Genomic DNA, 111,253 nt, shown 5'->3' with positions numbered 1-111,253 from the left:
GCCAGGGATCGAACCTGTGTCCCCATGGATCCTAGTCAGATTCGTTTCCGCTGAGCCACGATGGGAACTCCTGATTCTCCCAAACTTATGAAGCAGTGCAGTTACTGTCTTCATTTTACAATTATACAAAGTGCCACTCAGGTTAGGGGAGTTGCCCAAAGTTCAAGAGAGAAAGGAGACACAGCAGGAACGCTATTTGTCCTTCCTGCATCTTTTTGGGTGGACAAAGGAAGATGCAGATAAAATCATATACCCACTTAATCAAAGGTTTATTCAATGAAAGTATGTATAAAAACTTACAAATCTGAGAACTCAACTATACATGAAACAGGATGACGGGATATTCAGTTTTTAACATACACGTACAGCACAGTTATTAACTGCTCTTCCCTTTCCCCTTCGGTCCTTATTTTTGGCTCCTATTTTGTCTTGTGAGACCATTCTGTTATTGGCCTAAGGGAAGATTAATGGACAACGTTTATGCTTTCAGGCCAATGGAGGAAATTTCAGGTGTCGGGAAAAAATTTGGATACTGTAACATCAAAATTCAGAGTTTTCCCAAAGAGCAATTAAGGTTTTTGTCCTGATTTCTCTTGGCCATTTCTAATGCCTCCATGAATGTTGCCAGTGAACTATTAGCATTGACGTTTAAAGTCATTAAAGTTACTCTATCGGCTCATAGCTTCCCCTGTAAGATGCATTTTCCTGCATCCTTTGTCCTGCGCACACACACTGATTTAAAAGCAGCTAACTGGTGCTAAACAAATTTACCACTGGCAACTGCTAGAATGGCATGTCGTTTTCTATTCAGAAAGACAACCTACAGAACAGTACTTCCAAATCTGATTTTTTAAAACAACCAACAAATTTATCAGAAACGAAAACACAGTGTTTTGTTGTTGTTCAACTTCGAAAAAAGCCAGCAATCAGATAAGGCATGTGCATTCATTCACCTGTTTACAGCCGGTATCCACACATTTTCTCTTCCAAACACACAAACTCACAGCTTGTCATGTTGTATCCAAAAATTCAGATTGCCATCACATTATTACTTTTTCCTCTTCTGTGTTTTGTTCAAGTAGATTTCTTAACTAATGATTTTTCTTGACTGGACATAATCTGAAAGGATGCATTCTGAAATAAGATACCTGGAGGATAAATACTAAGAACATGTTCTTGGGTTTCAAGTTTCCCCACACCTGGAGATTGTGCATAGTCCCGAGCCCCGCTGTATTTCTAAGAAGCATGCTGTGTTTCCAGACACTATCTTTCTGAGAAGGAAGACTTATTACCCAGGGAAAGTCATAATTTTAGCTTGGTTACCAAATTGCATTCGCGTGGTTTTGTTTGGTTAAATACCCTTCATTAGTTCCAAGGATGCTTTTAAATAATCGAAAACCTCTCAAAATCTGAGTTTATAAGTACTACTGACCATTATCTTTCCAATATCCCCTGAATTAAAGTGAATATGTTCCAGGTTTATGATGCACAAAGCCTTTCCGGAGGAGGGGGCTGGGGACGGCGCGGGGGAGGGGGGGAGGGGCCAGGGACGCGTTCGGCTCATGCCACGTGGAGAGCTACAGTTCTGGATTGGGGGAAGGGAAGGAAGATAGTCTGTGTAAAAATGACAAGGTTTTTTAAAAAGATAAGGAACATTCAGTCTAACAACACGGTTTCCTGTTCCTTTTTGATGGAAGCTAACACCGGGTGGTCGGGTTCCGTCACTTCCGAGTCCCCACTGCCCAGGAGAATGGACCGCCCCTCGTCCAGGGCGAAGACGTCCGAGTTCTGGTTTTGGCACGAATGTTTAACCACCTCATTGGGAGTCGAGAACGTTTTGTCACACAGGTTGCATTTGTAGGGTTTGTTCGTCTGCACCAACAGGTTGTCCATCTGGCTCCCTTCCTCGAAGGTGCACAGCTCCAGAGTCTGCTTGTCCACCATGGTGTACGTGTCTATGCTCTGGTTGAGGCACACGTGCCGGGCCGCCTGGTTGGCCCTGCAGAAGCTCTTGTCACAAGTGCTGCATTTGAAAGGCTTCCCGGTGTGTATGTACATGTGCTCCCTCCAGTGGCTCTTCTGGATAAACTTGCGGCCGCAGATGGTGCACTCGTATTTGCGCCGCTTGACCTCCCGCTCCTGGTCCGCCTGCTCCAGGTTGTCAATGTCCGCGATGTCCGAGGGCGGCGGCGTCTCCGAGTGCGGCTGCCCGTCGATGATGGGCGAATCCGAGATGTGCTGCAGCTCGCTGTCGCTGATCATCCCCGCTTCAGGCACTTCCATGGCGTCTTTGCCCAGGTCCGCCGTGGTGCTGCAGAGCGACAGGGGCACGCGGCTCTCGCCGGGCTGGCTGGCTGGGAAGGGCACCCCCGTGTGAATCTGGAGGTGCTCCCGCAAGCTGCTCCGGAGCGTGAAGCGCCGCCCGCACAGGTGGCAGGCGTAGTACTTGGGGAAGCTCCCGTTCCTCTTCATGATGCTCGGCTTCACGTGGGCTATGGTCAGGGATGCGGGCTGTTCGTCAGAGGAGGAGGCTTCCAGGTTGGTCTCCTCCCCGGGGGGAGGCGGGGGGACGGGCGTGGAGACGAGGTCGGGCGACAGCGAGGTCTGCAGCGGGTCCGAGGGGGTCATGTGAGTCCGATTCACCTGGGTCAGGTTTGCAGGCAGCTGGGAGAGCTGCGAGGCCTCAGGCACCTGTTCCTGGCTCATCCTGGGGGGTTGCGGCCGGGCCTCGCGGCCAAGTTTGTCAGGTGCCGAAGCAATCTTGGTGGCTTGTCTTAACTGATGATCTGCAATCTGAATGCCATACAAGGAGGAAGCCAGCGGGAAAACTTGGTCGGGATGAGAAAAGGCTCCTTGGCTGGCCAGGCTGGCCTCCTGGATCAGCGGGTAAGCATGCAGAAACTTGATCCCCTGCTCTAATCGAACGGGATCGATCAGCTGCGGCGCCATCTTTCCCGTGTACATCAGATGCAGCAGATAGCTGAAGATGTCTGGCTGGATGTCAGTGGGTTTCAAACGGACACACTCACTGCAAGAAACAAGTACAACGCCTGTAAGCGAAGGTCAGCCCATGTCTCAAATGATAATATAAAGCCTGAAGGAAAAATGGGGAACTTACAAAGTCAAATGCAACAACACCTCCCATATCCCCTGTTAGTGTCATAAAACTGAATGGAATACTCGAGAACGGTAACGGGAACCTAGGTAATTTAACTTTGATCCTATTAAGAACCAGAAGAAATACATAAATATATGTTAAAGGTCTGAGAAAGGAAAATTCATGTTAAAAAAATGTGGCATCTTAACTCATAGACTTTTTTCAATTGAAGTATAGTTAATTTACAGTGTTGTGTTAGTTTCTAGTGTCTCATAAACTCTTGAAGCAGTTTTTCTCATAGTAATCCATGTAAAATTATATCATATACAAGACATTTTATGTTTTTCTTTTTTTGGGGGGGGGCAGTGCGCCCACAGCACATGGAAGTTCCCAGGCCAGGAACCACAACAGTGACAATGCTGGATCCCCCACCTGCTGCACCACAAAAGAACTCCAGCAGATGTTTTAAGTTAAGAGTCAAGCAATATATCTGTTTAGCCAGGTTCCTCATTTATAAAATAACAGGGAGAGTTCGACTAGTGCCTAAGAGCAAGACCACAAAAGTGAGAAAGGAAAAAAAAAAAAAACCACCACCTTGTTTTGCTAGTGCTATGCAGCCCCCTGCTCTTTCCAGCTTGGAGGTGGAAGCACTGTAGACAGGGGAAGAACTGGGAAGGCAAGCCACGGTCTAGCGTGGATGGAGTCAGATCACGATCCCAGTATTGCTGGTTTGCATTAAAAGCAGCTCTGAGACAACTCGGTTCCTTGTCAAATCTAATCATTCTCATCACTGGAACTGCAGCTGGGATTTATAGGTATTATTAGCTCAGTTAATTGCCATTAATTCTCATTTCACAGATAAGGAATTGAGGCTCAAAGGAATTTACACCTTGCTCAGTGGAATTGGGATTTAAATCTAATTTCTAAGCAGAGAAACTGAGATCCTTTGGAGCATTAAAACAAACGCATCTGCCCGTGTCAATGTGCCAGATTCAGTCATTCCCATTTGACAGATATGGGAACGGAGGTCCCAAAAGTTAGTTGATTTATCTGAGGTACCTAAAGCAGTTGTGGAAAACCGATTTTGTAACTTTTAGATGTCAGTGTTTGCAGCATTCCAGAAACATCATCCCAACTCAAGCAGCAATAAGAAAAAGGCCCCAAGAACTAGCCTTAGACCACGAAAAAGGGCAAAAGTTCTAATGCATCATTATAAATCAGTGATACCTACTTCCATATTATGAAGTATATGTGCTCTCACCCCCAAGTGAATACACTCTTCAAAAGACACACCTTCTTTGAATGCCTTTAGAAGGTATAATTTTTTTTTTTTTTCTTTTTTGCCATTTCTTGGAGGTTCCCAGGCTAGGGGTCGAATCAGAGTTGTAGCCGCCAGCCTACGCCAGAGCCACAGCAACGAGGGATCCAAGCCACATCTGCAACCTACACCACAGCTCAAAGCAACACCGGATCCTTAACCCACTGAGCAAGGGCAGGGACCAAACCCGCAACCTCATGGTTCCTAGTCGGATTCGTTAACCACTGCGCCACGACAGGAACTCCTATAATCATTTTTGATTACACCACTTATTACTGATATGACCCTTTTGGGCCCCTTTAGCTGTTTATCTTATTAACAAACATTTTCCAACATGCTAAAACAGTAACAGAATACCCCGCTCTTCTAAATGAAATATTTTATTCGGATGAAAAAGGGGGGGAGGGAGTGACTAATAGCAATTGGTGCCAGAACAGATTCAAGTAATTCCTGCACTGCGATCAGTGTGTGTCTATGTCAAGCCATATTTCAGATGAGTGCACACGAGTATGGACAATGTCTGACTGCTGGAAAGTATGGGAGCCAAAGACTAAAGATCAAACGTAAAAAACGGGCACCCCTTTGACAGGACACGAGGAGGAGTTTATGCGACTCCTGTTTTTCAAAAAGACACACAGATCATTCCTGTCTTTATTTGGAGTCTTTTTATGGTCCTTTTAATTATTTATAGTCCTTTAAATAGAAATGCAAATGCAGGTGATCTTCCCTTTAAGCCTGAGGTCAATGCCAAGGGAAATAAATGTGTGTACAGAACATATTTAGATGCCGGGAGGGAAATCCAATATTAACATAAAGCTTCAGGGATTAGGTGTGGTGAAGAATACTTTTCTCGAGGTCAACAGGCAACTGCAGATTGAAGACTTGGCCTGGCCCTGGAAAGAGATCTTTCCAGGGCCAGGCCAAGGCCTAGGACACGGGAAAATCATAGGCCTTTAGAGATGCAAATCACCCCAGGAGACCACAGGGCACCTTTTGTTCTTCGGGGATGGAATGTTCCTCCAGGCAGGGTGGGGGTGGGGGTGGGGGAGCGTGAGCCCCTCTGCCCCCAGGGAAAAGAGAGGGGAAGGCCAGAAACCCAAGGCAGCGTCCAAGAGAGTTGAATACCAAGCGGGGCCCCTTGCCAGAAAACCTCTGCTGCAAGTTTTATAATTTGCCCTTGTTTGTTATTGTATATGTTATCCTCTGTCTATTGGCTGAGGACAGAAGTGACTGGACATAAACCTCTCAAAGTTTAAAGAACTACGTGTAGTTTCTGATGGCAAAGGAGGGACAAGGCTGCCTATACTTCAGGCTTAGAAGGAGACTGACTCAGGGGCTCTCGGAGGTTTCTGGACACCAACTTCTCTTGATTTGTTCATCTTCATTTCTTCCCCCCTTAAAGCGAAAGCATATAGACACACTAAGATGCTTAAAAAAGTTAGTTTAAAAAGCTCCTTCTGGGAGTTCCCCTTGTGGCTCAGTGGTAACAAAGCCAACTCAGATCCATGAGGACGCGGGTTCAATCCCTGGCCTCATTCAGTGGGTTAAGGATCTGGCATTACTGTGGCTGTGGTGTAGGCGAGCAGCCGCAGTTCGATTCCAACCCTAGCCTGGGAAGTTCCATATGCCGCAGGACCTAAAAACCACCCCCCCCAAAAAAAAGAAAAAAACAAAACAAAACAAAAAAACCCCAACTCCTTATGTCATGTTCCAGCCATGGCTATCCTTGGTGTCCTCCCGCCCCCCAATAGCTAGTCCTTCTGTCCATTCCTTAGCTCCATCCGGGCCACTCTGGTCATTTCCAAGTCCTCTGGGAAGGACATCTCTCTCTACAATGTAAGTACACCTAAGTGGTTTGATTTGCAGGTGTCTGTTTGATGTAACACTCTCTTTTTTGGCCGTGTCTGTGGCGTGTGGATGTTCCTGGGCCTGGGATCAAAGCCGTGTCACAGCAGTGGCCAGGCCAGATCCTTAACCAGCTGAGCCACCGAGAAACTTCTGACGCAACAATTTGATGGAGGAAAAATATAGTTTTAGCGTAGCTACAGGCCCTTTGTATAAACTTTCCCGGTCATTTACATTTTCAAACTTTGCTGCACTTTTTTGCATTTTCGAACTTTTTCTTCAAGTAAAAGATAGGCTTGAGGAGATTTGAAAATAAGGGATTTAAAGATAATGTTAGACATTGTCAGAGGCTGTGTGTAGCAAAGCTATCTTTCAGTCGCTTTATTTTTGAGCACTCCAAGCCTGCAGTCCTGCAGGATTTAAAACCTTTACTTGAGTGGGGCGCACAAGACAGAGACATCTAGTGGTGCAGACATAAAACACCCTCTAAACTAAGTGCAAAAAAACTGTGTTGGTCTATTTCTACAGTAGCCAGCAGTTCATGGTGCCTTGCAAAAACAAAAACAAAAACAAAAAAACCAACCAAAAAAAACAGCGCTGGATTAAAAGCTTGGCTCTGGTGCCCGGTATTAGCTCTTCTTCCCAGGTGGGCTTGGCCTTGGCAGCCCAAATGGCACACGCCAGCTTTGTGGCAGTAACACAGCGTAGCTTCAACTTGAAGCTCCTCACTCCACAGATGCTGAGTTCCTTTGTTAGAAAGGTATTTATTTACCTACTGCTCTACACTTTAGTTTCCTGCAGCTATTTAAAACTCGCTACCTTGTATTTATTCCTCAAAAGGAAAACCTGTTCCTTTGCAAGACAATGTAATTTATTGTGTGGAGACTTCAAGTGCCCATTAGCTGCCCTGTCTCTGACAATGAAAGCAAAGGGAGCACGTTTAGGGTCACAAGATAAAGCCACCTCCGCCTGCCATGAACCCCATTAATCCCCCATTCTGCCCCCCTCGACATTTATCAAGTGGCCATTAGGTACAAATCCCCAAACTACTGGCTGTGCTGTTCAAGCACATCTGTAAAACCCAGTCTCTGCCCTTGGGCATCTTATAAGCAGGAGGGGCGGTAACGATGCAAATTACAAAAAGGGGAAAGGACATTGCTCTCACAAAGTCATATGAATAAAAGTGCTGTGACATGTGATCGGATAACTACTTTTGATCACTTCAGGTCACCTGACTGTTGGGGGGGTGATCATGGAAGAAGGGATGCGAACTAGTGGGCAGAGAGCCAGTGACTTGGGGTTCAGGTGAGGGGTGGGGGTGTCCGGAGGGGGTGCAGTCAGAGACAGGCCGGAAGGTGGTCAGGCCCCAAGCCGGCAGGGCCTTGAAAGACAGAATGAGGCATCTGTGTATCTTTTGGTGGGTTTCCTCTAGGTTTCCGATCAAAGGAATAACACAATCTGGTAGGTTTCCTATCAAAGGCACATTCCACTCAAAGCAACGCTTGGGAAATGGAAGTGAGAAGGGAAGGAAAGAGCTAACGTGAAAGGTAATTGTGAAGAAAACACGATTTGGGGAGTGATCAGATTGATTTTGGAGAGCTTTTCAGTAAGGGTTACTCGAAGATTAAAAAAAAAAAACAAACCATAGGGAAGTCAGGAGGGACTTCGGGGAAGACTCCATTCAGTTTTAGACATGCACGTGACATACAAGAGGATTTTCAATTCTAGATGTCCAGCAGGCAGCCTGGGGCCTTGGGAGACAGAGTGCTGGAGACAGAAAGATCAAGGTCAGAGCTGTCAACTGGTTCCCAGCAGAGGGAAGATCCAGGAAAAGATGAGCATCCGTCAGGAGAGGCAGAGAGAAAGTAGCGTGGGGACCAAACCCCCCAAAACTGCAGAAGGCAGAAAAACAAGGGGGTCTCAGAGTTATCAGTATGCAGATGACAACCCTTAAGAAGGAAGAAGACCGTCGCAAATGTTGCCGAGGACAAGGGCGACAGAGACTGGGAGAAGAGCAGTGGTTCCCGCAAGGATGGAGAGGTGGCCTCTGAGGAAGGATCTCAGTGGAGTGATGGGGCGGCGACCAAGTGCCGATGGATAAGAAGAGTGAGGGATGAAGGAAAGAGAGGCAAGGCCGTGGACCATTCTTGGAAGAGCTTTCGTAGTGAAATAGAGAAGCAGCTTCATAATGCAGGTAGACAGCCTGTCAAGGAAGTGCTGAGCCTTCACGGGCAAGGCGGCCGTGGAGGCAGGAGAAGAAAATGACGAGTAGAGAATCAAGAGTAAGGAGTAGGATCTGGAAGCATGAGGACAGGAGGAAAGACTGTTTCCTGAGACAACCAGGGACCTTTTCTCCAAGATCGAAAAGAGATGGGAAGAAAAAAACCTGTCAAGATACGGAGACTGAGAAGTCTTAAGAGAGAAAAGAAGGAAAGGGGGGGAATTGATGCCATCAAGCTTCTCATGAGAGGACAAGGATAAATACCACCAGGAGGGAGGAGACTGGGGACAGGGGCTGGCGGACAGAGAGGAAGGGGTTAATGAGGTGGCGCAGCTGCCTTGGTGGTGGACCTGATCCAGCGACCTTGCAGGTGACACCCAGTGTGCAGGTGACGCCCAGTGAGGACATCGGAAGGTGGAGGGGCTCCTTGGGGCAAGTGAGGTCTCGGGGAACGGGGGACCCAGGAGCCTGGGGGGAGGCGGCGAGAGGCATGGTCCTGATGAGGGCAAAGAGCAGGTACAGCAGGAAAGAGGGTCACGGAAGTTCAGAGTCTACAGGCATTAGAGTATATCAACCACATTAGTTACCTGGTCTGATGGACAAACAACATCTTAAAGTAATTGGAGAATGAAGCAAGAACTGATTTGTGTGCCTTGAAGTACACATCGCCGATGGCAACCGTGCAGTCACACAGGAAACCAAACTCTCGCTGAGCGTTTAACTGTTGCAGGAGAATAAGTCCATGGTTGGCCAAATCCATTTTTTAAAAAATCTGCAAAGCAAACAATTTTTCTTTAAGAAAGAGGATTCACAAATAAGTATGTGTCCTTTCATAGTCACCAACAGTAATGACCTTGGCTAACATGTCAGGTGCTGCTAGAAAGGTTACATGCGTTCACGCCGTCTTCACGACAGCCCTCTGGAGCGGTTCTGTCGTTCCGCCCATTTTACAGATGATGAAACTCCTGGTGACTCTGGGGTGTGCAGGATTTGCCCGAGTTTACACAGATGGGAAGTGGAAGAGCCAGGAAATGGACAGGAGCAGTCAGCCCTGGAGACAGCAAACATTCCTGGATCATTTTGAGTCAATGCAAATTCTCAGGATCCATCGGAAGTTGTCCAGCCTTCCACAGAGGTATGTAAATCAAGGTGCTGGGGTGGGGCCACAGCAGGGCAGGGTGAAGGTCTCACTAAGCGTGGGCACTACTCCAGCTCTTTCTGTGGGGCTGGGGCTGCCCCTGGCGGGGCTGTAATGACCCCCACAAGGTGTGGACACAGGATGGTAGTTTGCCTGGGTCCTCGAGCCAGAAGATAGGGAGGCAACATTTAAATCTGAATGTTCTGACTCCCAAATTCCCAGCTCTGTGTTCCTCATACTTCACTCCAACAGAACTGCTTGGCCTCTATCCACTAGCGGGTGGGGGGGGGCTGCCTCTGGGGGAGCCGATGCAGCAAGTCAATAAACTGCTCCTTCCCCACAGCGTTGATAAAAGCTCGACACACACAGACCAACATTACACTTAACAGTACACTTAGGGGGAGAAAGGGATTTTTTTTCCCCCTGAAGATTGCGAATAAGGCAAGGATGTCCATTCTCACCATTCCACAGACTACTACTGGGTGTTCTATCCATTGCAATAAAGCAAGAAAGGAAATAAAAGACATACGGACTGGAAGGGAAGAAATAAGAATCCACAAAACCTCCTGGACGTATTAAATGATTTTGGCCACAGGACACAAGATAAACATAAAAATCAACTGTAGTTCGCCATACTAACATTGAACATGCGGACGCTGTAATTAGTACTGCATCATCTACAATGCAAAAATGAAATACAAAGAGGTAAATCTAACAAAACATGTGTAAGACTTAGATGGTGAAAACTACAAAATGCTGATGAAAGAAATCAAAGAAGATCTAAACAAATGGAGAGACACAGTGTATTCATGTTTAGGAAGACAACGTAACAAAAATCGCTTTTTCTACATCGATATATGGGTTCGAGACAATTCTTATGAAGTCTCAGCAACGTTTTCTTTGTAGAGAGAGATGACAGTATTTTAGATGTTTGTGTAAAGGTAAAGATGCCAGGATATCTCAAACAGTCCTTTAAAAGAGTCATAAGGAAGAATCAGTCTACCCAATTTTGAGGTGTTCTGTAGCTACGCTATTCAAGCCTGTATGGTACCGACAGTGATAAACAAACAGATCAATGGAACAGTACAGAGAATCTACGAGTGGACCCACACAAATATGTACAATTGATTTTTGACAAAGGAACAAAAATAATTCAGTGGAGAAAGAAAAGAATACTTTTTTTTCTTTTTTTGGTTGTGCCCACAGTATGTGGAAATTGCCCTGGCCAGTGACCTGAACCCTCACCACAGCAGTGACCTGAGCTGCTGAAGTGACAACGCCTGATGTCCCTGACCTACTGCACCACAAGAGAACTCTCAGAAAGAATAACTTTCAACTAGTGGCACTCAGTCTATGAACTTCCATAGACACACACACATGAAAGGAAAAAGGAAAAGAAAAGAACCTCGATCCAGTCTCATACCTTATATAAAAATTAACTCAAAATGCATCACAGACGCCAATGTAAAACACCAAGTTATCTTTTGGGGGAAAAATGGGATAAAATCTTGGGGAATCTAGGATTAGATGTAGAGTTTTAAAACTTGACATCAAAAGTACAGTCCATAAAAGGAGAAACTGGACTTCATAAAAATGAAAAACTTTCATTCCGAGGAAGACCCGAGGGAGAGGATGAAAAGATAAGCTAAAGGCTAGGAGAAAAAAAATTGATAAAGGACTAGTATCTAGAATATATAAAGAATTCTTAAAACTTAATGGTAAAAAAAACAGTCAAATTAGAAAATGGGCAAAAGACCTGAAGTGACATTGCACCGAAGAGGATGTACAGATGGCAAATAAACACATGAAAAGACACATCATCAGTGATTAGGGAAAAGCAAATTAAAACCACAATGTGATTTCACTCCATGCCTATCAGGTGGCCAAACTAAAAAATAACAATCCAAAGCTGGCAAGGATGCTGAGAAACTGGACTGCTCAGACCATTGCTGGTAGGAATGTATGTGGATATTCACAGCACCTGTATTCCTAGGTCAAAAACTAGATGCAACCCAGATGCTTCAATGGGTGAACAGTCCTTTGAGGGTGAACAGTTAAAAGCACAGTGTGGAGTGTTCAAACCACAGGAAACTACTGAGCCTCAACATGAAATGATCTACAGATACGTGCAACAACCTGGGTGAATTATGTCCTCAAAGATTACATACTATATGATTCCATTTATATAACACGCTTGAAAATTACAGAAGTTCCCTGGTGGCTCAGTGGGTTAAGGATCTGGCACTGTCACTGCTGTGGTGCAGGTTTGATCCCTGGCCTGGGAACTAAGGTTGGAGCCAAAAAAAGGACAAAGATGAAGGAGAAATTGAAAGAAAGAAAGGAAGAAAAAAGAAAGAGAAAGGAAGGAAGGAAGGGAGAAAGAGAGAGGGAGGGAAGGAAGAAGGAGGGAGGGAGGGAGGAGCGGGCTCTGCGTGAAGGAAATGCCCTCCAGCCCAGCTGCGTGCAGGTCACTCAATACCCTGCTTGTGACGGTGCGGGTCTGTAAGGGGCTTCGTTAGAGGAAGCTGGGTAAAGGGTACAAGAGCTCTCTCTGTATTATTTCTTGGAACAGCATGTGAATCTACAGTTAACCCAAAATAAAAGAAGTTAAAAACTGGATAACTGTAATGCGACTGTGGAGAAAGCATTACCAATAAGCTTAGAAACAAACACAGACACACACCACCCATCGATCCTCACTTAGCTCGTGCTCGATTCCTCACCCTCCTCCCTGCTCTAGGGATGAGCTGGCAGATTCAGAAATGTGCCCCAAAATAAATGTACAAAGTGGAATACTACTTTAGGAGACGGAGTAGGTCACAGAGCAAGACTCCAGAACGTCCGCTTGCCTGTCTTCTACCAAGAGCTGTATCCAAGTCTGGGAGGCGCTAGAGCCGCCCGTGTCTGCAGTGATGGGAGCGTGACGACCTGGACTGCAGTCTCACTTGCAGGTGCCCATTGAGGGCCTGGATGGGAACTTGATTCCCCAGTGCTTTCCACGTAAGCCAGGGAAGGCGAGGGCACTAAGATCAGGAAGAAGAGACAGAGAAAAGGCATCGGGGCTCTTTGATGTTGTTTGTTTCTTCCTTTTTTTTTCCTTTTTTTTTTTTTTAATGGCCATACCCACGGCAAGGCATGAGGCTTTTGATGAAGCCAGGGAGGCTGCCAGGTGGCAAAGTAACCCGGATCACAAAGAAATACTGCTGTAATCTGGCCTCCACTAGGATACAACCTAAGAAACTTGTCTTCAGGTTTATCTGAAAAGTGGCAGAAATCTTCCTGTTCCATCTTTGCTAACCTGCCTTCTCTACAAGAAGTCCAACACCTTTTCGAGTACACCGGGCTGAGCTGCTTTCTCGTGATCTCTGACTGATCACGAGCACGTTCACGCAGCGTCAGGGGTCACTTGCTAAGGACAGTAACGCATTACTATTTATCTCTTGATGGTAATGACAAGTGGCTATTATTTATGGAGTGTTTACTATCAACTGCTGAACTACTTGAGGTATTGCTCCCCAAATTTTACAAAGGAGGAAACAGGCTTAGAGAGCTTGTCCAAGATGATAGGATACATAAGTATGAGAAGTGAGATTTAAACTGGGGATTTCGTCTGATTTGTTGGAACATACTATGTGCCAGTACGTTTATTTAAATTAATAGGAAAATAGGTTACTGGGTTTTTTTGTCTTTTTTTTTTTTTTTTTTTTTTTTAGGGACACACCCACGGCATATGGAGGTCCCCAGGCTAGGGGTTGAATCGGAGCTGCAGCTGCTGTCCTACACCACAGCCACGGCAACGCAGGATCCGAGGCACATCTGGGACCTACACCACAGCTCACAGCAATGACAGATCCTTAATCCACTGGAGCGAAGTCAGGGATTAAACCTGCATCCTCACTATTTTTTGTCTTTTTAGGGCTGCACCTGCAGCATACAGAAATGCACAGGCTAGGGGTCGAATAGGAACTGTAGTTGCTGGCCTACACCACAGCCACAGTAATGCAGGATCTGAGCTGCATCATCTGTGACCTACGCCGCAGTTCACAGCAACACCGGACCCTTAACCCACTGAGGCCAGGGATCGAACCCTCGTCCTCATGGATCCTAGTTGGGTTCGTTTCCGCTGAGCCACGATGGGAACTCCCCTAATGGCTACTTTAAAGTGTATACTTGTTATAAGAGATTGAAATATTACCGACACACAACAGTTAGTTGTTCCTCCACCCCCCCACCACCCTCCACACTCTGGCCAACGTGGGGTATTATCACTTTTTAAAGAATCTCTGCCAATATCACTTTTTATCTTCTACGGACTTTATGCTAGACTGAGGTATATTTTTATTTTCTCTTGTTTCTCTTCATGAGCTGTGCCCATTTTCTATCAGTTTCTTTTTATAACTTAAGGATTTGTAAAACCATTTATATAATAAGAAAATGAGCCCCTTTCACATATGTTGTGAATATTTTTCTTTCTTCTGCTTGTTTTACAGATATTTTGACATATAATTTGTACCAAACTTATCAATTATAGGATGATTCTGAGGTTTTTGGTTTTTACATTAATGGTATACATATGTGTGTGTGTGTGTGTGTGTGTGTGTGTGTCTCCTCAGTCCAGCAAAATGTATGGCTCTCCCTTGTTCCGTAAACAAAGTATTTTATTCAGACTGTAAGAATAGTCACGATAAAACTGCAAAATGTTGCTTTTTTAAGAGAGTCTACTAGTTATTTTAGGATCTCAATTTAGGAGCATCTAGAATAGGAAATGAAATGAACACGTCTTTCAAACATAGAGGGAAGAACACATGTCTGGAATCTGAGAAATGGAAAAACCAAATGAAAGGAGGAAAAACAAAGAAAACATGTCATCGGGCTCAAAATTCACATGAGGGGGAAAAGCCCCATATACATCAATTTTTAAAAACCTTACTTTAGAGACCAAAAGACCTTTCTCAGGGAGAAAAAGCCCCCAAGGTTCTTACCTATGTGAAAGAGCCTGAGAAATGGGGGGGTGGGGGGGTGGACTGGGCCTTCATTCTACCCCGAGGGCATCTTGGGGAGCTCCGCCCCTCCCCGGTGGGGCTGACAGGACTGCCTTTTCCCCGCGGCCCCCTTGGCGGTCACTTCCAAGAGGCTTGACCTGCTGTGGGCTGAGGCTGCACGTCTTCCGGGGCTGGCCCCGCTCCAGGCTACCCACTCCTTAGCGGGAATGGAAGTGGCCGTCTGCTCTTCCCACCGCCATCGACTGCTCACCCCACCAACCACATCACCCCTTCAGCCCTGCCCACCAAGGTCACCGAGGACCTCGTGTTCCCCAGCCCTCTGGACAAGTGGCTTCCTCTGCCTCTCTGTGGCATCTATGCCCTTCCTCCTGCTCCATAAGTATTCGGGCCAGGCTTCCAGGTTTGCTTCTCACCTCTGGCTATTCTATTTTCATCCCCGTCAAGGATTCATTCCTTTGGCTGATACTTCTCTGCTTTGGTCCACAGCCCACGTCTCACCTTGCAGACTCTCTGGGGTGATCCGGTCCATAACCATGTGGCCGTCCCACAGGAACCCTAATTTCAGTCCAGGCCAAACAACTCAAATCCCCAAAAGGCAATACAGGCCATCGACACAAACCTGTTCTGTCTGTACCCCCGGCTCAGTGCATGAGCCACCTTCCGCCTCTCGACCAAGCTGGGAACCCCGGCTCCCCTTACACTGATGCCATCAACTTACACTCTCTCACCCCAAGCCTTCACTCTGTCTCCCGACTCATCGAATTGCCAGCTCCAGCCTCTCTAATCCATCACATGGAACAGCCAGAACCTTCTCGTCAAAGGGCAAATCTGATGTTACTTTCCGGCTGAAAACCCTGCTGTGATGCCCCACCAGCTTCAGGATCAAACCCAGATCCCTCAGTACGGCTCCCAAGGCCCCAGGTGACCCGCGCCTGCTCACTCTGCACCCCACACCTCAGTGCTAATCGAAACTACTGGTTTTGCAAGGTAAGATTTTAACAATATTGTTAAGACATAAAATGCTACGTCTACGTGAATTAATTTTTTTCCAATGCTATGAAACCCAAACAAAATACAGGAATAAATTTAACATTGCAATGGATGCTATATAGCCAACTTTTTTGCATAATCCCTAATTTGACAATTTTCTTTAATCAAAAAATTTTAATTCTTAGTTGATTTTATTTTGAGCAAATATGAATACACATAAAAACTTATACTAATACTTGTATCATCTGTTTAAAAAAAATAAAAGAAACTATTGGAGTTCCCATCGTGGTGCGGCGGAAACAAATCCGACTAGGAACCATGAGGTTGCGGGTTCGATCCCTGGCCTCGCTCAGTGGGTTAAGGATCTGGTGTTGCCATGAGCTGTAGTGTAGGTAGGTCACAGATGTGGCTCGGATCTGGCGTTGTGGCTCTGGCGTAGGCCAGCAGCTACAGCTCCGATTAGACCCCTAGCCTGGGAATCTCCCTATGCTATGAGTTCGGCCCTAAAAAGGAAACAAACAAACAAAAAACCTGGGGGTCCAACAGAGTGTGGCTCCCTCTATTTTGCAAGACATAAAAGAGTCACATACCTGGTAGGAACAGAGGGCTTTTCAACATAAAAAGTAGATAGGACATAACAGTGGTACTATATTCAACATATGGAAAAATAAATTGTTTTCTAATGCAAAAAAATCACAACATAAAATTTTACTTTATAACATTAAGTTGTACCTAATTGTTTTCTTTTTTCTCTTTCTTTCTTTCTTTCTTTTTTGCTGCACACTTGGCATGCAGAAGTTCCCAGCCGGGGATCAAACCTGAGCCGAAGCAGTGACAATGCTGGATCTTTAACTCCAGCTAACTGTTTTCTTTCTTTTCTTTTCTTTTTTTGTCTTTTTGCCTTTTCTGGGGCCGCTCCTGAGGAATATGGAGGTTCTCAGGCTAGGGGTCTAATCCGAGCTGTAGCTGACGGCCTATGCCAGAGCCATAGCAACACGGGATCCGAGCCACATCTGCGACCTATACCACAGGTCACAGCAACACCGATCCTTAACCCACTGAGCAAGGCCAGGGATTGAACCCACAACCTCATGGTTCGTAGTCGGGTTCGTTAACCACTGCGCCACGACGGGGACTCCAAGCTGTTTTCTTGATGTGAGTGTGTCAGGTGCTCTTTACCAAGTGATTATCAAGCGTCTCATCTGTTCTCAAGTCCATGTATTATCAAAAATCCACTTTCATTTTGAGTATGTTGATAAGGGAGACAAAATGATGTATTTCATTTATTCTGGAAACTCTGGATGAACTGAGATAAACTGCAGTTTTCTTTGCCCGAAGGTCCTGAGTACCCAGGCCTTTCTTGGGCTTCCAACAGACCATCACACTCACTGCTCAGAGGCCTCCCTCTCAAAGACGAGCAGCTTGGGTACCTGACTTCTACTCACATGGTCAAGAGCGGGGGCCTGTTTCTTTTGTTTGCTTTTTGGTTTTTTTGTCTTTTTATGGCATATGGCAGTCCCCAGTCTAGGGTTCAAATCGGAGCTGTAGCTGCCAGCCTGCACCACAACCACAGCAATGCCAGATCCTTAACCCATTTATTGGGGCCAGGGATCAAATCTGCATCCTCGTGGATGGTTGTCAGACTCCCTTCCACTGAGCTGAGATGGAAACACCCAAGGGGCCTGTTTGAAACTGGTCTTGGAACTCTGTGCAGGACATCTGAATGTGTCACTTGCCAAGGGACGACCTACCACCTGTCCCTCCCCTAGCTCTATTTGTCCTCTGCAAAGTTTCCCTGACCCTCAAGACTGGAGGGTTGTCTTGCTTCCAGAGGATCTATGAACCTGCCGGATGCTTCTAGAAAGCTGGCACTGAGTCTTGTTTATCACATCACTTTTTTCCATGTGCCCACCATATTGCCTGATGTTCAATATTTGTTAAATAAATTAATAACCATATGTTTAGAGGAGAAGAGTGTTGAGTTCTAGTCGGGGGTTAGCCCCTGACTAGCTAGGTGATTTGGAGTAAAAGTTCAACTACTATTTTTCCTAGATTAACCTAAAATTCTCATCAATTTAATGTGTGCATTTTGGAAAAATTTTTCTGTTTTAAAATGTTACCTTGTATTTTTCTTCATGCTTGAGTAATTATGTTCTGAACAGTGCTTTATAGTTTATAATAATCCTTTTTTGGGCCCTGCCCACAGCTTGTGGAAGTTCCCAAGCCAAGGATCCAACCACACCACACCACAGCAGCGATCTGAGCCACTGCAGTGACAATGCTGGATCCTTAACCTGCTGCATCACAAGAGAACTCCTAATTTATAATACTCCTGATCAACACCATGTTTTCTCACTATTGGTATATTTTCTTACTACTTAAAAATTTAAAAAATTGGGAGTTCCCATCAATGGCGCAGTGGTTAACGAATCCGACTAGGAACCATGAGGTTGCGGGTTTGATCCCTGGCCTTGCTCAGTGGGTTAAGGATCTGGTGTTGCCCTGAGCTGTAGGTCGCAGGTGTGGCTTGGATCCCGCGTAGCTGTGGCTGTGGTGTAGGCCGGCAGTTAGAGCTCCCATTAGACCCCTATCCTGGGAACCTCCATATGCCATGGGTGTGGCCCCAGAAAAGACAGAAAGACCAAAAAATAAAAAAAATTTTTGGCTGCACTTAGGGCAGGCAGGAGGTTCCAGGCCAGGGATCAAACCTGTGCCAGAGGAGTGACAACACCAGATCCTTAATACCACCAAGTCACCAGGGAACTCCTATTTTCTTCTTCCTCTTATTTTTTTTTGTCTTTTTGCCATTTCTTGGGCTGCTTCCGCGGCACATGTAGGTTCCCAAGGTAGGGGTCTAATCGGAGCCATAGCCACCGGCCTACGCCAGAGCCATGGCAACGCGGGATCCGAGCTGCGTCTCCAACCTACACTACAGCTCATGGCAACACCAGATCCTTGATCCACTGAGCAAGGCCAGGGACCAAACCCGCAACCTCATGGTTCCTAGTCGGATTCGTTAACCACTGTGTCACGACGGGACCTCCCTTCTTACTATTTATTACATCATTAATTATATTAATTAACAACCACAGCATTAATAATAAATGACCCCTTATATGTCAAGGATGAATTGGCTTCCTTCCAGAAGAAATTTTGACTGAAAGCTAAGTTATGTAACTTGCCCACATGCAGGGCTAGCTCTTAAGAGGCAGATCTAGGATGTGGCTGTGCATCTGCTGAGAGCTTTCTGAGGGGTCCGGCTCAGCGGATATAAGTATGCAGAATGCACAGAGTTTAGGGTATAATCAAATAAGTACACAAAATTTATAGTAGCCAACTCTGATAAGACCTATCAAAGAAAAATATAAGAACTACGAGGTCATAAAGCTGGGGTCTAATTTGGAGTCAGGAAAGGTGTGTGTGAGAAAATGCAAGTTGAGCAGATATTTAAAAGAGGAAGAGAGTTAACTGGGCAAAGACGGGAGTATTACAGGCTGAGGCATCAGCATGTGCAAAGGCCCTAAGGTCGGAGGGGGCAAGAGGCAGCCGAGGCACTAAAAGAACATCAATGTGGCCAAAGGTCAAAGGGCTGAAGAATGAGGCAGGGGAAGCTGGAGTCCCAGGTCTTGTTAAGGATCCTGGTCAATGTCTCATGAGCAAAAGGGAGCCACCAAAGGGGATCTGAGGCAGGGTGACACGACCAGATGCCTACAGTGTAGAAATCATTCGAAGCTGATCTACATGATCTGACGGGGGCAGCTGCAGGACTAACCCACTTGTGGGTGGTGGGAAAGGGGTGGGCAAGGGGAGATGTGTTAAAAGTGGTTGAGCGGGGGAGTTCCCACTGTGGCCCAACGGGCTCAAGGGCATCTTGGTAGTTCTGGGACACAGGTTTGATCCCTGGCCTGACACAGTGGGTTACAGATCCGGCGTTGCCATAGCTGTCGTTCCAATCTGATCCCTGGCCCGGGAACTCCTTATGCCATGGGGTGGCCAAAAGAAAAAAAAAAAAAGTGGTTAAGAGGGGAGGTCTTTCCGTGGTCTAGAAGAGAGATGACAGGCTGGGGGGTGGTGATGAAGATGGAGGGGGAAGGACAGTATTTGAAAAACAGAAGATTAAAAAAATCAACAGAACTGGTTGGTTGGTGGATTAGATGGAGAAGAGGGGGAGATTAAGTTGTACTAGGTCACCCTTACATGTCTAACTCGTGTAATTAGATAGACAGTGGGGATCTCCACCAGTGAAGGGAACACAGACAAAAGGCCAGTTCTGTCGGGGAAGATCACAAGGTTAGGTCCCGGCATGCTGGGGTTTTTTTTTGGTTTTTAAGGGCTGCACCTGCAGCATATGGACGTTCCCAGGCTAGCGGTCTAATTGGAGCTGGAGCTGCAGCTGCTGCTGGCCTATGCCACAGCCACAGCCACGCCAGATCCAAGCTGCCTCTGCAACCTACACCACAGTTCATGGCCACACTGGATCCTCAACCCACTGGCTGAGGACAGGGATGCAAACTGCATCCTCATGGATACTAGTTGACTTTGTAATCTGCTGAACCACAACGGGAACTCCAGGCGTGTTGGGACTTAGATACTCTGCAGACACCTGGGGAGGGAAGAAGACTATCTGTTGGTCATGCTGGTCTGGACTGTGACTTATGCCATCTTTGGAGTCTTTGGAGACGCCAGGTGTGGGTGACTGCACATCCTTAAATCATGACGTAACAGTTGAGAGGTTAAGACTGTAAACTACCAGGCATCCACTGAGCCCTGGTCTTCTGGGTGGAACGTTCATGCTCTTTCCACTATGCTACTTGCTCTAAAGATCGATCCTAGGAGTTCCCGTCATGGCTCAGTGGTTAACGAATCCGACTGGGAACGATGAGGTTGCAGGTTTGATCCCTAGCCTTGCTCCGCAGGTTAAGGATCCGGCGTTGCCGTGAGCTGTGGTGTAGGTTGCAGACTCAGCTTGGATCCCGCATAGCTGTGGCTGTGGTGTAGGCTGGCGGCTGTAGCTCCAATTAGATCCCTAGCCTGGGAACCTCCATATGCCTCGGGTGTGGCCCTAGAAAATGCAAAAAGACTAAATAAATAAATAAAATAAAGATCGATCCTAAAGCTCTTTGCAGAGGGCTGACAACCTGACAAGAAACTGAAGACTTATATGAAACCCCCACCCATTCAACACTATCTATGGAACTTAAAAAAATCATTTGTTGTGTCTAAATCAGAATAGTGCGCAGAGAGGAACTTGAGTAGAGACAAAGAGGGGAGCCAATTCTTAAAGGTGGGATTTCACAGAATGTCTTCGTTATGTATGTGTATGTGTACAGAGTGGTCTTTTGCTTAAGTGAATTCAGAGCGTAAAAGACAACGTGTTGAAATAAATAAACACTTTCCAGGAGTTCTCGTTGGGGCTCAGCAGTAATGAACCCAACCAGTATCCATGAAGATGCGGATTCGATCCCTGGCCTTGCTCAGTGGGTTAAGGATCTGGTGTTGCTGTGAGCAGTGGTGTAGGTCGCAGATGGAGCTCAGATCCTGCTTTGCTGTGGCTGTGACAGAGGCCGGCAGCCACAGCTTGGATAGGACCCCTAGCCTGGGAACCTCCATATGCCATGGGTGCGGCCCTAAGAAGAAGAAAAAAAAAAAAACTTTCCAAAACCAAATATAAATGATCCCTTATATTATTTAATGCTTTGGCTTTTATCTTCACCACTGCTTCCCCCTCTGAAGATGGGAGACTACCGAGCTGTCAAGTGTTTTCAGCTGCCAGCACAAAGCCCATGGTGAGTCCTTATGTAAGTGACTCATCTTTAGGAACGGGACGAATATAATCACATTATATTTTGACAACCCAAGTTTCTCCTTCACTTTCTGTATAAGAACAGGAGACCAAAAACAGCTTTTGGGAATTGATGATTCATTTTTTAAAGATAATAGCCCTTCTAAGATACTAAACACCACTTAGACTACCCATTTCAAGGGCACTAAAAGGGTCCTCTGAAGTCCTTGATTTTATTTAAGTAAAGCATAAATGAATACTGTAATGCACAAGACATATCGGTAACAGAAAAAGCACTACCCACGAGTTAAGATTGATTCTTCCAAGTAGTTCAGACCACTTACCAGGATGAAAAAAACTGCTTTTCCAATTAGTATTATAAATAATTAATACTTGAGGGCCATAAAGTAAACTTGAGTGAGGCTGGTTGTTTGAATTTTAATATATTTTAAAACTGTATTTCAAGGCTAGGAAATGTATCTTAGTTGTGGTGACAGATTGGTATATTTTTCTTAACACTTCTTTAGCCAGTCCTCCTCCATCATAATTAGAAAAAGGACAGATACACGAACCAATGGCGCATATTTTGACTTTGGAAAGCACTGCATTCTGCAAAAGATTTGTCTTTAATTGCATTTTGCTTAAGTTAGCATTAAAATTAGTTTTCAGTTTCTGGATATAATTTGAGGTCAGAAGAGGGCAGTTCAGGGATGATTTAGGTGACAAGAAGAAGCAGGTCAGAGATTTATGGCTAATAAAGAATTAAAATTAAAGTGATAATTCTAAAGGTATTATCAACAAATCTATGTGTGACCACACAGCAAATTTAAAACCTAATCTAGGAGTTCCCGTCCTGGTGCAGTGGTTAACAAATCCGACTAGGAACCATGAGGTTGCGGGTTCGATCTCTGCCCTTGCTCAGTGGGTTAACGATCCGGCATTGCAGTGAGCTGTGGTGTAGGTTGCAGACGTGGCTCGGATCCCACGTTGCTATGGCTCTGGCGTTGCTGTGGCTCTGGCGTAGGCTGGTGGCTACAGCTCCGATTTGACCCCTAGCCTGGGAACCTCCATATGCCGCGAGAGCGGCCCAAGAAAGTGGCAAAAAAAAGACAAAAATAAAATAAAATAACACCTAATCTAATTTGCTTCCCATAACCCACCAAAGCAGAGATTTGCCTTGCTTTTTCATATATTGTATGATGATTAGTAAAATCAGTCTGAAGAAAATATAAACACCTACAGGTTAGGCTCAATGAAAGCCAAAGAGAAGCTCCAAATGTATTCTAACTCAGTCTTAACCGAAAAATTTATTTCAATATTTTATTTCAGGGGTTCTCAAACTTTTTGGTATCACATTCTACAATTACTGAGGACACCAAAGAGTTTTCTTTACATGTGATATAATTATTGATATTTATCACATTAGGAATTAAAACTGAGAAACTTAAAAATATTTATTTTTACAGCATTCTTTTTTCTTTTTTCTTTTTTTTAGGGCTGCACCTGCAGCATAAGGAAATTCCCAGGGTAGGAGTCCTTATGGATACAACTTGAATCCTTATGGATACAAGTTGGGTTCATCTCCATGGAGCCACACTAGGAACTCCTGTTTGTTTTAAACTAATTGTATTCAATTTATTTTTGTCGTTGTTGTTTTTGGCTGCACACGTGGCATGTGTAAAATCCCAGGCTGGAATTGAACCCTAGACGCAGCAACAAAGACCTGAGCCACGGCATGACAACATTGGATCCTTAACCCCCTGTACCACAAGGGAACTCCCTAAAATATTTATTAATTCAATCAGATACAGCAACAAATAAGCCTATTGCATGCTAATAGAAATAACACTTTTTTTTGTGTGAAAATAATTATATTTTCCGGAGTTCCCGCCGTGGCGCAGTGGTTAACGAATCCGACTAGGAACCATGAGGTCGCGGGTTCCATCCCTGCCCTTGCTTAGTGGGTTAATGATCCGGCGTTGCCGTGAGCTGTGGTGCAGGTTGCAGACGCGGCTCGGATCCCACGTTGCTGTGGCTCTGGCGTAGGCCGGTGGCTAAGCTCCGATTTGACCCCTAGCCTGGGAACCTCCATATGCCACGGGAGCGGCCCAAAGAAATAGCAAAAAGACCAAAAAAAAAAAAAAAAAATTATATTTTTCAAAATAACAACAACAAAAATACTGAAGTGGCATTTTTTAAACATTTTTACAAATCTCTTTTATAGAAGACAATTGAAGTCTGCATGTACCCTGCTTCTACATTTACTCTGTTGTGATATGTGTTTTGGTTTTAATGCTTACGAAAATTTAGTCTCACCCACATACATATGAGAAAAAAAAGCATTTTTAATACTTAATAGCCTTTTCACGTAACTGTGGATATTCTTCTTTGATACTACACCCAAACTTGACACGTATAGTTTCTTCAAGGTTGGCTGTACGATCTAAGTACATCAATGAATGCAATTTTCCTACTTTATTAGAGTAAAATTCATTCTGTCTCTTGCACTTTGAATGGTTCTTTTTTTACCTATGCATGACTTTTAGCATTGTCTGTTGGTCATTTGGAAAATGTCAGCTCACTGACTTAGGCTGACACATTTTGCCAACAGTGAAAAAGGTCAATAACAACTTAGCGTCATTCTGAAAACAGCTCTGACCTCTTGGAACCCCGGAAGGGTCCTGGGGATTCACAAGGGACTGTAGCTCACACTTAGAATCCCTGTTCAGAATCACTTTGGAGACTTGGAGAATCTATTTTTATTTTTTAGTCTTTTTACTTTTTCTAGGGCCGCTCCCACGGCATATGGAGGTTCCCAGGCTAGGGGTCTAATCAGAGCTGTAGCCGCCAGCCTACGCCAGAGCCACAGCAACAGCAACGTGGGATCCTAGCCGAGTCTTCGACCTACACCACACCTCATGGGAACGCTGGATCCTTAACCCACTGAGCGAGGCCAGGGATTGAACCTGAAAACCTCATGGTTCCTAGTCGGCTTCGTTAACTGCTGTGCCACGACGGGAACTCTGAGACTCGGAGGATCTAAATGATGAGGTATGGCATAGGAGACCAGGTACCCACTTTGACATTACTCTCATGATTTTGATGTTTCCCCTTGCTCAGTGCAGAACCTAGGGGACCTGGGGAACCTAGTTGTTTAAATATTTAAATGATATTTAAGGGAAACTGTTCACTAACACTTATCGTAAAGTAGTTATTTGTGTTTGCTTCTCCCCCCAACCCTGCCCGGGGAATATGGAAGTTCCCAGGGCAGAGTTTGAACCTGAGCCCAGCTGCAACTAAGGCCTGATCCTTAAACCCACTGTGCTGGGCAGAGATTGAGACCTCTGCACCAACCCAAGCTGCTGCTTTGGATTCTTTCTTTTTGAAACTGAAGATGGCCAGATCTACTTTTATTCCATCAAATTGAGCAAAATTATTTATCTATTTATATCAAAGCATAGCTGATTTCAGACCCTTAAGCTACTGTGCCAGGACAGAAACTCCCACACTGAGCTTTCCCGACCTGAGAATGTCACTTGATACATATCTCATGCAAATGAGCTGGGGATTATGCGTTTGCATATAAATACCAGCCTCAGGAGTTACCTTGTGGCCCAGCAGAAACAATCCCTCTAGTATCCCTGAGGATGCAGGTTTGATTGCTGGCCTCGCTCAGTGGGTGGGGATCTGGTGCTGTGAGCTGTGGCTTAGGCCAGCAGCTCTAGCTCCAATTTCACCCCTTGCCTGGGAACTAACATATGCTGTGGGTGTGGTCCTAAAAAGCAATAAATAAATAAATACCAGCCTCAAACTTGGCCTTTGTATGAAAGAGTGAAAGAAAGACAGAAGAAAGGAAGAAAGAGAAATAAAAAAGGAAAAGAAGGTCCTAGATGTCTTAGATTTCCAACCTCGCATAAGTGTTCTAAACGGACTCCATCTCTTAATGGCATATCAGCACTGTAAAACATTGAATCTTATTTACTGTGGATTCAAAGTAATATTTAATTACATATATATACATTTTGTCTTTTTGGGGCTAGGAACTCTCTAATTACTTATATTTAATTTGCTCATAAAAATGATAACTTATTTGAGAACAAAAAATGTATTAATGTTAAATTTTGTGGAGTTCCTGTTGTGGCTGAGCAGTAATGATCCTGACTAGTATCCATGAGCATGTGGGTTCAATCCCCGGCCTCACTCAGTGGGTTAAGGATCCGATGTTGCCATGAGTTGTGGTATAGGTTGTAGATGCAGCTTGGATTCCCTCATAGCTGTGACTGTGATGTAGGCCAGCAGCTACAGCTCTGATTCGATCCCTAGTCTGGGAAATTCCATGTGCTGCAGGTGGGGCCCTAAAAAGACCAAAAAAAAAAAAAAAAATTGTTTTTACTTTGGAAAAGTAAAAATCCTCAATTCCTTTTTTGGTTTTCAGGGTCATGCTTTGTGACCCAAAGATCATAAGGAAGTAGGAAAGGTGGCAAACACCCTTTTTGTCAGGCGTATTTTGAAATTTATGGTAAAGAATCCAGCTGACCAGCAGTTCACTATGATGCCCTGGCGCCAAGCTAACTACCCAAAGTTTCAAAGGTACTTCAGAGAAAGGTGAGTGGGTCTAGGGATGAAACAACAAGAGACAGGAGATGGCGGGGGAGTCTCCCAACTCCAGAGCCGCTGATCTCAAGCCAATGCCACATACTAGGCTTTGATGCCTCCTTCACTCCCTAGCTCCACACCAGTGCTTCTCAAGCTGGGGAAAGCATATTCCCTTACACAGGAACGTGTATCTTCTGGGAGGGCTGGGGAAAATCAAATTTTATGTAACAATAAAAATTTTGTATTACAAAAGTGCAGATTTTGGAGGATAGTGTAAAGAGCATATTAATCATTAAGATTAAAAAAGCAGGAGTTCCCGTCGTGGCGCAGTGGTTAACGAATCCGACTAGGAACCATGAGGTTGCGGGTTCGGTCCCTGCCCTTGCTCAGTGGGTTAACGATCCGGCGTTGCTGTGAGCTGTGGTGTGGGTTGCAGACGTGGCTCGGATCCCGCGTTGCTGTGGCTCTGGTGTAGGCTGGTGGCTACATCTCCGACTCAACCCCTAGCCTGGGAACCTCCATATGCTGCGGGAGCGGCCCAAAGAAACAGCAAAGACAAAAAAAAAAAAAAAAAAAAAAAGATTAAAAAAACAAGAAGAAACTGTCATCATGGTAGCTTTTATTCTATGACCTAAAACATGCTTTATTCTCTGCTGCTGGAGTATTTCAGTGGAAGGGTTTGAAGAGCACCAATTTTTTACACCCTCTTTGAAAAGAATTTTTAAAAATGGCAAGTAAGCAGTTGGACTGTGCGACAGGTTTAGGGGTGGTTTATCTGCTGCCCTTTAACAGGACTCCTCCACTACTGACCATTTGCGGCACTCATACCACTGGTGTGCTTTTTACACTCTGAGATCTTGTGACGGTTTCAATTAACAAGTCAATTCTTTGGCTAGAAAATAACCTTATGCAAACCACACATTTATTAAGTGAGAAACGCCTAGTATAAAGTATGAAGGAATGTAGCATTAGTCATAAACTTCCTCCTTAAAAACTACCGTTTTACAGTTTGAAAAACACCCTGGACACACACCCAGATTGCTTAGAATGCAAAATAAAAATTTAACAATTAATGTGTAATAAATCATAAAAACGAGGGTTTAAAATGCCTTAATTCTGATTTTCTATTACAATTTCAGGCTCCTAGGACTAAAATGCTGGTGATGTTTACATAGTCCAGGGACCCATCACAGTCAACATAGATGGTCTGTCCTAGAAAGGACAGGGCAGCCCATTTAAGGAAACCCAGAGCCCCTTGGAGTTCTGTTTGAGTCTGTGATTCCGATCTCCTTAATGCTTTACTTTTAAAATAACCTATGAAAATGAATCGACTTGAGACTCACACACCATTGTATGATGAAGAGCTAATGAACACTGCAGCGGGGTGGGTGTGGGGAAGGAGCGTGGGTTATTTCCCTAAGGCGTAATTAGGAGTTCAGCAGTTGAAGTTCTTGCAGTAAATTGCGTAGCAATAACTAACTGCATTTTCACCCTGTCCAATCACTTTCTTGCCCACTCTGCTGCCCTTGCTTGCTTTATTGCCCTCTTAATTCACTACCAGCTAAAAGTGACAAAAACCGTGCATCCTAAGCATCTTCTGCATTACCAGTTCCCTTTGCAGCGTTGTTTAAAAATTGATGATTTGGGGGTCTGGCTACAACGAGAAAACGACTCGGCCCCGGGAAGCAGCTTTCCTGATCCCAACCTCCCCTTCGCGGAGCCCTATGGGGGTAAAGGACCGCATCAGCCGGGAGCGCGGCTCCGAAGCCGGTCCCACCGCCCAAGGCCAGGCAGTCAGAAACCACAGCGCAGCTCTGGGTTGGCCGGGGCCTTATCGGAGGAGCAAATCGCCCAAGGAGCGGAAGCTCGAGGCCGCCGGCTCAGCGAGCCCGGAGCCGCAGCGGGCAGCCCAGACAGCGCCCAAGAAGGCCCGCATCTTTCCCCTCCCGCGGGAGGGCAGCCCAACGGCCGCCCTGTCAGCCCCGCCCCGCCCCCCGCCCCAAGGGGCGGGGGCCGGGGGTGGAGCCGGCCGGCCCGGCGGGGGCCTGGCGAGCCGGGGCGCCGCACCCCCCGGCCCCGCCCCCATCCCCGAGGGGCTGAGGGGAGAGGAGGAGCGACGCACTCGGGGCGCGCTGCACGCTCGCCGCTTCCCTCAGTCCCGCGTGCGCGCGCGCGCTCGCCCCAAGTCCCGCGGAGTTTAACACAATGCCGACGCCGACGCCGTGCGCAACGCCCCGGCCGGCGCAACTGCTCCGGCGCCGGGGCGGGGGGGTGGCCAGACAGGGCGAGGGGAAGAGCGCGCGCGAGAGCGGGAGACAGCGCGAGACCCGAGGAGGCCGGAAGCGCGCGTGCGCGCCCCCGCCCGCGAGCGGGGAGGCGGAGCCGCAGCAGTAGCGGCAGCAGCTGTAGGAGCCGCTGCAGCTGGGAGAAGCGCCAGAGAGGCCGGGCCTGCTCCGGTCGGACCGGATCCCTCCCCTCCCCCTCCCTCTCCGCTCCCCTCCCCCAAACCCACTTCCGCAGCTCGCGGCCTTGCCGCCGAAGAAGCAGCGGCGGTAGCAGCAGGAGGCGGCGGCGAGGCGTCGGAAGGATTACGCACCTGACGGGCCCGCCTCTCGGGGCTCCAGCGCGGGACACTCACCGGCAGCCGCCGCTCGGGACGCGCTTCGCGGTGGCGGCGGGAAGGGAGGGACCGGCGACGGGGAACGGAACGCGAATCGCCCCCCTCCCCTTCCTCCCTCCCTCTCTCCCTCCCTCCTCCCCTCCGCTCCGCCGCCCGCCCTCTCGGCTTCCGTCCCCTCCCCCTCCCGCAAGGCCCCGGATGGAGCCGCCGCCGACTCGCCGCCGCCTGGCTCCGGGGGATGGTTTTGTCAGGCAGCCAGAGCCCCGGCGCCAGGCGCCGCCGCCCCCGCCCCCACGGGGCGCTCCTGCCCTCGCTTCCCAGAGCCGGGTCCCCAGGTGGTCCGGGCTCTCCGCCTGCCTTCACCCGAAGCCCCGGGACGGGGGTCATTCGTCTTCTTTGTTGCCACCGTTGCTGCCGGAACCGTTTGCGAGCTCCGGTGGCCCCCGCCCCTCCTCCGTCTTTCCGGAGCCTGGGCCGGGGGCGGCACGTGGGCACCGGCCCCGGGAGGCGGAGGCGGTGCGTGCTTACCTGTCGTCGGTGCTGCTGCGGCGGGGGGTGTGGAGGAGGCACCGCTGGGTAGCCTTGGCTGTGCTCTCCCCGCCGCCGCCGCCTCTGCCTCTCGCTGCTGCTGCTGCTGCTGCTGCTGCTGCCGCCGCGGTCGGTGTCTCCGGCGCGGCGGCGGCGGCGGCGGCGGGGCTTTTCCTGTCCGGTTACGTTAAGGTCACATGACCGAGAGAGCGGAGCGACTAGTGCAAAGAGGCTGAGAGCGGCTCCCGCCGGGGGGGAGAGGCGGCGAGAGAGCTGTGGCGGCAAGAGCCCCCTCCGCCCCCCCAGCCGCCTCCCCTCCCCCCGCCCGCCTCCGCCTCCTGCTGCTCTGCCGCCGCCGCCGCCGCCGCCACCGCCGCCGCCTGCAGCACTAAGTACACTGCCGCTCCCACCCTGGCTCCGCTGTCTGCTCCAGCCAAACTTCTGCAAACCATGTGCAGCCGAGGCGAGGAAACTTCTCTCCACCTATTGGGGCTGGAGGCTTGAGTCCTAAGTCCCATGTTTACATAAAATGTTTAGGTAGGACTATCCTGGAGATGCTCGGAGAAGGGGTGGAGAACTACTGCTTGGGTCCTTCTGCAAGCCTCTGCTTGACATCTCTTGGCCTACACCTTTGTATTTCTGCTTCCCGTGTTAGCATAAGTTTTAGCCTTAAGTCCAGAATTGGAGTGGACCTGAGAACCAGGTCGATACTTGTAAATCGCTAATACCTGTTTATCACCAGTGGGAATTGAGCAGTCTACTGGAGTAGAAATGCTTGTTTGTGTTGTATGGAAAGGTAGAAGTGCTCCTTAAGACTAGTTGGTTGTGATGTAAGACGTTTCTTTTAGGTTTGAATGGATGCATATTTCAGTAGTTGGATTTTAGCTTATGAAACTTTGGTCCAGAAAAAATCTAAGTCTGCAAAGCATGTTTGTTACTTATGAACAATTTATATTCCTTTTAAGTTTTGGTCTCTGCGGTACTCTTAGAGAGTGGATTCTAGCGTTGGCCATTCTGTTGAATTTAGAGGTCCTGAAATCTTTTAACAGGAAGGTCCTAAACTTTGGTAACATGGCAGGCATGGGGCTTAATCGTCTTTGAAGGCCATTCTTAACATTTTAAGGTTTACTTTTGCGTTGTTGTAGTTTTGCTAGAATTTATATCTTTAGAAGTATGATTTAGCCCTTCGAAGACTGCATTTAATGATTTACTTATCTAGGGTTTTGAAGACTTAAAAAAGAATATGGCTTAATTTGTAAAGAAATGAAGGCAGCAGTTCCCCAGCTCCTCTGCTTTTAAAGCATGGTGTCTTGGTTATAAGGGCCTTGATTTGATGTGGAACCCATTTTGGTTTACATAGCACAGTGCCCTGGCACATAGTTGACAAAATACTTAAGGGAAACTTACTATCTTAAGACAGTTTAACATGCAGAAGTGTCACTGCTAAAAATCTGAGTGTGATTTGGTAATCTGCTTGTACCTGTGGCTAGTGATGACTAATTTCTTCTTGTCTGAAAACAAAATAAGCAGCCGTGTAACTTTAGTGGTCTAAGAGCCAATAGATTTAGTACATACCTGCCTTGAACTTTCTTTTTTGATCAGCTAGATAAATGACTTGTTGAGTGTTAAATGCCTGCCTTGCAAAACCAAATGTCGACCCCGGTATAAGTATTTCTGGTGCGGTATGACTAAAACAAAGTTGGCCATCAGACTGGCAGGCCAGGTTCCTTGGATTGACTCTGCAGTTGAGATCTGTTTCATTAGGAAACTGAAATGATTTTGATTGGAGGGACATAGTTCGAGATCTAATTCTTTTAGACTCTGACTCTGAACTTTTAAGTTTATGGTCTGATGAGTACTTACATGGAGAGTGAACTGATTTAAGAGAAACTAAAGGAAAAATTGGGCAAACTAATGCTAAAGTTTTAGATGAAGCCATTGGGCAGAAACATGCCTCTGTGTCTTGAGTATTTGGCCTTGAGTCAAAGTAATTATGCTTATTCTTATGAATAAGTTTCCCAGTACCATACTCTATATATAGTTGTGTAGAAATAAAGCCAGGATTATTCTTGAAACTGAACCTTTATTAGAGAAGAAAGCTGTCAGGAGCATCTAGGTCTTCTAGAGCTCTTGCTCTTGAATTTAGAACTGGACTGCTTTGCTTCTAGTTCTTTCAAGGCCTAATTGTGTGTACTTGGTTTTTGCTAAGTATGCCAATTATTTTGATTTTTAGTCACCCTTATCAAGTACTAGCATTATAAGTAATGCTATACAAATTTTATCTGCTTTCTACAACTGATTGAAGTAGAAACTGACAAATATGTAAAGGTTGGGGAGAAAACTCAGTTCTTGCTGAGGGATAGTAGCCTATGAGGTAAGTAATAAAAAAAAAAGTCATCTGTTTAGTGTTTCCATACTGATTTATTCTGCAGTTTGCAGTTTGAAAATAAATTTGGCAAATTAGGGTTCCAAAAATAGTTTCACACATTTTACCTCAAAGAAAATCACAGTGTGAGCGAATGATCTGAGTAGATTCATCACGTTATACATAAGTATTCTATAGAGTCTTGTGTTGCCGAAAGTTTTGTGCAACCAGAAAAATAGGCACTTGCTTATGTTCTGAAGAGCACAGTTCAGTGAGGCTTGGACAGTGGGTAGAAAACAATTTAAGAGTATTGTATGTAACTTTTTTATTCTGACAAAAATTTGTGTGTGCTCAGGTTGAAGATGGAGTTTCCTTTAACATTGTTGATGAAAGTAACAGTAAGAGGAAGTAATACATATGGGTAGATCCCAAAGTAGCTTTTTCACTACATAACTTTTTTTTTTTTTTTTGTCTTTTTAGGGCCTTACCCACGGCATGTGGAGGATCCTAGACTAGGGGCAAATCGGAGCCTACGCCACAGCAACAGCAACACAGGATCCGAGCTACAACTGTGATCTACGCTGCAGCTCATGGCACCGCCGGATCCTTAACCCATTGAGTGAAGCCAAGGATCGAACTCACTACATAACTTTTGGAAGGATGTCCTATGACATGTCCTGTAACTCTTGGATTGGGAAAAGGATGTGCTTTTTTTTTTTTTTTTTTTTTTTTGTCTTTTTGACATTTCTTTGGGTCGCTCCTGAGGCATATGGAGGTTCCCAGGCTAGGGGTCTAATCGGAGCTGTAGCCACTGGCCTACGCCAGAGCCACAGCAACGCAGGATCCGAGCCACGTCTGCAACCTACACCACAGCTCACAGCAACGCCGGATCGTTAACCCACTGAGCAAGGGCAGGGACCGAACCCGCAACCTCATGGTTCCTAGTCGGATTCGTTAACCACTGCGCCACAACGGGAACTCCCAGAATGTGCTTTTTTTACATGCTAGATCATGCTAGGTTTTTAAGTCTAGGGTAGATACCATGCCTTCTGTGTTTCATAAAACCATATTTAACATAGAGGAAAAATGTATTTTTGAGTGTTTCTCTTTTGTTGTTTTCCTTAAAAGTTTATTGAAAATGTTTATTGCATAGTTGGTTGTTATTGAGATTATATTCCTTCAAGGATTCCTTTTAGGGATTTTTTTTTCCCCCCTTCAGCCTGTCTTGTGGCCTTTGGAAGTTTCTGGGCCAGGGAGCGAACCACACCTCTGTATTGACAAGGCAGGATCCTTAACCTGCTGTGCCACAGGAGAACTTTTTTTTTCAGGGTTGCACCTGCAGCATATGGAGATTCCCAGGCTAGGGTTTGAATTGCAGCTACAGCTGCCGGCCTACACCACAGCCACACCAACATGGGATTCCAGCCGCGTCTGCAACCTACGCCACAGCTCACTGCAATGCTGGATCCTTAACCCTCTGAGTGAGGCCAGGGATCGAACCTGTTTCCTTATGGGTACTAGTTGGGTTCATTGACCGCTGAGCCACAATGGGGACTCCGGGAGTTTTTTGTTTTAAATCTATTAGTGTAGGCTGGTAGGTTTCAAACCTTTTAGGTTGTGATTCTAAGAAATATATGTTATTAGGAGTTCCTGTTGTGGCTCAGTGGTTAACGAATCCGACTAGGAACCATGAGGTTGCAGGTTTGGTCCCTGGCCTTGTTCAGTGGGTTAAAGGATCCGGCGTTGCCGTGAACTGTGGTATAGGTCGCAGACGTGGCTCGGATCCCGCGTTGCTGTGGCTGTGGTGTAGGCCGTCGGCTACAGCTCCAATTAGGCCCCTAGCCTGGGAACCTCCATATGCCGAGGGAGCAGCCCTAGAAAAGGCAAAAAGACAAAAAAAAAAAAAAAAAAAAAAAGTGTTATTAAATGCTATTTGGTATACACATATTTGTAAGGTTGAAAAAACTTTGAGGTAGTAATGTTATTTTGAATTGTATACTCTATCTTTTGTAACTTTTTATTATTTGCTAGGTTTTTAAAAAAATTTTATGGCTGCACCCATGGCATATGGAAGTTTCTGGCCAGGGACTGAATCCGAGCCAAAGATGCCTTCTTCGCCACAGCTGCTGCAATGCTGGATCCTTTAACCCACTGTACCCGGGCCAGGAATCAAACCCAAGCCTCCGCAGTGACCTGAGCCACCATGATCAGATTCTTAACCCATTCTGCCACAGCGAGAACTCCAAAGATTTACTAGGTTTTCTTTTTTTTTTTTTTCTTCATTTTTTAAAAAATAGCTTTAAATTGATTTTATAAATCACAGATGGGTTAGGGTCCACAGATTAAAAAACACTGGTATATTCATTTTTAGTATTAGTTGCTGTTACAAATTACCCCAAAACTTAGTGGATTAAAACAGTGACCATTCAGTATATCTCAGAATTGCTGTGGGTCAGGGAACCTGGCAGTAGCTTAGGTCGTTTTGGGTCAGTCATGAGGTGTTTTTTATGTCAAGATGTTTACTGAGTTGGAGGCTCTCTGGGGCCCACACTCCAGCAGGTTAGCGTTCAGCAGTTCTCAGTTCTCCACTGGGCTTGCGTGAGTGTCCTCACCACCTGGTGGCTGGCTTCCCCTAGAGTGAGTGACCCAAGCAGGAGCAAGGAGGAAACCCCACTGCTGCTGCCACATGCTGTGGGTTCACAGAACCTACAGCCAAGGGGAGAGGCATCAAGCTCCATGTTTTGAGGAGAATCAAAGAATTTATGACATTTTAATAACTTCCATGGCCCTATATTTCCTGTTCATGGATGAATTAGGATTGAACCAGAATTCATGCTGAATCAATCTGTAAGTAATTATATCAGCTAATGACATTTTTTCCTCTGAGGGCATCTAGTCTCCTTCCTCAATCTAAAATGAGAAAACAGGCATATAAAAAAGTTAAACTACACAAGCCCATTCAGTTTAGGAAAACTAAGCAGATTTTCTCTTGTTTTTGTCATGAATAATCTGTGTGCTGATAGAGATGAGAAAATTGGCTGGTGATTTTTTACCCCAATCTTTTCTAAAGTTAGAGTGTTGGACTTTTGTTAGTCTTCCAGTGTGCAACCTGCTACATGATAGTAGTTATACTTTCTATTTTTTGGCCTCTGGATGATGCTTGATGTCTTATGAATTTGCAGCCTCCTCATACAGTACCCCTGCCCCCAAATGATTTTTAAAGGAAACAGAAAATGTGCTTATGAAATGAATGTTTTTAAAATTATTATTATTTTTTGTCTTTTTGCCATTTCTAGGGCCGCTCTCGCGGCATATGGAGGTTCCCAGGCTAGGGGTCTAATTGGAGCTGTAGCTGCTGGCCTACTCCAGAGCCACAGCAACTCGGGATCCGAGATGTGTCTGCAACCTACAACACAGCTCACGGCAATGCCGGATCTGTAACCCACTGAGCAAGGCCAGGGATTGAACCTGCAACCTCATGGTTCCTAGTTGGATTCGTTAACCACTGCACCACGACGGGAACTCTGGGAACTTCTTTTAAATGAATTTAAACTACTCTTAGCTCCATGTGCTGCCTCTTACACTGACTGTAAGATTGGACTGTGTTAACGTTTCCAAGACCTAAAAGTAGATAACTAAAAGATAATCAGGGTTTGAGTGTACGGAAAACTACCATGTTTTTTGCTGTGAGATTTTCGTGGAAACTTTGGATCTAGAAGCCTTTGTTCTAAGACTAGCTTTGGCCTACTGGTACAGGGAGCAGGGTGAGTCTGACGCTGGTGATGTGAGTGAAGTCAGGATAAATTTCTGTGCCCTGCTGTGATGTTTCTCTTCCTTCCTTCCTTTTAAATCCATTAGGCTTTGCAGAGTAGTAGGTGGGGGCACACTTTACCATCTTACATGTTTTACAAAATTGAATAATGGCTGCTTATTTCTTAGACTGCGTTCCAGTTTCTCTTACCACTAGGACACCTGACAGTTCCATTCTGCCCTGAAGCACTAGGTTTACGTACTTAGGTAGTTACCCTCCTTCCTTTGCTATTTATTTGTCTACCTGTATAATGTATCCCCCATCCCACTCTAAGATCCTTACAAGGACTTCCTTTCATACATACTGCTGGTACTCAGACGCTTACAGAATTGAATACTATCTCCCATTAAAACTGAATGACGAAATAGTGTAGAAAACCTTGGGATATAGTTGCAGGTGGTGGAGATGTTAATACCTATCTGTTCTTCAGATGCTCACAGTCCAGTGGGGAACACAATATACACTTAATACCCAATTTGGTCTGCAGTACACACGTGCAGGGCGGTGGTGGTATAATGCAGCTGGTGGTGAATCTGAATTTTGAAGGCTGTTGTGGATGTTTGAAAGATAAGACATGGTCTTAGGACATGTTTGAGATGGAGCCTTTTTCAGTTTTACTCCTTGACTATATATGTGTCTACCTTGAGTTGTTTTACTGTTGGCAAGTTGCCATCATGGTTGCTAAGTTGCTTCTTTCTGTGGCATGCACTTTCTTGTTATTTCTCTAGAGCTGTGCTGTCCCGTTCGATGGTGTCTAGCCACATGTGCCTAAGTTCACGTCACACTAACCACATTGTGCTTCAGTAGCCTCGTGGGGTCAGAGGCCACCGTACTGGACAGCACAGATATTACTGAACATTTCTGTCGTCACAGAAGGTTCTGTTCACAGTGCTGCTCCAGAGTCATATTTTGTTCATCTGCACATTTTCATGTTATCTGCAGTGTTACATTAGGAATAGAGTGAGTAAACTTAATAGCTTTCTGACACTGGGAAAGACATTGGTTGGCATGTATGAATAGACGGGAAAGAGCCTAGGATATTACAGTGGTTAAAAATACAGCCTTCGTTAAGTTCCTATTGTGGCTCAGCAGTAATGAACCCGACCAGTACCCATGAGGATGTGGATTCGCTCCTTGGCCTCCCTCAGTGGGTAAAGGATCTGCTGTTGCCCTGAACTGTGGTATAGGTTGGAAATGAGGCTCAGATTTGGTGTTGCTATGGTGTAGGCTGGCAGCTTCAACTCCCACCCTTAGTGGGGCCCTAAAAAGCAAAAAAAAAAAAAAAAAAAGCCTTGGGGAGGGGGAGGGCCGTGGGATGGATGGGGAGTTTGGGGTTGGTAGGTGCAAACTATTACATTTGGAATGGATAAGCAGTGGGGTCCTGCTGTATACAAGTACAGGAACCTATGTCCAATCTCTTAAGTTAGAACATGATGGAGCATAGTATGAAAAATAATACATATATATATGTATATATGTATGACTGGGTCACTTTGCTCTAGAGCAGGAATTGAACATTGTAAATCAACTACTAAATTTTAAAAATAAATAGGCTTTGGAGGCAAATTTCCTTTGGAATCATGTTCTTGTGGGCCAGTAGGTTTTGGGCATGTTAATTAACCTCTGAGCCTGTGTTTTGTTTTATTCAAACAGGGATGATATTTATCTCACAGGGTTGTGTATTTAAAAAGTGGAGAGTTCCTCTTTTGGCTCAGTGGGTTAAGAACCAGACGCTGTCTCTGAGCATGCAGGTTTGATTCCTAGCCTTGCTCAGTAGGTTAAGGATCCAGTGTTGCCGCAGGCTGGGTGTAGGTTGCAGACACGGCTCAGATCCCGCATTGCTGTGTCTGTGGTGTAGGCTGGCAGCTGCAACTCTCATGCAACTCCTAGCCTGGGAACGTCCATATGCTGCAGGTATGGCCAAAAAAAGAAAAAAACTGTAAGGGGCCTTAGCGCAGTACTATAGCAAGTGATAGGATCATTAATATATTTAAAAAATAATCACTAATTTAAAGAAGTTTTTAGGGTTATCTTACAGTAACATTAACTTTATTTTTTTTGTCTTTTTAGGTCTGCACCCAAGGCATGTAGAAGTTCCCAGGCTAGGGGTCCAATTGGAGCTGTAGCCGCCCGCCTACACTACAGCTTACAGCAATGCTGGATCCTTAACCCACTGATTGAGGCAAGGGACTGAAGCCGCATCCTCATAGATACTGGTCGGGTTCACTACCACTGAGCCTTGACGGGAACTCCAAAATTAACTTTTTTGTGTGTACAGGTCTGTGAACTTGAATATAGGTGTATATTTACGTAACCACAACTGGGATATAGGACAGCTCTGTCACTGCAGAAGACTTCCTCAAGCTGTCCTTTACTTACCTCCTCCCACTCTTCGCTGGCAGCTACTGAGTGCTTCACTTGCTGTCTTTTCTAGAATGTTATATAAGTGAAATCATGTAACATGTAGTCTTTTGAGACTGGTCAGCCAAGTTGCGTGAAAGAGTCATAAAACGTATCAAGGAGTTCCCGTCGTGGCGCAGTGGTTAACGAATCCGACTAGGAACCATGAGGTTGCGGGTTCCGTCCCTGCGCTTGCTCAGTGGGTTACAGATCCGGCGTTGCCGTGAGCTGTGTTGTAGGTTGCAGACGTGGCTCGGATCCCGCGTTGCAGTGGCTCTGGTGTAGGCCAGTGGCTACAGCTCCGATTGGACCCCTAGCCTGGAACCTCCATATGCTGTGGGAGCGGCCCAAGAAATGCCAAGAAGACCAAATAAATAAATAAATAAATAAAATGTTGTATCAGTAAATAGCACAACTCATTTTTAAAGACATTAATTTTGAGGAGTTCCCGTCGTGGCGCAGTGGTTAACGAATCCGACTAGGAACCATGAGGTTGCAGGTTCGGTCCCTGCCCTTGCTCAGTGGGTTAAGAATCTGGCGTTGCCGTGAGCTGTGGTGTAGGTTGCAGATGCGGCTCGGATCCCGCGTTGCTGTGGCTCTGGAGTAGGCCGGTGGCTACAGCTCCGATTAGACCCCTAGCCTGGGAACCTCCATATGCCGCGGGAGCGGCCCAAGAAATAGCAAAAAAATAAATAAAGACATTAATTTTGAAACACTATTTCTCACAAAAAATGGTGGTCCAAATTTTTGCTTACAGAATTGTGGTTGACTCACGGTTTTTTGTGTGAAAGTGAAATAACTGATGAAATTTATAGGGGAAAACTACTTCCCCCAGTTAATATGTGTATATATCAACTTGTTTTTCTTTGTGGAGATGGTTGACCATTGGTAGGGGAGGTTCCTGGTTTTAGTTTTTATTAAACATCTGCAGAGTTGCAGCAGGGTCCTGATTTGAAAAAGGTGGCTGTTTCAACATTATTAATTTCTAAAATGTAGTCTGAAGATAGGATAACAGCTGGCCGCTTTGCCCAGGTCTTCTCCAGATTAACTCTGAAAGCCTGGCTGCTCCAGGAAATACAGGATATAAAAGAGACATAATGAAGAAAACTTGAGGATTCCAGTTCATCAGGTATTAAGAGTGAATTATCAGCCAAGTATTTGTTACTGGTTTGTTGCCCTCTTTAAGTCTTCATTTGAATGAGTTTAAGAAGCACTCTAGTCTGTATTTTTTTGTTAGCAATATTGTAAAAAATTGTGGTAAGCAAATTTGCAAGTTTCATGTGTAGGAGCTCAATTAAGTCAAGTTTATACTTACAATCTCTTTTGAGTTTTGCAGTTCAGATAATACTATCTAAATCTGAGGTAAATTTTAAGTTTTTGTTGAATTAGCTACTGGGTTCCCCGTTCTGATTTTTTTTTCATGCCATCTCTTCTATAGATTTCTTTATAGGACATCTCTATAAGCAGATTACTTATAAGCCGTTAGCTGCCGTCCTCAGTAGACTGTAAACTTCACGGAGGTAGAGAGGCCTTTAATGTCGCTGTATCTTGGAGCCTGGAAGAGCACATTCTGTGGATGAGTACTTGCTGAATTGCATGAAAAAATGATTGCTTCTGTGAGTAGGTTTTTAGTCCTCAGTGCTTTCCAGCCTATTACAAATTTTGGGGATGTAGAAACATTTTGTTTGTTTTAAAAGAAATATTTAAATCTACGTTTTTTTTCAAATTGTGCAGGAGTGAAAATATAGTCTATTTGTTAACCCTCTGTGAGTGAAGCTCCCTCAAGGAATGGGAATTTGGACCTTAATTCTTAAAATGGCAATTCTGAAGCAGTGGAGAGAGCCCTAAAAAAAAAAAAGGATTTGGATTGGAGGTATTTGTAAAAATTTTCTCTACTTCTCATCCTTATCATCTTCTCCCAACACATGTGACACACGCACTTTGTAAAGGCGGGAGAGGATAGGATGAGGAGATGGGGTTGGAGAAAGAATTGAGTCACCTGGGATTCAGTACTTAGTACATTAAATGGAGGTGCTAATGAGTTACTTAAAATCTGTATCTATAAACCTGAATACAAGCCAGTAAGTAGGCTCTAACTTGGTGGCTCCCAGAGTTTAGTGAGGGGAAGGACTTCGGGGAGAGCTGTGAAAACCATTTCTCAGCTGCAGCTCAGAGGTTCTAGTTGTGGCACACAGGACTCACCACTAACTGGTCACCCAGGTAACCTGCTGACGCTGTTGCTCTGAGGACCATCATTTGGAAAAAACTGCTCTAAGTGGTAGAAAGACAATTAAAAATAAGTGAATGTGATTACATTTTGTCAAAAATAACACTGCCTGGTATGTGTAAACTGGGTAGAGTTTAAAAGGCCTTTTGGGGGTTCCTGTCGTGGCACAGCGGAAATGAATCCAACTAGGAATCATGAGGTTTCGGGTTCGACCCCTGGCCTCACTCAGTGGGTTGAAGATTTGGTGTCATGAGCTGTGGGGTAGGTTGTAGATAGGGCTTGGGTCTCGCATTGCTGTGGCTCTGGCATAGGCTGGCAGCTGTAGCTCAGATTAGACCCCTAGCCTGGGAACTTCTGTGTGCCATGGGTGTGGCCCTAAGAAGCAAAAAAAAAAGGCCTTTTTGTTGTAAATCAACTACACTTTAATAAAAAAATAAATTAATTAAAAAGGCCTTTGGGGGCTTACACTAAGAGTCCATTCATTTTATTTTATTTTTTATTTTCTTTTTAGGGCCACACCTGTACCATACGGAAGTTCTCAGGCTTAGGGGTCGAATCAGAGCTGCAGCTGTCAGCCTACACCACAGCTCACAGCATTGCCAGGTTCTCAACCCACTGAGTGGGGCTAGGAATCAAACCCACATCCTTATGGATTTTAGTAGGGTTTGTTACCACTGAGCCACAGTGGCAGCAACACCAGATCCTTAATCTACTGTGCTGAGCTGGGGATCCAACCCATTCCTCTACAGTGACCTGAGCTGCTGCAGTCAGATTTTTAACACACTACATCATAGCTGGGACTCCTGTAATTAACTATGTAAGCTCTCAGTATTCTGGTATAATGTTTTGGTCACTTTGTTCTTAGAGAAGTGGTGATTTTGAAAAACTGTTTTGCTTGTATTATACCTAATTTAGTATAAAAAATTCTTTTCTGGGAGTTCCCTGGTGGCTCAGTGGATTAAGGATCAGGTGTTGTCACTGCTGTCAGGTTCAGTCTCTGGCCCTGGACTTTTGCATGCTGTGGGCGCCGTGAAAACAAACCAGCTCTTTTTCTGTAATTTGAATTGAAGCTTTTATCATAAATTCAAATACTTGAGAAAAGTGTAATTTCTGATATGTGTTCATATTTTAAAGCTATTTTATCTACCTTTAATATTCACCTCTTAGTAGAATGTAATACTATAATGAGTTGAGGTTCCACTATGATCCATTTAAATGTAAGTAAATGAAGTGTAATGTTCCCTTTTCTCCTTGAAAACTCTGTGTGTCACACTTCCCCTACAAAATGTTATCCTTACAAATTTTTATGATTGAAGGTCTTATCCTTTTGGTCTTTGTAACATAGCTGTATATATATTGAAATATTAAATTTTAATTTGCCATGACCCTAAAGCAGTATGTGTGTTCTTTTTGTTGTTAACGGAAATTTTATAATGATACAGTTGATTCAAACAACTGTGTGGATTGTACACATTGATACTTGGAGTAACATTTTATTGGGAGAGCCCCTTCTTAATAGGTGGGGATAACATGGTTTCCATTAAAGAGATTTCATTAACCAATATTTCTTTTCTTTCTTTTTTGCTTTTTAGGGCCATACCTGCAGCATATGGAAGTTCCTAGGGGTCAGTTCTGAGCTACATCTGCCAACCTACACCACAGCCACAGCAACCTGGGATCCCGAGCCATGCTGTGACCTACACAACTCATGGCAATGCTGGATCCTTTACCCACTAAGCGAGGCCAGGGATCGAACCCGCGTCCTCATGGAGAACTAGTCAGGCTCGTTACTGATGAGCCACAACAGGAACTTCCAACCAGTATTTCAGATTGTCCTTGTTTGGTTTTCTAAAGATTTAAAAATACAGGTTAAATATATTCAAAGGTTTTAAAATAGAGTGGACCAAACTAAGATTGAAGATGGGTGCGATGCCTTCTGTACATTGTGAGAGAGGAAAATGGGAAAGAACAGGCTTGATATGCTGCTTAGAGGTGTGTGTACAGGCAGAGCAATTTTATGAAGGTGCTTGTGGAACTTGAGCTAGAAAGCAGTTCTCGAACTATCCATGCCCACATGTTCTTGGAAAATCCTCAGGTACCCTGGTATAGGGACCTGGGATAGAAGACTGGTCCTGGAAGAACTACAGTGCCCTTCACGACGTCAGGATGTGTACCATCACACTGCTCCAGAAATAAATGAGGGTCATCAGTGAGGGTGTAGATGATGTGTGTTAGGTTGGCTGAATACTGTGTAGCGGTTAGGCTGTAAACTGTCCCAATTCAGAACAGTAATACTCTGGATATGCATATAATGCATGAAAAAGTAGAGCATTTAAATTCATTGTGGTAGGGATTATGCATAAAAAGGCAACAATAAAAAGGACTTTTTAAAAAATAATTCAAGATGGTAAGCCTGTAAACCAGATATAATGGAGAAAAAAAACCATTAAAAAAGATGGTAAGCCTATTAAAGTCTTTGTAGTTAGTGTTTTGTAATTTCTCTAAAGAATGAGAAACTAAAAAAAGTGCCTCTGTGAAGTATATTTGTATATATAATACAAATATATATAATTATATTATGTGAAGACTATTTTGAATAACTTGGTAGTGAAAGGATGGAAAGGAGTTGGGAGAAGCAGGTGAAGGATCCCTGTCACTGGGGCAGTGCCAATGAATTAATCAATGAACAGTAATCTTAAAAAACAAAACAATGGAAAAAATATTGGTTAATAAAGGTGCCAGTGAGCCATCAGGTTCAAATCATGCCATCTAAAGTAGGTACACAAAAGTTCATTTTCGCCATTATCTTATTTTACATGTATTTAACACTTTGGAGTTGTATGGTTCTCTTAGGGCCAAGATTGAGATTGCCTGGGAACAGGTTAGGAGTAGTGTCCGAAATCTAAGCCGTCCAGATGTAGTAAGTGTCTCTGTCTCAATTTCCCACATGCTAAGATTATCTAAAGTTCTTTAAAATACAAAATTAACATTGTCCTTTGAAAATGTCAGTGTTGTGGGAGTTCCTGTTGTGGCTCAGAGGGTTAAGAACCCAACTAGTGCCATGAGGATGCTGGTGTGATCCCTGGCCTTGCTCAGTGGGTTATCTGGCGTTGCTGAGGGCTGCATCACAGATGCAACTCGGATCTGGCGTGGCTGTGTCTGTGGTGCAGGCCAGCAGCTACAGCCCCTTGATCCCTAGTCTGGGAACTTCCATATGCTGCAGGTATGATCCTTTTAAAAGCCAAAAAAAAGTGTAGACCTTGGAGTTCCCGTCGTGGCGCAGTGGTTAATGAATCCGACTAGGAACCATGAGGTTGCGGGTTCGGTCCCTGCCCTTGCTCAGTGGGTTAACGATCCGGCGTTGCCGTGAGCTGTGGTGTAGGTTGCAGACGCGGCTCGGATCCTGCGTTGCTGTGGCTCTGGCGTAGGCTGGTGGCTACAGCTCCGATTTGACCCCTAGCCTGGGAACCTCCATATGCCGCGGGAGCGGCCCAAGAAATAGCAACAACAACAACAAAAAAGACAAAAAAAAAAAAAAAAAGTGTAGACCTAAATGCCAAGTTCTTCATAATTTTTATTCAAGCAGCAGTACATTTAGGAACTGAAAAAGATCACTAACAAGTTCTTGATTTAAAAAATTAAATACCTATTAAAAGATCTCTCAACAGATGCACATTTATTTTTGATTGTAGAACTTGAGTATCTCTTGCAATGACACTTCGCCTTCGGTCATCACTTAATCACAAAAAATACTCGTCCCAGCTCAAACATTACCTTACAAATAAAAAGTGGGCTTATTACTTCCATGGCAAATCATTGGTAGAAACTAAAATGACTTTTCCAAGATTATGATTAGTGAAAAATGCTGAAGTATGAGTAACTATTTGTCCATCTTACAGGGCAGGAATTCCTGTTGTGGCTCAGGGGGTTATGAACTGGACTAGTATCCCTGAGGATGCAGGTTCGAACCCTGGCCTTGCTCAGTGGGTTAAGAATCTGGTGTTGCTGAGAGCAGCATCGCAGATGTGGCTTGGATCTGCATTGCTCTGGGTGTGGTTTAGGCCAGCAGCTGAAGCTCCAGCTCCAATTCAGCCCCTAGCCAGGGAACTTACATATACCCAGGGTGTGGCCCTAAAAAGAAAAGAAACCAAAACCTATCTCACAGGGCAAACTGCAGATCTGAGCACAGGTGCTTGGTTTTGGGCTTCTATGTTATATATTCACAGCTACAACTTTCTTGAAATGCCATCTTTTAAAAACGTGGAACTTTTCCAATAATCATCTAGAATGCAATTACAAAATACTGCAGCAGTCACTTGAAGCTTGCTTCACTTCCAAAGAGACTTAGTATTTAGGACAAAGTCATGCTCTTTTCCGCCAAGTTATTTTCACGAAAGTTACCCACCTCTATGGTGATAAGGATGACAATCATCCATTCTAGACGGAGAGTCCTCTTCTCCGTCAGGTGATTCCGCATCAGATCTGTTAGCTCCATGCAATGCTGAAGCTTTTCATTCATGACCTGCATTAGAAACAGAGTATCCTGTATATTTAAACAAATCACTTAATAAAATAACACACTTCAAAATTCTAAGTTTGAAACAGGTATAACAATGAAAAATCATCCCTTCGATTCTTGCTCCTCCGCCCTCTCCCCCAAAGGCAACCTCCCTCTGTTACCTGCCTCATTCCTGCGAATCCATCTAGAGACATTTTGAATGCACAGATTTGACTGCAAGAAATACTTTGCATACCAAAGCTCTTATATTCATAAGATTTTGATGGAAGATCTAAAAATAAAGTTTTTGAGCCCTAGTTTTTCATTGCTGCCCTTGGATTTTCAGTAGTTAATAAAAACAAACTTGAAATACGATTCTTTTAACATGGCCTTGAGATGACAAAAACAAAACTTCAGAAGCTGTTTCATTGTGGAAAATCCTGAACACAAAACTTGGCCTGCTGCACACTCACCACTAGATGGCACTGCTTGACTGCAGAGGTTCTGCCTTCTGGCGCCCCACAAGCTGGTTGATGGGGTTCATAGATAACAGAATCTTTGAATTTAAGACTTGACTATGACCAATAGCAAGATATATGTCCTTAATCTCTGTATCTCTCTCTTAAAATAGTTTCTGGACTCCCCTTAACTTAAGGTCAGTGGAAACTGGAGACAAATCAGACACACGTTTGGGGACTGACTGAAGTAGTGTGATTTGATTTTGCAAAGAGCATTGCCCTGCCCTACTAACACGAGCAAACACATGGAACCACACTGATAACCTGTATTCACCCATGTTTCCAGACTTTATGGACACCTTGTAGTTTCTGACTCATAGAAATGCTCAGAATAGTGCCTCTTTCCTTTTTTTAGCGCTGCACCTGCAGGTGAGTTTCCAGCCCAGGGGTCAGATTGGGGCTGTAGCTGCCGGCCTACCTCTCAGCCAAATCTGAGCTTCATCTTTGACTTACACCAGCGCTCACAGCAATGCTTAGATCCTTAATCCACTGAGTAAGGCCAGGGATTGAACCCGCAATCCTCCATTTCCTTAGCACCCAACTTCTCCTTAGCCTGCCTGCCTTTCTTCCTTCCTTCCTTATTGCTTTTTAGGGCAGTGCCTATGGCATATGAAGATTCTCAGGCTAGGGGTCAAATCCGAGCTGTGGCTGCTGGCCCACACCACAGCCATAGCAACATGGTATCGGAGCCGTATCTGTGACCTATACCGCAGCTCATGGCAATGCCAAGCTGCAATTCGACCCGGAACTCCATCCTTAGCCTTTAGAAATTGCAGATATTACCAGAACTCCCCTGAAACTTCCAGGTGACTCCTCATCAGTAAATCTAGCACTTTTTCTTGGTTAGATTCTAAAATCTCAGTTAATTCAAGCATTTGACACAACCTTGAAATGCACACTTCCTGTGGCTTTTTCTCCCTAAGTTCTGCCTCCGACCCTCATTCTTTTCCTGAGCCTTGTCGACCTCCCCGGTCTGTAGCTGACATTCTCAGAGTGGTGATCCGTCCCTTCTGTCCCCAAGCTCTGCACTCTGCCTGCTTGGTCCTGTCCACTATCACAGACGCTTCCTGGGTCACGTCCATCCCACCATCACTGCTGTGGCACACATGTGCCAACTGCAGTTAAATTCAAAGACGTTACTTGGAAATGTTTACTTTAGAAGGAAGCCATCAATGCCAAAATGGAAACCCGTGTGATGTGAAAAGGTGTTGGTTATGCAAAGCTGAGCTTGATGCCTGTGAAAGTGCGAGATTACACAACAGAGGGCTGGTCAGGAGCCACTGAAGCCCAACTAAGAAGCATGTCTCGACACTGAACATCGCTCCTCGACAGTTACTGCTTCAAAGGCTACATGTTACTTCAGGGTCCACGTGTTACCTAAGTTCATCTCATGTGCCAGTGTATATGTTGGGAAAGATTGATTTAAACCACTATTTTTTGCTAAGTCGCAAATATAAATGCTTAGTCTAGATTTCTCCTCTGCCTGAATTTTGAGCTGCCTACAGAACACCTTGGTTTCTACAAGCATCTTAAAACGAGCATTTCTCAAACTACAGCTGGCAGCCTGTTCGACGCTATCCCTCTTCTTGGGTCTTCAGCTCAAATCAGGTCACACTGTCTGCTCGGTCACCCAGCACAGAAAACTTTGCTTATCCTTGCCGTAAGGAGTCTTGGATCCATTCTCTCCTTCCCATTTCTTAGCGTACCTGGTAGGCCTTCATCAACTCTTCTGTTTCTTTGTTTCTAGCTGTGCCTGTGGCATGTGGAAATTCCTGGAATGATCTGAGCTGCCGCAATGACTCCACCAGATCCTTAACCACTGCACCACAGAACGCCCGTCAACTATTTGTTACCTCTTAACAAAATCGAAGTCTGTTTGGCTTCTTTTGGTAGTCGTGATGGGGGTGGGGTTTCCTTCCCTCCCCGCCCTGCCCACTGGTACCAGAGTTCTCAGCCTATACAGGATGGATCATGTCACTTCCCTGCTGACACCATCTTACCAGTGCCTTCACAAGAACAGAAAACAACGCTGGATCATTCAGTCTGATCACACTTTCATTGGTGGCATCCTCTTCAACCCTGAAGGCAAGGTCTTCTCGAAACCTTCCTGCTCCCTCTTCAGCGCTCCCTCAACACTGCCGTCTCCCTAGATCAGAACTCACTTTATTCTGCCTCCCAGCCATCTGCTCCCTGCCCGGCCCCTTTCCCTCCTGCCTCCTTTCTTTTGGGGAGTTACTCTTCTACTGTCTCCTCCAACCATGTGACGCTGCCAATCATAGTATCAATGCTCCTGTGGCACAGAGCCCCCCCCACCCCCCCCCACTGCCCCCAAAAAGCCCGAGGGGAGAGGGGTCAGTACAGTCCAGATGCCAAGGCTGGTTGAGGCGTGGGCACACTGCCCAGTGTGAAGCCGCCAAGGCAGAGGGTACTGTATGCCTGGGTACCCCCCCTCCTCCCTCACCATGCCCTCCCCATCTCAGAGAATGCCACCGTGAAGGGAAGGATGTGGCCAAAGGGCACAGAAGATGCTGAGGGTCTGCGTCTGTGCGGCAGACATTCCTTGTTCCTCTCAGTCCCGTGAGGATAAATAAGATCATTGCAACTGCCTGAAGGTCAAGTGTGAACCAGAGCGCCTCAATTAACAGGTGCTTCCTCTCCCCTTTAGCTACAGAGTCATGTGTGTTTCATGCACACGGATGATGGGGCAGAAGAACACAGGGACAGTGTCACTGATGTGCTGAATGTGAGGTAGGCTCTCAAGAGGCAGGTGCCGGGAAGGACAGGTGGGGAGCAACGCAAGACGACGGCAAGCAGAGGACACCGCAGGGAGGCAGCAGAGACAGCGGAAACCTTGCACGTGAGCTTATAAAAGCTAAGCTAGGACCCCGTGTGAGAGGTACCGTGGACCAGACGTGGCCGAAGACCGATCCCCCCAAGATATTCGCATCCTAGTCCCTGGGCCCCGTAACTGTCACGTGGCAAAGGAGAAGTAAGATTGCACAGGAACTGAGGTTGTTAAGGAACCGATTATCTTAAGGAGGAAATCCCAGATGATCTGGGTGGGTCCAGCGCCATCACAAGGGGCCTTAAACGTGGGAGTCGCAGGCAGGAGCGCTCAGAGTGATGCAATGCCAGAGGGAGGAAGGGGCTCTGAGCCAAGGGGAGTGGGCGTCCTCTCAGGGCTGGAGCAGCCAAGGAAACGGATCCCACCCAGAGCCTCTGGAAAGGAAGGGCGCCTGCCAGCGCCTTGAGTTGGGCTCGATGACTCCCATGCCAGACTTCTGACCCCCAGAACTGTAAAACACTATATTTGGGTTAAGTCAGCTGTGGTAATTTGCTGCAGCTGCAAAATAAACAAATATGCCGCATGAGAATGTCGGACATTTCTTCCGCAGGTGAGAGAGTCCTTTGTTCAGTCTTCCAATTTTTCTCTTTTTTTTTGCTTTTTAGGGCCACTCCTGAAGCACATGAAAGTTCCCAGGCTAGGGGTCGAATTGGAGCTGCAGCTGCTGGCCTACACCACAGCCACAGCAATGCCAGATTCTTTACCCACTGAGGCCAGGGATTGAACCCGTATCCTCATGGATACTAGTCAGGTTCATTACCACTGAGCCACTACAGGAACTCCAGTTCTCGTTTTTTGTGCTATCTGTAGTGCCTGCATTGTGGTTTTTTTGGCTGGGCCTACAGGATGTGGAAGTTCCCCCACAAGGGACTGAACCTGTACCACTGCAGTGACAATGCCTAATCCTTAACCCGCTGAGCCACCAAGGAACTCCTGCGAGGTTAAATTCTTCTAACTCCTTCTAGACAGTCTTCACACAATCCAACTAGTCTTAACTGCCTTTGGGATGCTAAGAAAATAACTCTGAGGCACAGTTTAAAAAAAAAAAAAAAGGGATGCTCTGAGAAATGCAGATTGGGAACTTGGGGAGGTATGCTTTGTAACTCACGTGGAAGATTTACTACCGAAGGGATGTCTCAGAGTGACGTGGGGGAATGAAATTGAAGAACAATTAGTTGTAAAGACTGGATGGAGCCAAGTAACCCACTGTGGGAAAGAGAACGGGGCACCTGTGCTACCCGGACAGCTGCAACGGAGCATGAGCAGCTGAGCGGTGCTCCACGAAATCTGTCAGGTGCCAAAGAAATTCCCAGGAGCAAAAACCTTTCTTACAGAATACGTTTTCAGAAACAAAAACGTCCAAATCTGTCCCCTAAAACTCAAGGCCCCGTGGCGATCATGCACAGGAGCGTTTACCTGCTAGAAGTCACGGGGTCCGCAGCTCACCCTCCGGGCCTGGTGGACCTCCTGGACCTCCAGGCCACCTCCCCCTCCACCCCCGGGTTTAAGGAAGGGGAGGGGAATCTCATGAGCACAGCTCCGATTTCACACAAGTCTCTTTTTCCCTAATACCTGCTACTTCTACTTTTAGCTACCTTGCCCCAGTTCCTAACAGAATCCAATAAGGAAGAGGTAGAAATATGTAATTTACAATCCACCCCTCCCATGGCCACACCTGCAGGCACGTGGAAGTTCCCGGCTGGGGATCCAACCCGCACCCCAATAGAGAACCCAGCTGCTGCAGTGACAACGGCATCCTTAACCACCAGGGAACGCCTACAAAGATAAGTGAAATGAAACCTGAATTTTAGCCTCTAAAAAGCAATTACAGTGGATTTCCAGGGACTGCTGGTACTATGGATTGACTGTGTCTTCCCCAAATTCAATGCTGGAGCCCTAAGCCCGTGTGATGATATCTGGAGATGAGGCCTCTGGGAGGTGATCAGGTTCGGACAAGGTCTACGTTAATGGCTTTATAGGAAGAGGTAGAGACCCCAGAGGGGGCGGGAGAGCTCTCCCCGCTGTCCAGAGGGCCCTCCCCCAGAACCCAACTGGCACGTCATCGGATCATAAGGACCCCGACGACGAAGCGAGTGAACTGCCATACCAATTTACAGACTTTTGTTGTTCCTTTTTAGGGCTGTACCCACAGCACATGGAAGTTCCCAGGCTAGGGGTTGAATTGTAGCTACAGCTGCTGGCCTATGCCACAGCCACAGCCACGGCAACGCAGGATCCGAGCCGCATCTGCGACCCACACCACAGCTCATGGCAATGCTGGATCCTTAACCCACTGAGTGAGGGCCGGGATGGAACTCACATCCTCATGGATGCTAGTCGGGTTCTCAACCCGCTGAGCCACGACAGAAACTCCTAGACCTTTATTTTTGTTCTTCAGGACACTACCGGATTTTCCACTTGTTTGCTGTACTGATTGAGTGCAAAGCATGCATTCTCCCATGTATGAAGTTAAGTATTCAGAAGTCAGCAGTACCCTAGTGCATATAGTGCACATAAGATTAAAAAAAAAAAAAAAAGGAATTCCTGTCGTGGCGCAGTGGGAATGAAGCTGACTAGGAACCTTGAGGTTGCGGTTGGATCCCGTCCCTCAATGGGTTAAGGATCTGGTGTTGCCCTGAGCTGTGGTGCAGGTCGAAGATGTGGCTTGGATCCTGCGTTGTCGTGGCTGTGGTGTAGGCTGGCAGCTGTAGCTGTTATTCAACCCCTAGCCTGGGAACCTCCATATGCCTTGGGTGCTGCCCTAAAAAGCAAAAAAAAAAAAAAAAAAAAAAAAAAAAATTAAAAAAAGATGCCATGGAACTGACCTGTTCCAGCACGCTTCCAGTTTGGGGACTGAGCGAACCCTGCCCAGCTGCTCCCTGGGCTGCAGAGTCAACTTGCCAACTCTGCACTGAGGAAGCCTCTCCACTCACTGACTCCAGCGAGCCCCACGGGGCCCCCCAGGCTGTGCGCTCCCTCTGCTCGAGCAGAGCGAAGACGCAGCGGCACATTCTCTGCTTCCCCTTCCTGTCTGGTGCTGTGATCCCTGTCCCGCTAGGTGATTACCTACCTCACTGCACTTCTATGTTCCTTACCGATCCTGTTGTGACATTTCTCATCTTCAGCTGGGACTTCGATGTTGAATTACTCAATTCTTGAAAGACATGCCTGTCTTTGTACATCTCCTCCTCTGGACCACACGCACCGCACGTTTCCTGCTCATGCCACCACCACCAACGCGACCACGGCTGCCTTCTCTCGCTCCTCCTGTCCACGAGGGACATGCGGAGGACACCAGAGGCATCAGTATCAAAGCATACTGTGATCTGAGGGAGGACACGGGGGCGGGGCTGGGGGAGAGGAGGGGAGGGTGCCCCAGAGCACACTTGCCAAGCAGCTGCTTTATCTTGGTTATTGCTCAGCCGCTGTTACTGACCTAACTCAGCACGGCAGGCTGGTTATCAGAGCAGGTCTGCCTCTGCTTGGCGGCAATCATCTCTATACTGCATCCCAACCACTAGGCTTCGACCAGGTGTCTTCATTCCAAGAGAAAATGCAGAGACATCCAAGAGCTCTAACTCTCGAGCCCTCTCAAACTGCCCCAGCAAATACGGCTGCTCATCAAGGTTGGTGCTTTTGTCTGCTGTCACTAAAGAGTTCTCACAAGAGGCTTTATTTTCAAGTTTTCTTTGCAGCCGACTTTGCATACAATAAAATGCTCTTGTTTTCATCCTAAGGATATCCCATGAAGACGTCTGACAGGTACACACCCATGTAAGTGGCACCACGCCATTTCCAACCCCCAAGTGCTCTTGGCCCCTTGGGAATCTACTGCCCTTCCCTCCCGCCCCACCCCCAAGCTCTAGGGCATCACTGAGCTCTTTTCTGTAACTAGAGATTACACCTGCCTTTTTAGAACGTCCTATACATGGAACAGCATGTATTCTTTCATGTCTAGGTTTTTTTCACTCAGCATAATGATTTTAATATTTACTTGTGTTGTTGCACGGATTGGTAATGAATTGTTTTTATTTATTTATTTTTCCGTCTTTTGTCTTTTAGGGCCAAACCTGCAGCATATGGAGGATCCCAGGCGAGGGGTCGAATTGAAGCTACAGCTGCCGGCCTACACCACAGCCACAGCAAGACTGGATCTGAGTTGCATCTGCGACCCGTACTGCAGCTGGTGGCAACACTGATCCTTAACCCACGGAGTGAGGCCAGGGATCAAACTTGAGTCCTTATGGACACTGTGTCAGGGTCTTAACCTGCTGAGCCACAGTGGAAACTCCTCTTTTTATATTCTTAAAAGGGTCTTTCAAAGAGCAGTAGTTTTAGTTTTGAAGTTCAACTTAAATTCTTTCTCCTAGGTTCATGTTTTTTTTTTTTTTCTTTTTGTCCTAACAAATGTTTGTCTTTCCCAAGGTCATATGCCTTTTTCCTCTATTTTCTCTATAAGGTTTTATAATTTTAGGCTTTGTATTTAAAAGGTCTCTGATTCATTTAGAAATGCTGTGAACTGAAGGACAGGTTCATTGTTTCACACAGGGCTCTCCAACTGTTCTAGACACTTGTTGAAACGATTATCACTTTGTCATTGAGTTTTTAATTTGTCAAAATCAACTGTGCATAAGTGTACAGGTCTATTTGCGGACTCTGTTCTGCTGCATTCATCTACGTGTCTATTCTTATACCAATACTCAACCGTCTTGATTACTGGAGCTTGAGTTACTACAAGTCTTAAAAACCAGATAATAAAAGTCCTCCAACTTTGTCCTTTTTTCAAAATCACTTTGGCTAGTTTAGGTCCCTTGCATTTCCATTTTAAAACCAGCTTGTTAATTATAAAAAACAAACAAACAAACAAAAACCTGCGGGAGTTTTGATTGAGATTGTGTCACACAGCTCAATTTTCAAAAGAAGTAATAATATTGAGACTTCTGTTCTATGAACATGGTATACGCCTTCAGGTATTTAATTTCTCATCCATGTTTTTTTAGTTTTCAGGGTAGAAGTCTTTCTTATACTTAAAAAAATTATTCCTAATTAAAAACTTGTACCCTCGACAATAGCATCAAAATTCAAGGTTTTTTTTTCTTCTTCTTCTTTTTATGGCTGCACCTATGGCATACGGCAGTTCCCAGGCTAGGGGCTGAGCCGGAGTTGCAACTGCAGGCCTACGTCACAGCCACAGCAGCAATGGATCTGACCACATTTGTGACCTATGCTGCAGCTTGCAGTAATGCCAGATCCTTAACCCACGGAGATAGGCCAGGGATTGAACATGCATCCTCACAAACACTATGTTAGAACCTTAACCCACTGAGCCATAATAGAAACTCCTCAAAATTCAAGTTTCTGATGCTACCGTCAAGGGTATTTTAAAATTTCATTTTCCAATTGTTCACTGATAGCATAAAGACAAAAAATTATTATTATTATTTTTAGCTTTTTAGGCTGCACCCGTGGCATATGGAAGTTCCCAGGCTAGGGGTCAAATTGGAGCTGTAGCTGACAGCCTACCCCACAGCCACAGCAATGCCAGATCCGAGCTGTGTCTGTGACCTACACCACAGCTCATGGCAACGCTGGGTCCTGAACCCACTGAGAGAGGCCAGGGATTGAACCTGTATCTTCATGGATACTAGTGGGATTTGTTACCATTGAGCCATGATGGGAACTCTGAAAAAAATTATTTTTTATGTACTGACCTAGCATCTTGCAACCTTGATAAATTCACTTAATTAGTTCCAGTAGTTTCCTTGTAGATTCTTTAGGACAGTCTATGTACAAGATCATGGTGTCTGAGAATAAATCCAGTTTTACTTCTTCCTGTGGATTTAAAGTCTTGGGGCTCTAGCTAGAGCCACCACAAGGGACTGGTGCCTTGTTTGGATGGCACTGAAGAGGGCTTTCTCCACAGGTCTAGGGTGTCAGAGACCAGGTCAGCATCCGATTCCTCCAACTGCTAATGTCCTACAGGAGTATAGATGCCAATCCCTTCATGGAGGGACCTCACCTGAAACTGGCCTAGAAACTGGAAGAAAGAGTAGACACAGCCATAAGGTGGAAGAGGGTGAAGATGGGGCTTCAACAACCCTCTTACTCTCACTGACATCCTTCTCATGCGTGCACCCGATCTTAGCCACAAAATAGGTGACCGTTTGGTTGTCAAGGTACTTTTCACTCAAGGAGGTGACCTTAGCAGTAGACTTGACGTCAACAGTTCCAACTTGAATAGTGAGGACAGACAGGTAAAAAAGGCTGCCCTGCAGGTCAAAGATCAGAACGTTTCTTTTGGCATCAAGTTTGCCGAGGCCTTGGCTCACTGATGATTCTGAGCACAGTGACAACGGCAGTGGTGGTCAGCAGGCACTAACAGCACGATGGGCCAGATGCTGGAATTACCCGACAAGGATGTCAAAGCAGCCATCACTGGAGTTCCCGCTGTGGCTCAGCAGTAATGAACCTGACTAGTATCCATGAGGACACAGGTTCAATCCCTGGCCTCACTCAGTGGGTTAAGGATCTGGTGTTGCCGTAAGCTGTGGTGTAGGCTGCAGACACAGCTGGGTTCCTCTGTTGCTGTGGTGTAGGCCAGCAGCTGCACCTCCCACTTGACCCCCTAGCCTGGGAACTTCCATATTTATAAGCTGCAGGTGCAGCCCTAAAAAGCAAGAGAAAAGGAGGGAGGGAAGGTGGGAGGGAGGAAGAAGCCATCATAAACAAGTGAAAAAACAACCAAAAAAACAAGGCTCAGCAAAGAAAGAGAAAGCATGAAGAATCACAGAAATTTTAGAACTAAAATATAATATAAACAAAATAAAAAAACTCAATGATGGGCTCAGAGCAGAATGAAGGTAACAGAGTAATGAGTGAAACTGAAGACAGAACAATGGACATTCCCCAGTATGAACAACAGAGAGAACAGAGTGGGAAAAAAGTCAACAGAGCCTCAAAGACTTGTTGAGGATCTGACGTTCACGCCATAGAGAGAATAGATTTCTCCCCAGAAATCACGGAGCTCAGAAGAGAGCGGCACAAAGATTTTTAGGCGCTCAAAGGAAAGAACCGTCACCTTGGAATTCTCTACTTCATGAAAACAGCCTTCAGGAGTGAAGGGGAAATCTAGCCATGCTCGGATGAAGAAAAACTAAGAGAGTATGTTTCTGCAGACTTACCCTGGAAAAATAGCTAAAGAATGTTCTTTTTTTTTTGGTCTTTTTGCCTTTTCTAGGGCCACTCCCACAGCATATGGAGGTTCCCAGGCTAGGGGTCGAATCGGAGCTGTAGCCACTGGCCTACGCCAGAGCCACAGCAACGCGGGATCCGAGCCGCGTCTGCAACCTACACCACAGCTCACGGCAACGCCGGATCCTTAACCTGCTGGGCAAGGCCAGGGGTCGAACCCACAACCTCATGGTTCCTAGTCGGATTCATTAACCACTGCTCCAGGACGGGCACTCTGCTAAAGAATGTTCTTGAAACAGAAAGGAAATAATAAAAGAAATTTGGAAACATCACTGCAAAAACAAAACAAAACAAAAAACCACCAGAAAGAATAAAAATATGGGTAAATACAACAGAACTTCCTTCTCCTCTCGAGTTCTCCAAATTTTGTTTGATCGCTGAAGCCAAAATGATAACACTGATGAGGTTCTCAAAGTGGAGGTTAAAGGGAGGTAGTAGGGTTTTGACACTTGATTTAATCTGGCACAATGTCGAAACCAGTGGCTTGTTACAGATGAGCTATGTACACTTGGAGCAATCGCAGAATAGCTACGCAAAGAGATAGACTCAAAAACAATGTCGATACATCAAAATGGAATCCCCTCCAAATGCCTAAGGCAGCGAGGGATACAGGCGGCTTGGTTTGGATCTCAAAGGTATTACAGTCACTGGAAGAAGTCCATTTAAAAGGTCACACACTGCACATTGCTATTTAGAGAACATTCCCCAAATGGCAAAATTATAGAGCTGGGGAATAGACTGCTCATCGCCAGGGGCTGAGGGAAGGTGGGGGAGGGAAGGTGGCGCGACCAGAAAGGGACGAGCCCAAGGGGCATCTCTGCGGTGACACAACAGCTCTCGGTCTAGCTCTTGTGATTGCCCGGATTTACACATGGGCTAAACGTCACAGAACTATGTGCACACGAGGTACCCACGGCCACTGTGCTTTCTCCTCTCTTTCCCCGTGAGGGGCACCCCGACCCCGACCACCTCCACCCGCCTCCGGCATTCTGTCAGATGCCTCGGCTTTGCTTCCACACTTTAAATGCCTGTGCAGCAGCTCCTGCTACTCTCAACACGTCTCAAATACGGCTCCCCCCGCCCCCATCTCTCTTGGCTTTGTGGTCTCTACCTGCCCCCCAATGGGCATCTCTCTACTTGCCCCCCCACAGGCCAGTGTTGGTCATCCCTAGTCTTCCTTGGCCCTGGCCTCCCAGGACCAACCACCTGATTTTGTCCTAAAGGAGTCTTTTAAAAATTCATTTTTGGAGTTGCCGTCCTGGTTCAGCCGTAACAAACCTGACTAGTATCCACAAGGTTGCAGGTTCAATCCCTGGCCTCACTCAGTGGGTTAAGGATGTGGCGTTGAGCTGTGGTGTAGGTCGTAGATGCAGCTTGCATCCCGCATGGCTGTGGCTGTGGTGCAGGCCGGCGGCTACAGCTCTGATTCGATTCTTAGCCTGGGAACTTCCATATGCCGGAGGTGTGGCCCTAAAAAGACCAATAATAATAATAATAATAATAATAATAATTTCTATTCTCGCTGTCCCCAGTACATGTCTGGACCCCACAAACTCTTGCTTGAAGCTTGATGAGAACTTCCTAATGGACCAGCAGGCCTCCAAACTGACCAATCTTGTCTAGTCCACAGTGCAAATATCAGAATATCCTCTGATGCAAAAGTTGAAAATTGGGCAAGAGAAAATACGAAGGAGAAATCGAGAGATCTGAACAAAAGTCAAACTAGACATTTCTCCAAAAGCAGTTAAAGACATTTACTTAATTAAGAATTACTCTTCACACAGTCATACAACTTACAGGTGACATCATGTCTTTCTCAGTAAAAGTGCAAAATACATACCTTAACTCTGCGAGTAATGCTGAGGAACCGACATGTTTTATCATAAAGCTCTTCCAGATTTTCTCGGTCCCAGTAGAAATCAGGAGTGATCAAGAAGTCCGAACTCAAGTTTATACGGTGTCTTAAAACAAGAAAAATTACAACTTTTAATTTCTAATCTTCAATGAGGACATTTTTCGTGGTCTCTCTTTTTAAAAAAATATTTATTTAGTAACTGAAATACAGCTAATCTACAATGCATTAGTTTCAAATGTACAACAAAGTAACTGAGATACATATATCTGAATATATATATGTATTTTTAGATTCTTTTCCATTATAAGTTATTATAAGATATTGAGTATAGTTCCCTGTGCTATCCAGTAGGTCCTTCCTTTCTTAATCTATTTTATATATAGTTACGTCCATATGTTAATCCAAAGCTCCTATTTTATTCTTCCCCTCTCTCCCCTCGGTAACAGTAGGTTTGTTTTCTATGTCTGCGAGTCTATTTCTGTTTTGTAAATAAGTTTATTTCTTAATTCCATGATGTTTAAAGAATATATGTTTTAATGCTGATTCTTTTAATACTTCTGAGAAACACGTAAATAAAAAATTTCAAAATCTGCAACCAAAGTAATCCAATTTTTATATTAACATTTATGAAGTAGCTAGAAAAAAACCCCAACTTAATTTTCTAAGCTTTTTTCATTAAAATGTGTTACAATGTACATGCATATATTTGTATGTGGGGGGACAGGTCACACATGGCTCAAAAATAAAAAAGACAGAAAAACATAAGAAGTGACTAATTTTACTCCTAGCCTTATCCCCATCTTTCCCTTTCTCCTACTCTCCACGGGCAGCCACTGCTGGTTTCCTCAGTATCCTTCCAGGGTTTGAGCAAATGCTAGACAAGCAAACACACACACACACATACACACGCTCTCTCTCAGTTTCTATCTTTTTCATAGATGAGGCCTGAGCTTGCTTTTAAATGAAAATCTAAGCTGCACAGGTAACACATGAATAGCTGTTCACTATGACAAAGAAAAACCCTAGAGAAGAATTTAGGAAGCACTGGTAGAGGCCGTCTTACCTTAACAGACAACTCAAATCCTTTAGGCCCTGCCAACACTCTGCTGTGCCCTTCCAGATCTGTTCCCATGCATACAGTCACATGTGTGCATGTATGTGTGTGTGCGCACGTGTGTACACACCTGCATGTCCGGTAGTGCATCCATATCAAGATAAAGATGAATATTTATGTTTGCATGTTTACAAGTGGGATCATATTATACCATGTGTGTATACACGTACACACACACACACACACCATGTATATCAAATTATACCATGTATAATTTGTGACTTAATTTCTCACCTAATATACCTGCCACATTTCCACTTCTATTTCTCTTCACAGATTTCCCACATTCTTAATAACATAAGCACTCTTATTGTAAAGAGAAGAACAGTTAAGGATAAGAACGGTAAGCCTCTATAGAAACTATTTACAAACCTACGTATATCTAGTCCTAACTTCTGAGTTGTGACACCTGAATTTTCTGTATCAAATTCTGCTTGCATTACCAAGAGGAGGAGAGAAGAGGCTCTCTACCCTGCTTCTTACAGAGCTCAAAGGTCTATGTGCTGCAGGATGCGCCTCACCCAGGGTTTTTTTGTTTCTTTTTAAAAATTTTTTTGGCTGCACTAGTGGCACGTGGAAGTTCCTGGGTCAGGGACTGAACCTGCATCGTAGCAGTGACAATGACAGATCCTTAACCTGCTAGGCCACCAGGGAGCTCCATTTTCTGTTGGTGCCCTGAGTAAGTTATGGTTTCTGAGCTATAAGAAAGGCACGGGGGATGAAACCCTGGACCGCTTCTCCCCTCCAGGCCAAGTATCTCAGGAGAATGTGGAAAAACAACTCCTCAGTCAACTACTGATAACCAACTCCAGGAACTCGGCCCACACAACACAAGGCTGAAACGCTGATGACGCTGGCTAGTGAGAAAAACACCAAGATTCAGGATGTTTCACTCCATAAACCCTGGGAAAATTACAATCACCTAAACTGAAATTCTTTCAGTTTAACTTAATTTTAAATGACGCACTATTGCATTTCGTCATTTTTAAGACGCCGTTCTTTCCATTTTAACATCTCTGAAAATGAGAGGCCTCCTTTAAACTGATGATGTCTAGAGGGGGCAGGTGGGACTTGGCTGTCATTGCCTTAGACAACTTTTGTCCTTGACGCTTTCCTTTTTACGAATGCCCAAGAGGGAATGCAATAAAATCCGTATCCAGAAAAGACGGAGAGAGCTACCGCACTAAGTGCAAAACTAAAGTTCTGTGGTAAAAAAGCATTGTCTTATACATTAGCTGCCAGCATTTTTATTTTCCTGTGGCTTTTATGGTGTCTCAGAACCAATGAAATATGGTATGTAATTTTTCTAGAGCACTTAGGTCTACTCAGCATTATGATACAGTTTATAGTGATGACTAAGTATTGCCTGTTGTTCAAATTTTAGCATATATATCTTTTCACCTTCAAAGAACATCTGCCATGATGCAGGTTTAATGCAGATTAGTTATAGCCTCTTTTGCACATGCAGAATTTCTTCCAGTATAGTCTGAATATAACCCAACTGTTTCTAAGGGGTAAGAGTTCTCCGTGCTCATAATGAATGAAACAAAAAAAAGCTGCAATGCCCATAAAAATACAAATGTTTGATCTTCACTATACAGCTACAGGGACATTTTCTGGAGACTGTCAAAGAGATGAGATATTTTATTTACAGAGAAAATTTTACCTTAGGGCAAAGAGTTCACCCATTTTCTGCATAACTTCTTCATGAGATAGTTTCACTTTCTTCCCAGCTTTTAAAGCCTATTTGGGAGGGGGAAAAATAGAGACATACATACACACATTTCCCTTCTCACTAGCATTTTCTGTGAGATACACTCCTAATCTCTCAGGGAAAAACCAGGGCCTCCATTCCTGAGTGGAATTATCCTTCCACAGTAAAAACAGAGTTAATTACAGTAAGTATGATTTTAACGTACTTAAAAATTTTGATATAAATTTTATTTTTTATTTTTTAACCACCCCACAGCATGTGGAGTTCCCTGGCCAGGCGTCAAATCCGAGCCTCGGTCACGATCTAAGCCATAGCTGCGGCAATGCTGGATGCCTAACCCACTGTGCCGGGCATCGAACCTGAGTCCCAGCGCTCGAAAGACACCGCTGATCCCATTGTGCCACAGCAGAAACTCCTGATATCACTCTAGATGCGTTTTTCCTGCAACTATTTTCCTTATAATTTGTCAAAACACTTTTTAATTGAGAAAAGTGGTCATAATTTCCTTCCTTAGAGAGGAAACATTTCATCTTTTTTTTCCTTCAATTTTGTTACATTAAAAATAATTATACCGTTAGAAGAAAATAATTTCAATTTTAAGTGTTAAAAGGTTTATTTCATCATTTTATATGTAACTGGTGGTCCTTTTTCTGCTTAAATTCAATGTAGCTTTCTCAATGTTTACTGTTACTTTATTGTATCCCCGAGTTCATTGTTATAGTGGGAAATTTCTATTTTTCCGCAATAGAACTCAATCCTTGAAGACAAGCATAAAATTGGTGTAATTACCTCTGGAATCGACTGAATAGATTCAATAAATTTATCCAGCGATGCCTCCCAGATAGCCAGTTTCACTGGGGAAAAAAATTAACACAGGATATTTCTTTATCATTATGTTCATGTGTCTACAAAGTGCAAAGTGCACAGTGCTCCCTGACATTTCAACAATAGCTTAAGGAGACGTGCACAAAATTTGAAACTGCAACTTAAGAAGTTTTTTATTACTGTAAGAGATAGTGCTAAGGAGAAAGAGACAGTAGGAAGTCAATTTCCAAGCCCTGCTGGCAGACCAAAGTGGCACTGGGTAGAAGCCCTGATTTTATGATACTGCATCTCAGAAGCACAGAGGATAAGCTCCACTCTGGAACTGCAGGTGGCTCTGCAGGCGGGGCAGGAGTCAGACTTTCTGGGCCTTCCCTTACACTCCCAGGGCTGTGGGTGTAGCTCAGAGGTCCCCAAGCCTCCTGCATGGGGTGGCCAGGCCACGCAGCAGCAGCCTAGTGTAGACGGGTGGCAGAAACATTTCTTAGAGAACGTCTACAGTTTTACTCAGGTGCATGGATCTTTCTGAAAAAACTGGGAGCCACTGCGACTCTCTGTCCTACTCCTGTGAAAAGCCAGAGAGCATTTTTCTACACAGAGGTCTGTGCCCAGTCACACAGGGCTGGGCTTTCTCTGCTTGGATCAGAGACAACCTAAGACTAAGAGAGAAGGGGACAGGAAAACAAAGGAGGTGGTGGTAATAATAATAATATAATATATTTTTGCAGAGGTTAAGCTTTATTCGTACAATTAATACAGAATGAATAACTAGCACGGATACTATATTTTACACTCTATACTATACATATGCGTGTACGTATTTATTTTTTTAGGGCCACACCTGCAGCATATGGAAGTTCCCAGGCTAGGGGTCAAATTAGAGCTGCAGCGGCTGGCCTACCCAACAGCCGCAGCAACTCCTTGACCTACTGAGTGAGGCCAGGGATTCAACCTGCATCCTCACAGATACTAGTTGGGTTCATTTCTGCTGAGCCACAATGGGAATGCCTCTATTTCTTTTGGAAGGAAAAAAAGGGGAGTTCCCATTGTGGCGCAGCAGAAACGAATCCAACTAGAATCCATGAGGATGTGGGTTCGATCCCTGACCTCGCTCAGTGGATGAAGGATCTGGAGTTGCTGTGAGCTGTGGTATAGGTTGCAGACTCAGCTTGGATCCTGAATTGCTACGGTTGTGGCCAGAAGCTGCAGCTCCAATTTGATCCCTAGGCTGGGAACTTCCGTATGCCATGGGTGTGGCCCTAAAAAAGAAAAAAGAAAAAAAAAAAAAAAAAAGGAAAAAGAATTCTAAGGTTTTGCTAAGTAGTCTGTGAAGATTAGTGAGTATCTTTACTAAATGCTTTGACTTCCCTGGATGAAATGAAAACCGTGTGATAACTTTCTCTGAAAACTAATAGTAACTTACCTGAAAGGCAAAGAGCATTTGAGAAAGCAAATTTCTCTAGGATGGCGTCATCTATATCTAGCTCTGAATTTAACCTGATTTCCCCTCTGTGAAGTTTTGACTGTCCCCTGAAAAAGTAAAAAAAGGATTTTCTAAATCTTAAGAAGTAATTTTTTTTCTTTTGACAAAGTTACATTATATTCTTTCTAGAGGTCCTTTTGGCAATTTGTATCAAGAATCTTTTGATGTTCTCATACCACACCATCCAAGTAATGCCACTTCTAGGAATTGATCCTAAGGAAATAATCAAAGACGCAAAGAAAGGAGTTCCCGTTGTGGCTCAGTGGTTAATGAACCTGACTAGGAATAATGAGGTTTCGGGTTCGATCCCTGGCCTCGCTCAGTGGGTTAAGGATCTGGCATTGTGGTGAGCTGTGGTGTAGGTCGAAGACGCAGCTACATCTCTGATTAGACTCCTAGCCTAACCTCCATATGCCCCGCGTGCAGTCCTAAAAACAAACAAAAAAAAACTAAAAAAACCCCCAAAGATGCAAAGAAAGATTTGTGTACAAAAAAACTTCTTATGGTCAAACGTTTAATAGCAGGAAATTCAGAAAGGAGCTAAATGTTCAATAGGAAAACAATTCATTTAAAGGAATTCCAGGAATTCCCATCATGGCGAGGCAGAAATGAATCTGACTAGTATCCATGAGGATGCGGGTTTGATCCCTGGCCTTGCTCAGTGGGTCAGGGACCCGGTGTTGCCATGAGCTGCGGTGCAGGTTGCAGACGAGCTTCGGATCCCACATTTCTGTGGCTGTGGTGTGGGCTGGCGGCTGTAGCTCTGATTCAACCCCTAGCCTGGGAATCTCCATATGCGTAGGTGCGGCCCTAAAAAAGCAAAATAAATTAAATAAATAAAGGAATTGCACACAACAAAAATGAACAAGCACTGTTTTTGTTTTTTGGCTGTTCAGCAGCATACATATGCTGGGCCAGGGATCAGATCTGAGCCACACTTGCAGCTGCAGCGACGTGGGTGGGGATGGAAATTGCGACCTGACACTGCAGAGATGATGCTGATCCCACTGCGCCACAGCGGGAACTCCAACAAGCAAGAGAAGACAGAGGGAGGTGCCGGAGAGGAGGCTTGGCGAGGCAGGATCTGCGCCGACAGCCTCAGTGGAGGGAAAAGAGAAGAGATGCTTTGGCAGGAGCTCAGCCCGTGCCCAGAACCAAGTGAGGCAGCAGACCCCTGGGGACACAGGAGGACCTGCACAACCACTGCAAGTTGGTGGCAGCGAGGTTGGTCTTTGTGATGAAACTAAATCTCTGACTCTGAGATCCGAGTCGAGACCCTAATCCTCTGCAGATGATTAGGTGGTGAGAGAGAGAGGGCGGGTGTGGGCATGTGTCTGTGCGTCTCTGGGGGTGGAGCGGGGCCAGACCTGGGGAGCCTTAGCTTGATGGGGAGGCAGCGCACAGGAGGGGAACTCATGGGAGTCACGAAGTCCAGGTCCAGGGCGTGATAATGAACCGAATGGATACAGTTCTACTGGCTCTTCACCTGCTGTGCCTCCAGCTCACAGCATCACTGCAGCCCCCCGGGGCCCAGGTCCTCACTCACGAGTCAGGTGCCTCACATCCCTGAACTGCATCTAAAGGCTCATTAGCTGCCACCCCAGGGTTTCTGTCAGGTGAAATCAGGCAGGAGAGCTCATCCCTGGCTATCTTCACTTAGCTCTTGGTCCTCCTACAGCGGGGGCCTCTTCCAAGTTTCCCTGAAGCTCTGCTGTCTTCCTTTCTTAACACAAGGATTTTTGTTTTGCCTCACATTCCGCCAGTCAGGTCACTTCATGAGGAAAAAGACCTTTCAATCCTGTTCACACTGGCTGCTCTCTCTGCCCTCCTCTTCTCCGCGACAGGAAAATCAGCCAGTATGGTGCCCGCCGACTCCTATATTTAACCTGAGGGTGCTGTGGAAGTCCCCCACTTCCTGCAGGCACCCCATTTGCACAAGTGGTTCTCTCAGATCATCCCTCATTATACTCTATACTTTTGATACTCAAAATCAGTGGGAAAAAGGCAGAAAGGATTTACTGAGAGAAAACATTAATAGAATAATGTGACAGGTTCACTCTGAGGAAGACACCGTTTTACTCATTTGGCTACTTAGGAAACTTACTATTTTGGGGTTACACTACTTGTTGTAATTTATGGGTGCCTTGATAAGTTAAAAGAAATAATCACTCCCCACCTAAATTTATTAATTGTTTGGGCTTTGTTTTTGCACCAATAACTTTTTCCTTAAAATTAGTATTCAAAGGCATAAACAATGTATCTCCTCTACTGCTCTACCTAGTTATTCTAAGAGCTTCTTTCAAAATTTGATTAAAAAGTTGCTTACTCTGGGAGTTCCCGATGTGGCTCACCAGTTAATGAATCTGAGTAGCATCCATGAGGACGTAGGTTCGCTCCGGGGCCTTTCTCAGTGGGTTAAGGATCCGGGGTTGCAGTGAGCTGTGGTGTAGGTCGAAGACAGGCTTGGATCCCGAGTTGCTGTGGCTCTGGTGTAGGCCGGCAGCTACAGCTCTGATTCAACCCCTAGCCTGGGAACCTCCATGTGCAAAGGGTGTGACCCTAAAAAGACCAAAAAAAAAAAAAAAAAAAAAAAAGTTGCTTACTCTGTTTTTATGTAGTTAAGCTCTTCATTCTCCCAGTGTACCAGTGCCACTTCGTAGGGCTGAATTTCATGCTTTTCTAGAACTTGCATCACATGCTTCATCTAGAAGAAAAGGAAGATCAGCCTGAAATTATACCTGACTCCGGAGTAGATAAGAATGTTACAGAGTTAATGATTATGACATTTCTTTTTTTTTTTGTCTTTTGTCTTTTTTTTTTGTCTTTTTGTTGTTGCTATTTCTTGGGCCGCTCCCGCGGCATATGGAGGTTCCCAGGCTAGGGGTTGAATCGGAGCTGTAGCCGCCGGCCTACGCCAGAGCCACAGCAACGCAGGATCCGAGCCACATCTGCAACCTACACCACAGCTCATGGCAACGCCGGATGGTTAACCCACTGAGCAAGGGCAGGGACCGAACCCGAAACCTCATGGTTCCTAGTCGGATTCGTTAACCACTGCGCCACGATGGGAACTCCGATTATGACATTTCTTATGACATTTGATGACATTTCCTCTGGTCTTCAGGTTTTAGGGAAAATGCAAATTCATGCTGACATAAAACTAATTGGAATGATATATACATCTGCTTTTACATTTGAGCTTAAAGAGGCAAACGAAAAACTATTATTATTCCACAATCCGAAGAGAACCCCTACTGACATTATGGTTTGTATTCTTTAAATCTTCAGAAAAAAATGTGTAACTGATACACTTGTAAAAATGTGAACAGCACGGAGGTGTACAAAGTGATAATCTCTCTCTGTTCTCCCAAATTCCTAATCCCCCAAGGTAATCATCACTATCCTTCCAGACTTTTCCCTGTGTGCATATGTATGTACATTTAGTTTTTATATAAACGGGATCATATTCTACACAGGAACATTTCCAGCGTTATTCTCCTTAACGGAGGAACAGCAATTAATTTAACTATCCTAGATGTCCACCTATGGGGGATTTTTTCCTACTCTCCACTATTACAATGTCTCAATACACCCGCCTTAGGTGTGTACCTTCAGGGCCTTGTGGAGATATTTCTTTAGGATTTGCTAGACCAAATGACATGCACACTTACAATTTTGATACATGTTGCTAAAACACTCTCCAGAACAGTTCTTCCAATTTTAGAATGCAAACATTTATGAGAGCATTCCTGAGAAACACTTGTCAGGCTTCTACATCTCTGCAACTCCAAAGAGCCAATTTGCATTACATTTTTCACTCATTTCTACTTCCTTTTCTCCAGGAACCCCCTCCCCAGTTTCCCTCTCCCCACCCCCATGTCTGTGTCTTCTATTTTTAGCAAAACTGGGGTTGTATGAGGCATGTTTTTTTAACCAGCTCTGGTAATTATATTGGCTGTATTTTGTAACCTGCTCTTTTAATTTAACTGTATCTTATACACAGGCAATACCCCAGGAATAGGTTTTTTTTCACATGATTTTTAAGAACCGCAGCATATTTATCCCATGATTTATTTAACAAACATCCTATTATTATATGTTTTGGTCACTTCTCACTGTTGCTACTGTAAATAATATATTGATGAACCTTTCTCTACATCATTTACCATGTATAACTGTGATTATTTCCTTTGGATAACTTTCTAGATATAAAACTGCTGAGTTAAATATAAAATTTTGATGTATTTTACTAATGGGCTCTGAAAAGTCTGTATTAAATAAATCCTGAAATGGGATACTGAAGAAATTATTTCCAGTGAGTAAACAAAAGTTCTAAAAAACTTGATTCCTAGCCTAAGAACTCTGGCCCTAAAAAGCAAAAAATACAGAAACAAAAATAATTTATTTGCAGAAAACTGAATTTCTACTTACAGTTTTGTCTTTCACATTCCAGAACACAGCAGCTCCTTCCCTGATTTCAAAGAATGAACTAAGTTAAAGGCAGAATACATTCTGTAGGACCATACGTAAAGCCAAGCTTAGGAAATTTCTAGAATGTCATTTTTAAAAATATGATTTACTACTGATTTGATATAATGGTCCCTAGATGGATATGATAAACAAAAGCTATTTTCTGAACTTCTGATTAAAAAAACCCAACCTCCCCCAAATTCACGGGTTTCTCACATGGTTTGCAGAATAGTAACTATTGTTGTGATACTATGTGGCTTCATGAATCCAGGCAATTTTTTTCTCCCGTCTTTTTAGCGGCAAATGGAGGCTCCCAGACCAGGGGTCGAATCAGAGCTGTAGCTGTTGGCCTATGGCACAGCACAGCCGCAGCCAACATGGGATGTGAGCTACATCTGCAACCTACACCACAGCTCACGGCAATGCCGGATCCTTAACCCACTGAGAGAGGCCAGGGATTGATCCCACATCCTCCTGGATACTAGTCAGGTTTGTTACTGCTGAGCCACGATGGGACCTCCTTTAATAACTTTCTAACAGAATAAAGAGACAGAAATAAATTGAGGCCTCAGATAGCTCAGGCAGCTATGCAATAATACCCCTCACCCTTCCAGGGCTCAGGGCAGACTGGCCATGAAGCCACAGGAGGCCCTTTTGATCTAAGTCTGACTTTGACAGAATTTAAAGTCTAAAGACTACAAGTGAACTTGCTTTCATCTCTGAAATTTGACATGTTGAGCTGTTCTAGGTAGTAAATTTAAAAATTAAAAAAAAAAAAAAAAAAAAAGAGTTAACTATCGGCTCTGGGTTATTGCACCAGACGAAGGAAGGGTGGAAATGAAAGAAAGAAAAATATGATTTCCACGTCTGGCTTCAAACCTTCTCAAGTAACGTGCTTAGTGTGTGTGGGTCTGTGCTGAGCATCTGGGATGCGAAGATGAGCAGTGTCTAGATCCTTTGCTCAAGGAGCTCCCAACCCAGAGCAGACTGCACTGGGCACCAACAGCGCCGCCCTCGTCCTCACGACACAGATGCACGTGGAGGGACACAGCTCCTAATGGATGAGCAGAGCCAAATGAGAAAACAAAGAGCAAAACGGCAGAGGAAACACGCCGGGCTCTGGGAGAAGGTGTGAGGGAGCAGGTGATGTCTCAGGCTAAAGAGCCAGTAGTTTGAACAGCTGTGGATCGGGGCAAGCAGAGGGTGACCAGGTCAGAGGCAGGGAGGAGCCGACCTCTGGAGGAACTGTGCTGTGCTAAGTAAGGAGTGGGGTCAAGGTTCACAGAGTTTTAAGCAGGAGAGTGAGCGATCAGAACTACCTACTGTAACATTATGCTGCGTACAATAAACTGGTGGTGGGGTGAGAGGACAGGGAGGGAGCCCAAGCAGTGAGCTGCTGCAGAGGGCCAGGGTGGGGTCTCAGGATATGGACTTGAGAGGTATTTAAGGCCACTGCCAGAGCATTATTAGTTCAGAGAAGCACTTCCAGGTGACAAGAGGTCCCAGGAAATGTCTGATGGGGCGCTAAAGCCATGTGTGGTTACGGAGCACCTGAAACAGGCCTGTTCCAAAGAAAGAGGTACTCTTAAGTGTAAAACACACACGCTAGGAGAATGTAAACCACACTAGCTGTTGACTGATTATATGCTGAAATGATAGCACTTTAGATGTGTTGGGTTAAATAAGGTACATTAGGTGATATCTGATATTATTAGTAGTGTTGTTCAAAATTGAATTCATTTTTTTTTAACATTAAAAATGTGCCATTAGAGGAGTTCCTATTGTGGCTCAGTGGGTAAAGAACCTGACTAGTACCCATGAGGATGCGAGTATGATCTCTGGCCTCACTCACTGCGTTAAGGATCCGGCGTTGCAGTGAGCTGTGGTGTAGGTCGCAGATATGGCTTGGATTCTGTGTTGCTGTGGCTGTGGTGTAGGCCGGCGGCTACAGCTCCGATTGGACCCCTAGCCTGGGAACCTCCATATGCCATGGGTGCAGGCCTAAAAAGACGAAAATAAATAAATAAATGAATAAATAAATAAATGAATGAATGAATGAAAAAAGAGAAAAAAAAACGACAAAATGAATGAAAAACCCCTGATCTTATCCCTAGGGAGAAATATTCTTTATTTTATGAGGATTTACCAGAAGATGCCTATAACTGACAAACTCTCCTATTCAAGTAAGAAGTAAAGGAAAACTTCAAATCACAAGTAAATTCTGAACATATTCATTGCTAAGAGAGGAGGTACACCTGTACCTTTAAGAACCACATCACCTGACCACGGCCCGTCTCCCAGTGGGGTTGTTTTCTTGTATTACCTGAAGAAGAATATTGTTCCGGGATCACCTTCTTTTGCAGAATTTTCCACACCCATCACCAAGATATTGGCTGCATCTGCGATAAATTAGCAAAAGGCCATGTCACAAGATGACACAAGATTTAAGAGTCACCTCTCAACTTTTTTTTTTTTTTTTTTTTTTTTGTCTTTTCTAGGGCCCTTCCTGCGGCATATGGAGGTTCCCAGGCTAGGGGTCGAATCAGAGCTACAGCTGCCAGCCCACACCACAGCCACAACAACGCAGGATCCGAGCCGCGTCTGCAACCCACACCACAGCTCGTGGCAATGCCAGATCCTTAACCCACAGAGCGAGGCCAGGGATCGAACCCGCAACTTCATGGTTCCTAGTTGGATTCGTTAACCCCTGAGCCACGATGGGAGCTCCAGGATTTAAGTCACCTCTCAACTTTTAACAAAGTATTTCTGACCGTTTCTTCACAGTAACAATGAGGTGCTCTATAACTCGGGATCTGAGCAGTGTCTACGACTCACACTACAGCTCATGGTAACACCAGATCCCCGATCACTGAGTGAGGCCAGGGATCAAACCTGCTTTCTCATGGATACTAGTCGTATTCATTTCCACTGCACCAGGAACTCCGACAACTGTTAAAGTCTTAGTTTTAATACAAATGAAGTTCAAGAATTAAACGTCTTTCTATAAAATTGACTTAAAATTTAAAATTTAAAGAGCCATTAATATATTCTCTTCCTTTACATACCATTTTATTAATAATACAATTTTAATATTCTCAACTACTCATTTCACTGAATTTTAAATTGTATTGCATAAAGTGTGGAAAATAGAAAACATACAGAAACAAAGATACCAACAATTTCAAAACATCTGATTTCAAAGTTAATTGAGAAACTACCATGGGAGTCACCTGTAAGTATTAAAATGTTTTTATATTGTACATATTAAATATACACACACACAAATATTCACCAGTAAGTAGTTATTTATACATTAGTTTAGTAATATTTTATTAGTACATATTCTATAATGTAAATTATAAATAACATGTTAATATATTAATATGCTGCTATTAATGTGTAAAAAGTCATATAATTTCTTAACCTAAAATGAGGATCCTCAGAGCTGCAGAGTTCCTGATAGAGGATGAGGAATAGGAGATTCAGGGAGAGAGAAAATCCTACCTCGTTGAACTCACACTTCCCTCATGTGACATCCTGTGGAGGCGGACACCCATACAGCTGAGAGCACCGCAAGCCCGGGGGAAGCTGCAGGGCAGCGAGAATGGTACAAAGAGCCCCCGAGGGTGAAATGGACAGGGCCGCCCAGACCGCCTCTGGCATCAGCCAAGAATACCCCAGGGCAAGTTTTCATCTCAGGGGCCCTGGACACAGCTGTTTTCCTGAGTCAGTTATGTTTTTGCCACCAAATAGTACAAATAATCTGTTTGGATGATCAAGGCTGAAAAAGCACTCCATTTTGACTATTTCTTATGGGTTCAGTGACTCTTTGAGGAATTTTCTTGGAGTTCCCCCTGTGGTGCAATGGAATGAGCAGCACCTTGGGAGTTCTTGGGTTTGATTTCTGGCTCGGCACAGCAGGTTAAGGATCAAGGGTTGCTGCAGCTGCAGCTTAGGTTGAGACTGCAGCTTGGATCTGATCCCAAGAACAGATCGAGAACCCTATGGCCCAGGAACTCCATGTGCCACGGGACGGCCAAAAATGAAAAAAAAAATTTTTTTTTTCTCTGTAGTAAAGTTTTCAATCTGTTTTTGCCACTCTGAGATAAATTCATGAATTTTCCATCAAAGTGTTCCAAGTTAATTTTTTCTGGGGGTGGACACTTCATGGAAGTTCTTGGGCCAGGGACTGAATTTGAGATCCAAGTTGCACCTGTGACCCCTGCCACAGCTGCAGCAATGCTGGATCCTCAACCTACAACACTGGGCCAGGGATCGAACTGTTGCCCCTGAAGCAGCCCAAGCCACTGCAGAGACAATGCTAACCCTGTTGCACCACAGTGGGAATTCAAGTTAATTTTCCCTTCCTCACACTGTCCTAAAATCCTAAGTTTATTTCATTTCATTTTATTTTTTTGGCTGTGCCCGTGGCATGTAGAAGCTCCCAGGCCAGGGACTGAACCTGTGCCACAGCAGCAACCTGAGCCACAACTTTGGATCCTTAACCCACTAGGTCACCAGGGAACTCCCAGTTAAGTTTACTTTAATTCTCTAAGTATTCATTGTGTTTATCTCTTAATTGATTTTGTTAGCTATAAAGCGTTTGGCTGTACTGGCAAATTTTTCCTTAAGGGCTTTCCCCAACATTTCTATCAATTTTAAGGTTCTTCTGTAATACTAAAGTAACTTTTTCTTTTTTTTCTCTTTGTTTTTCTAGAGCCACACCTGCGGTATATGAAGTTCACGAGCTAGGGGTTGAATCAGAGCTACAGCTGCTGGCCTACACCACAGCCACAGCAACACAGTATCTGAGCCGCATCTGTGACCTACATCACAACTCACGGCAACACCAGATCCCCAATCCACTGAGTGAGGCCAGGGATGGAACCCACATTCTCGTGGATACTAGTCGGGTTTGTTACAGCCGAGCCACAATGGGAACTCCTACTAAAATAACTTTTTTTTTTTTGCCTTTTCTAGGGCCGCTCCCTCGGCATATGGAGGTTCCCAGGCTAGGGGTTGAATCGGAGCTGTAGCCACCGGCCTACGCCAGAGCCACAGCAAAGCGGGTTCCAAGCCGCGTCTGCGACCTACACCACAGCTCACGGCAACACCAGATCCTTAACCCACTGAGCAAGGCCAGGGATGGAACCCGCAACCTCATGGTTCCTAGTCGGATTCGTCAACCACTGTGCCACGACGGGAACTCCTAAAATAACTTTTTAATGTAAGAGAAATGGAGTGTCATGGTCTTTGATCATGCCAAGTAAGAATGGTCCTATAAATAATGCTAAGTCATATTGATTTTAATCTGCAAACCAAGTTCTCTGTAAATATATTTTAATTTCCCATCTTCGTAAGTCATTTTCATAAAGAGATCTGACACCACTTTTACGATAAAATCCTTTAAATAGAAAGTGAAACGTAAACGAATGCACATTTAAGACAGTTATCGTAGGAAAGTTATTTTCTAATACATTTTGACATACTTGGCCCCAGGTTCAAGAAGATGTACCTCTAGGCAAGCTTGTTACTTCCACATATCCATGGGCGGCCAGATCTTGAGAGAGATTTCCAAGATGATATTCATCTGCAGTTGCAAACGCAGTGCAGTGCATCAGGTCCTGTGTCGGCGAGATTAGCATGACATGGGTTACAAGAGGCTCAAATGCCTGTGATGCTTGTCACCCTACAGGGAGGACTCCGACTGCAAAGCCAGCATGTGAGTTTTCTGCAAAACACCTCAAAGGTTCAAACAAGGGATGTAAGAAGGGATGTTGAGAAAACAGTTACAGGGAGGCAGATTTCAGCTCAGTCTATAAAAGAACTTTCTCCTGCAAGTCAAAAGGACAGGATGGGCTCTCCGAAAGGGGAGCCACCCCACTGGTTGTGTTTCAGGAACATGCTGAATGAAAGAAACAGAGATGATGAAGGCACCCCTCGGGCGCCTGGATGCAATGCTGTTTAAAGTCTCTCCAACCTTGAGTTTCCATGACTCTTTTATCTTTTTTTCTTTTTTCTTTTTTTTTTTTTTGTCTTTCTGCCTTTTCTAGGGCTGCTCCCACGGCATAGGGAGATTCCCAGGCTAGGGGTCGAATTAGAACTGTAGCCACCGGTCTACACCACAGCCACAGCAACGTGGGATCCAAGCTGCGTCTGCAACCTACACCATAGCTCACGGCAACGCTGGATCGTTAACCCACTGAGCAAGGGCAGGGACCGAACCCGCAACCTCGTGGTTCCTAGTCAGATTCATTAACCACTGAGCCATGAAGGGAACTCCTCCATGACTCTTTTTCACAGCAGCATGACTCCTTGAGGTCATCTGATAATTGGTCACTAGCTTTGTACTAGTGCAGAGATTACTCTGAATCCACAAGGAGTTACAGGATTTTTACGCTGGTTAATTTTACTCTGGTTAAAAGTTCTGTGAGTCAATGAGTAAACAATGAGGTCCTGCTGTACAGCACAGGGAACTATATCCAGTCTCTTCGGCTAGTCCATGATGGAAGATAATATAAGAAAAAGAATGTATATATATTTATGACTGGGTCACTTTGCTGCAGAGCAGAAATTGGCGCAGCATTGTAAATCAACTATATTATAATTAAAAAAAAAAGTTCTGGGAGTTCCCACTGCGGTGCAACGGGAACAAATCTGAGTAGTAACCATGAGGTTACGGGTTTGATTCCTGGCCTTGCTCAGTGGGTTTCTGTGAGCTGTGGTGTAGGTCGCAGATGAGGCTTGGATCCTGTGTTGCTGTGGCTGTGATGTAGGCCAGTGGCTAAAGCTCTGATTTGACCCCTGGCTTGGGAACCCCCATATGCCATGGGTACGGCCCTTAAAAAAAAAAAAAAAAAAGTTCTGTGAATCTGAGAATGTGTCCAGGTTTGGTGAGTGCTCTGGCTTCTGCACTAGGAGTCTCAGCAGTGTGTACGTGCATGTTTATGTTGTGTGTGTGTATAGTACACACATGGTAAGCAATGTGGCACAGCATGTGGTGTTTGTCGAACTGTACGTCACAAGATGTCAGTGAGTCCTGATAGCCAGTGAGTTGGCCCAAATCAGATTCAAAAAACAAACAGAATAAAATAGAAAATATTAGAGGACGGAATTCATAGGAAAGGTAAATTTTATTTTATGACATCTGTCACATATATGTCTATGTATGTGCATACTGGATCACTATGTATAATGTAAAATAAATTTCTCACTACGGAATATGGTCGATAAAGTTCAAAAGCTATGGGCAGAGGTGTTAAAAGAGTTCAGGCACAGACTCAGATTCATGTAAAAACCATCAGAGTAACAATAAGCCTTACATGATAGGGCTGTTGTGAAGTTTAAACAAGCTGATGAATGATGAATAAACAACTGCGCAGAACCATGAGTAGCACAAATGTTCATCGTTGGTTGTGGTGATTATTACTGCACATACACATTTTTCTTTTTTTTTTGGCCTCGCCTGTGGCATGCACAAGTTCCTGGGCCAGGGAAAGAATCTGCACCAGAGCAGCGATCCCAGACACAGCAGTGACAATGCTGGATCCTTACCCTGCAGAGCCACCATGGAGCTCCAGACAGGTTTAAACCAGCAAAATTTATGGGAGGTTAAAAACTTTATCAAGTAATTTACATTTGTTCATAATATTCTATTTCAGTATCTACCGATCAGAACATTAGTGGCTCTACTGTCTTCTGAGACACATGGTGCTTTGGCTCACTGTTGGTCAAAAGAAGTTTATGAGTCACTAAATCAAAGTTTATTCCTAGGATTTAGTCATCCTGGCTCCTAAATTCTTTCCCTTTCTGTTACATTCCTAGTATGAAATTCAAAAAAGGAATACATTAATTCCTTTCTTCCTTGCACTTTTGTTACCCAACGCTTGGCCCTTTTTCAAGATACGGCCTAAATTCTGCTTTCTCTTTTCTTCAGTCAGTTAGGCAGGTCTAATGTGTGGTTTAAAAAGTAGCAGAGGAATAAACGGCAGACCTGAGGAGACACACGAACTAAAACACCTAAAATCCGTAAGATACCCACTTAGGAGCAAAACAATCAAATTTCTAATGGATCTTAATTCAAGTCAGAGTCAAACAAGCTGAACTTGTTGCCCAAAGGTGAGATAAGTGGATGCAGGACCCTCCTATTGCAGAGAGCTGATAAGCTGATTTTTATTGTTATCACAGCAGTAAGAACACACTGATTTACAAAAAATGCAGATCCACAGAGTCAAAATAAAGACCATAGCTGTTCTTTGAAGGCTTCACGGAGTTAAAAAGAGCTGGCAGGATGGGCTGAAAGAAAGGAATCCTGGTAAGAGGCATCATGGAAGGTCATAGCAGGGAGGCTCTACTCTGCAAAAAAAAAAAAACAAAAAAAAAAAAACATACTCAAGTTTTCAAAGCACCATCCCAGTGCATGAGGTTGGATGGCAGAGGTACTTCTGGGACTGCTGTAGCCGACATGCTTAGCTTAGCTGGAGTGGGAAGAGCAGGAGGCACAAAGCAGATAAGAAGGTCAAGACCAGGGAGGGGCCTTCCTGTAACTGTACCGGAAATGGTACTGGTTGACTATCTCTAGAACCAGAACCCGAAACTGGCAGTCCGAATCACGAGTCAGTGAACATGATGTTTTTAAGATCTGAATGATATGTGTGTAACTGATTCACTTTGCTGTACAGCTGAACCACATTGTAAATCAACTATACTATCAAAATGTTTTTTTTTTTAAATTTGAACAAACTATCAACAGTAAACTGCAATTTCACACAAAATCCGGATTTCTACCATCTTTTGCTCAAGTGGAAGACTTGACATTAATTGACCATGGTTCTCCAGCCAACATGGCCCCTTCCCAGTCCCTATGGTTTCACGCCTGCTTCACCATCATCTATGCTCCTGATCAGGCCCATCTGTGCTACCAATTTATACTATTCTGCACTCTCAAAAATGGAACAAGTCAAAGCATTCCATCACTACGTCCATGAGAAAATACATGCTGAGCTCCAGAGAGTCAGATTACACATTTTAAAACACAATCTGTTTTTACTTAGTTATTCCAAGGACCTTCGCAGATTTTCTGAAGATTGTCACCATTCCTTCTTTCACCATCTCTTATTTAGTTGGGCTCAAAGTTCTAGTCAATGTCACACAGTTTGTGTGTCATATATGTATATATATGTAGTTGCTACACCACTTTCTGTATCCTCCTTAAACATCCAGAATCTGAGTCTAAATCATGCATCTTCTGAGTAAATGATTCACAAAGTTTCCAATTTGACTTATTAAATAGACATATCTTTTTTGGGGGGAGGGTTTATTTGCTTTTCAGTTTCAATACCTCATTTAAATCCATTTGCTAAAAGGAAAGTGCGTCTCTGCATTTTTTTCCTATTAATTAAAGATGTTACTTTGTAAGAAGGTTTCATTTTCACATGTGTCTTTTTCTGGATTTTTACAATGAACTACTATTTTTAAGCATTAAATACACATACATACATAGCAGAGTTTTTGTTGTTGCTCAGTGGTAACAAACCCAGCTAGGGTCCACGAGGAAGCAGGTTCAATCTTGGCCTCATTCAGTAGGTAAAAGGATCCAGCGTTACCATGAGCTGTGGTGTAGGTCGCAGATGCGGCTCAGACCTGGCATTGCTGTGGCTTAGCTGTGGCTCTGGTGTGACCCCTAGCCTGGGAACTTCATATGCCCTACCTGTGGTCGTAAAAAGCAAAAAAAAACAAAACAAACAAACAAAAAAAACCAAAAACAAACCATATATATGTCGAAAATTCTGGGTTTTAGGGTAGGGATCAACGACTTGTTCTTAAATAATGTATCAAATCAACCTAAAATAGTAATTCGATTTAAGACCTAAATTTGGGCAGGCCTTTCTATTTTGAAATGTTGGGAAAAAAACCCAAAAAAACAAAACCCAAACTCATGACCTAGAAAACACCATGTTTCGGTATGTTTCATTTTCTGTCCACAGAAAACATTCCAGCAGATGGGGCTAGAAATTTATACATGATTCTTGGTTTTAGAGCATCGCACACTCTGAAAGAATACTTGTCTTAAAAAAGAGTTTATTTTTATTCACTTTTTTTTACTAAGGGAAAAATGCACGTTTTTCCTGTTATGTACAGATTATAGGTGAAAGTTATAAAACACAGATTTTACATTACTAGTATAAAGCTTTAGTTTTTAAGCTTTTTTTTTTTTTTCCCCCTTTTTGGCTATACTCACAGCATGTGGAAGTTTCTGGGCCAGGGACTGAACCCATGGCACAGCAGCAACCCAAGCCGTAGCAGTGACAACACTGGATCCTTAACCTGCTGAGCCACAAGGGAACTCCAACTTAAGCCTTTTGACTACAACTCATGGAGAGAAATCCTTTCACATACACAATATGTATACACACATAGGCACCCACACCAATAACTGACACAAGAGCTTCACAAACAATATTTACCTTTACCAAGAGTAATGCACTGATACTTTCTATTCTATTTCACCAACCAAAAAAGCCCATTAACAACCCACAAGTTAATTTTACATGTGGTTGTTTTAGCCTGAAAACCACTGCTGGGCATCCAGGCACCGCACTCCCCCAGCCTGCACCTGCTCAGAGAGTGGCCCTCATCCTCCAGCATCACTGCCCCCCCCCTCCCAAAGTCAGGGCAGACCAACCAGCAGCACTGTCCTTGCCATGATAAACAATGAGCCACTGGGATGTGGGTTGAATTTCTCAGTAGGCTACGACAGCGGCAAATGGGACTGGGTGTGGAGTTGATTCCACTCCAGAGTAACTAGAGAAGAGTTAGTACACGGTAACTCGCCCACTCATTCCAGGTGCACGAGGCAAAGCAGAGGTAAGAGGGTGAGCTCAGGTGCACGCCTGGGGAAGGGGACAAAGCGTGCCTCTTCTGGGACAAAGAAGAGTCCTTTCCTGACTCAGTCCAGAGAGGAAGGAAGGGCTCTACCACACAGGGGAGTCCACACTGTCCAGTGGGAAATGGAGTGGCCCTCTATTCCAGGCAGTCTTCAGCCCCAGGAATATATGACCTCAACACACTTCAAGACTGTGTTCACCAGTAAGATCATTAGAAAATAAGGTTCCAGGAGTTCTCGTCGTGGCTCAGCAGAAACGAATCTGACTAGCATCCTTAAGGATGCAGGTTCGATCCCTGGCCTTGCTCAGTGGGTTAAGGATCCAGAGTTGCTATGAGCGGTGGTGTAGGTCTCAGATGCGGCTTGGATTCCATGTTGCTGTGGCTGTGATTCAGGCCAGTGGCTGCAGCTCCGACTGGACCCCTAGCCTGGGAACCTCCATATGTTGCAGGTGTGGCCATTAAAAAAAAAAAAAAAAAAAAAAAAAAGAAGGTTCCCAAGTCATATTACCTCAGATCTCTTTAGAAATGCTTTCAGAAATAGAAAACATTTTCTATTATTTTCCTGTGCTTCCAGAGAAACAACATACTGCTTCTGTTTTTGCAAAACTCCAGCTGAAGTCAAATCTACCATGTTATATATGTTATGTACAGACCAAGAAAATAAATGGGTCCTGTATCAGGACCTAGGAAATAAAGGACTCCTTAAATTTGGTGATGGAAAAAGTTATTTCCTGTAAGACATTCTTAAGTGTTTCTTTTCCTGTTAGACAACAAAAAATGTACAACCTAGGAGGATTTCTGCCTTTAATCACTGGGCTTCTTGGAGTTAAATGTTCCAACTAGATTATTCATACCAAGTATCTGATAATATTTATCTCTCTGTTCATGGCAACTGTTTTCTCTACTTAAATGTAATGCTTTTAGTATCTCAATTTAAACTTATTAAATTCTGAAAATCTACTTCAAATCTTTCCTGGAAGCAGGAAAAAAAATCCTAACAAACAAAACAAAACAAAACAAAACAAAATTTAGGAAAATTTCTTTCAAGTCTGAGGACAGCCCCCCCAAAAAAAATAATGCTTTTTTTTGATAGTTTACAACCAAGTACCAAAAAAAGGTGAAATCTCTGACCTTACCAGCCTCTTCATAAGAAATTTAATTCTGTTCTAGGCTGCTAAAAGTAACAAAAGAAAAAAGGAATTTGATTTTCCTCTTTTTTGGATCTGCCATGAATTCAGGTTTCTACACTTAATTTCATCTCAGTCACTTAAACACTGAATTTCTCAATCACAAAGTGAACAATGCAATTAAAAATTCAAGAGCTAGGAGGAAAGGGGTGAGAGCAGAACATGCCCCGAACTTCCATTCTTTATTTTATTTATTTATTTTGCTTTTTAGGGCGCATCTGCAGCATATGGAAGTTCCCAGGATAGGGGTCGGATCCCAGTTGCAGATGCCAGTCTACACCACAGCCACAGCAACTCAGGATGGGAGCTGTGTCTGCGACCTACACCACAGTTCACGGCAACACCGGATCCTTAACCCACTGAGTGAGGCCAGTGATTGAATCTGCATCCTCATGGATACCAGTTGAGTTTGTTACTGCTGAGCCACAACAGGAACTCCCAAACTTCCATTCTTTATATCCTGAGTTCAGGGAAACCAAACAAAAACTTAAACAAAGCTAGAATCCAACATAAAAACCATTAACCAACTTCTAACTTCACAACCTGAGAATGAGAAGTGAAGGACTATACAGTTTTTCCAAAGAAGTCAACTACACTATTTTAAAAAACCACCCAACCAAGTTAAATGCTCTCAGGGTCTACTCAGAGTTGAGCTTTAAAAATAGAGATCCTAATCTGTTTTCTGATAGATTCAGAAAGGCTCATCAAATTTAAAACATTTGGCTTTTCCTATTTTTTTTTTTTTTTTTTTTTTTTTGCCATTACCTGGGCCACTCCCGCGGCATATGGAGGTTCCCAGGCTAGGGGTCGAATTGGAGCTGCAGCAGCCGGCCTACGCCAGAGCCACAGCAACGCGGGATCCAAGCCACGTCTGCAACCTACACCACAGCTCACAGCAACGCCGGATCCTTAACCCACTGAGTGAGGCCAGGGATCGAACCCGCAACCTCATGGTTCCTAGTCAGATTCACTAACCACTGAACCACGACAGGAATTCCGACTTTTCCTATTTTTTCTTTTTTTGTCTTTTTGCTATTTCTTTGGGCCGCTTCTGCGGCATATGGAGGTTCCAAGGCTAGGGGTCGAATCGGAGCTGTAGCCACTGGCCTACGACAGAGCCACAGCAACTCGGGATCCAAGCCACGTCTGCAACCTACACCACAGCTCACGGCAACCCACTGAACAAGGGCAGGGACCGAACTTGCAACCTCATGGTTCCTGGTCGGATTCGTTAACCACTGCGCCACAACAGGAACTCCCAACTTTTCCTATTTTTAATGTTAATGAATACATACATCAAAGATCCCTTTGCTTCTCCTCTACCCATTCTAATTTAACAAACATTTATTAAGTATAAGGCGCAGTCTTTAAGTATCATGCATAATATACCATTAACAAAGGGCTTGGTTGTGACCTTAAATATTTCTCATTTAGAGGAAAACACAAACTATAGTTGAGAAATTCCCATAAGCCTCTCAGCAGTGAATGAAAACACCCCCTTCAACCTTCAAAGAATAAAAAAGCAAAACCCTTCATTTTTTTTTTTTTAATGGCCACACCCAAAGCATATGGACGTTCCTGGGCCAGGGATAAAACTCAGGCTGCCACCTCAGCGGCTCAAGCTGCTGCAGTCGGGTTCTTAACCCTCTGCGCCACCTCGGGAACTCCCACTCTGCTGTGTTGGTCGTCCCTTGCAGTGCCCTCTCATCACCTCCTCCTGTGCGATCACCATCGGCTAATGGATGTTCCCTGTCTGTACTGTTAATTAAAAATTTTTAAAAATTAATATAGAATTTCTACAGTTTGATTTTTTTAAAAAACTTAATTTGGGGGGAGGCATGCCCAGGATATGTGGAAGTTCCAGGGCCAAGGATCAAACCCATGCCACAGCAGTGACAACCCCAGATCCCCAACCTGCTGAGCCACCTGAGAACTCCTTGATGTTTTTTTTCTAAATGAGGGCTTTTTATAGCATCACTCCTAGAATGGACTTAATACTAGCCTTTTTCAAAATTTCTTTAGGCTACAAACTAATCCTTTTACAAACTACATTTTCATATTTAATTGCCTATATTTTGCCTGAATCTGTATCATTAATTCTTAAAATTAAGGTGTTGATTCTCTTTGGAGGTAAAAGGCTTTATTATTAGGCTTCAAAGATCTTACAAAACGGTGCTGCGCAGGTCACCAGCTCTCCCACGTGAGCCATGAGGCTGAGGAGTGGGGATATATGGGGGTTTAGAGTGATTTTGAAGGAACAGAAGTGCCACCACCACATGTGTTTTTACCTCGTTCACAGACAGAACTGGAAGGTTGGTCCTGGATGGCTGCCTGGTCCTCGATGCTTTCAGTGGTCTCTTGATTTTTGGAAAGTCTTGTTTGGGAAATGTTTCCGTTGATACAGAAGAGGAATGTCTCCCTAATATCTTTACAAACCTCTTAGAACCTAACAGATTTGGTCTGTGAGCCACTTTCTGGTGAGTCCCAAACAAGCTCCCGGTTGGAAAGTGTGCAGCATTTAATGGAGAGAGGACGCTTGTACTGGCTATTTTCTGGTTCATTTCCAATATCCGGGACTTATTCAAACCTCCAGCCGCTGTATCAGGAAAGAACATATCCAAGCTCTGACTTTCGGTGAGGGAGCTGCATGTTGTCTCAAGTTCCTTAAGTGGTTTCAATGTTCGATGAACAAGTCTTTGGCACTGACACGTTTTTGATAAAATGCAGTGAGATCCGGCCAGGGCTCTGAGAAGTCCGGCTGGCATTACCACATCCCAAGCTAAAAGACAAAGAATTCAAAGTTCAAGTTTAAAAATTTTTTAAAAATTTTATCTCGGAGTTCCCGTCGTGGCGCAGTGGTTAACGAATCTGACTAGGAACCATGAGGTTGCAGGTTCGGTCCCTGCCCTTGCTCAGTGGGTTAACGATCCGGCGTTGCCGTGAGCTGTGGTGTAGGTTGCAGACACGGCTCGGATCCTGCGTTGCTGTGGCTCTGGCGTAGGCCCACGGCTGCAGCTCCGATTCAACCCCTAGCCTGGGAACCTCCATATGCTGCGGGAGCGGCCCAAGAAATAGCAACATCAACAACAAGACAAAAGACAAAAAAAAAAAAAAAAAAAAAAAATTTTATCTCATGTTTTCCTAGGTAATAGGTATATTTCTGCAAAGCCGTGTGCAAAATAGATACATCTTAACTTAAACCTAGTAGTAGAATGAGGTTAAAAAAATAAATACAAGTGTTTCCACCATCTCTCCTTTAGTCAACCCTTGGCCTTCTTTCTGAGGTTTACAAGATTATAAAGCTATTGACATGACAAGGACCTTAAAAAAGGAAAAACAATGATGGGATGAAACACTCAATCCTGGGAGTTCCTACTGTGGTGCAGTGGAAACGAATCTGACTAGTATCCATGAAGATGCAGGTTCGATCCCTGGCCTTGCTCAGCAGGTAGGGAATCCAGCGTTGCCGTGAGCTGTAGTGTAGGTCACAGACATGGCTCGGTTCCTGAGTTGCTGTGTCTGTGGTATAGGCCGGCAGCTGTAGCTCTGACTGTACCCCTGGCCTGGGAACTTTCATATGTTGCCATGGGTGCAGCCCTAAAAAGAAAAAACCAAAAAAACCACTCAGTACTAAAACGCAGCTATGGATCAATCGCTGTGGGGTACAGAGAAGGGAACTTCTGGGTGAGGGTGGATGGGGACTATCACAGAGGTGACATCTGAACTGTGCTGCTTAGGGGCACAGGGATCAGGTCAAACACCCCAGGTACACAGTGCTGTTTACCTGACAAACAGGGTCCAATTTCGGGGCAGGCAGGAGTAAGCTGTGGAGATGAGGCTTGAAAAGCAGCCTCTGGCTGGAGCACGAGTTCTGATCCTAGAGATTCTACAGGTAGGGGCAGTCAGGGCTTTTCATGTGAGACTCACGTGGTCCAAAGGATATTTAAGAAACACATCTTTTATAAAAACTTAGAGGAGGAACTGAGAGAGACAAAGACATTATTTATAGTTTGTACCCCGAAAGTGCTCTGCTTCACCTCACAGCACCCCTAAGAGGCACTTTACACGGGAAACTGAGGCTTAGGAGGGCTAACTGCTTACAGTCAGCCATGCAGAGATGGAGTGAAATCCCAGGCTTTTCCAAGTCCAAGGACGACCCTGTAACCAGTGTATATACTGTTTCCCTTTAAAAGAGCAAGGATGAGTCACCGTGATATTCAGGAGGTAGAACCTGAGACTTTCAAAATATCTTCAAAAGTTGGAATTCTCTGTTTAGTTCTAGCCCAACTAGCTATTTTAGTTCAACTTTAATTAGTACTATTCCCTGCCAGCTGAACCAGTCGGTTTTGAAGAACCTAATTATATAATCTTTTAGGAATTTCTATACACAGACCTGGATGCTTCCATTCTCTTCTAGGAAATTCTAACCACCAAGCGCTAAAGCCTGCCTTCACACGGAGGCTGGGACCAAGAATGTCAAAGCTACAGGACGAACAAGAAGTGTCTTTTTTCTCCATCTTTGCTGAGAAAAACAGAGTGCTAGCATTTAAGGTGTAAGCAGACATACACACAGACATTACTTAGCTTTGTTAAAAATTGGAACACATCTCAGAGAAATAAAATCTTAATTGTGCAAACTAAATTTAAAGATAAAAGTACGCTAGATTTTGAATTGCCTTAAGTGCTTTCTGTAACATTTGGGGCATAGAATTCCCGTGCTCCACGGTGGCCTTGTCCTAACTCTTGCTGGCTTCTGCATCCATGCAGATCGGTGAGGGGCGTGATTCTTCCACCCCTCTCCCCCTCCCTGAGTGACCATCCCCCCTCAGCCACTCACTCCTCGGGTCACACGTTCCCAGCTGTATCGTGGCCATTAGGCACACGTGGCTATTGAGCACTGGAAACGTGGCTCAATAAAATTAAAAAAAATTTTTTTTGGTACCTTGTCTTTTATACCTAACATAAGAAAGTAAAATATCTTGATAATTTTTATACTGATTACTTGTCTGAAATAACCTTTTTGGATACATTGGGCTACATAAATTAAAATTAACTTCACCTCTTTATTTTTTACCTTTAAAGCGTCTGGAAAACTTAAAAATGCCCCGCGTGGCTTGTACCGAATTTCTGTTGGAGAGTTCTGCTCTAGACCTGCTACTGCCAGTAACTGCAACCTCGCATTCTCCATCTCAAGCATTCCACTCTCCAAACACCACCTCTCATCTTTCAAACTCACTCCTTCTATTACCCAATTCCAACAATTCTTCAACCCCAACAGGACCTACAATTCAATGATCCAACCACCTTTTCACTGTCCCCACTTCACTTCCTCCACACTTAAGAGTCCACGGTCTACCAGTACTCTCTCTCTCTCTCTCTCGCTCATACACCTCAAATCTCTTGCACCCCTCTCTCTTCCACGCATCCATGTATATAACGTCAACCCAAATTAAATCTAATTCACCCAATTTGTGCCTGGACTTGTGCATCGTAATGTGGATGGAGAGAGACGACCAACCAGGAGAGCGACCAACCAACCAGCTGGTCTCACTTTAAAATCAGGATCTCTTCACTCCAGGTGGGCCTTTCAGGATGCTCAACACTCTCTACTACATTTTGCTATTGTATTTTACTCTCTACTCCCTCATCATACCTTCAATGTCTCCTTCTTTCTCATTCTCAATAATGACTCCTCCTTTTTTTCTCTCTAGGGCGGCACCCGAAGCATATGGAAGTTCCCAGGCTAGGGGTCCAATCGGACTCTACACCACAGCCACAGCCATGGCCAGATCCGAGCCGGGGGTGCAACCTACACCACAGCTCATGGCAGCACTGGATCCTCAACCCACTGAAAGAGACCAGGGATCGAACCCACATCCTCATGGATACCAGTTGGGTTCTTGATCCGCTAAGCAGGGAACTCCTCTCGACAGAGATCCTGCTTCCTCCTTTCTTGACAAAACAATTAGAGGTGAACGAACGTCTACCAGCTCTTGCCATTATCCACCTGCCCACTATTGCTTTTGTGCCCACATACTTTGTCTTCCCTTCTACTGCTACAGATGAGGTGCCTGTGGTCCCAGGTACAGCCAGGTCCTCTGACCACCGAAGGCCTGGTTAAGCCCTTCTCCCCTCTCCCTCCCATGCTATTTATTTTTCTCTTCTTACTGGCACATTTCTATTAGCAGACAACTAGGTTCCAACTTCCTCCATCTTATCCCAACAATTCTCCCTGACCCCATCTTCCCCTTCCATATATACCTTTTCTTTAAGCGTCTTTCCTTTTAGAGGCGTTTTACTCTCTGTCTCCATCTCTTTTTTTTTTAACTCACTCAAATCGGGCTTTCATCCCACCTGTCAAGGCCAGCAGTGACCTCCATATTTCTAAATCCAATGGTTACTTCTCAGTCTTCATTTTACCTGACTTACCAGCAGCATCTGATGCAGCTGATCACTCCCCCCCACCACCCCCATGTGCTTCTAGGGTACCACACTGGCCATTTCCATCCTACCTCACTGGTTGGACCTTCTGTCTCTTTAGCTGGTTTCCCATCCCAAGAATGTAATGCACCAAGGCTCAGTATTTGGGTCACTTTTCTATTCTCAGCTCCTGGTGCTCTTACCCAATCTCATAGTTTTATATACTAGCATGCGTTGATGCAGAGCAAATAGTTGTCCCTAAACCACTCGGATAAGCATGACAATGTGCAACATGCTCAAAACTGAGCTTTTGAAAACTTTCTGCACACCCTATTCTTGCCAGAGTCTCTCTGACTCAGGAAATCCCAATCACAGCTTTATCTTTGCTAAAGCCCCAAACCTGCAATCCCCCTCATGCTTCTCTTCACTCTCCATACCCGCGTGTCAGCAAATCCTCCTGGCTTTGTGTGACCTCAGCACCAGCACTGCCACTACCCTGGTCCAAGCCGCTGTCTTTCCCAAGAATCATTGTCACAGCTTCTGAACTTTTTTCTCAGCTCTGTTCTTCAGACTCTTCTCGACACAGCAACCAAACGTCAGTCAAATCACATCTTCCATCTTCATAAAATGTGATGCCAGCCTCATATTTCCCTTGAAATAAAAGCCAAAAACCTTAAAATGGACTGTATGGCCCTCCATCCTCTGGTCCTTTATCATAACCCTAACATCTCCTACAGCTTTCTTCCCTCCTTTATTTTGCTCCAGTCACTCTGGCCTCTGGATCTTTACACTTACTTTGCCTTCCACTCTTCTCCCACATATCTCTAAGCCTCATTCCCTTACCTCCTTCAGACCTTTGCTCCAACGTCTCCTACCCAGTAAAGTCCTCCTTCCCCAACCACTTCATTTAAAACGCACATGAGAACGCACATTCTGGCCTGCTCCACTTTTTATTTCTCCATTGCACTTAACATTACTTGCAAACACTTTGTTTTGTTTTTGGCTGTGCCTGTGGCATATGAAAGTTCCCAGGCCAGGGATCGAACCCAACATCAGATCCTTAACCTCTAGGCCACCAGGAAACTCCAATACTTTGTTTTAAATTTATTAAACAAATTATGAACCGAGTTCCTACCCTGTGCCAGACATTGTCCTCCCTGCTAATACAGATGAAAATAAAATAGATAAAAATCCATATCTTTTGAGGCTTACATCACAGTGGGGGGAAGGCAGATAACAGACGTGGTAAATAAAATGTACATAAGAGTGACAATGCTAAAGGGGAAAAAAACAGAAGAGGGAAGGAGATCTTTGTCTCTCTCCTGTAGCACAGAAGTTTCCTGAGGATAAAGATTTGTCTATTGTTCATGCTGCGTCTTCTGTGACCACAGTGCCCAGCACACAGGAGGTAATTCAATTCATATTTTCTGAATGAGATACAAGGCAGCTATTCTGTTCTTGGACACACTGTCTACTTTTTAAGAACAACATACCAACTAAGAACACTGTATCAGCCAGGCTAGGATTCAATGGATAAATGGCGCTAATCTTTGCGAGCATGTCTTCCAATGCTTTACGCCGTTCAAAAGTATTTTATCTTTGCAGTTACCGCTTGCATTGGTTCAAAAAAGGGTTCAGTATGTGTGCATTGATGGAGTGCTTTTTTTACTCCCAGCCAAGTCGACCAAAGATCACTGTAATAGGCAAGGGGCCATCAACGTACCGGTGAAACCTGTGACGCTAGAGGTTCAGGTCGGCGGGAAGCAAAGGCGGGGAGCGTTATGCCGGGACCGTGCAAGCTCCCAGAACAAGGCAGTGGCACTAACCTCTCCGCCGGAAAAGAAGAGGGACCGGCCAAGGGTGCAAATTTCCGCGACCCCGCCGCAGCCAAGTGTCGCGAGGCCGACAGCCAGTATCAACCCGGACCTCCCGCCCCGCCCAGCGCCAGGCAGTGCGCAGGCGCACAGAACTCCAGACGCCGCCGAGCGTAAGGCGCTGGCTCCACGTGACCACAGGACCACGTGACCCCGTGCCACCGTGACCTTTTCCGCTCCCGAGTCCCTGAGACCTCCCGGTCCCTGCTTGCTTCCGCCTTCCGCCCGCTTCCTTATTCCGCTTCTCACGTCGCCCTCAGCTGTCCCCGCCTTCGCCCCCGGAAGATCTCCGCGTCCTCAAGCTGGCCATTGTTTGTCTCTGCTATGGGCACCAAATAAAGTTTTTTCATTCAAAAGCATTTTTTAACCCGCCTCCCTCCTCATCTCAGCTCCTCCCTCGCGCCGGCACCTCCTGCTTTCCTGCGTCTGGTGAAACCCGAGAGTTGGCGCGGGGAACGCGGATGGTGATGGCGGGGCCTCCGAAGTCTCTCTCGGGACAGGACGTAGGGTTCGTGTCGCTTTCCTCGCTCACTCCTCTTCCTCCTCCCCGCTTTTGCGGAAAGCTGGGCCCCATCGGGAGCCGTCGGGCCCCAGCGGGGAAGCGGCGCTGTGCGGTAGGCGCCTGCTCCCCGCCGCCCGCGAGTTCCATCGCACCGTAGGTCCCTGCTTTGCTGGCGGCGGCGGCTGGGTTTCTAAGGACTCGCGTGGAGGCGAGGGCAGGGCGGCCGCTCGCTGGGCTCCAGGCTCGGATAGGCTTTGTAACTTCTTCCTTGCAGTGATTCGTGATTTCTTCCCTGCCTGCACCGGCACGGACTGCGAACCCTGACTGAAGATCTCCGTTTACCCCGGCGTCTCTGCAGTGATGGTTCGCGGGTTTTCTTAGCCTTATATTAATTTGTATCAAACAGTTATGTTTTTAAAGCGGTTCGAACTGTGGTTTTTTTTGTTTTTTTTTTTTAACTCCCGCATGAGTGTCTTGAGAGTGTATGCCCGCTTTTAGAATGTTGCAGCGGCTGGTTTTAATTATATTTTATTTAGTTAATGAACCTACTTTGCAGGGGGTTAAAGTTCTCTACAAAAGCTGGGGAGGGGGTCCTCAGATCGCTGATCAGATTAATTCATAATCCCACTAAAAAATTACTGTACCTTCTTGCCTTTTAGGCTTCATGTTATAGATTCCATTAAAAATATATCTATCTGTATAAATTGAAAGGCCTAATTTATATTTGAGATATGTCCTTACGGCAAAGTATTGCAAAACCCAAGAACACTTAGAAGAAATTGTACCGGCAGTAGAGGGAGGTGAGAGAGGCACCAGTGTCCCATGATTTAAGCATGTGCTCAGCTTCAGGGTCGTGCAAATATAGGGGTTGTGTGTGTCTAAATACTGAGCCTCGGGCGCCTCTGCCTTCACTCTAGTGCTGACCTGAGACCTTAGCCTTAGAGATGCAAGCCTCTGGAGACATTTAGTAGGTGGAAAAATAGTAATACTTTCCAAATAAGTAAACCTCAGAGGACTAGCACTTCTTTTTCTATCTGCTGCCTTGGGAAATTCAAGTGTCAATTGATTTAGTATTCTTTCTCTTCTTCCAAGGAATTAGTAGTAATTCTTAAAAGTTAAATTCTGATCAGAGCAGTTAACTCTGCATATTAAAATCTACTCGCTGTAAAACACCACAGAATCAGGAAGCATTTCTGCAATTTTCTTTGTTTTATATTTAACATTTGAGGAAGTCTTTTAAAGAAATACTCAAGGTATAATCCTATTTTTTAAAATATGCAATAAGATATTTGAGTTTTTAAGAAGATCCCGCATTAAAGTAGGAGATTTGGGCAGCAGTATTTCAACTTACTTTGTTTTTACTTTGCCTCTGGTGATCTGAAGATATAAATGACCTGATCAGCTAAGTTTTGTGCTTTTGATTTAAAAACTGCACAGAATTTCATCACTTACTGAAGTCTTTTTTCTAACTCATTCATGTATTTCCTTAAATTAATTATGATAAAGTGATAATCGTTAAATCTTTTTGGGGGGCTGACATCGTATAGTTTTTTAAATTGAAGTGAAGATGTCAGTGTTGTATTAATTTCAAGTGTGATAATCTGTACATCTTGATTTTTGTATGTTTAAAATCAGGAATATCTTTAGTTTTTAATTCAAGTATACCCAAGTCATCTCCAGCTTTCTTCATTCTTTGACACTTCTACAAAAATCTCTAATTGGAATTCCCATCCTGGCTCAGTGACAACGAATCTGACCAACATCCGTGAGGACTCAGGTTCCATCCCTGGCCTCACTCAGTGGGTTAAGGATCTGGCGTTACCATGAGCTATGGTGTAGGTCGTAGACACAGCTCGGATCTGGCGTGGCTGTGGTGTAGGCTGGCAGCTATAGCTCCAATTCGAGCCCTAGCCTGGGAACTTCCATAGGGCTGCAGGTGTGGCCCTAGAAAGACAAAAAAGAAAAGAAAATCAAATTTTCCAGTTGGGAGAGGAAGATGATAATATGCCTTAATTTTATTTAGGGTAGAAGAGGATGGAAGGAGTTATTGGGCAGATAGAGAAGACAGCAAGAAACACCTTTGGAAAGAATTAAATTTGACTAAGAATATAAACACAAGAGAGAAGCAGGCTCATAAATATCTTTCATTCTTTATGTTTTTCTAGCACAGTAGAGTCTTTCAGGCAGTCTTACATCCATTGCCTCATCTTTCTAAGAAGTCACTTAGTAAGTAATAGACCTGGGAGAAAAGTCTGTTTGGATAATTCTTTTTCTGTCTCTCTCTCTCTCTCTCTGGTTTTGTGTGGTTTTTTTTTGCTTTTTAGGGCCACTCCTGTGACATATGGAAGTTCCCGGGCTAGGGGTCAAATAGGAGCTATAGCTGCCAGTTTATGAGATCCACTTAGAACATTGCTTACTGCTGTGCTGGATGCTTAACCCACGGAGCAAGCCCAGGGATTGAACCCGCGTCTTCATACTAGTTGGATTCATTTCCACTGCACCACAGGGAGATCTCTTCTTTTTCTGTCTTATCACATTGTTAAACTAGTTTCTGATTAAGGAAAATAAAAGGAATACAATGAGAGAAGAACGATTAAACAGATTCTAACTGAGAGTCTGGGATTTGAGGCACAAAGAGTTTTATGATACACCAGAAAGGCTTTCAGATTTTCCTACTTTTTGCTATGAGAGTCGAGCAGTGCTGGTTTACCTTGCAGCAGTTGTATGAAAAGGAGTTTGAATTTAAATCAGGTGACCAATCTTCTAGTATTAATGCTGCTGAGTAATATACTGTGTATATGATCCTCTTCTCTAGATCATTTGCCTATATTACAATTAAAGATAGAATACCACAGATCTTAACCAAGGCTATTGATACACTGCATCGACACAAAAGTGAATTTTTCGAGAAACATGGAGAGGTAAGAATTGTGTTTTAACTTTTTTTTTGGGTTTTTTTTTTTTTTTTAACTCTAACTGAAACACAGTAAGCAGTTTTCCTTCTGTGGTAATGGTTAGCCCACCTGGAGATAGAGAAAAAACTCTAGTACCTAAGGTGAAAGTTTAAAAAAACAAAGGCAGAAGAGATAAGGCAAGATAATCTGATATGAGATGGGTCTGTGTGTGTGTGTGTGTGTGTGTGTGTGTGTGTTCTTTGATTTTTCAGCTTCAAAATTCTAAAATTCTAAATTTAAATGCTTAGGAGTTCCCATTGTGCTGCACCAGAAACAAATCCGTACCAGGAACCATGAGGTTTCGGGTTCGATTCCTTGCCTGGCTCAATGGGTTAAGCATCTGGCGTTGCTAAGAGCTGTGGTGTAGGTAGCAGACGCAGCTCTGATCAAGCGTTGTTGTGGCTGTGGTATAGGCCAGTAGCTGTAGCTCCGATTCAACCCCTAGCCTGGGAACCTCCACATGCTGCAGGTGCGGCCCCAAAAAGACAAAGGACAAAAAAAAAGAAAGAAATTTAGGTGCTCATAATAGTTTGTGAAAGACTAGAATGTAGTTTTTAAATGTATTCTTTTCCTTAAGTTTAGATATATAAAAATGGGTCACCCTAGAGAAATTATGTGTATATATGTGTGTACATATATCATTTATATATAAAACAGTTACATATAGATTATTCATATATAAATGTTTTCCCATATTTCTGCAGAAAGGCATGGAGGCTGAAAAGAAAGCAATTTCTCTTCTGTCTAAATTACGGAATGAATTGCAAACAGATAAACCAATAGTTCCTTTAGTTGAAAAGTTCGTTGATACTGACACATGGAATCAGTACCTAGAATATCAACAGAGCCTTTTAAATGAAAGTGATGGGAAACCAAGGTGGTTTCTTTCCCCGTGGTTGTTTGTGGAATGCTACATGTATCGGAGGATTCATGAAGCAATTATCCAAAGGTAAGTATATAACCATCAAATAACAAATGTCTAGATAAATGATGCTTTTTCTGAGATTATAAAATCGTGAGTTTTACGGTAAAAAACAGTGGAATCTTGAATTTAGTTAGGCAAATATTAATGGCACTATTGGATATTTTTGCAGATGTTATTGGTACAGTGGATTCTTGGCAATTACAATCCATTTACCTAGAAGAGACGTAAGATTGACTATCTGAAAAGGCTTACTTTTTTGTAGAGTAAAACACATTTGTATTTACTGAGCAAAAAAAAAATGTTAATTTGAAATAATTTTTTGTATAAAAATCAAAATGGGACAAACTAAGCATATGTTTTGTTTATAAAAATAGATAATATGTCAGAATTAATTTGGTAAGAGGAGTCAGTGGTGAGTCACCACATTGTTTTATGCACTGTCTTAATCTTTAGCTCTTTTTTTAATGGCTAGGTTAGAAAAAGACTAAAAATTAAACATGAATTCAAAATAACTTTGTGTGTGTTTTTAGGGCCTCACCTGCGGCATATGGAGGTTCTCAGGCTGGGGTCAAATCGGGGCTGTAGCTGCTGGCCTACACCATAGCCACAGCAGTGCAGGATCTGAGCTGTGTCTGCGACCTGCACCACAGCTCACAGCAATGCCAGATCCTTAACCCACTGAATGAGGCCAGGGATCAAACCTGTGTCCTCATGGATACTATTCAGATTGTTTCTGTTGAGCCATGACAGGAACTCCCAAAATACCTTTTTATAGGAGTTCCTGCTGTGGTGCAGTGGGTTAAGGATCTCACTGCAGCGGCTTGGGGCACTGCAGAGGTGCAGGTTTGAACCCTGGCTAACACAGTGGGTTAAGGATCCTTCTTTGCTCCAAGCAAAGCTGATGCTTGGATTGAATCCCTGGCCTGGAAACTTACATATGCCACAGTGCAGCCATAAAATTAAAACAAAAACAGAAACAATTTTTAATAGGTTTGTTTATGCTAATCAAATTTTCCCTAGGACAATTCTAATGTAGAAATGACCTAGCAGAAGAAAATGTAAATTCAGATCATTCTTTTACCTCACAGGTTATGTGGGATAAGACGAATTTGCTGGGTAAGAGGCATTCTTTGGTATCTATTCCTAAACATAGCATAGGATAATACAAAGCAATTGATTAAACTAACACTAATAGTAAAATAAAAAGATTACTTTGGAGAACATTCATAAACTTGAGTCTATTCATTAGTTTTTTTCCTGTCTTAACTTTTTTCTTTTTTTTTTCTGTGCCATATGGAAGTTCCCAGGCTAGGAGTGGAGTGTCCGCTGCAGCTGCTGGCCTATACCATAGTCACAGCAGCGTGGGATCTGAGCCACGTCTGTGACCTACCCCTCTTGCAGGAACATGAGGTCCTTAACCCACTGAGCGAGGCCAGGGATTGAACCTGCATCCTCATGGATACTTTTGGATTCTTTTTTTTTTTTTTTTTTGCCTTTTCTAGGGCCTCTCCCACGGCAATATGGAGGTTCCTAATCGGAGATGTAGACACTGGCCTACACCAGAGCCACAGCAATGCGGGATCCAAGCCGTGTCTTCGACCTACACCACAGCTCACGACAACGCCGGATCCTTAACCCACTGATCAAGGCCCGGGATCGAACCCGCAACCTCATGATTCCTAGTTGGATTCGTTTCTGTTGTGCCACGATGGGAACTCCTGGTTTGTCTCCTTTTAAACGTCATTTAAATAAAATTGTGTGGAGTTCCCTGGTGGCTCAGCAGGTTAAGGATCCGGCATTGTCACTGATGTGGAACAGGTTCAGTCCCTGGCCTGGGAACTTCCGCAGTGTTGCAGGTGCAGCCAAAAAATAAATGAAATTATATGAATGTAGGTTTGTATCTGGCTTCTTTTACTCAGCATTATGTTGGTGAAATTCATTCGTATTATTGGATTTAATTATAAATTATTTGTTTTCATTGCTATGTAGTATAGCATTAAATGAATATATGAGAATCTCTTTACCTGTTCTGATGGATATTTGAACAGTTGTCAATTTGGGTTTATTATGAAGAGCGCTGCTGTGAACACTCGAACACTTACTCTTGGTGAACATACATGTGTATTTCTGGTAGGTGTGTGCCTAGGAGTAAACCCCTGGATCAGAGTGTGTGCACATATACAGCTTTAGTAGATTCTGCAATAGCAAAACATTTGAAAATCTGTAGTCATACATAGTTATGTGAGTTTGCTCTCTTAAATACAAGGAACACATCTCATTGTTAGTGTAGGGCGTGACTTTAAATTATCAATGATTTATTAATGAAACACTAAAACAAGAGTCCATGAACTTTGTCTGTAAAGGGTCAGATAACCAGTGTTTGGGGCTGTGGGGGACACTTGGTTTTTGTTGCAGCCGCTCAGCTCCAGGTGCAGAATCAGCCACAGACAGTGTGTAAATGAGCATGGCTGTGTTCCAGTAGAGTATCAGTTGTGGACACTGAAATTTGAATTTCTTGTGTCACAAAATCTTCTTTTCAATTTTTTTTCAACTCTTCAAAAATGTGCAAACCGTTCTGAGTTTGAAGATCCTATACAACAGGTGGGATCTGCAAGCCTCAGTTGCAGGGGGCCAGATGGGATCTGTAAGCTGCAGTTTGCTGACTCCCTGCATTTGAACCTGTGCATCCAATTTTTTTTTTTTTAATCCTTTTATGTTAACTTGAGAGACTGATTGATTTCAGCAATGCTGCCATTGCAAAAACATCTTTTGTTTCTTTGGAACCTCTTTCAGAGCCAGTTTACAAACCTCAAAAAGAGATTGATGTCATTTTTTGCTGGGGGCTGAACCCGAGGCATGCAAATGTTCCTGGGCCAGGGGTCGAACCCGTACCACAGCAGTGATCTGCAGTAACAACACCAGATCCTAAACTGCTAGGCCACCAGGGAACTCCAGTCACTCCTCATTTTTGGCTGAAATGGTTTTATTCCATTTGATTTACACCCCTCATTCTGCTGAAATTGCTCTGAGTGACTTTTGGCTATTTCCAAAAATAAATTCACTCCAAAGGATGAAGATACCCTATCACTGACAGGATGTTTAATACTGTGCCACAGGTTCTGAAGAAAATTCCAAAAGAGGAATTCCAAAAGCGCTTTGAGCAATGGCAGCATCCTTGGACGCAGGGTGTAGCTTCCCAAGGGGCCTGAGTGACAAGAAGGAGGCAGCAATCATTTGAATGTATAACTTCTGGTACGTTTTTGGTTTTGATTTTAAATCCCATTGCATCAGTCATACTGTCTTTATCCTAAGGTGGATGACCCATGGAAGAAAGGGCTAATTTTTTTGTGATCTGAACGCTTTTGATACTTGATTCTGTAGAGGCTCCTATGTTACTAGCTACACTTCTTAGTTATGGTTTTTAGGCCAATATTAATGTCATTGATCTCTCATTGGGTAGCATGAAGATGTAGCCTTGGCACATACATCACCATTGGTCAAAGTCAACTTGGGGATAAAAGTTGCCAAAAAAAAAATGTATAAAATCTACACATACATGATTAAAATTTGTCAGTATAATAAACTTTAGTATTGTCTGATTTATCTCAAGTGATCATTGGGTTCCCATAATATTCTGTGTTTGACTTTATTAGTAATTACTACATTGTATTCAACTATTCTGTTTATATCCATATGTTTGAAATTTTGTTTCTCTTTCTCCTTTTGCCCTGAAAACCCACTGGGTAAATAATTATGAATACAGCCTCTATAATTATTTAATACTTCCCAGTAAAATATTTGGTTAAGGAACTGTTTTTTTTTTTTTTTTTTTTTTTTTTGTCTTTTCTGGGGCCGCGCCCAAGGGATCTGGAGGTTCCCAGGCTAGGGGTTTAATCAGAGGTGTAGCCAGCAGCCTAAGCCAGAGCCATAGCAACACGGGATCTGAGCCATGTCTGCGACCTATGCTACAGCTCATGGCAAAGCTAGATTCTTTTTTTTTTTTTTTTTTGTCTTTTGTCTTTTTGTTGTTGTTGTTGTTGTTATTGTTGCTATTTCTTGGGCTGCTCCCGCGGCATATGGAGGTTCCCAGGCTAGGGGTTGAATCGGAGCTGTAGCCGCCGGCCTACGCCAGAGCCACAGCAACGCGGGATCCGAGCCACGTCTGCAACCTACGCCACAGCTCACGGCAACGCCGGATCGTTAACCCACTGAGCAAGGGCAGGGACCGAACCCGCAACCTCATGGTTCCTAGTCAGATTCGTTAACCACTGCGCCACGACGGGAACTCCGCAAAGCTAGATTCTTAACCCACTGAGCGAGGCCAGGGATCGAATCCTCAACCTCATGGTTCCAAGTCAGATTCCTTAACCACTGAGCCACGACAGGAACTCCAAGGAACTTTTGACAATTAATTAAAATGACTTTGGGGATTTATATTTGTGTAATTTGTTTATTTTGTGTAATTTGACTACTTGTTTTTGTGTAACTTCATTTGTGTTATGTCTAGTAAAGAATTACCAGTGAGGAGTTCCCTTGTGGTGCAGCAGGTTAAGTATCTGGCCTGGTCACTGCTGTGGCTCTGGTCACTGCCATGGCATGGGTTTGATCCCTTGCCTGGAAACTTCCACATGCTGCATGTGTGGCCAAAAAAAAGAAAAAGTTACCAGTGATCGTTCAGATGAGATGCTACTGTTTTCTTTCTTTTAAAAACTGCAATTACCCAAATGTTAAAAAATGGTACAGAGTTATATAAATGTTTTATTTTTGTTTTTCTCCTACTTTAGTCCGCCAATCGATGACTTTGATGTATTTAAAGAATCAAAAGAGCAAAGTTTCTTTGAGTCGCAAGAATCTATCATTGCTTTATGTACTCACCTGCAAGAGTTGATGAAAACTATTGAAGACCTAGATGAAAATCAGTTGAAAGATGAGTTTTTTAAAGTTCTTCAGGTAAATATAATAATTAATCTTCTGAGTATACTTATTTAAACAGTTAAAAATAATAAACTGGTACACAATAGCAAAGCATGATTCTATATTATCATTTAAGTTATAGTTGGTCCTTTTTTTATCATTTTAATAATTCTGTTATACAAGAGTTGAAAATCCATTAAATCTCTGGAAATGGGTTTTGAAATCTCTTCTCCTCCAACTGAAGGTGGTTTTAGTGGCGCAGGAGTCATCTGGCTTCACAGCTTCTGTCATTCTTGAGAGAACACTGAAGTTCACGGACATTTGACCCAGCCTATCTTGGCTTTGAATATTGGCTGGGTAGCTTAGTTGTGGTTGGACTTGAGGCAAGGTATTTAACTTTTCTGAGCTTCAGTTTCCTCATCTGTTAAATGGGGATGGTATTATTTACCTCATAATTCGATGTGAGAGGTAGATTTGATCCTATCGGCATCGGCCACAGAGTCTGGAACCCAGATCCCTTGTGCCGTCATCTTCAGCAGGTGGAAACACTTGGGTGGTCAGTGGCCTATTTAATGTGGTTTTATTGCATTTCTTCATCTTGTTACAGGTTTAGTTTTTTTGTTTGCTTTTTTTTGTCTTTTTGCCTTTTCTAGGGCCACACCTGTGGCATATGGAGGTTCCCAGGCCAGGGGTCTAATTGGAGCTGTAGCCACTGGCCTACGCCAGAGCTACAGCCACATGGGATCCGAGCCGCGTCTGCAACCTACACTACAGCTCACGGCAACACCGGATCCTTAACCCACTGCGCAAGGCTAGGGAGCGAACCCACAACCCCATGGTTCCTAGTCAGATTCATTAACCACTGAGCCACAATGGGAACTCCTAGTTTTTAATTCTCATTCAAAATATCCTGAAATTTAAAATACATTTTTATAATCAAAACAATTCAAAGACATATAGTTTAACACAGCAGTGTCTCCAGTCTTCACTTCCCAGCAAAATTTAGAAACATTTCCAGAAGGAGACGTTAGAAAGTGCTGGGAAGCGAAATAAAACAGGGACGGGACCCCGGTGGTGGGGGAGGGGAGCAGGAACAGCAGTTTTAAGTAGGGGGCCGGGGAGGGGCCTGCTGAGGTGGTGACCTGGGCAGGACCCCAGGCAGGGGAAGCAGGCCAGGTGGAGCATCCTGCTGAGGCCCCGAGGGGGACCCTGCAGGTGTGCGAGACAGGCAGAGGGGACCTCGGAATGCGGAGCAGAGGGGAGGGGCTGCAAGGGAGCAAAGGGAGGGACTAAGGTTTTTACTCACCGTGAAACAGGAAGGTGTTAGAGGGTTTTGATCAGAGGAATAACATTAAGGGGCTTATTTCAGGGATTGCTTCTGAGAACAGACTGAAGGTCAGGAGTAGAAACGGGGAGATCTGGTATTAAAATGACTCAGGGGAGGGAGAACTGGACCAAGTTGATGGCATCAGAGGTGGTAAGTGTCACCAGATTCCGGATGTACTTTGAAAGCTGAGGCTGTGGAATGTGCTGACAGGTTGTGGATGTGAGAAAGTCCTGATGGAACTGAAGGTGAGCGAGTAAGCTGAATGATGAAGCGCCAATGGGATATTTTGAGTTTGGAAGAAAAGTGGCCTTGGTATCGTTAACTAACAAACTTGTGTGTTGTTTCCCCCCCACTATTATTTATGCTTACCTTAGAAAAGGAAACAAAAAAATGAACCTAGAGATTATCATACTAAGTGGAAGTAAGTCAGAGAAAGACAGATACCATATGGTATCACTTACATGTATAATCTAAAATATGACAAAAATGGAGTTCCCGCCATGGCTCAGTGGTTAACGAATCTGACTTAGGAACCATGAGGTTGCAGGTTCGATCCCTGACCTCACTCAGTGGGTTAAGGATCCAGCGTTGCATGAGCTGTTGCATGAGGCTCGGATCTGGCGTTGCTGTGGCTGTTGGGTAGGCTGGTGGCTACAGCTCCGATTAGACCTCTAGCCTGGGAACCTCCACATGCCGTGGGTGCGGCCCTAAAAAGACACACACACACACACACACACAAAAGTGACACAAATGAACTTAAAACATTTATGATTACCAAAGGGGAGAGGGGATGGGGGAGGGATAATTTAAGAGTTTGGGGTTAGCAGATACAAATTAACATATATATATATATATATATATATATATATATATATAATATATAAAAACAAGGTCCTACTGAATAGCACAGGGAACTAGATAAACAACAAGATAAACAACAAAGTCCTACTGAATAGCACAGGGAACTCTATTCAGTATCCTATAGTTGGGAGTTCCCATTGGGGTGCAGTGGAAATGAATCCGTCTGGTATCCATGCGGATCGGGTTCTATCCCCTGGCCTCACTCAGTGGGTAAGGATCCAGCATTGCTGTGATCTGTGGTGTAGGTCACAGACACAGCTCAGATCCTGTGTCGCTGTGGCTGTGATGTGGGCCAGCAGCTGTAGCTCTGATTTGACCCCTAGCCTGGAAACTTCCATATGCTGCGAGTGGGACCCTAAAAAAGCAAAAAAATGAAAAAATCTTATAATAAAACATAATGGAAAAGAATATGAAAAAAGTTATGTATAACTGAATCACTTTGCTGTACACCAGAAACGAACACAATATTGTAAATCCACTATAATTTAAATAGAAAGTCAGTGTGTCACTCTCTGCCCCTAGCTAGGCTCTTCTTTTGGGAAGTAATCATTCAGTGTGCTCTTCGTTCCCTAAGTATATAAGTTGTGAAGAGGAAGGCGTCAGTCTACTTCCTGTCATCTAGCTCGGCCAGCTACCCCAACCGCCCATATCAAGGAAGCCGAAGTTGTCCCTTGTTAGTGCTCATGACCAGTGGGTTCACTTCCTATAAGCAGCCTGAAGGTGTTCTAGGTGGCAGGGAATACTGATCTTTTTTTTAAAACAAAGTATAGTTGATTTACAATGTTGTGCCAGTTTCTGCTGTACAGCTAAGTGACTCAGTCATACATATATATGTCCTTTTTCTTTTTTTTTTTTTGGTCTTTTGTCTTTTTAAGGCCACACCCAAGGCATATGGAGGGTCCCAGGCTAGAGGTCGAGTTAGAGCTACAGCTGCTGGCCTACACCACAGCCACAGCAACTCGGGATCTGAGCTGCGTCTGCCACCTATACCACGGCTCACAACAACGCCGGATCCTTAACCCATTGAGCAAGGCCAGGGATCAAACCTGCATCCTCATGTATACTAGTCGGGTTTGTTAACCACTGGGCCATGAGGGAATTCCCGTTACTTTATTATTATTACTGATCTGTTTTTAAAAGCCATAGCATTCCACCATGTCCACACAAATATTTCAGTGCCTACTCCATCAAACACTGTTCTGGGAGTTCCTGTTATGGCTCAGCGGTTTAAAAACCTGGCTAGTATCCATGAGGATGCGGGTTTGATCCCTGGCCTCACTCAGTGGGTTGGCGATCCGATGTTGCCATGAGCTATGGTGTAGGTCGAAGACATGGCTCGGATCCTGTGTTGCTGTGGCTGTGGTATAGACTGGCAGCTGCAGCTCTGATTCAGCCCCTGGCCTGGGAACTTCCATATGCTGTGAATTCGGCCCTGAAAAAAAAAAACCCAACACAAACAAACAAAAAAAACCCCACTGTTCTAGATGCTGGGCATATGATAGTGAGAAAAACAGACCAGTTCTTGCTGTGGTAGAACTTGTAATCTTGAGGGACTATAGACAATGAAATAATGATACAAATAATACAGGATTACAAACCGGAAGATGATTGTTTTTTTTTGTTGTTTTTTTGGTTTTTTTGTCTTTTTGCCATTTCTTGGGCCGCTCCCGCGGCATATGGGAGGTTCCCAGGCTAGGGGTCGAATCGGAGCTGTAGCCGCCAGCCTACACCAGAGCCACAGCAACACGGGATCCGAGCCGCGTCTGCAACCTACACCACAGCTCACGGCAACGCCGGATCCTGAACCCACTGAGCAAGGACAGGGATTGAACCCGCAACCTCATGGTTCCTAGTCGGATTCGTCAACCACTGTGCCACGACGGGAACTCCCCTTGGTTTTTTTTTTTTTTTTTTTTTTGTCTTTTTGGGAAGATGATTGTAAATCAACTATACTTTGTTTTAAAAAAAAGATCAGTATTCCCTGCCAACAACGTGCCTGACAGAGACCCTGACCCCAGCTGGGGGTATCCTCACAGGGCACCATTGTATGTGTCTTCATCAAATTTGGACACTCGAGCTGTTATTTAAGCTTTACACTTAAATCCATTCTTTTTCTTTTCTTTTCTTTTTTGGTCTTTTTGCCTTTTTCTAGGGCCGCTCCCTCGGCATATGGAGGTTCCCAGGCTAGGGGTCGAATCAGAGCTGTAGCCAGCGGCCTACACCATATCCACAGCGACGAGGGATCCAAGCCACGTCTGCAACCTACACCACAGCTCACTGCAATGCTGGATCCTTAACCCGCTGAGTGACGCCAGGGATCAAACCTGCATCCTTATGGAAACTAGTCGGATTAATTAACCACTGAGCCACGACGGGAACTCCCAAATCCATTCATTTTTATCTTTCTTTTTAAAATAATGGTTTTTGTTGAAGCATGTACTCTCCTTTTATTTTGAGTCACAGAATACCAGGGCCTGTTTGGGCTCATAGTTAATGAATACTTATATATGCCAGCTTTTGGGTACATTACTTAGATGCATTATGTCAATTCTCAAAATAACTCTACAAGCTACATGGCTTTTACTATCTCATTTTTCACTTGTGGAATCTGAGCCTGAGAGCTTAATTTACTAGTGGTTGTTTATTGGCAATGCTAGAGTTTGAAGCCCAGGTCTGTCTGATTCCAGAACCTGCAGTCCTAAATGTGTAATTTTAGTTATAGCTTAAAAAAAATAGGACTACATACCATGTCCTAGAAAATAAACCTGAGTTTATTCAAAGTGGAATAATAGATTGTTAGAGTTGGAAGTCTTTAGACATCGCCTTGTGCAGTTTCTTTATTTTACAAGTAAGAAAACTAAATCCCAGAGAAGTTGCCATGTCCTAAGGATATACAGCTAGCAAAAGAAACTGAGAAGTCTTATGGGGAAAGGGAATTTTTTTCCCTTGACTCTGGATTATCAAGTAAACTTCATAGCTTTTTTTATTTTTGCTTTTTAGGGCTACACCTGCAGCCATATGTAAGTTCCCAGGCTAGGGGTCGAATTGGAGCTACAGCTGCTGGGCTACACCACAGCCACAGCAACACAGGATCTGAGCCTCGCCTTTGACCCACATCACAGCTCACAGCAATGCTGCATCCTTAACCCACTGAGCAAGGCCAGAGATCACACCCGCAACCTCACGGTTCCTAGTCGGATTTGTTTCCGCTGCGTCACAGGGGAACTCCTGTAGCCTTTTTTTAATACCATCTGATCATGTTCTAATATCTGCAAGTTGCAAAAACTTCATTCTAATTAAATGATACAGGTACTCAATTCATTCAGACTTTTAAAGTTCATTACATACAGGCTAATTAAAAAGGTTTCATTGTTTTACCTTTTTATACAGCATACTTAGAAAAAAATGTAGATTGGATGGACGTTTTTATATTAAGAGTTTTAGGGATAAATTTAATGACTATTTTTAGCAAGCCACCCTCCCATTACATCCTTTGTAATAGTTTTTGTTGGTTATTCAAAAGAAGGATAAGTGTTTTGTGCTTTTTCTTTTTCAGATATCACTGTGGGGAAATAAGTGTGATCTCTCTCTATCAGGCGGGGAAACTAGCTTTCAGAAGACCAATATAGTAAATTCTTTGGAAGACCTAAAACCTTTCATTTTAGTGAATAACATGGAACAGCTTTGGTCGTTGCTCAGCAATTGCAAGAAAACAAGAGAAAAAGCATCTGTTACTCGAGTGATTATTGTTCTGGACAATTCTGGGTTTGAACTTGTTACAGATTTAGTATTAGCTGACTTCTTGTTGTCCTCTAAACTGGCTACTGAGATCCATTTTTACGGAAAAATGATTCCATGGTTTGTTTCTGATACTACTGTGCGTGATTTTAACTGGTTACTCAAACAGCTGAAACATTCTAATCATAAGTGGATGTCCAGGTGTGGGGTTGACTGGGAAAACCATATAAAAACAGGCAGGTGGGTTTACCTGGATCATATGTTTTGGACTCTACCTCATGAATTCAGCGCAATGTCTCAAGTTGCTCCTGACTTATATGCCGCACTACAGAAGGCACATTTAATTTTATTTAAGGGGGACCTGAATTACAGGAAGTTGACAGGTGACAGAAAGTGGGAGTTTACCATTCCATTTCATGAGGCTTTGAATGGCTTCCACCCCGCGCCCCTCTGCAGTATAAGAACATTAAAAGCTGAGGTTCAGGTTGGTCTGCCGCCTGGGCAAGGGGAACAGCTCACAGCTGCTGAGCCCACCTGGCTGACCAAGGGGAGGTATGGAGTGTTTCAGTTTGACGGTCCGCTTTGACTTGCTGTCGGAGCTCTCCGCTGAGTAGGAAGGTCTGACAGGCACTCTTCTTCATCTCCGGAACAGCAGCGTGTGCATTTAGGCGCTTGGCTGCTCCGCGCAGCTCTGGGCCGCTTGGCTTCTCAGTGCTCTCTTACCTCCGCTCTGAGGCTTTCTCCTTTGGACATGTTGCCCCACTGCTTTGTTTTGGGGAAAGACGGGTTACACTAGTTACAGCTACTTAGGTTTATGTCGGAACTTTAGTAACTTATTTCAAGTTAAATGCATCATTTCAAATGGTTTTCATGAACTTAACTGGGCCGAAAACAAAGTATAAGTGAATTCTGCTTTTAAAGTTAATATTTTCTTAACCCACTATGCTGCATGGTATTTAACATTCTTAAGAAGCACGGAATTGTATTTAGTTTGATTTGGGGCTCTAGAAATAAGGGCTCCGTGATATAATATACATCTTAAATATGCTTTGTCAAGAGAGGCGTTTCTTACAACTGTGATATTTGAACACATGAAAGTTAAAACTTAGCTCTGAAGTTAATTCTAAATTTTATTTCTCCTTGAATTTCATTTCATTTCATTTCAATAACCTGTATTATTTGCACGTGTTTGCCTTTTGATTGGCCTGTGGAATGGATGGAAGGAAACACAGAATGAAGTTCCATAATACTTGAAGAAATGTAACACCTTTTACCTTCTCTTTGTGATATTAATAATCAACTGGGATATGTTATTTTAACACATAAAAGTGTTTTAAATGAACAAGATTGCCTTGCAGTTAAACAAAAAACTTTAGATAGAAAAGGTTCTTATGCCTTGATTTTGGAGTACTACCAACAAGTTAATTCACTTTTTGTATTCTTAAGTGTTTATTGGTAATCACCAGCTATTAAAGACTCTAAAGTTTCAGGTCAGTTTGTTTTGAAATTGAAATTGGAAATAAACCTGGAAATGTTTTCTTGCACTAGAATAATAAAATGAATTGTACTGAAAAATTTCATTGGTTTTAATCTTCCGATGGGGGAAGGTTAAGAAGGGAAATTAATTAAAAGTGAGGTTTATAGGAGTTCCTGCTGTGGTGCAACAGGATCCGAACGAGGTCTCTCTGTAGTGGCAGATGCAGCTTCAGTCCCCAGCTCTGCACAGTGGGTTAAAGGCAGCTGTGGCTTAGATCTGATTGCTGGCCAGGGAACGCCATATGGTTGGTGCGGGGTTGGGGGGGGACAAAAAGAAAAAAAAGGGGGGTTTGTAAAATGAAGAAATTTGCATATTATAGATGTTGTCAAAGCACTTCTTAAATCATGTCATTTAAATGAAGTTCTAGTCTGTGCCCTTGCTAAAAGTGCTTGAAAACGTTTTGGTAAAATATTTATATAAAGCTGCACACTTTGGATTTACTCTTTTCTTTATCTACCTACGTGTGCCTATGTGTGTTCCTGGTTTGGTTTTTTTGTTTGTTTTTTCTTTTGGGGGCTGCACCTGCATCATATGGAGGTTCCCAGGCTAGGGGTCCAATCAGAGCTGTAGCTGCTGGCCTACACCACAGCCATAGCAACACCAGATCCGAGCTGTGTCTGTGACTTACACCACAGCTCGTGGCAATGCCAGATCCTTAACCCACTGAGTGAGGCCGGGGAGCGAACCTGTGTCCTCATGGACGCTAGTTGGGTTTGTTAACCGCTGAGCCATGACGGGAATGCCGTGTTCCTGTTTTAAATGTGTTTACTAAAATACTGAGCCTATTAGAATTATTCGTAGACACTTGCTGTGAGTTAGGATGTAATTGTCTATTTGTATTGACATCATAGCCGCAGCATGAGCTATGGTGTAATACAGTTTCTGAAGCATGTTTTTTTTTTTTTTTTTTTTTTTTTTTCTGGTTGTTGTTTTTTCTATTTTTACCATGTTTTATAAAGAGCATGAGATTAAGATGTATGAGGAAGGAGTTCCCGTCGTGGCGCAGTGGTTAACGAATCCGACTAGGAACCATGAGGTTGCGGGTTCGGTCCCTGCCCTTGCTCAGTGGGTTAACGATCCGGCGTTGCCGTGAGCTGTGGTGTAGGTTGCAGACGCGGCTCGGATCCCGCGTTGCTGTGGCTCTGGCGTAGGCCGGCGGCTACAGCTCCGATTCAACCCCTAGCCTGGGAACCTCCATATGCCGCGGGAGCGGCCCAAAGAAATAGCAAAAAGACAAAAAAAAAAAAAAAAAAAAAAAAAAAAAGATGTATGAGGAAGGAGTTTACCCTCTCCTGCAAGAAAGAGAGATGGCCCTGGGGAAGAGGAAGTCAAGATGGCATTTTCGAAAAATGTGTAGCAGGAGGAAGGGGCTTCCTGTCGTTTTTTCAGTTGATTTTATTTTTTTAGAACCAGCGTCCTTGAGATAAGATTCACACACAGTTCACCCATTTGAGTGTTTTAGTATATACGCAGAGTTGTGCCACTATTACCAAAATCTAACTTCAGAACATTTTAACCTGCCCTAAAAGAAACCCTGTCCCTAAGCCTAGCTTGCTCTCCTCAGCACTTGGCAACCAGTAATCTGGTTCTGGACATTTTGTAAATAAGTAGAATCATACAATGTGTAGTCTTTTGTGACTGGCTTCTTTCTCTTTTTTTGGTTTTTTTGTTTTTTGTCTTTTTAGGGCTGCACCCACGGCATATGGAGGTTCCCAGGCCAGGGGTCTACTCAGAGCTCTAGCCACTGGCCTACGCCACAGCCACAGCAACACGGGATCCGAGCTGTGTCCGAGACCTAGACCACAGCTCATGGCAACCCTAGATCCTTAACCCACTGAGTGAGGCCAGGGATCAAACCTGTGTCCTCATGGATGCTAGTCAGATTCCTTTCCACTGAGCCACGACGGGAACTCCACGTGACTGGCTTCTTTTCAATGTTCATCAGTTATAAGCTGTGTCAGTATTTCATTCCTTTTTTTCCTGAATAAGATGCCGTTGTATGGATATACCGCCGATGGGTATACGGTATCCATCTATCAGTGGATAGACATTTCGGTGGCTTCCACTTTTTGACTGTCTTGAATGGTGCTGCTATGAATATTCACATACACGTGTTTGTGTGTGTGTTTTCAGTTCTCTTGGGTATGTAGCTAGAAGTAAAAGTGCTGGATCACATGGCAGCTATATTTAATGTTTGGAGGAACTGCCCAACTTTGCAACATTTTACATGCAACAGTGCTTATGGGCTCCAATTCCTCCACATCCTTGTCAGCCCTTGTTTTGTTTTGTTTTGTTTTTCTTCCTTTTTTTCTTCTTTCTTCTTCTTTTTTTCTTTTATTTCTTTCTTGTTGGCCACTCAGCCCTGAGGCATATGGAGTTCTCCGGGCCAGGGATCAGGTAGGAACTGCAGCTGCAGCAACACTGGCTCCTTTAACCCACTGTGCCCAGCTGGGGATCCAGCCTGCTTCCTAGCGCTGCAGAGATGCCACCGATCCCCTTGCACCACAGTGGGAATCCCGCATTTGTTATTGTCTGTGTTTCTCATTATAACCACACTACTGGGTGTGAAGTGGTGTCTAATTGTGGTTTCAATTTGCATTTCCCTAATGACTAATGACGTTGAGCATGTTTGCACATGTTTAACAGCCATTCGTATATTTTTGGAGAAATGTCCTCAATTCTTTTCTCCATTTAAAAATTAACTTTTTTGGAGTTCCTGTTGAGGTACAGCGGAAACAAATCTGACTAGGAACCATTAGGTTGTGGATTCGATCCCTGGCCTTGTTCAGTGGGTTAAGGATCCGGCGTTGCCATGAGCTGTGGTGTAGACTGCAGACGCAGCTGTAGTTTGATTAGACCCCTAGCCTTGGAACCTCCATATGCCATGGGTACGGCCCTAAAAAAGACAAAAAGACAATCAATCAATCAATAGAAATTAACTTTTTTATTTTAAGAGTTTTTATATCTTCTGATACATAATTTGTGAGTATTTTCTCTCATCCTGTGGGTTATCTTTTCCCTTTTTTTTTTTTTTTTCCTTTTCTAGGGCTGCTTCTGCAGCATATGGAGGTTCCCAGGCTAGGGGTCCAATTGGAGCTGTAGCCACTGGCCTACGTCAGAGCCACAGCAATGCAGGATCTGGGCCGCATCTGCAATCTACACCCCAGCTCAAGGCAACACCGGATCCTTAACCCACTGAGCAAGGCCGGGGATTGAACCCGCAACCTCATGGTTCCTAGTCGGATTCGTTAACCACTGTGCCACGACGGGAACTCCTCTTTTCCCTTTCTTGATGGTATCGTTTGCAGCACAAAAGTTTTAGATTTTCATGAAGTCCTCTTTATCTCTTTTGTTGTGATCGCAAAACACTGGTTTTTGAACTGCTTCTCATCATCCCTTAAGGGCCACTGAAATGAGGGCCTGAGACACCCAATAGACAGGGCTTCTGCCTACAGTCTTTTGCTCCCCCCACCTTGTCCCCTCCGGGAAATTTGGCCTCTACATGGTTGGCACAGGTAGAGAGGAGCGTGGTGGGGGAAGCCAAGGCTCTGGGATCAGCTGGGGGTGAAGTTTTTGCTGAAAAGTCGAGTTATCTCAGGAAACTTTCCCCAAATAGCCTCTTCAATTATTTCACCTGCTAACCATGCCATCCTTGGTGAAGTATGAAGTAATTCCTGGATAAAGCAGCTTATAAATTCATGCAGTGCCTTTTTGATGAGTCATACATCCAGTATCTTAGGTACATTACAATGAAAATGTGGGTGAGGAGCAGATAAATAATTAGGTGTTGGTTTATTCTCCACGGATTTATGTGATTAACAAACGAACAAGATTTTTTTTGGATGACCCAGCTTTTTTTCCCTATAATTTGAGGTGGCATTTTGATGTTTGATAAAATGCAGTAATACTTTGGAACCACTTTATAGGCAGAACCCATGTCGTTCCACTTCAAGGTTGTGTTTCTCTAAAATAAATTCCCACTGCAAAAGGCAATATCAACATAGTTCAGACTCTTACATTTTAAGAGTTTCTCCTCCTACCCTAACAGCTGTCTGGCAAGGCCCTCACTGAGCCTTGTTCTGGAGCCTCTACCCTCATAGAAGTTTTTCCCCTTTAGTCCTTTTTTGCTGGACTAGGCATGGGGGATGGGAGAGACTGAACATTTCTATACATGCATGTCCTGTTACCCAGATAAAGTGCTAGGGCAATGTCTGACATAGATGGTATGCAGTAAATAATATCTTGAAATTATAGAAAATGAATAAGGCAGAGGGAAAAAATGAGAAAAAGAACAGTAAGAACATGATTCCTCCACTTCCAATACCCCTGTTAAGATTTTAATGTCTGGGAGTTCCCATTGTGGCTCAGCGGTTAACAAACCCAACGAGTATCCATGAGGACATGGGTTTGATCCCTGGCCTTGTTTAGTGGGTTAAGGATCTGGCATTGCCGTGAGATGTGGTGTAGGTCGCAGACACAGCTCAGATCTGGTGTTGTTGTGGCTATGGTGTAGGCTAGTGGCTACAGCTCCGATTCAACCCCTAGCCTGGGAATTTCCATTTGCCGCGAGTGTGGCCCTGAAAAGACGAAAGACCAAAAAAGAAAAAAAAGATTTTAATGTCTGAATTTCTAAGTTTTCCTCCATGTGTAGACAAATGTTTTATGTCTCTAAAACAGAAAACCGGGCTTGTACTGTTTAAGTTAAAAAAAAAATTCTGGAGTTCCCGTCGTGGCGCAGTGGTTAACGAATCCGACTAGGAACCATGAGGTCGCGGGTTCGGTTCCTGCCCTTGCTCAGTGGGTTAACGATCCGGCGTTGCCAGTGAGCTGTGGTGTAGGTTGCAGACGTGGCGCGGATCCCGCGTTGCTGTGGCTCTGGCGTAGGCCGGTGGCTACAGCTCCGATTCAACCCCTAGCCTGGGAACCTCCATATGCCGCGGAAGCGGCCCAAGAGATAGCAACAACAACAACAAAAAGACAAAAGACAAAAAAAAAAAAAAAAAAAAAAAAATTCTGAAGTGATTTTCCAACTTCCGAAATTTTAGTTTTGTGAGTTGTTTTGTCATCTTACTTTCGTGACTTATGTCTAGTTAGTTGTAATTAGTTCCTGCTGGAGGGATACATTTTTTTTTTTTTTTTGCCTTGGATAGCAGTGTGACCTGGGGCTCAATAATGGTCTAGGACTCAAAAATATTTGATTTCTAATCCCTGGTCTCCTCTTAACTCTGTGACCTAAGTCTCATTCTCACAATATTACTGGAAAAGGAGAAGTTATTTCTGGTCAACTTGAACTGCAGTCAATCCAAAACCCAGATTCCCTAGGGACACTGGAGTCAGTGAACGATATCGGCGTTCTGGCGTCCTCTAGTGGCCACCTGAATAGTCTGTGAACCCTGCCCTTCCCCCGCCGCAGGGAACTACAGAGCAGAAGTGCTGCTGTTGCGCGCGGAGCTCGTGGATTCTGAGCCCTCCCATTAGAGACCAACCCTCACTTGCTTCACTTCCCTGCTTTTCTTTGGTGGGTGCCCTTTCCCCCTTTCAGCTTGTTGATATTCACCTCATTTTCAGAACTTTTAGAAGGGAAAATCATTTCTTACAGAAGACACTTCTGAAGAGCTGATGCCCATTAGTTCTGCAGTCCCTGGGGGCAGCGCCTGGTTCTGTCTTCTGTGTATTTACCCCCCTCCACCCCCACCCCATGGTGAGTGCAGAGTAGGTGCTTAATCAATGACTGATTGGTAGATGAAAAGTTCTAGCCTTTGAAGCAATTTTTTTAACCCTCTGATGTGATGCTATTTAAACTGAAGTCTGAAGGATGAAATGGGTCTACTTGAAAGTCTCATCAATTAGATCAATTACTACTTGTTAAATGAATAAAGAAATACATGTTATATGGACGAGGAGAGCAGACGTGTGGTTGCCAAGGAGGGGCGGGAGGGAGAGGGGTGGACTGGGAGTTTGGGGTTAATAGAAGCAAACTATTCCATTTAGAATGTATAAGCAATGAGGTCCTGCTGCACAGCACAGGGAACTATATCCAATCTTGGATAAACCATAATGGAATGGAATTTTTTTAAAAAAAGAATGTATATATGTGTACAACTAAGTCAGTGTGCTGTACAGCAGAAATTAGCACAGCATTGTAAATCAAATATACTTCCCTTCAATAAAAAATATTTTGGAGTTGCCATTGTAGCTCAGCAGGTTAATAACTTGCCTAGTATTCATGCAAAAAAAATTTTTAAAGAAAAACAAGAAATATGTTACATAATTGTGAGTTTTTCATAAATGTATGCGTTTTTGAATACTGCTTTATCTCTTCATTATTACATTGTGCTCAGTGACTTTTTTTTTTTTTTTTTGCATTTTTTTTTTTTAGGGCCCAACCCTTGGCATGTGGAGATTCCCAGGCTAGGGGTCTAATCGTAGCTACAGCTGCTGGCCTACACCACAGCCACAGCAAATCTGAGCCACGTCTGTGATTACATCACAGCTCACAGCAACATCGGATCCTTAACCCACTGAGCAAGACCAGGGATCGAACCCGCAACCTCATGGTTCCTAGTCAGATTCGTTTCTGCTGTGCTATGACAGGAACTACCCTGTGCTCAGTGACTTTCAGTGGCTGCGAATGTTTTATAATATAGCCAGATCTTATGTATGTAGCTACATAAGCCGCTTTCTTTTGCTGTGTGGATTGTTCAAAATCTTTGCTGTTATCAAAGAAGCTAAATTGAACATCTTCAGAAAACTAGTACCCACTAAGATTTGCAAGTCTTCAGTTACTGAGAAGTATTTGAAGCCCTCAAGTTGTTCTAGTCCTCCTAGTATAGCGCTCGTATTAGGGTGTTAGCCCCAAACTCTCAACAGTAATTGCTGTATAGGAGAAGGAAAGTCGCTTTTCTCCTTAATTTTTTTTTTTTTAATCATAATGTATCAAGCTGGTGACTTTCCATCCTACTTGAGTTCAATACAAAGTTTAGGCACAAGGGGGAGATCCTTTAGCACAGTAAAGTGGCTGGATTTTTCTTCAGTTCTATTTAGTATAGCGATGTCAGCAAGAAGAACTGGCAGAGTATGGTTTTCATTGTTGACTATGCACATTCTTGTGGTTTCAACTTTAAAATCATTATCCTGGAGCTAGAATTCAGGGATCTAACCATGGTAAAACACAGTAAGTTTAATGACAACAAAACTGTGTCCTCGTTCCTTTCTTGGCTGAAGTTTCCTGTCTACATAAAATGCTTGTAACCCAAATGTTACAGTGGGTTTATCATAAAAGTGTATCAAAAGAGGTGAATTTGAAAATGAAATTGAGAAGTGGAAAAAAAATTGAATTTGGTAACAATGTAGAAAAGTCACGCTAGAAAAAACTTTGTAAGAAGACAAAAACAATTGCTTTTCATTCACTTAAGCTTTGCTTGAAGGAAAGAAGAAAAACTGTATGTTTCCTTATTGGTTTACAACACAGCAAATTAGTTTTTACCATGACTCAGAAAATGTATGTTTTGTTTGTTTGTTCGTTTTGCTGTACCTGGCATGTGGATATTCCTGCACCAGGGACTGAACATGTGCCACAGCAGTGATAACACCAGATCCTTAACAACTAAGCCATC

General features: G+C 44.1%; 3 protein-coding genes and 1 long non-coding RNA gene across 30 annotated transcripts; 2 read left to right on the top strand and 2 right to left on the bottom strand.

Annotated features, from left to right (window-relative positions):
- Positions 1-252: 252 nt before the first annotated feature.
- On the bottom strand, positions 253-29,513 carry ZBTB2 (zinc finger and BTB domain containing 2). 8 transcript variants are annotated; one of them, XM_001929201.5, is made up of 4 exons: positions 28,968-29,036; positions 9,335-9,532; positions 9,069-9,253; positions 253-3,028 (listed from the first exon to the last, which is right to left on the bottom strand). In XM_001929201.5, the coding sequence occupies exons 3-4, from the start codon at positions 9,239-9,241 to the stop codon at positions 1,657-1,659; spliced, it is 1,545 nt and encodes a 514-aa protein (XP_001929236.1). In that variant the 5' UTR covers positions 9,242-9,253; positions 9,335-9,532; positions 28,968-29,036; the 3' UTR covers positions 253-1,656. The 8 variants fall into 8 exon arrangements, with proteins under 8 accessions (XP_001929236.1, XP_084879831.1, XP_020942412.1 ...); XM_085023705.1 differs by lacking the exon at positions 28,968-29,036 and adding an exon at positions 27,338-27,965; XM_021086753.2 differs by lacking the exons at positions 9,335-9,532; positions 28,968-29,036 and adding an exon at positions 29,139-29,513.
- An 8,719-nt stretch (positions 29,514-38,232) lies between these two features.
- Positions 38,233-41,333, top strand: LOC146405934 (uncharacterized). Its single transcript, XR_014844599.1, has 2 exons — positions 38,233-39,330; positions 39,449-41,333. It is a non-coding gene; the product is annotated as an uncharacterized LOC146405934 (long non-coding RNA).
- A 2,162-nt stretch (positions 41,334-43,495) lies between these two features.
- Positions 43,496-86,939, bottom strand: RMND1 (required for meiotic nuclear division 1 homolog). Of its 9 annotated transcripts, none has more exons than XM_085023763.1 (13): positions 86,729-86,939; positions 85,443-85,656; positions 80,874-81,364; positions 72,001-72,135; positions 68,835-68,910; positions 66,473-66,512; positions 64,645-64,745; positions 61,982-62,088; positions 60,526-60,590; positions 59,689-59,765; positions 56,894-57,014; positions 44,347-44,463; positions 43,496-43,715 (listed from the first exon to the last, which is right to left on the bottom strand). In XM_085023763.1, exons 5-13 carry the CDS (start codon positions 68,888-68,890, stop codon positions 43,674-43,676), a joined length of 726 nt encoding a protein of 241 aa, XP_084879889.1. In that variant the 5' UTR covers positions 68,891-68,910; positions 72,001-72,135; positions 80,874-81,364; positions 85,443-85,656; positions 86,729-86,939; the 3' UTR covers positions 43,496-43,673. The 9 variants fall into 9 exon arrangements, with proteins under 9 accessions (XP_084879889.1, XP_005659197.2, XP_084879896.1 ...); XM_005659140.4 differs by having other exon boundaries at positions 72,027-72,135; XM_085023770.1 differs by having other exon boundaries at positions 86,832-86,939.
- Positions 86,940-87,291: 352 nt separating this feature from the next.
- Positions 87,292-103,675, top strand: ARMT1 (acidic residue methyltransferase 1). 12 transcript variants are annotated; one of them, XR_014811482.1, is made up of 7 exons: positions 87,320-87,387; positions 90,197-90,302; positions 91,040-91,284; positions 94,377-94,512; positions 96,045-96,210; positions 101,919-102,996; positions 103,162-103,675. XR_014811482.1 is itself a non-coding variant. In NM_001243637.2 (6 exon segments), coding segments are annotated over 5 exon segments (1,332 nt in total). In that variant the 5' UTR covers positions 87,292-87,340; the 3' UTR covers positions 102,687-102,998; positions 103,165-103,675.
- Positions 103,676-111,253: the final 7,578 nt, after the last annotated feature.

The sequence above is a fragment of the Sus scrofa genome, chromosome 1, assembly GCF_054392235.1.
Source record: "Sus scrofa isolate SSC_HxYL_T2T_F1_AM1 chromosome 1, Sscrofa_HxYL_maternal_Yorkshire_Landrace_v2.0, whole genome shotgun sequence".
NCBI lineage: Eukaryota > Metazoa > Chordata > Mammalia > Artiodactyla > Suidae > Sus > Sus scrofa.
This window is presented reverse-complemented; position numbering and strand designations above follow the sequence as displayed.

Excerpts from the sequence above, each read along its gene's own strand:
- ARMT1 (XM_084970168.1), top strand. The coding sequence starts at position 87,341 with ATGGTGATGGCGGGGCCTCCGAAGTCTCTCTCGGGACAGGACGTAGG. Across the intron at positions 90,303-91,039 it reads TTTTCGAGAAACATGGAGAG|AAAGGCATGGAGGCTGAAAA; the intron begins GTAAGAATTGTG and ends ATATTTCTGCAG. Across the intron at positions 91,285-96,044 it reads CATGAAGCAATTATCCAAAG|TCCGCCAATCGATGACTTTG; the intron begins GTAAGTATATAA and ends CTCCTACTTTAG.
- RMND1 (XM_005659140.4), bottom strand. The coding sequence starts at position 81,350 with ATGCCAGCCGGACTTCTCAGAGCCCTGGCCGGATCTCACTGCATTTTA. Across the intron at positions 57,015-59,688 it reads GGTGAACTCTTTGCCCTAAG|ACACCGTATAAACTTGAGTT; the intron begins GTAAAATTTTCT and ends TCTTGTTTTAAG. Across the intron at positions 44,464-56,893 it reads GCATTACTCGCAGAGTTAAG|GTCATGAATGAAAAGCTTCA; the intron begins GTATGTATTTTG and ends TTTCTAATGCAG.
- ZBTB2 (XM_021086753.2), bottom strand. The coding sequence starts at position 9,241 with ATGGATTTGGCCAACCATGGACTTATTCTCCTGCAACAGTTAAACGCT. Across the intron at positions 3,029-9,068 it reads TTGTTTGTCCATCAGACCAG|TGAGTGTGTCCGTTTGAAAC; the intron begins GTAACTAATGTG and ends TGTTTCTTGCAG.